This window comes from Mya arenaria, chromosome 13 (assembly GCF_026914265.1).
Source record: "Mya arenaria isolate MELC-2E11 chromosome 13, ASM2691426v1".
In the NCBI taxonomy this organism is placed as follows: domain Eukaryota; kingdom Metazoa; phylum Mollusca; class Bivalvia; order Myida; family Myidae; genus Mya; species Mya arenaria.
In genome coordinates this window covers 34,170,963-34,315,141 of record NC_069134.1, presented here as the reverse complement: position 1 = coordinate 34,315,141, position 144,179 = coordinate 34,170,963, and the positions used below count along the sequence as shown (strand labels likewise).

The 144,179-nt window shown below is 34.7% G+C and overlaps 6 protein-coding genes, 2 long non-coding RNA genes and 2 other non-coding genes across 13 annotated transcripts in view; 6 read left to right on the top strand and 4 right to left on the bottom strand.

Moving 5' to 3' along the window:
* Positions 1-18,415, bottom strand: part of LOC128213794 (syntaxin-7-like) — a 19,657-nt gene extending 1,242 nt beyond the window's left edge. Inside the window, exons 1-13 of one of the 2 annotated variants that reach the window (XM_052919850.1) lie at positions 18,279-18,415; positions 15,994-16,073; positions 15,232-15,291; positions 14,526-14,595; positions 13,693-13,789; positions 11,712-11,852; positions 11,048-11,080; positions 9,923-9,969; positions 8,782-8,872; positions 8,444-8,516; positions 7,923-8,005; positions 4,042-4,150; positions 1-2,780 (exon numbers count right to left, since the gene is read on the bottom strand). The exon at positions 1-2,780 is cut by the window's left edge and continues 1,242 nt beyond it. In XM_052919850.1, the coding sequence (XP_052775810.1) occupies positions 4,049-4,150; positions 7,923-8,005; positions 8,444-8,516; positions 8,782-8,872; positions 9,923-9,969; positions 11,048-11,080; positions 11,712-11,852; positions 13,693-13,789; positions 14,526-14,595; positions 15,232-15,291; positions 15,994-16,057 (861 nt within the window). In that variant the 5' untranslated portion in view covers positions 16,058-16,073; positions 18,279-18,415 and the 3' untranslated portion in view covers positions 1-2,780; positions 4,042-4,048. The remainder of the gene's footprint in view (positions 2,781-4,041; positions 4,151-7,922; positions 8,006-8,443; positions 8,517-8,781; positions 8,873-9,922; positions 9,970-11,047; positions 11,081-11,711; positions 11,853-13,692; positions 13,790-14,525; positions 14,596-15,231; positions 15,292-15,993; positions 16,074-18,278) is intronic. The other variant, XM_052919851.1, reaches the window with a different exon arrangement.
* Positions 18,416-20,872: 2,457 nt separating this feature from the next.
* LOC128215577 (dermatopontin-like) lies at positions 20,873-28,995 on the top strand. The gene is made up of 5 exons (XM_052922265.1): positions 20,873-20,893; positions 21,890-22,136; positions 26,385-26,516; positions 27,462-27,585; positions 28,748-28,995. The coding sequence occupies exons 1-5, from the start codon at positions 20,891-20,893 to the stop codon at positions 28,812-28,814; spliced, it is 573 nt and encodes a 190-aa protein (XP_052778225.1). The 5' UTR covers positions 20,873-20,890; the 3' UTR covers positions 28,815-28,995.
* An 8,144-nt stretch (positions 28,996-37,139) lies between these two features.
* LOC128214559 (uncharacterized) lies at positions 37,140-38,131 on the top strand. The gene is made up of 2 exons (XR_008257940.1): positions 37,140-37,260; positions 37,885-38,131. It is a non-coding gene; the product is annotated as an uncharacterized LOC128214559 (long non-coding RNA).
* LOC128214557 (uncharacterized) lies at positions 37,350-39,253 on the bottom strand. Its single transcript, XR_008257939.1, has 3 exons — positions 38,974-39,253; positions 38,225-38,631; positions 37,350-37,981 (listed from the first exon to the last, which is right to left on the bottom strand). It is a non-coding gene; the product is annotated as an uncharacterized LOC128214557 (long non-coding RNA).
* Positions 39,254-42,292: 3,039 nt separating this feature from the next.
* Positions 42,293-58,912, bottom strand: LOC128214876 (teneurin-1-like). Of its 2 annotated transcripts, XM_052921579.1 has the most exons (13): positions 58,841-58,912; positions 53,894-53,956; positions 51,903-52,013; positions 51,603-51,719; positions 47,185-47,301; positions 46,586-46,702; positions 45,949-46,065; positions 45,656-45,772; positions 45,058-45,174; positions 44,799-44,915; positions 44,480-44,596; positions 43,718-44,293; positions 42,293-43,325 (listed from the first exon to the last, which is right to left on the bottom strand). In XM_052921579.1, the coding sequence occupies exons 1-13, from the start codon at positions 58,869-58,871 to the stop codon at positions 42,757-42,759; spliced, it is 2,286 nt and encodes a 761-aa protein (XP_052777539.1). In that variant the 5' UTR covers positions 58,872-58,912; the 3' UTR covers positions 42,293-42,756. The 2 variants fall into 2 exon arrangements, with proteins under 2 accessions (XP_052777539.1, XP_052777540.1); XM_052921580.1 differs by lacking the exon at positions 51,903-52,013 and having other exon boundaries at positions 58,841-58,909.
* On the top strand, positions 57,030-57,101 carry Trnap-ugg (transfer RNA proline (anticodon UGG)). The gene has a single exon. It is a non-coding gene; the product is annotated as a tRNA-Pro (tRNA).
* Positions 58,913-60,042: 1,130 nt separating the features above from the next.
* Positions 60,043-60,114, top strand: Trnap-ugg (transfer RNA proline (anticodon UGG)). The gene has a single exon. It is a non-coding gene; the product is annotated as a tRNA-Pro (tRNA).
* Positions 60,115-76,081: 15,967 nt separating this feature from the next.
* Positions 76,082-109,877, top strand: LOC128213721 (uncharacterized protein CXorf38-like). Of its 2 annotated transcripts, XM_052919745.1 has the most exons (6): positions 76,082-76,115; positions 87,202-87,693; positions 89,064-89,228; positions 89,964-90,414; positions 105,868-105,933; positions 108,536-108,639. In XM_052919745.1, the coding sequence occupies exons 2-5, from the start codon at positions 87,229-87,231 to the stop codon at positions 105,897-105,899; spliced, it is 1,113 nt and encodes a 370-aa protein (XP_052775705.1). In that variant the 5' UTR covers positions 76,082-76,115; positions 87,202-87,228; the 3' UTR covers positions 105,900-105,933; positions 108,536-108,639. The 2 variants fall into 2 exon arrangements, with proteins under 2 accessions (XP_052775705.1, XP_052775704.1); XM_052919744.1 differs by lacking the exon at positions 105,868-105,933 and having other exon boundaries at positions 108,536-109,877.
* Positions 109,878-109,906: 29 nt separating this feature from the next.
* Positions 109,907-129,066, top strand: LOC128215212 (uncharacterized). The gene is made up of 4 exons (XM_052921919.1): positions 109,907-110,034; positions 110,287-110,608; positions 122,498-123,162; positions 123,480-129,066. The coding sequence occupies exons 1-3, from the start codon at positions 109,907-109,909 to the stop codon at positions 123,158-123,160; spliced, it is 1,113 nt and encodes a 370-aa protein (XP_052777879.1). The 3' UTR covers positions 123,161-123,162; positions 123,480-129,066.
* Positions 129,067-138,206: 9,140 nt separating this feature from the next.
* LOC128213720 (fibropellin-1-like) overlaps positions 138,207-144,179 on the bottom strand; it is a 24,557-nt gene continuing 18,584 nt past the window's right edge. Inside the window, exons 14-19 of the mRNA XM_052919743.1 lie at positions 143,546-143,662; positions 143,074-143,190; positions 142,775-142,891; positions 141,696-141,848; positions 141,229-141,274; positions 138,207-138,956 (exon numbers count right to left, since the gene is read on the bottom strand). Of these exons, the coding sequence (XP_052775703.1) occupies positions 138,644-138,956; positions 141,229-141,274; positions 141,696-141,848; positions 142,775-142,891; positions 143,074-143,190; positions 143,546-143,662 (863 nt within the window). The 3' untranslated portion in view covers positions 138,207-138,643. The remainder of the gene's footprint in view (positions 138,957-141,228; positions 141,275-141,695; positions 141,849-142,774; positions 142,892-143,073; positions 143,191-143,545; positions 143,663-144,179) is intronic.

The following is a 144,179-nucleotide window of genomic DNA, read 5'->3' as shown; positions in this document are numbered from 1 at the left end:
ACAAATGCATCTTTCGCAGTTTTTGCCCATTTTTTTAATTTAAAATTTACCGGGGTTGTCTACCACGTAAATCCAAGTAAGTTTAAAAATAAAATCGGTATATTTATCTGTACTCATAAACATATATGATTTAAACTGGGAAACCATAATAAGTATTCTTAAACAGGGAAACACAGATGAGACAGCAATATGATGTATTATCAGCCTCCTTCTAGCTCGCATTGACAATTCTAAGCTTGTTTTGAGGAAACACTGTATTTGCTGATTTTTGGACCATCTGGTGTCTAGTCCCTTTAACATGTGAACCAAGTCTCAATTTTTTTATAATACCAAAATTTTGAGTATTTGCTGAACTCTGTCGAAAACACATGACCAACAACAGAAGGGCTTTGACAATATATCATCTTATTTCAGGCAAGCTAAAAATGATATACAATACAAATGTCTACAATTGAAAAGCATCTTTTATGTACAAAAGAGAAAAGCTCATGTCAGATGATAATTAGTTGTCAGTATGGAAAGCTTGTGAATCACACTTGTCAAAGTGATAAGCAAAATATAAGTTGGTTTAACTTATTTATAGCCTTTTTAAAGTATCAGATACACCATCACATGGACTTTGTGACCAATATTTTTTGGCGTCATTTGACAGGGTTTTATAAGTGGGAAAAAATATGTAAAAAATTGACTGATACTACAATTACAAACTAGCATTTTTGGCTTTCAAAATTGAAAATAATCCTTGCACAATTTCAGTTAAATTTAAGAATGAAAAAATTTCCGAACCCTCATCAAACTAAAGCAAATTTATATGGGGCAACCAGACTTTTTTATCTACCGGTATTTACTAATGCCACAATAAACTGCCAAGAGTTTATTATGTACATCAGATATCTTTAACTTCAAATTAATAAATAAAATTAATCAATATTCATTACCTATACTTTGAAACTTTAAATGCAACTGACTCATCTTTCATACAGTATGCAAGGGACATTAGACATCAGAAAAAAGGTAAGAACAGAGAGTTTACAAGGTTTCTTCACAACCACAAGTCAATGAACAATAACATGGCCAATTAAACATCTATGGGTATAATGTTGGGGTATGTAATCTATGACAGAGTAGGTCCAATGAAAATAAAACAACAAATGAGATTGAAGCTCTCTTTTGCCAACAGAAAGATCATGTACATCTTCGATGCATAAAAATAATATTAGTCCATAGGTTTGGTTTATACTGATTCATTTAAGCTTGATTGTACAGACAGATGAAAGCTAATATGAACAACTGTTTCAGTCTGTTTCTGGGATAGAAACCAGTATTGTGTCTTTTTCGAGAGGGTAAATAATGGTTCCCTGGGTAAGGATCGAACTAACGACCTCTTGGGTGAGAGGTGGACACCTATACCACTACACCACTCTCACCACCATGTCAATTGTTTAAGAACCTTGAAATTTCTCAAAATTTCTTAAGTCAATTAGGATTAAACTAAGCTCACTTTGATTTTTTATCTATAATTCGCCTAAGATTTACTTCTTTAAGAGTTTGTGTACTTAAAATAAAAATTCTCTCTAAGAAAACAGTAATAAACCACTTTGCATATATCAAAATTTAATTTAAGGTTAGCCTGTTTGGTTTAAGAAGTTTTGAGCTATTGTGTGTCTATTGATTTTTGCACAGTATAAACTTTATTCATTTCAAGCTCTGGTGTGAAGGGTGGACACCTAGGCCACTAGACCACTCTCATCACGAAGTAGGCTGTTTAAGAATTGGGTATCAGCTTTTGGTGCCGTGTGACATTAGCACAGTCAAAACTACATGCATTTCAAGCGCTTTAAAGGGACACAACCTTCCATTAATTATTTTGACAATTCTGAAACATTAATGAAATAATATATACAAGTCTGTCTGACAATACAGAAAAAAAGTTTAACTACCAAGAAAAGTTCTCTTCTGCTCTTCAGAAAATGATTTAACAAATTCCATAGACAGAATAAACAGTTATAAAATGCAATACCAGAACAAGATCAATATTGTGGAATGCTTACACCATATACAAAATATGCAAAAAAGAGTTTCATCAAAATCTATCCAGAACATGTTTTAACCAAAAATCATTGACTTTTTCATACTTACTGTTTTAGTTTAGGCCAAATAAAACCAATGTCTAGTTTCTCAGGCACTTTCCCATTAAATTTTGAACTCGAGAATAATTTTTACAGTACTTTTATGAAAATATAATTATAAGACTATGGTATTCTTAATAATTGAATGTAATGTCTGAAACTGGTATAATATTATGTCGATTAATATATATAAAGATTTTATTTAGTTTAAATTGGATGTTCAGAAATGATTTTTGTTGAAAAAATGATAAAAAATGGAAAATTTTAAGTAAAATACAATAACATGCTTACTAGTTTTTAAAAATGTTTCTGAGAAACTCGAGCTGATTTTTTTCTTGACCAAATAAAAGAAAATACAATGTAACAAAACTTAAGCAGAGACACAGTTTTTTTGTCACAAGTAAATTACCAGTAGTATAGTTACGTGGTTTAGTGTATATTTAACTTTTGGACATAAGTATATAGAATTCAATGTTGTGGGTGGGGTAATCTTATCCCCGGGGGCACGACGACCTTGCGCCCGTGGGCAGGGCCCGGCTGGTTGCCATGGTGTGGTAGTCACTTGGTCGCCAGGTAGATGATCAGGATGATGATGAGAAGTATGACTGACAGGAACACGAACAGGATGCAGCGCTTCTTCCGGGTGCGGGACTGAAATATGGGGAGAAAACCATACATGATAGTGGAAAGGAACACCTATGTTGATACAGGAAAAATGAAATGAGAATATACAGGGGGACCTGTGTATTTACTAACTTCTTGGGTTTGAGTTGGAGACTTCGACACTAAATCATAAAATTTGTAAATTTGATTATAAGTCATCAATATAACTCTTATTGACAAAAAGATAAATTATATAAGTCAATCTTGTCATATATACCCGAAAGCATATACAGCATATTTCAACATCAACACTTTATTTGTCATTTATTTACTAGAAAATCAGCATTAAAAATTTGCAGTTTTGAGTCTTGAGACCTCAAACTTTTGTAAAAATGACCTAAGATGTGTTTAAAGCTGCCCCTCACAGATTGAACGTTTTGACAACTTTTTTGTCTTGGAACAAAACAATTTATGCGAAAATGCATGGAAACCAGTCATATAAGTCTGCTGACAAAAAATTAGATCGCAGATTTTTATACTTAAGTTAAAAAATTGATGTTTTATGCATTTTTCTTAAATCGTCAGTTACGCTTTTAGCCATAAAACATTGAATTTTCGAATGGAAATATGAAAATGTGCAATCTGATCTTTTGTCAGCAGTATTTTATCACTGGTATTACAGATATTAAGCAAAAATTTGCTCATTCCAAGACAAAAAAAAAGTTGTCAAAAAGGTAAGTCTGTAAGAGTGCAGCTTTAAGCTTGGATTATCTTAGATTTCAGATTAGTGACCACCGTGGAAAAACTTATACTTAACATTGTCCACATTTTACAGGTATGGTCAAGTATTTTCTCACATACAAATGTGATCACCCATATTACCATTACCCTGTGCTGTAAGACAAGTTTTCTTCTAAATGTCCAATATTTAAAGTTATTGGCCTTGCTATAGGTGTGCGTATCATTTCTGTCAACATGTCTACCAACTTTCATTTAAACATATCTTTGTTATGTTTTGATATGTCATGTATGTTTGTTATTAAATCTGAAAAAAAACCTCATTGAGCTTATGTTTCTTGTTAGCATATACGGCCCGACATTAATAAAGATTATTTATCTTGAATGGAATTAAGTTATGGCCAAGATTCAAGTTTTTGAAGGTCGACCTTATCAACATCGTCACCAAGGCTAAGACAATACTTGAACTATTGTATTAAGAAATAATTTATTTAAAGTTTCATAGCTTCAAAATTTTATGCACCCTTAAGATTTAAATGAAGTAATACCACATTTTAACATAAATAATTACCTGAGCACTAGTTTTTGTTTCCAACAGTTACGCCAATTATAATTCCTACAACTGCTAAAACCACTAACAACACAATAATCAAACAACATTTCTTTCTTCGTGCCTTCGACTGAAAATAATGAAAACAAAGAATAAATACACCACAACATAGGAAAATATTGTGTCACATGATTACATGCACACATTTAAATGACGCTAAGTATCAAAAGAAATATAAGAAAAATAAGGCAAATATGAGTGACAAAAGATAAAAATGAACTGAACTAATGATTAACAAAACGATGTGAAAATCAACAAGAAATGCTGCAATGCGCCGAAACCTTGTTTTCAATAACTGACAGAAGAATTTCAGCCTTTTAAAATTTGTGAGATTTAGTTTCAACCATTTTTCTATTTTAAGTAACAGTGACCTTGACCCCAGGGGCCCAAAACACAATCCCTTGAAAGATCTTCATAAACTCTTCCTAAATACCAAGTTAAGTCAAGATATGTCAACCCTAACTAAGGTTTTTTTCAGTTTGCAACTGTTTTTCTATTTTTAGTAACAGTGACCTGAACCCCAGGGGACCTAAACCCCATCCAATGAAAGGTCTCCATAAACTCTTTCTAAATAACAAGTTAAGATATATCAACCCTAACTAAAGTTATTCAGTTTCAACCGTTTTTCTATTTTTAGAAACAGTGACCTTGACCCCAGGGGCCCAAAACACAATCATCCGACCGCCCGAACAATGATGCATGTCATTCTAATAACCATGTTTCAATATGTGAAAGCCTGGTAAATAATGCAAGCATTATGTATACTGATACCAAGGCTGGTCAAATTATTGTTTGTCAGATAATCTAGGCGAATAACTCAGTAAATATTTCAGTCATGGTTTTGAGGTATTAAACATATTGGATATGTCATCATCAACTCGAAGAACCAAGTTTCATGATAATAACGTTTATAATACAATGGAATCTACAGGTACAAGCCCAGTATTAAAATTCAAATATTAACCCTGCTAGATTGCACAACGTAAGGACCTAAATGACACTGAGCTAGAGACACAAACTTATTAAGACCACAACCAGACCAGACCCATATCAAAATACAGTAAAACTGCGGTCGTTCGAACAGGCGGTCGTTCGAGAACCGGCGGTCCCTCGAGGTCGGAGCTTGGTCCTGAACATTTATCCTTCTATTTTCATATAAAGTATACTGATGCTGCATCAAAACCTAATTAGGTCGAGGAGTCGAGGACAAAAGTCGGTTCCAAATACACATATCATGCACAAAACCTTATGGCTCCCTCGAGGTCATAATTTCACACTTAATCCTGAACGCGCGTTCCAAAATAAACAAACAATTGCTAGGTGTTAAAATGTTTGCAGTTGAAAGTAAATTTGATAAGGTGTGACATACCATGTATCACTGTTTACACATGGTCGATGATAGTTGATAAAGACGTTTGCGAAGATAATTATGAGTTTGAACAGTTTCGCGAGACAGACAAGATGTGCCAATCATCAATCCTTGACTTTTGCAATTCTTAAACCTTACTAATGCCATAATATGTACATGTACTGTCATATTTAAATGATGCTTGTTTAGAAAATGCGTTTTTCGTAAAAATAAACGTAACTTTTATTAATCTATAATTATTTTTTTTCTGTTACACTTCGTATACGACAGCCTTTGAACATATGATCGATTTCCACAAAGCAACACATAATCGGTGTCGTAGTAAACAGTCGGTTTGACGACTTCAAACTTAAACAAGAAACGCCGCAATGCGACGAAACCATGTTTTTAATGATTTTCAGTTTCAACTGTTTTTCTATTTTAAGTAACAGTGACCTTGACCTTGAATCTAGGGACCCCAAACGCAATCTCATTTAAGTATCCATAAACTCTTCCTATAGACCAAGTTTGGTCAAGAAATGTCAACCCTAACTAAAGATATTCAGTTTGAACCATTTTTCTATTTTTAGTAACAGTGACCTTGACCCTGGGGACCTCAAATGCAATCCCATGAAAGCTATCCATAAACTCTTCCTGTAGACCAAGTTTGGTCAAGATATGTCAACCCTAACTAAAGTTATTCAGTTTGAACCATTTTTCTATTTTTAGTAACAGTGACCTTGACCCTAGAAACCCCAAATGCAAACCCATGAAAGGTATCTATAAACTCTTCCTGTACACCAAGATTAGTCAAATATGTCATCCCGAACTAAAGTTATTTAGTTTCAACCGTTTTTCTATTTTAAGTAACAGTGACCTTGACCTTAAACTTAGGGACCCCAATCACAATCCCATGCAAGGTACCCATAAACTCTTCCTGTAGACCAAGTTTGGTCAAGATATGTCAACCCTAACAAAAGTTTGAACCATTTTTCTATTTTTAGTAACAGTGACCTTGACCCTAGAAACCCCAATCGCGATCCCATGAAAGGTATCCATAAACTCTTTCTATAGACCAAGTTTGGTCAAGATATGTCAACCCTTACTAAAGTTATTCAGTTTCAACCATTTTTCTATTTTTAGTAACAGTTACCTTGACCTTCAACCTAGGGACCCCAAACGCAATCCCATGAAAGGTCTCCATAAACTCTTCCTATTGACCAAGTTTGGTCAAGATATGTCAACCCTTACTAAAGTTATTCAGTTTCATAGGTGAGTTTGAGGCCGCCCGCCCGCCCACCCGCCCGAACAACGACATTCGCCATTCTAATAACCAGGTTTCACTATGTGAAAACCTGGTTAAAAACACACTGAATGATATTTCATAACAGACTGGAAAATTGAAACTCGGGTCGTTCGAAACATCGGTTCCCTCGAGGTTTTAGCTCGGACCCCGGCGTCCTCGAGCGATCGCAGTTTTACTGTAGCTTCATCAATAAATGGGATTACCACATTGAAACTTTCATTGAAGTTCACTGGAACACGAGTTTATGGGGGATAAAGCTAGTTTTCATGCGCACAACTTTACACTTGTCAGGCTTTCAGCCAACAATAAGTTGTTTCAATAATGGCAAAGTCAAAAACAAAGCTAGTGAGGCTACAAGTTGTTACAATAATTATATCAAGTTGTTTTCTTCAAATCTCAGGCAAGCTTTAAATGGTAAAATAGGTAGTGATGATGAAAAAAAGATTAAACGAAAAATGTTTACGTAAAACATATAATACTTTGAAATGCAGCACAACAGATTTGGCACACAAAATCCTATAAAATAGTTCCACTAATAAAACATATATTAACAAAAGTGGTAGATGTATTTAGATATTCATCTACAAGAGTAATACACCAAACTGGGTGGGAGTGGTTTAGTGATATAGGAGTCCGCCTTTCCCCAAAGACGTCATAATTTGAACCATAACACAGCCCATTCTCTAGGTCTTCAAAAAGGACCACAGTTCTGATTTCTACCTAAAAATCACCCTAGAAAACAGAGATAGTTATACATCTCAGTTATACGCTGTCCTCAAGAAAGAGTTTGATTTTTAATAAACTTATATACCATGGGATCATCTTATCAACGAGTGTTTGACAAAATATTATAAGTACAAGAAATTCTGTTTTAATAATGCTTAGCAAGCATCAGAAATTGAATTAAGATCTGAGTTTGTAACTTCAAATATACTTAGCCTGACGTTTTCATTCAGACCAAGAAGAAATATCTCGAAGGTCAACTGTAAGAGAAGTTTCGTTGATAAGCCGTCCTTTATGTAATCACATCTTTTATGATTACCTGATAGCCTTGATCCTTGCCCAGAATCATGGTAGGGCTCAAACCCTTAACCTCTTGAATGAGAGGCAGATGCCTTAGCCACTAGACCTCTCTCACCTTCAAAGGCTCCAAATGTGATCTAACTATTACACTATGCTGACAAATACCTGATAGTCCCGAGCCTTGCCCAGCTGTTTTGTGCCCTCTTCTACATGGATGGTGGCATGTTCTACATTGGCCTCTATGCTGTCTGAATACAGCAAAGCCAAAATTAAATACATGTATAATTACTTCACGATAACCAGTATACAATGAATATATATATATATATATATATTGCATTAATGAAAGTATTTCTATAAATTGTTTTACTAGAAATATGTTGTGGTTATTCATTTCAAACTCGCTCTTGTATTCTGGAGCCGCTCTATTCAAAGTCTTAGGGGAAGAACATGTCCATACATTCATTTGCTTGCGATATGACACTAGACCGCCTGACCCTCATGATTCAGCCTCTGTTGAATTGTAGAGTCATGTAATATTGCCAGAATATGTAACTAACTAGATTTAACTAAATTAATATAAGCTTAACTAGTCCATGACAACCTTGTTCAATAATAAGGGGCCACTACCCTTATTTTTTGACAGACGAATCAGATTTTTTTCCGCCAAATACACAAAATCTTACCAAGAGCCTCTCCTTGTTCATGTACCAGCATGCCCAAGTCTTTAAAAATCTGATTCACATCCATAATATCACTCTGAAAAACAGAAACATAATGGTAAAGTAAAGTTTGTATATACAGTGGTCAATCTTTAACCAAGATGTGTACAAAAAAGCCGGACAACTGGGTTACTCCGGGTACTCAGATTTCCCCACACAAAAGAAGTCCACACTCTACCGTAAAATCATGCCAATGAGTTAGATTAATATAATGTTGTAATAACTTGTTACTCAATCGTTCTTCCAAAAAAAACCCAGAACATGTAAATATCATAAATGCACCAAACCAATAGCTACTTTACCTCAAGTTGTTTGATAGCACCCTCACGTTCTCGAATGGCCCCTATGTCAACATCATTCTCCATCTGCAGTACCTGGGCCGTCTTCGAGTAACTGTAATATCAAGCAGGGCTGTTTTTATCATCAATCTTAATTGGAAAGCAATCAAATCGATCATCCTCAGCATCTATAAGTTACAGGGCAGACACAAGTAAGTGTACTGTGACCTTAAAATGTCCTGTTTGACCTTGACCTATAAGGTAAGGACCCGGGTCAAGGTCACTGCACATCATCTCAATGAGGACAACATTTGTACCAAGTTATATATTGTAATCCATCAATGCAAAAGTAAGTTATAGCCTGGACAACAGCATGTATACTCTGACCTTTAAATGTCTCATGTGACCTTGACCTTTGAGGTATGGACCCCTGTCAAGGTCATTGCACACTGTCTCAATGAGGACAACATTTGTACAAAGTTATAAGGTAATCTTTTTTAGTCTTGTACAAAAACTAATAATCGTTAACAATGTTAATGTTATGTGTAAGTTTGAAATAATTTAGTTTTGTTGTTGCTTCCCACCATATAGATAACGATAACAACTTAACACTTCCAAATGTATATATGCACCCAAAGAGGAGAATTTGCAGAAATAAACCGAATGCAAATAAAAAGAGGAAAGACAAAAACCAACTTGCCGGTTGAATCAATGATGACCAAATACAATCGATAGTTGCCAATTTCAGGCACAACCAATCAATTTTCGATTATAATCAATCATTAGAACATCACTAATTACGATTTAGAGTAATTGGGGCCATCTTATGAATAGCGCAAAATCAAGAATTTCAGATGGCAACAAAACATGAAATTTCCAGAATGAACTTTAAAAAAATACTAGATATTGCATTCAACATGTCAAAATGGTACAAAAATTTACACAGCAGTTACTGATAATTTCTCAAATGAATTAAGTGCAATTTGAAAAAAAAAATATGGTTCAAAATTGATGAATTCAAAATTTTGATGCCTAGTACAATATCAGATATGTTTATTTAGTAATAACAATATAGTCTACAACCCTTTATATATGAACATATAACTCAACAAGCCCGGACTTGCTTCCATTTCCCATAGCATACATGTTCATGATGTGTACATACCCGGGCTCGGTAAACTGGTTTTCAGTAGTATCTTCTCCAAACCCAGACTGAAAATATACAAAATAACCATATTAGGATTTGATATGCAGTTTAGGGATGGAATATAAAATGTAACCTTGGAGATGCCCAAAAGTTCACAATACAATTGCTTGGATATTTTATCAAATACTGTTATTCCATTGTTTGTAAATCATCTAAATAACAAATGGTGTAATAAGTTTAAATCGCTAACAAGAATAGAAACAGTAGAAAGTCATTCAAAAACACTTCTTAAAAGCATCACTGATGGGAAGGCATAGAATTATACCAGCATTTCCAGCAAAAAAACTATTTTCTGTTCAAATAAAAAAAACAACGAACATAAGCAACAAGGTTTTATTATTATTATTATTGTACAGATTTACCGTTTTGACAACTTTATTTTATTTTTTTGTATTGGAATGAGCAAATTTGCACGTAAATATCTGCAATCCAGAGTTGACAGAAGATCAGGTCGCAGATTTTCGTATTTTCGTTTGAAAATTAATGTTTGATGGCTAAAAGCGTTACTAACGATTTTAATAGGTAAAATGCATAAAACATCATTTTTAAACTTAAACTCGAAAGTCTGCGATCTGATATTTTGTCAGCTGTCTTATATCACTGGTTTCCATGCATTTTCGCATAAATTGGCTCGTTCCAAAACAAAAAATAAAGAAATTGTCTAGAAGTTCAATCTAGATTGCAGCTTTAAAGACTACAAGGAGATGCCTTTTCATATAAAATCACTTAAGTAGGAAATACCATCTTTATTTCAAAGAAACAATTCCTCGAATAAACAGAATTGAAATGAGCATGCATAAACCATGATCCTCTAAAAGGAGAACAGAATAGCGTCATGATACAAGAAAGGTTAAATTTATTATTACATGAATTGAAATCAAGAAAGGATGGACATTCTTTTGGGATTCATGAAAAATCAACACAATCGAAAAATCCTGCATGGCCATATAAAGCAAAGAAATATGTATATATTATTTTCATTTTTTCATAACCTTTTACTTAGTGCATACATGCAACTTTCAGTTTTCAAATCAAACAGACATATTTAGCCATGAGTCATACAGCTTGCTAGAATGAACTTACCCCGAAGTCAATCAATGGCCCTTTCTTGCTCACCTAATTTTCAGTAAAAATAATTGTTTAACTTATTTGCTTTAAGTGTGTTTATCTGATAAATATTGGGGTTTTAGCTTTAATAAGAGTAATTAAAGGGTGCCTGCTGTCCTCATGGAGACCAGCATGCCAATTATTTTGTCCATATTTATTTTCTTTACAATGTGCCTTTTCCATTAGCACCCTGCTCCTCTTCTTCTGACAGCAACCTGTACACCATACATGTTTAATTGACTACTTCAGTTCAAGTAAATCAAGGTGGTCTATTAAAAATAAGCAGGGCAGTATTCATAAAACATCTTATGTCATTATCCTCACTTAAATTACTCTCTTAGCATATGGTATAGTAACTTTATAATATCTGAAGTACATGTACTTCATATTCAATGATTTTGTCAAATATGCATACTTTTTATATTAAAAACACTTCTACTTTTCTTTTAGCTTGACTATGAAAATTCTAGGAAGTTGACTTAAGTTAATCACACTTCTTAACTTGAGTCACATGAACGATTTAAAGCCACATGCTTACACTATACAAAGGGTAAAAAAAACATACACTCAATAATACTAACAGACACAAGCCACAAGCTATTTGAATCTTAAACTTTGATACTCCTCCTAGACTACTTACATAGCTATTACTGCTGGCGGCCCTAGCACGAGAAATGCTGGCCCGTTCTTTCTCCGCAGCTGTTCTTTGTACAGTCTGGAAATTCTTGAGGACATCGCTAAACTGTTCGGTAAGACGCTCCTTTTGTAGCTTAATTTGACGCTGAAATTAAATAATATATAATAAATATTACATTTAATATCCTTGTGATAGGCAAGAGGTTTCAGAATAAAATAAAAACAAAAAAAACTAGAAATTGCTTTTTTGAAAAAGCCTTTATCTCCCCTATTGTGTGGTCGTAGCTGAGAAAAAATAAATGATGGACATGTAATTTGTAATTTTGGTTTGGAGACAAACCAACAGTGAAGTTTGGTTTATTCACCTGTATTAAATAGTGAAGAGAAAAAAGTGTTGTTGATTAATCTTGGAAAATGTAAACGAAGTTTGTATTGTATGAAGTTCCTGGGCGCAAGCGTTATTCAATTATTGATCGGAAACCATTTTTTAGCAGAAGGTCATCTAGACCTTGACCTTTGACCTACTGATCACAAAATCATTAGGGATCATCTACATGACCAACTTGCATACCAAGTATTAAGTTCCTGGGTGTAAGTGTTCTTTAGTTACTGAGCAGTAACCGTTTCTTCACCTCAAGGTCACAGCGACCTTGACCTTTGACCAACTGATCTCAAAATCAATAGGGGTCATCTACTAGTCATGACAACTAGCATACCAAGTATGAAGTTCCTTGGTGCAAGCGTTCTTTATTTACTGAGCGGAAACAAAGTGTGACGTACAGACTGACGGACTGACTGACTAACAGACTGATCACATAATAAATAGGGGTCATCTACTAGTCATGACCAACTTGCATACCAATTTGAAGTTCCTGGGTGCATGAAATCTTTAGTTACTGAGCATTAACTGTTTCTTCACCTCAAGGTCACGGGGCCCTTGACCTTTGACCTAGTGATCTCAAAATCAATAGGGTTCATCTACTAGTCATGACCCAGCTAGCATACCAAATATGAAGTTCCTTGGTGCAAGCGTTCTTTAGTTATTGAGCGGAAACCGTTTCTTCACCTCAAGGTCACGGCGACCTTGACCTTTGACCTAGTGATCTCAAAATCATTAGGTGTCATCTATTAGTCATGACCAACCAGCATACCAAGTATTAAGTTCCAGGGTACAAGCGTTCTTTAGTTATTGAGCAGAAACCATTTTTAAGCTTAAGGTCAACATATCGTTTTTTACCTGAAGGTTACCCTGACCTTTGACCTTTTGATCTCAAAATCAATAGGGGTCATCTACTAGTCATGACCAACTAGCATACCAAGTATAAAGTTCCTGGACCCAAAGGATCTTTAGTTATTGAGCAGAAACCATTTCTTCACCTCAAGGTCACGGCAACCTTGACCTTTGACCTAGTGATCTCAAAAATCAATAGGGGTCATCTACTAAGCATGACTAACTAGCATACCAAGTATGAAGTACCTGGGTGCAAGCGTTCTTTAGTTATTGAGCGGAAACTGTTTCTTCACCTCAAAGTCACGGCGACCTTGACCTTTGACCTAGTGATCTCAAAATCAATAGGGGTCATCTACTAGTCATGACCAACTAGCATTACAAGTATGAAGTTCATTGGTGCAAGCGTTCCTTAGTTATTGAGCGGAAACAAAGTGTGATGTACAGACTGACTGACTGACAGATAGGGCAAAAACAATGTCTCCAAACATCATTACTTTTTAACCTCCATCTTTTTTCACATTTACTGATTTGTGTTTTTTGTTAACTCATTGTATCACAAAATGCATGAACATTTTATAACCCTAACCCTGGCAACACAAAACGGCCTGTCTAAAAAAACTATATCTTCTATACTGTGGGGGAAGGTGTACTAGTGTATGCATGTCCGTGTTGAACAGTACAGTACCTAAATTGTACCGTTGGACGTGTAATGTCACATATTAAACCTATGGCTGTAAAAGCACCACACAAGTACCTGTTGTTGGCTATACTGTGGGGGAAGGTGCGCCAGTGTCTGCATGTCCTTGTTGGTGTCCTTTGCAAGCTGGTTTGTCGAGTGGGTGATCTCATGCCTTCAATATTAAGGACATTATGAGTTTACAACTTACAGAAGAGAGAGATGCAGAGCTAGCCAGGACAATTTTTATTTTTATTTTACAGCTGGTCATTAAAACAGACAAATATAAACATGATTTATTGGCAATAACTGCCATACATTATCTAAATTTATTTCAAAACAATATATCATGATATTCATGCCTATACACTGATGAAATATCTTGATATATCAGGAAATTTCCACATGTAAGTCAATAATGCCCATCGGTAATACACATGAATATCGAAGATTATTATTTGATGCTGAGCTTATATCTCAGCCTAAAATTTCAAAAAATTGTATATTTGACGCAGGGTAAATTAGTGTGCAATGGGAAAGGTCTGAGGGATCTTCCTAGTCATGGTTCATACAGCAAGTCAGGTTTAAAAGTCAAGGAGTTTTCAAGGACTAATAATTGATTTTCAAGGGCTATCTTTACTCGTTACTAGTAGTTAAGTTTTAAGTGGCAGCAAAATCAGAAGCTAGTGGGAAAGCACATATTGCAGAGGAGTTTACCCACCTCCCTGATCAATTTGAAACCCAAGATTCATGTAGTTTCAAATGAACCTAGTTATAAATATAGTGATTTAGTTTTTGAATTACATGTCTGAATTCGTAGATAGTTATTGTTCACTAATCAATCAGTTTAAATTCTCGGAAAGTTATCGGTCAATTTCCCAACCAATTGCAAACATAAACATCATACATACACTCTGTCCCTGACCTCCTCCGAGTCTTGAGGAGTACCAATCTGCCTCACCAGCCTCTCCAACTGGGACACTGAAACATTGAGAATAGTTTGGGTCAGTTTGTTCACTGATCAAATTCCACATGTATTATCTTTTGCGACCAAGTGTTCTCACTTATATCTAAATAATGTGAGTCCAAAAGAAAATTTCCAAAAAGTATTTGCCTCCCTATCTTTGTTTTAAAATGATATTTTTGAAAAAAGGGTAAGTCCAATTTAAGCAGGTGTCCAGGGACTGCCAAATGTACAGTAATTGAGAACCATGCAACTGCTTTTCAAATCATTATTATTACAACAGTTGTTCCTTTTTCCCTCAGCATGTGATTGTTTGTTCAAGTATTAACTGTTATAGAAATGTCACAGAATTTCTTTGCCTTACACAATGTTTGGCCTTAAATAATATATTATTTATTACCTAATCATTAATTATATATCAGCACATATGATCTCACAAAACATGTACAGGAACCATATTTGAAACTATCCTAGAGGCGTAAAATGGCATCAATAATTCAGTCTGCAGCCTCGATCTTACATGTGACCTTATTTACTATTAACTTACATCAACTAATGTCAGAATAATTCAGCACACACATGTATACATTTTCCATTAGATAAAATTATTTTATCAGAATTCACAATATTTAATCAAGATTCAAACTTCCTACCATTCTGTGATATTTTCTGTACATTGCCGCCTATCCTCTGCATCAATGTGTTGGGATCATCTGTCGATATAAAAACAAAGAGGTTAAATCCGTTTATGACATTTTAATTATTTAATTATTATTGAGTGCCAATAATTAAGCCAATTTTTAAATAAGTCACTGAGTATTGCTAGAATTACAATTGTCTCCAACTGGTTTTGATACCATAGTAACACTAAGTTTAAATGATATGCATAATTTCCTTATTTGCCCCTATCCAGGTGGAAGGAAAGTTCCATAAACCTACCTTGCATATACTTCTTGAGTTATTGCAGAATCAATTATTTTACGGAATGGCAGAAAGACATTCTCAATAAAAAAAATGTTGTCGCAACCACAGGCCTTGGCTAAATAAACAATAAAGTGATATGCTTTATCTCCTTATGGCATTATAACCAGATACTAAGTTTCATGAATGTAGCTTATACAATTTTTATTTACTTTTTGCCAGCATCAAGTGACGTCAAAGTAGCATTTTCACTATTAACTTTGCCCTACCCTACTATCTTTTGTGCAAAAATCCAAACATCAAGCTTCATTAACCTACTTTGAATATTTTTTCGCACACGAATGACGACATGCCAACAACACCAAGGTGTATGAAAAGAAGTTGATTTTTTTTTTAAAAACAAACAAGCTAGTTTTGTTGTGTTCCAATTCTGAATATTGCAATTTATTATTGAGTATTCCAACAAATCGGCAATGTTTTTTTGCATAACTTACTACTTGCACTGCTTCCCTGATATGAAGTACTTTGATCAAAGCCTCCTCTCTCATAGCTTGCCATTTTGACAAATTATTTTCTGAAATAAAATAGATATATTATATGGGTTTAATACATAACTAATGACTGCTGTTTTTTGCATGGGCTTTAAAGGCCAGGTCTTGATAGTATCAGGGATGGGCCATATTGCCTGCTTTTCTTTCTTGTTGTTTTCCGACAAGACCTACAATACGTTCAGTATGTAAATTACTGCAATGGTTTGAAATCAACAATTACCGGTATCCTTTTCAAATGTAAACATTCACAATATTTGTTGAACAGTTCCTATTTTACTATCTTAAGTTATTGTCATTTCGTAATTTTTTATAGCTATTTCTATATCAAAGTCAAGGGCAGCATTTCAGCTAGCCCCTGTGTCTTTACATTTAAAAGGGATACAAGTCCACAATTAAATGGTAAAGGAGTAGTTGAGTAACCTACATAACTATTCATACAAAATCCCAATTTTGTAAAACCCTATTACATAGCAGTTTTTCAGCTATATTCTAAATCTATGGTTGGAAATAAAAGACTGGCGGGACCAGACCAACGAAAATCTCTGTATTGATCCGGAAAAGAAAGTCGGGTATAAAAGACTGGCCAATCTGGAAGGTGTATACAAAAACATGAAAATAAGTTTTGTATTGTGAAGTGCATTTATAATTTCAATAAAATTTGTAAACAATACATTTTAATGTTGTGCATCAATTAAATGTCGTCCATTTCATGTTAACTAATTACAAATGATCAAACATCAGTTTCAGATAATGATAACAAATATTTGATAATGTATAAAAGGGGCAAATTCAAACGATTATTACTTTTTTTAACAGAGTGGTTCCCTGAAATACAGCAAAGTAATTTGCGTCAAAAGTGTAATTGCTTATTGTTTTTACTTGTACATTTATTCTGGCAGAAGGTTTGTTATTGGTCCTAGTCCAAATAATTGTACGTTTACAGATTTTTTTTATGATTTTTGATATGGCAAATCCTTCAGGTACAAATTGTTTAGTATCAAAAGTGGGTAGTTATTCCGATCGGGATTCCGGTTTAAAGCATTTAGCATCTAAAAAATATCATAAAAACAAGAAATATTACCAGATTACGTTATTTTATATCAGTTCCATTCATAATAATGTCATATCCTACGAATAATTATGAGTTTGACGTGTTTTTTTTCATTTCTTGCTCTCAAAACATATCGATATATACATGAAGGGCACCTGCAAGGCTTCAGGGCACAGTTTTAAAACAATCAGAACATTTCGGCCATGGCCGAGTTGTTACGTTTGTATTTACGAGGTCCATCTCGAAGCATGTCGGAGGTGGCCGAGTTTAATTACGATTGGGTCGAGTTGTTCCGCTTGGCATAATTGTTGTCTGTGTCAGTCAACTTTCGTTTTATTGGAAAGGTAATTAATGTGTTTTAATGCATTAAATGCTTGTTTTGTGCAAAATAACTTCTCACTGACATGTTAAAATATGAATATAAACCTTAAAAACCATAAATAACTTAGCTTAATACAATTTCAATATTTTCAAAACAACCCCGTTTTCCGCACAAACCCGTTTAGACGTTAGGGATTGGAAGAATCCCGTATAACATGTCTATTATTTTAAACTATTATTGGTCCCTGATTAATTTGAGCGATTTTTGATGTACCTTTTTCTGTATGGGTTTCTTTTTAATGTGTATATTGTTCACATGGTGTCTATCCAAACATTATCAAGTATTAAATGCAACTTGTGTATTATATATTTAATACTAATATGTAATAAGCTGTTATATTTGTTAATTGTTGTCATTATTATGATTTGGTACAGAAATGGTCCGGTCCAGGCCAGTCTAATATACCCAATCGAAATTCTGAAGACTTCCGAACAATTTCTGGAAGTTTCCATAAGTCCGGAAATGGTCCTGTCGGGAAAGTCTTTTATATCCAACCAAATCTAATACCAAGAAATATATTTCTACTAAATTGAATTGGAAAATCTCTTAAGAAACTAATATCTTATGTCTCTTTCACCACAAACCTCTGCGTAAAATCACGATCTGTATAAAAATAGTTTTTATTATATGAAGTATAGCAGGGTTTCAAGGATGCCAATCAGTTACAAATAACAGAGCCATTGGAATTACGCCCAATTTTCAAGGAAGTGAATCAACAGTTTTTCAGTTGTCCTAAACGTTGAAAGACATCATTGATGTTTTGATAAAGAAGCACACAAAAATAAAAGCGAATACCTTCCTTTTAATAATGAAACAGTTACAATATGTTCAGTATAGGCGTAGAATTTGTTTATTTTTCACATTATTTTGTAACAATTTTCATTATATCAGCCATGTTATGACGTCATTCAAGGGAGATAATGCGTGGCAAAGTACGGGAGCAGCCAATACTCTTTCCTTTTCTTCCATCACACTGGTCACCGAGCATGGATTACATACCCTTACATTTTCATTAAATCTCTCTTGTTGTGCAGAACACGCTGGGCACAAGATAAACCGATAACACTGATTTTGAAACTTTTTGTTTATTTGAGTTCATCAAGGCCTGCCCTCACCAATTGGCAACATTGTGGCTTTTAGTTTTAGTTTAGCTTACATGTATACCAATTTATTTAAGCTCGATTGTGAAAAAACAAAAAGCTTATTTTATACACCCTCTTACTGGGTCAAATTCACCAGAACTGAGCGTACATGTAAGAGGCCACAAAAACATGCGACGACAGGAGATCGAACACGAGACAGTCTTGGTCACGAGGCGGACAGTCTGAATCCCGACCTGTTGACCCCGTCGTGACCCAATCACGACTTAAATTGTGTTAAAATGATATAGAGATAGAAGTGACTGTAATTCCTAGTCAAATCAAAATATGAGGATGCTATACCCTAGCTTTTTACGAAGAGACCCTATAGTCTTTATTGTACTCGGTGTAATGCACCGATACACGGGACACAACTTTCTGGGGCAATCCAGTACTGAGTACACCATTTTCCAGTACTTTCCTTTTAATACCAAGAGTAAGGCAAGGTAGCTACTGGTACCATGTCGTATATTAATAACGTTTTCCGCTTGACGCGGCCAGGCTGTGAACCCGAGACCTTCCGAATTCCGCTTGACGCTAGGGTATTGCTCAAACCAATACTACACTATATTAGATCATTTTAAGATGCAACTGACCTATCGATTGGCGTCGGCGCCATTGTAAGGTTACTGCACAGACATGATATAACCCTGGATATATCTAACCCCGTTTATGCGTCCTTACTGTAAGACGAGTATTTTAAGTGATGATCGAGGCGGGTAATCGAACCGCTGATCTTTGGGTTGACAGTCAAATGTCTTACCAATAGACCACGGATCCGCAAAACACTCTGTTAGAGTCCTATTTATGCAAAGGAACTACCTGAATTAAATAATCGCTATATCCGGTTAAAAGAAAAGATTTACCAATAAGAAATGAGCGGGTTAGTTTCAACTCCGCCTCAGAAACTCCATCTGATTTTAAAAGGCAGATTTCTCATGCAGCGACCTGGTTCCCGAGGTCACGGGATGTATGCAGCTTTCTATGCTAACGTACCGTTGAATAGTCCTGAATTGGATGTAGAATGCTCGATAGAAAACAGCTAAAGGGCAACGCACCCAAAATCTTACCTCACACCCTGTTTCGATTTCATTACATAGAGCTATATGTGATAAGTAATTATTGTAATATTAAGGTATCAGATACACATTCTCATTTTACTGTTTGAGTTTTTAAAGGTTTGTTTGCGCAAGTTAGACTGCATCAAAAGAGATATTATGCTGCCGAAGAGAGAAAGTTACCCCAACCGACTATGCGTCAAAGAATAATATTTTTGAAGCTATAATGCTGTGGAAAGAGCGATTCATGGAATCTGGATGGTTCTGCAGCGTTGAGATTTTGTAAATAAGGACAAACATTCCTATTCCAATATACCCCACACCGCTGGTCTTCGTCGTTGCTCCATCGGCTGCAGACAACAGTTTTGTCTTCAACCCAGAGAGTCCCGTACCCTCTTCGTTACGCGCACACGCCAACGGACTGAAGGAGATCAGCTGCGAACAATTTTGGTATGGTATCAGTGCTGTTGAATTGAATCACTTATAAAGACAGTCTAAAGAGGTTAAATATGTCTCTCGTGGTTTTAAAAGTTGTTTCGACTTCCATGCCAAGCAACAGCATTTAAAATATCTGTAATTATTGTTTTCGAGACCCTAAGGTCAATTTAACTATTTAAGATAACTCGTCAACAGTAAGCGTTAAAGGAAAATGTAACAATGCTAGCCTCTTTCATCATATTTTAGAACCATTTCATAGCAACTGCATGGACCTTTAAATGATGTTACGTTAAGTCGCTTAGTATGAAGATAATTTTATATAGAAATCAGAAATGGCCATACTTTTCTAAAATAGAAGTTTTGGTAACACCAACACAATCTCATACGAAATGACCTCCTTCAACAGACAGAGAATATCTACATGTATGCCATTAGTCCTGTCAGATAAGTTACCGCTAACGGTCGCTCAAGTCGCTTGTTTTGTATCCCTGTTGCTTCGCAGCGCATATACCGAAAGAGGGGAAACATATCGCAAACTCTAGCCGCAAATTCATCTAGCCTTATCTGAACTCGGAGCTGACACGAAAAAGGCTGGATACCAGTAGCTATCTGATCATTTGTGGTATTGTAAGCCAATTTATTATAGCAATTAATGTAGTTCATATTTAAATGTGCTTTCATTATCTAAGTATGTCAAATTCCAAATCCGAACTTTGACGCTAGCTCTTCATATCTATATCAGTTTTCTAAAAGATCGGTGACAGTAGACATTATGGTAAGAAGATTATTTTAATATACTTATGTTCAATAACTTTAAAGATGCACTCTTACTACCAAATAAGATGTATCACAATTAAAACAATTGTTTTAATTTACCGAAAAGGATGAATGAATATCGAACAAAATGGTTCTTATGAATGATACCGTAATTTATTTGAAAGAAAGGTGCAATAAGACGGTTTTTCTACCGAATGAAACAATAGTTGATCATTGTAAAACTTTAAGAACCATCCAGTCATTTAATATTTGTGCGTTTTCAGCTATTTAATACACGGTTTCAATCTTGTTATCAGTTATTTATATTTTCCATAGGCATTATTTAGTAAGTAATTAAATGAATATCACTAAAAATTGATGTGTGTATACATGTGTATGTAAAGGTTGTACATATTAAGGTCTCTTTAACCTCTAAACAAATAAAATATTTTAAAAATGCAAATATACAACCAGGTTGAACCTTATCAACGAATGTATCGAACGATCGATTCTTCGAATTCCTTTTAACTTGGTTGGAATTAAATATTTAAAAAAAAAAAAGTTTGTCTATACTTATTCAGATTTGCCGAAATTCGGCAGCTGCTTAGTTTTTTCTATATGATGAAACTATGTTTATAGGATTATTTAAAGTGGTTATACTATTCTAGTTCGTATGGAGGCAACTTGTAAAGCTGATTAACCAGTGCTAAGTATGCGTTTGCTTTTGGTTGAGTTCAGTTGGGTTGGGTCCGTCAAAATATACTCAAACCGTTTGAAACATAGTTTTGTGACGGTGACGCGATAGCGCCAATCGGAGCACCTTGGCCAGTATCCACTATCTCGCTATGTCATTAAGCTTGCCGGAGATGGCCGAGTTGTTACGATTGGCGATAGCTGGTTAAAAACAATAGAGTACAATATCTGATGGACAACAACATGCACATGGTGTTTCAAATGTTTTTGTTTAAAGTATTACTACGCTAGACAATAAATACCATTGTATTATACTTTTCAGGACAGAAGACATACCATTGCGTATTTAATTGTCTCTTTACTGTTAATCGGTAAGGCGAGCGCCGTTAATTACGTAAACAACTTAGACGCTGAGTTTTTCTTCGAGTGTCCCAATCCAGATGAGTTTGTGAGTCATATGGAAAGTGTCCACGACAACGGTGCAGAAGACAGGAGGTTTGCGTTCTCCTGTAAAAAGGTGACGTCTAATGGAGAGTTGCATGCTGGCGTACACTGCTTGCAAAAATCAGGTAGAACAAATCATTGGCATTAATACATGAGTTTCTCACATTATCGATACATTACAATTAAAAAATGACAGCATTCATTGAATAACAAATTACAGCTAACCATCAATAAAAACTATATCCTTTAGTGCTCATCTCCTACGCAATGATCTCCCTCGACGAACTATCAGTGTGTGTATACCGCGTGATAAATTACGTTATATATGCTACGTCAGAAGGCAAAATTTTGCTTAAAATGAAGACTTAAGATAAAGATAAATTCTCTTTTACTACACCATTTTAAATGAAACAATGGGCATTCTATGCCGCTTAAAGAGCCCCGCCTTCGTTTTATTATCGGAGTTTGATAATATGATTAGTTTCATCAATCACTTCGACAAACCTGTTTAACTCTTGAGTGACTACAGCAGAGATCGTACCTTTATGTTTATCTACCACCAATGTGTCGTCCGGTATGCACAGTTGTTTATTTACTTCTCACCAAGATGCCCCGGGTTTGATTCGGGTTGTTCCCACTTTCCCAACCGCTAATGTTCACACTTACAAACTATCCCCAATGACCTCTTCGCACCTCAAACTTACCGGTATTTTTTAAACTGTTCAACAAAAAAATGAACTACACACAAAAACACAAAAAAACTTGTACTTGCAGTATACTTGCATAATATTATTTCACTGTTATTTATTACGGATATCTTGTTTCACTCTGTTTGAAATGCATACTTATTGTAGATTATAACTTTTAAGTTGTCATTTGTTTGCAATGCATATCTATAAAAAAACAAAATAATATCATTAATTATGTATAGACAAAATACAAATTTCAAATTAATAATTAGAACTGATTGGAAATTATTCTGGAAACAATACTGATGAGTTCTTTTTAATGTTATTTAAACATTTCTGGTAAAAAATCTTCCAACATTCTACGAAGCCAAATCTAGTCTATACAAACAGCGGTCGAAGACTAGACAAGTGTTGCTAAAGACTAGAGCGGATGTCACCTTGGAAGGGAAGTGGACAGGGACACTAGCCGGGCAGCAATTCCTCGTCGCAAACGACTGTGATGTTGAGCGAATGCTGATATTCGCCACCGTTGAGAACCTGAACCTGTCTTCAGCCGAGACATGGTATTTGTGCCAGTGGGTCGGTTTAAGGAATATGTAACAGAGCAGTAGATAAAGGGAGACCGTCGAGCCTGGAACCACTACGACAAACAATGAAGGTCCACCCACTACAAATTATGTTGAGGTTTGGCAACATAACATTAATAACCAAGTGCGCCACTGCCACCCTAATGAACACACTCTGATAGATATTGTCCAGAAAAAGCAGGCTGTTAAAAAGGCCAAGCTGTTCCAGCACGCCAATGGTGGAAAGCAGCGGCCGAGGAAGCGGGTTAATCGTGAGCTTGAGCAAAGGCACATCAGGGTTAAGCACCAGGTGCAAACTGGCCATATGGATGTAATAAGTTAACAGCATATGTTGATGCTGCTGCCCATTTAGAAAAACTGAAGTAAATGTGTGTGAATAGGTAGCATAAAAGTGTTGTATTATGTGTTAATGAATGATTTCATTTATATCAATCTATATTAACATTAACACAATATTCCTTAACGATGGTCGTTGTTTATCAAGTTTACATTATTTCTGTATAAAATGCAATAGCATTTCCCATCGAAATCGCGTGCGTTTGTTCGAAACTTCTTTCCTGTCATTGGGCGCAATAATACTAATTGGCGGGGTATATTTACTACGGAACTATTTTTTTCAATGAAATCGTAGTAAAATTATTGGCGACATGCAAAACTGTAATCTGCAGTAAACAGTTAAAACAAAACGAGCAACGATAATTTGATTGATTTTAATGTATATTTTGATTTCATGATGAATGGAACAGTTGAAAGAAGAAAGAGCTCAGTTCAACACTAAGTCTCCTCGCGTCCTCTTGCTTTCCTTCCGCGAAAGTTCCCATTGCTTAACACGTTACCACACCCACCGCCAATGTCGTTTCATCCGATATTAACTTCCAAAGAAATGACAATGCACTTGCTGATTTGTCCAACAACGTATTCCAACATGGTTCATAACTTCATACACCAACTGATCCTTCAATATAACGCACAACAAGTAAATTGACTGGAATTTCTCTCCAATTTGAAAACTCGTGACTTACAAACGCTAGTATCGCGTATTATCGCGATATTGAATGAGAACTTAAGTGTCGATATTTTTTGTTGTTTTCTTGATATTGTTAATTTTTCATAACTCCCGTTGCATTTTCCTTGCTATAATACAGTTAAAATACGTTGTTAAAATATACTTTTCCTTGAAAATATAGAAATTAAACCCATGCATACAGAACTATTTTTTCTGCGCATTCATTGTTTTATAGATTTAGGTTACTGAAGCTGTTCGAATTTACCCACCGTTGAGAACAACAGAGAAAGAAAAAAGAGAAAATGCTCTTGAACAGTCTATTTATTTTAGCAGAAATATACATTTAAATAAATGTAAATATAAGTATTGAAATTCGACATATTGCATTTCATTGGGTTATGGTTAATCCTTAAATACATTTATTATATATTATACATATTTGAATATGTGATTATGTGATTGAAAATATAGTTATATCGATAGTGTGCTGTGTAATTATATATTCATAATTTAATATCAATTCTTTTGTTTTTCCATATATTCATTATACTCTTGCATTTTTAGTGATATGAACTTTTATCAATTGCAAATAAAATCAGCTCTATATTTGTGTTATTTAAGGCAATTTAAGAACAGAGCAGAACAGACAGTTTATTCGACTTATACAAGAGTACATCGTCTTAATACATAGATCTATATATAAAAACATGTCACGTATCTAAACTTACAAACATAATAATATAAAATAGAATATAAGCAAAAATATTATGTAAATTAAATACAAAATAATTATTACGTTAACTTTGGATGTGAGGGAAAGTTTCATAACTACTATATTAAGTTAAATTATTTATAAGTGAGTTGCGTATAACAAATGCTTAATTCTTTAATATAATTACATACATTTATAACTTCCTTTTTATCACATGATACCAATAATTAATGGAATTTGAATACAGATGGATTAACATAATAACATCATTTTTTTTATAAGTTACACGTAACTGACGATAACATGGACAAATACATATGATGTGATATTCATCCTCTATGTCCCTACTATTACAACATAAACAATATCGTTCGTTACGAGGTATATTATTACGTGCATTTACGTCCTTTTTGTATTTTAACGGGTGTGCAGAAACTCTCAATCTAACAAAGTATAAACGTGAATTCTTTGGAACTAAATCTAAATAATATTATGTTTCATAATCAAAGGAAGTTTTAAAAATTCTATACATATCCATCACAGAACGGTTACATATAATACCATACCATTCTTGTTAAGATGTATCTATAATTCTACATTTAAATTCGTTTATAAATACATGAACCTGCACAATATTTGGGTTCTTAAATTAAGAACAACTTTCTCAAAACTAAACAGGCAACTTTTTCGGCTCAGTATAGCAATTTTCGCCAATTATCACCTATTAACTTAATTGTTACCACATACAATACCGCTCTTCAACCCAATCTCAATTTCTATAGGAAAAAATAGCGGTTGGGAAAGTGGAAACATCCTTGATTCCTTGTCCGAGCGCATATTCGTTTGAGTGTTGGTCATCAGCTACGTTCTCTGGTTTCCAGGCCCCAATTTCTCGAAACTTTTTAAGCTTAACAGGCTTAAGTCGCTTATTTCAATTAGCCAAAATACATATTGAAAATGGATTTTGATAAATGAAAAATGGTTTATTCGGATAATCATACAGATTATTCCTACAAAATTTCTAAAAATTCTTGAAAAAGTTAATATAACACATTTTATAGAACAACAAAAATAGTGAGATTAGCTTAATCCTGTTATAAGGGACTTAAGACGTTTCGAGAAATTGGGGCCAGAAGACCAAACTCCCGTCAAACATAGGGTCATCGAAAGATACATTGTCGATGCGATATAGTTCCGTATTTTATCTAAGTAGTAAACTCTGAGTGTTTCTATTTGACTATATGAAATCAATTAATCATTAAAAACATGTTTAAAATGACGATGGATAAGTAATGTGGAGGTGGATACGTGCACTAGGTTTATGGGGGAGGTGAAAATTGCGCTACATTTCGCCCAAATATGATTGTTTACCTCTTCAGGGTATCAGAACACGTACGACCATCTGCTAGCTTTCCAGTGCAGCGACAACTCCTTTATCAACGGCATGGGAAGCAGACACGATAACGGTGCCGAGGACCGTATATGGCAGTTCAAATGCTGTGACATACCGGGTAAGTTTCAGAAGAATTTATTGATATGTACTGTACGGTTCTTTATAGGAAATGACCACACATTTTAGCGTCTGTAAAAGATTATGAATAGTTAATTATTGTTTCGTTTTGAGTAGTGTTAATCTGTGAAGGGCACAGCTAATAATGAAGTAAGATCAGGTTTAGATTGATAACAAATCGTCTCTGACAAGCATACGCTTGTTTAATTATTAAACATATTTATTTTATAACGATTGTGAAACAAATTATTATAACATTATATCAATCACCCTCGTTGGCACGATGTTCCGTGAGAGTGTGGTCTTGTGTTATTGGGGAAGCCGGAGAACCCGGAGAAAACCCACTTGGGCTTGGTGACCACAAACAATACGCTTGTTGTTACGAAGTATAATTAAGATATTGTTGGAAAAACAAAAATAAAACTGTATGTTATGACGTGAACAGCAAGTGAACGTCTTTCAAACTAACGTTAACTTGATGCAATACAAAATGACTCACCGAATCCTGTCAAATTCTTAAAGTGACACTCTTTATCAAAATCAATACATACCCATTTATAACAAACATAAATTTTGAGTGATAAATCTTTAACTACTTACTAAATAATGCATTTATTGAAAATATTAATTACTGATAACAAGATTGTAACCGTGATTTTAATACCTGAAAACCCCAAAATATTAAATGATTGATGAATGCTAAAAGATTTACATTGCTGAACTATCGTCTCATAAGGTAGAAATACCATGTTTGCTGCACATTTCTTTCAAATTAAACTGGATATTATTCATAAGAACCATTGTTTTCAACATTAAATCATCCTTTCTGGTATATTTAAACAATTATATTAATTGTTGTAATTCTTATTTTGGGGTAATAGTGCATCCTTAATTGATGAATTGAATACGATATTCCCGTTCATTTTGACTATTCATTCCGTTCAAGGCATCCACATGGATGACTGCAAATACACGGATTGGACAAACGAATTGGACCAACCCCAAACGTTCAACGCCGAAAATGGTTATGTAACGCGAGGTGTCGTTTCTGAACACGACAATGGCGCAGAGTAAGTTAAAGAATAATCTATAATGCTTTTTATCTATGCTTGGACTAGAATATAGAGGATATTTGTTTATTTCGGTGTAAGATGTATTTTTTCGCGAGTTAATAAGAAAATATATTACAGCAATGGCGAAACCACGAGTGAAATTATTGTTTTTCTATCATCACTATCTGACATTAAAATAGTTTCTGTTCCTTTTCTGATTTTTTTTTTGGATATGTATGGGATTATTTTTATAAACGTATATACCCATTGGCTACCACCTTAACTATCGGCGGCCCCTCACGCACAGTAAAGATTGTCGATGACGGAAACTCGCAAACCTCCACGTCCGCTTGTGGAAGATTCTTTTTAAAAACTATATAATCTTTTCGTGTTGATTCGTTTGTAAAAGTTTCGTTTCCCAGCTGTTGAAGACCAAGCTTCGTTGTTAACTTTTGATGATGGTGGGGCATTTAAGATTTTAATTGTTATGCACCAGTCAATTGTAACCACGACCCCCAGGTCCGGGGAATAGCGGGGACTTTGACTTTCGGCCCAGCCAAGCCCGAGTAAAATCCCGCCCTGCGGGGACGAACTGTAAGTAAAATCACCACCAAATGCCACCGAACCCAGGGACCCTCGGATAGGACCATACCCCGCTATTTTTGGCGCGAAGACAAAAACACCGCATTCACCCGGCACTGCGGGGCCAATAAAGTAAATAAAAGTAAAATCACGGCCCATTTTCCCCGATATCCCCGGCATACCCCCGGATCTCGGGGGTGGGGGGGGGGTGGGTGGGTGGTTACAATTGACTGGTGCATTAGTTTTGTGAATGTTAAGGGAATTTGGCATTATAAAGCCTAACAGTTTGGAAATACACTAAATATATGTTATACTTATTTATGTTGGAAAATGGTTTTATTTTCGGTACAACTGCTGCTTAATCAAACTGTAATACTGTATATGTATTTCGCTCTTCCGATCGCTTTCATCTTTCCGGTATTTTACCTACATGTGGTGTCGTAATCGTTATCAAATATTGAATGGGATCGGCTTCACTCACTCACTGGATTCTGTACAGGAAAGGCAGCATGCAATAATTTAATAAAGTCTCCAAAACGTCAACAATTTCTAATCGCCATTGCTGTACAGTGCTTAACGATATGTATGACTTTTTCAGGGACCGACGCTACAAGTTCGAGATATGCTTACCAATGGCCGGTGAGACAGCACCTGTCGTGGGATGATACGAATATTTAAGGTTTACAGCGGTGAATGATTTCTTCCGGTGGCTAATCAAAAGTCGACCTTTCTTTTGATTGTACATAAGATCAAAATGAACACTATCTTAATTTGGTATGACTTCCTAACTTTGTATCAATCTAAATGACTAATGGAAACATTAAAATAAAGAATGGAGAGAAATTGCTTGGTTTGCTTGTTCCTTTATATACCGACTATATGGAGTATATGGACGAAAGCAACTCGAAGCGAAACAACCCAAAGTATCAACTGACTAATCCAATATTATCAATTTAATATATCAATATATAAATATTGTATTATTGTACCCCCCTCCCAAGGTCTGGAGGTATACCGGCGATAGCGGGGGAAATGGGCAGTGTTTTTACTTTCCATGTGGCCCCGCAGTGCCGAGTGAATGCGCTGGTTTTGTTTTCGCGCCGAAAATTGCGGGTAATTGGCCTAACGTAGGATATCCCTGGGGTTCGGGGGCATTTGGCGGGGATTCTACCAGCAGTTTGTCCCCACAGGGCGGGGATTTTACCTGGGATCGGCTGGACCGTAATTCAAAGTCCCTGCTGTTCCCCGGACCTGTGGGGGCGTAGTTACAATCGACTGTTGCATAGTTTTCATTACTGATTACATTCATCATAGCTAAAATATTATGAAAAACCTATGAGTCAATCTACGTTACATATTTAGCGATTTGAAATTTGAAGCATTAAACATTTGATGCTCTGCTCAAGGGTCTTAACATTGTGATGAGATTGGGTGCCGAGGTTGTCAAATAATATTATAGATCAAACGGTACATCACAGAAATACGAAGGTTGAAGCATAACGATTAGTTTAAAAATCGAAAGGGTCCTCGGCGCTGTTATTTCTCAGTGTGCGTATACCACGTGATAAATTGCGTCATAAATGCTACGTCGGATGGAAATAGTTTGCTTCGAGTGAAGACTTTAAACCACTATTTATTCACCATTTTAAATGAAACATAGCGCAGTCTACGCCGCTTACGGAGCCCCGCCTTCGGTATTTTACCAGAGTTTGATTTAGAGTTTATTATTCTTAAAACACTTCGACAAACCTTTTCACAATACGGCCGTCTGATGGAGCACTGTCAAAACATTATTTTGGAAATAGGTTCGTCGAGTTGGGGCTCTTTGAGCGGCATAGACTGCCCTTTGTTTCATTTAAAATGGTGAAGAAAAAGAAAAGTTATCTTTGTTTCAAATCATCATTCGAAGGAAAATGTTGCCTTCCGATGTAACATTTATGACGTAATTTGTCATGTGGTATATACACACTGATAAATCAATCGGTCCGTTGGCAGAAATGCGAACCTTGACGCATATTTACGAGTTTAAAAATCTAAAGAGTCCTTGGCGCTGTCTTTGTTTTCTGCTCTGTTGCCTTTAAAGGGGCTGTCTCACGTATGATAAAATAGCGAAAAAAAGAGAAAATTGTCGAAAACTGACATAAACTTGGCATCGATGTGTACAATGCATTGAAACTTACTAACTGAAGTACCACATAGTTTACAATTTATCTAAATTTAGCAGTTATTTTGTATTTTTCCATTAAAAAAGATTACTGGGTATGTCTACCAGGTAGAATTCATTCCTTATGCGTGATTTGCTAGTCGGTGTTATCACGTGATATTACCGAGGTAGGTGTAAAACTTAATTATGTCACCCGATAAGTATAAGCCTTTGTAGCTCAGTGAGTAAGACACTGGACTTCAGTTTTGACGAAGCGGGTTCGAACCCGGTCTCCGACACAATTTTCTTTTTACATTTTGGTACTATTTTTACAATTATGATATCAAAGCGTAACACATTCTATTAGATAATTGTCCTGAGATTCGTTACTGAAAAAAGCTTTTTTGGTGCCAATCTGTGATACAGTCCCTTTAATAGACATAACAACACCAGAAGTGTATTGATCAATATCATTCTTCTTAGGTCAGGGTGTCTACAACTGAACATTCTTGGTGTCCGTATTCACTTACGTCCTGCGTATGAGTTTAAGACTTATAAATTCTTAAATATCATTGTTAATTGTTTTTCGTACAATATGAGTAAATACTTGTTGAATATTGTTTTTGTTAAACATATTGCTAATGTTTCCATTCATGGCTGCTCTTTTATAAAGATGTACAATCAAATGAAGAATTGCATTCCAAAGACGGTATGAATACGGACACCGATAATATATGGTTTATAGTCCAGTGACCCTGTGGCTGAAAATGCAAATAAAGGAAAAACAATGCACAGAATTTTTTTTGCATATTTGTGTTGTTTGATATCTGCTGTGTGTGGAAAAAAGTATAGAAAAATCTAACGGTGCAAAATGTGATTTTTGGGGTAAAATGTTAAAAATTGTAAACAAAAGTATGAATTTCTGGAATTTGTCTGTATCAAATTTGGATTTAGCATTAAAATCCCCCAAATAACTCTATTTTATAGATACTATACAACATCATAGCATACCTAATAATAAGGCACATCAGATATTGTTAAATGTGATTTTTTGGGTAAAACGTTGAAAAATGTTAACAAAAGTATGAATTTCTGGGATTTGTCTATATCAAAATAACATCTAGCAATAGAAATATCAGATTAACTATATGTATAAGATAGTAAACAGCACTATAACACATCTTATGTGTAGACTCATCATATATTGTTATTTGTGATTTTTAGGGTTAAATGTTAAAAAAAGTAAACAAAAGTATGAATTTCTGGGATTTGTCTCTATCAAAATTAGATCTAACAAAAGAAAATTCAGAAAAAAACTATATTTATTAGATAGTATATAGCACCATAACATATCTTATGTATAGACACATCATCTGTTGTGAAATAAGAATTTTGGGGTAAAATGTTAAAAAAATGTTAACAAAAGTATTAATTTCTGGAATTTGTCTACATTGAAATTAAATTTAGCAACAACAATTACCGGGTACCGGAATAACCGTATTTAATAGATAGTATACAGCACCATAACATACCTTATGTGCAGACTTATTATTTATAGTGAACTATGATATTTGGGGTAAAATGTTAAACATGTAAACAAAAGTATGAATTTCTGAAATTTGTCCGTATCAAACTTTTATTTAACAATAAACCTACTGGAATAAACGAACCATAACATACCTTATACATTGACACATCATCTATAATTGTGAAATATGAGTTTTGGGTAAAAATGTTTAAAAAAAAAATAGGTGGGAATTTCTGGAGTTTGCCAAGAACTGGAAGAAATTAAACTGAAACTTATATTAAACTGCTCTACAACAAACTTAAGTTGCTGATTACCATAATATAAAAAAGGTGATTATTTGGTTAAAGTGTTATAACTATAAATGAACGTTAGAATTTCTGGAATTTGATGGAATGTAGCATCGCCATATCAGAATAACTGTATCGTATAATCTTATACATTGATATCAATTTATATTAATATTGCTAACTGTGAAATTGTACATTTAGGGAAACAGGTTAAAAATATAAACAGAACCTGAAATTTCTGGAATTTACTAATAGTCAAATATGATATAAAAATGACATAAACACGTTTATTATTATTATTATTATTATTATTATTATTATTATTATTATTATTATTATTATTATTATAATTATTATTATTATTATTATAAAAAGGAAGTGAATTCAGCGTCATACAATGTTGAATAAAACGGCGCATCGTTTCCCAGCAAAACCAATGACGTTGATATAAATACAGACAAAAACTCGGAGTAATAAACTTTTATATGATATTTAATCATGAGAACTTACTTATTGAGCATATGCTAATGTGGAGTGAGCAGATGTAATGTGAAGTCTGAAAGTGTAAGAGGTTTGACAAGGGGTCGGGTATGAATAAGATTTAAAATGCTGTTTGGATTCTGTCGCGACCTACATGCTCTGACATAAACGAAGATGGAAGCTTGTTGCACGGCACTTGCAAGAAAGATAATGTTAAGCAGATACGAAGAGTGTAACCAGTAGTACTGCATCATATGAGAGTAATATTATTAATATGAAAGATTTCACGTTTAGAGAGAAAAATACCCTTGTGCTTATGAATGACAATGCAGGGGTCAGTGATGATGAAGTACTATGTGTTAAGTATTACAGTTTACGGGTATTAAGTTCAGGGCTGGAAAGGACACAATGTTTTAAACCCGGTAGAAAGGGGTTGGGAAGTAGTGAGTAACAAACTATATCCAGTCACAACTGAAACAGCACCAGCTCATGCTCATATTATGAAAGTTGTACAGTGCGCTTGTCAAACTGTGTGCCATACAGTAACATGCAGGTTGGATTTGATTGTTTAAGGCCTGCTCCGCATGCAAATGCTGTGGGATTTCTTTTGTAATCAGCGTTTAAAGTTGTGCTATCTAATGCTACATTAAGGCACTGACATTGCTAATCTAATCAACTAAAAACATAATAAAGTTTAATGTATGTAAAAATAACCAATTATACATATGTTACAAAATATCTACAAGTTTACTTTAAGTTTAGAACATGAAATAAAAAAGTTGCATATTTGGGGCTTGTATTCATTGATTATGGTCAAATTCCAGAAATCCAACATTTTCGCTTATGCTTTCAGAACTTTTTATCTCAATATCACATGTCTTGTTTGATCTGATAGCATAAAGCTTTCCAATGTTATTTTCCATGAAACGTAGCTCATGTCAGTTCTGCTAAATAGTCAGTTTTGTGAAATAATTGTTCAGTCGTTGATCCAGGTTTAGGCAAATACCAGAAATTCGCAAATATATTTATTTGTTTTTCATTTATTTTTTGGTTAATATTTAATATACATAATATTCAGCCATACACTATACACTAAAGTAAATTATTTTTTAATATATGGCAATTGAACATGTAAGTGATTGATTCCAAATATTCCATGTTTTGTAATTCTTTACCCTAAAAATCGCACTGTTTACATCACGATGTTTCCATACTTCAGGTATGTTATACTAAAATATAATAACTATTAAATACAGTAATTATGCTAATTTTGTTGCAAATTTGACCAAGTAATTGACAAAATCCATAAATTCTCATTTTTAACTAAATGTACTTAAGATTTGCTATACTAAAACCTATTAAATAAGTAGTTCTGGCAGTATTCGTGCAAAATTTGGCTAAATCATTGGCAAATTCCAGAAATTCTCACTTTTATTTGATTTTTCAAACATTTTACCCCGTAAATCTCATTTCTCACTCTACAATGTTTCTATACTTAACGTTTGTTGTACTGTACTATAATATATATTTAAGTTATAGTAATTATGGAAAATTGTATGGCAACAATTGACACAATTCTTGGCAACTCAAAAACTCTCATTTTTATTTAGTTTTTCAAACATTTTACACAAAAACTCACATTTCACACAATATCCCCGGTATGTAGTTTCCAAGCATATGGTATGTAATACTGTAGTATAATTTCTATTAATTACAATAATTCTGGTAATTTTATTGCAAAATTTAACAAAGTAATCGGCAAATTCCAGAAATTCTTATTTTCATTTATTTTTTCAAACATTTTAACCCAAAAATCACATTTCACAAATTTACGTAGGTTCTATACTTTAGGTATATTATAATATAATATGCTATCTATTATATACACTAATTCTGGTGATTTTATTGCCAAATTTGACAAAGTTATTAAAGCAAATTCCAGAAATTCTCAGTTTTATTTAATTTTTCAAACAATTTACCCAAAAAACATATTTCACAAATAAGGTGCTTTTTTATATTTTCGGTATATTAAACTGTTATCCATTACATATAGTTATTCTGGTTATTTCAGTCCAAAATTGGATTCAGTTATTTACAGAAATTCCCATTTTCATTTAATTTTCCAAACGTTCCACCCCAAAAATAACTTTTCACAAAATTACGTAGTTTCTAAACTTTAAGTATGTTTTACAGTAGTATAATATCTATTCAATACAGCAATTCTGGTAATTTTGTTGCATAAATTGACAATATTATTGGCAAATTCCAAAAATCCTTATTTTGGTTTATTTTTTCAAACCTTTTACCCCAAAAATCATCTTTCTCAAAATAAGATATTCCTTAACTTTCGGTATATTAAAATGTTTTATAATATCTATTACATACAGTAACTTTGGTTATTTTATTGCAAAATTGGACACAGTTATTGGCAGATTCACACTTTTATTTATTTTTTCCAACATTTTACCCCCAAAATCACATTTTGCACCATGTGATTGTTCTATACTTTTAGTATGTTAAATGTGATGCCTGATATTACACAAATCCACCAAAAGAAATTCTGTGCATTTTTCCCCCATTTTTTTTTATTTTCCCTGGACTTGAATATGTAATTGCGTTGTTTGAGCGTATTTCGGCAAAAACACGACTTGACTACATTTAATTAATATATGACATTTAACACACATAAATTGCGTAAGTAAACCTTAATTATATAAAATTTACAACAGGGAATTATGATAACAAATGTCTTTAAAATTTGTTTTGAACTTCTGAAAAATTTCTTAAAATTTTTTCTTTGAAAGCAGACGTATATTTATGAAATTATTGTAATAAACAAGTTTTTCTCAGATTTCTTCATCTCCTTGAATAAGTCTATTTTCATTAGTTTCTGATTTATTTTTGATTTTCATTAAGTTTCGTTAATGCTATTTGGAAGCAAGTCTCGTTTTTGTATACTGTTGTTATTCAATTAAAAAATTTTTTTTATAGCCATCAATATATGGAATATATATTTTATTATTTACTTCCATAAGAGCAAACATCGCTACATTTGGTAAAATATCCTATATATTTGGACATTATTTATTTAGAATAAAACCTTCATTTTCAGCCAATGGAATTGCAGATAGGCAAATACTAGGCTTAATCATTAAGATTTTCAACATTTGCGGGCGTTGAAAGGTCCGCCTACTCGCCACTCATCCGATACACACTCCCTGCGTCAGCTTTTGCGTTAAATGTGTCAGCCAATAAGGTTCTAATCTTAGTCACGTAGATGACCTGGAGTAAATTCTACGCCCATTTGCTCATTTTAAAGCATTAAGGTTTAAGCTCAAGTCATCTGCATGTTATGCATGATAATCCCCTGCCCCAATTTCTCGAAACTTCTTAAGCTTAACAGGCTTAAGTCGCTTATTTCAATTAGCCAAAATGCATACTGAAAATGGATTTTGATAAATGATAAATGTTTTATTCTGATAATCATATCGATTATTCCTACATATTTTTTAAAAGTTCTTGAAGAAGTAAATATAACACATTTGATAAAACAACAATAATAGTGAGATTAGCTTAATCCTGTTATAAGGGACTTAAGAAGTTTCGAGAAATTAGGACATGGACTATTACTTAGTCTAAGCTGTCTACATGTTCTTAAAATTACGCACAATACAAGTCGGTGTTTTTATTGGTGTGAAGTATAGCAGTTATTTAGCGAACTTTGCGCAATAGAGCTAAACCTAGTCAAATTGACCTTACGACAGGATTTGATTGACAGGTCCTATCAGCCAATCAGAATGTAGGGCTGATAAGCCGTGTTGCTATCCGCCATTTTGTCCGTCAAACTGACCAGAGTCCGTCATATACATGCGCTGGCAATTCCTCGCCTTTTTAAGTATTATGGTAAAAAGGTGTTGTCATGGCACTTGTAATTCGGATACAAGGTAGCCAGGCCGACTAAAGATGGCTTCCAATTCGTTCCGTATTCGAAACCAGCGAGTTATTTAGAAAAATGCAAGTGCTGTATCAGACTCTGTGGAAGACCTCATCAACAGCTGAACTTGGAAATTTTGAAAGATCGTTCAAAGGCGAAACATCTATACGTCTGTACAAAAGTATTTTTTTGAACAAAACTACTTATTTCAATCCACTCAAAATTTATTTAATACTGAAATTGTCCGTGCATGACCTAAATAAGTGTTACTATTTTTAAACTATAAACATCGTACATTTATGCTTTGGCTTGTGTTGTCAAATCGGCATTAATGGCCATTTAATATCAGGTTCAACATGGACACGATTGATTTCATTCAAGATAGAGGTATTTTTGTTGATACCGTTATGTAGTTTTTATAAACTGCTTTGCTTTCAAAGTAAATCAGGAAATATCGTACAACTAAATTTTTGTCCGAACCATCGCATGCTTCCGAATCTCATCTACTCGTATGGTTCCTATGTAAACAATGGCTTTTGTAGCTGTCATTCCGACACATTTCATAGATTTCTTATTTTCATATCAGCACTTTGTCGACGGGAAATCCAATCAAGGAAACCCTGACCCTCAAGCAGCTACTGTATTTGACCAGCTCACACCAGCTAGGCCTCCTCCAAAACTCAGATAAATATTTGAGCCACCAAAACAAAACGAGAACAGATCGGTCTGAATCGTTAAGGTATTATTTTCTGTATAAAACAATTTATTTCACTGTACATTTAAATCAATAACTAGGTTCATTAAAACTTGATTCTGCCAAACATGTGCTGTAAAGACTTAGACTTATTATAAATAAAGAACAAGTCAAACATGTACATATTTTCATTGTTATTCTTATATTTTGGGCCATTTACGTAAATCTACAATATTTAATGATAGTTCATCCAATGTTCAGAGTGCGGATCACATGCACACTCGATTAACAGTATTCATAATGTTACACTCGCACAGAATTCTAGTTTGACACTTTTTGTCTCAGAATCGGCTTATCTTGGCAATCTTTAAATTAAGACCTAATATATAAATCACAAAGCAAACTTCTCCGAGCCAAGATAAATGCAATCGAATCCTGTGTAAGTTGTCAAAGTGATCAATCTGTGAAAGTGCAGCTTTAACAGTGAAAAATAACTTCTGCTAATGCTATATATTTTAAAATATATTTGCCATTGCAATAAAGAGATATTCACCTACAATATCATACATAAACACCAAAGAAATATCAAAGTTTAAGTAATGTTTGCAAAACAACAATGTATTTAATAAATCTGATATTAAATATGCAACAACTGGTGTTATTCTTCAGAACTGAAGCTAACATCATAGAGGTACATCCTTCCAAGAATCCATCAAAACAACATGCTGAACAACTTCAAGAACTCTCTTCAAAAGACCACACTTTCCTGAAATAAATAAAAGATGCCAATATTAAAATAAATCAGTTACATGTATTGTTAAATATTTTAATACTAGCTGTAAATGCTACTGCCTTTGATGTTTGCTTTCTACATGTATATCATAATGAAATATTGACAAGATAATAGCTAATGTTTTGTGGTTGTTGTTTTTCTCTGGACAAATAGTCCATTACTTTTGTACAGCAAAGTAAAACTAAATGTTATAAAAAGCTTTAAAATAGGTCGTACCGATTATTTGTAAAACTTGTCATCACTGGTTTTCTCTCGCGGTTGACATTGCCTGGACTGGCAAATATCATGTGTGTGTGGGGAGGGGGGGGGGGGTTCCGGTCTTATGCTAGGTCCCCTGTGGCGGTAGGCTTGTTGAAGACAATAATAAGGGGACTTCCTTATTTCCATCAATCAGAATACTTTAATGGTGTCAACGGTAAATAGCAGGAGACCCTCCACCAGCCTTAACCGGTAAATGGGGGGAGGGTAGTGTGTGTGGGTTAGAACCAACTGCCCGGTCAGCTTAGTTGGTTAGAGTGCCGGGCTAGTGTTCTGGTGGTTGTGAGTTCGAGCCCCACACCGGGGGCACTTTTCCTCCCAGGTCTACTTTTACAGCCAGAGTGTGTGAACATGTTCCACAATTTCTGTAAGAACAAAAATCAAAGCATGTGAATGTTTGAGCAATGCAAAAGTTACAGATTGGTATCACCCACGATTGTCACTTGTCAACTATTACATTATTATTCATAAGGGAGAGTGTTCAATCGATTAGAACTGAAACTTTTTATGCATAACCCCAATAAACCATTTCTGCTCATACTATAGAATACAAGGTTATACTGTATAGATGACATGTAACTGTTATTTAATGTCACTTCCGGGTTCCCCATTCGGGCCATTTATGATTTACTCATATTGTGCGATGATTTAATCTTTGTTTCAACAATACTGTAAGAAGGACCGGTGTAATTAAAAGTTAAACTTACCCTTGTTTGCATTTACAGTATGCGTCACACACACGCTTATCCTTTGTATCGATGTCAATGTTGACAACATGGCGGCTATCCGATTTTCTCTGACTTGGATAGATTTCACCCCGTAAATGTTAGGTATCGTCATTTTCTAAAGATATATCGAGCCTTCCGATGTAGCAGCCAGTTACAAATTCTTTGACTTCTATTTTTTTCGCATTGTAATGTCACATTTATGATAATTTGTCAGGAATATCGGAAAGCGAAACGACGCGATACGCCATTACTTCCTCGTTTGTTTGACGGACATAGACAGAGTTCGCTCCCTTGATATCAGGGGGCGTGGCTTAGAAGCCGCTGTCGTAAGGTCAATTAGTATTCAGTTTGTAAATAGAATTTCACATTCCTGGTCGCTCTTGATTATCTTTTTTTTTTTAAAAAGACGTTCATGTATATCCACTAAAAACATGTATACTATATTTTGTGTGAAATGAAATACGACCAAACGGAACAGATTATGGTTTATTTTTTTCATAAAACTGGCATATATACATTCCTTACCATAACTTTACAGTGCATGCATATCTTACACAGGTCCACATGCGAAAAAGTTTAACACTCTTTGTGCTTAAAGATGCACTCTTACTCCCAAATAAGATTAATCATAATTAATACAAATATTTTTTCGTACTAAAAATGAATAAATGTCGAAAACAATGGTTCTTAAGCACCAGTCAATTGTAACCACGGGGGTGTACCGGGGATGGGTCGTGTTTTTACCTTTCCCGCAGTGCCGGATGAGTGCGGTGGTTTTGTCTTCGCGCAAAATATAGCGGGGAATGGGCCTTACCTTGGGTGCGAGGTATTTGGCGGGGATTTTACCACAAGTTTGTCCCCGCAGGGCGGGGATTTTACCCGGGGTTGGCTGGACCGAAAGTCAAAGTCCCCGCTATTCCCCGGACCTGGGGGGGGGGGGGGCATGGCTACAATTGACTGGTGCATTATGAAGGATACCGGGTTCAGTTTGAAAGAAAGGTTCAGAAAACACAGTCTTTCTACCTTATGAGACGATAGTAGATCACAGTAAATCTTTTAACACTCACCAATCATATAATATTTTTCTTTTTCAGTAATTAAATACACGGTTACAATCTTGTTATCAGTATTAAAATAATATTTTCCATAAATGTATTATTTAGTAGTTAAAGGTTTATCACTCTAAATATATGTTTGTAATACATGAATAAGAGTGTCACTTAAATACTTTCCTGTGATGGTCTGTATGGTACAATAACAGGACAGTTTATATGTGCCAATCTAAACGAATCACGTAGAACGATTTACATTGAGACACCTGATCTATAAGGGCAGGTAATGTAATTGAAATATATGTAAATGTTTTAATATATCTATACGTGATATGTGCTCCATTTTTATAAAATTTCAAAACTCCGGCCTTGTGGATAGTCTTTGTGTCTCTACAACTCCTTTTTATGACAACGAAATACAAAACAAATACGTACACATATGTGAATAACAGCTAATATGTACATAGTTAAAATATATTTTGGTCTGTTTCAAGTCTTTAAAATGTCATTCTTTTAAAACGAATATATATATAAAAAAACACTTTATAATAAAACGCAAGATAATTCTTATTCCAAATGTTTTACTTAAGGAATATTTTTTTCTGATATTTGTATACAAGAAATACACAACAATGAAAAGTTCTCTGCAACCATCATGTAAATAAGTGGTGCATAATGCGAATCATTTATAGTAGTGTTGGGAATCGGACAGAAAAAATACTATCGATAATCAGTTTATGAAACCGAGCAATGATCGATTATTAATCGATTTATTAACTATTTAAATATCTTTGGTCATCATATTCAAGGCATGTTACAGATACAGTATATGCGCCAGTTTTAAGCACATATGTTTCCTAGCACTATTGTTTGTACATTTCTTTGCATAAAATGCGTTATTTATTCAGAACGCAACTATCCTTTAGTGTTTGCAATTGACTATTACAGAACATGAAACCACAGGCTCTAATTTTTCTCTTACAATTAGTATTCTATAAATAAACACAAAGAAAGATATCAATTTCCCTTTAATAATCTGTCAGTAGCAAGTACAACAAGCAGTTGAATTTTCTATATGCTTTACAAAAACATTTTCTTTCAGAAAACAGAGAAAACTAAATTCTTACCTGGTAGGAGGTCAACGGAAACAGTTCTTTACCAGTTAAATAAAAAAAAATGTAATAGAGTACTGTAGTGACTTACTGACTTGATCAGAATATGATAGACAACTTAACATAGTAACACCTTAACATTTTAACATAAACTAGCATTAACCAGAAAAAGAAAAAAAGTCGGTAGCGGTTACGTCCCTTGTTTCTATAATCGATTGTTTAAATTTCACTATCGATTGTCGCCGGCATAGGCCTTTCCGATCAATTGTCGATTATAATCGATCATCGGCACAACACTTATTTATAGTCACATTAGTAGTACCAATGTTAATTACAAAACAGTGTAGACTTTGGGTCGTTAAGCTGTCACATTTGCCTCGTATTCTTGGTATTTAAATTGGAACATTTCTCCGTGTAAGGAAGTCCGGTGGAGTTCGGGTGGAGTCCGGGTTGAGTCCCGGTTGAGCTGGAGATTGATTTTGGGGAACAGACGACGTTTGTCTGCTTTCTTGTATCTCACATTTTGTAAATAGATATGTTGAAATTGTAAACTTAAATAAAAGTATGGACTCGGATTCGGTGTCTTTATGTTTGAAGTTTACTTAATTAAGAGTTAAGTCGGACACTTCTGAGAGAGTTCTTTGTGGCTGTTGCTACATAAGTGATGTATCATTATCTACAATGTCAAAATTAAAGAAAGAATACAATACGAAATTAAAAGTAATAACGATTTAACCGTCTCGGTATAATACATCTATACACTATTTCTAAATATGTGTATATATCGAAACTTACATAAGTTGCCAAAGCATTAACTTTTCGTACATCGTTTCATAAAGATTTGTATTTATTAGGAACTCATGTAAGGCTTTTTTATATTACATGACACATTCGTTGCAAAAAGCATGTTCTTTTACATTTTTATGGTAACATAAGTAGGGTGAAATGACGTCAATGTAAAGTTTATTTATTTACCCATCACTAATTCATACGCAAATCATATCGCAAAATACGGTAGTCCGTATTCCGCACGGCCGTACTCCACTCTTCTGACGTCACGTCAAAAAGGTTCCGCGATGTTTAAATACCTTTATAAGAACAAAAAAGTGCGTTTTCAAAATGACGTTTATTATGAAATCATGTGTATTTTATGTGATATGACAAGTAATGTATATTAGAAAAGGGTTATTAGAACTGCGCATTGATTCGGCTTGTCGTAAATACAAGGATTTTTGCAGATTCTATTTTCACTCGGCTAGGGCATAGATTAGATGACCCAAGGAAAATTGTAACGTAGTCCTATTGAAATGTCGTAAAGACAAGGATTTTTGCAGAATTTGTTTTCACTCGGCTAGCGCATAGATGTGATGACCCAAGGAAAATTGTAACATAGTCCTATTGAAATGTTGTACCTTCATGTTCAATTGTTGAAACAACCCGCTTTTTCGAACAACTGTAAATAGTTTAGCACACGCTCTTTCATTTTCTACTGCTCTCCGGTTATGATTTAAATACATGGGATCTTTACAGTTGCGTATATACAAGTGCAAATGAATATAATTCTCAACGCATATATGTCAAATGCATGTAACACTAAGTTATACAATACACTCGTCATATTCCAGAACTGACTGTAAAGAGAACAACACTGTTTCGTCGGTGAACAAATCATTTCCAAGGATATAGGTTAACGAGGAATGGGAAGAAAGTTTTAGCAATCTGTCATAATGAGTATTCAAACCTGAACCAATAGACGCCATTAGAATATTTTTGCCATCGACAATGTTTTTAATTTCGTCACTGTCGACATGCAAGTTGACAGCCTGTGTGAAGAAAATGATGACATTTCTTTTATTGCTAGAAGAGAAACCTTCCATTGCCTTATGTACTAAATAGGATCCGTTCAGATGTTTGTTTCCAGAAGTCTGACCAACTGCGGTGCTGAGAACTTGTATAAGCTCTTCCTTAGTTTTGTTCTCTTGAAATCGGACTAGAGATTCGTATTCCCCACCGAAAGTTGCAATCGATATATCGCTGTTATTTTCTGACATGTGTGCGTTGTTTATGACGAGTTCTCCGGCTTTTAAAAGTGTATCAAAATCTTCAAAACTTGTGTCTGACTCTATGTCGAACATCAGAGTAATATCAGAAACCCTCCTTGTACAACCTGTAAGAACGATATTTGTTTAGTAGATGCATATAATACTGATTAATCAAACGTAATAAACACATACTACTTAAACTTTGATAAGTGCGTATAATTTGTTTTACAAAATATTTTTTATTCCGATAAGGCACATCGTATTTTAAATTGATCTGTCTTTGTTGATTCATGACTTCGTGTGTCCCTTAAAACAGGTAGCTATACATCTGTCTTAACGTTTACAAGAAAATCAATCTAAATTTTCATCAGAGCAACCGTTAGCTTGACTGCAAAAAATGAATATAAAGCCAACAAAAATATATTCTCTTATAAATTCAATTTAACTACTTAACGACCAGATACAGAAATCAACTGCAAATGAATGACTGATATCGGAGCGTATTCAAATGTGTTACCTTCGCATCCGAACATAGTCTGCTTGAGAACAGTTTGGACAGAATCTTGCATTCCAATGGGATACACGTGTCGATAGGTAGAAGATATATCTAGAAGGCCTTGGGGCTTAACAAATCTTCCAGCAGCTATTGAATAAATGTCCGCATTAGTTCTTATATGTAAGGCATGTGCATTTTTCCTACTTTGTAACGGATTTGCAAATAGCCCGTCAGTCAAAACAAACACGTATCTTCCAACTTCCTTTCTAGCACCATTTCCTTCGACAAATATTTTTGAAGCTACAAAGTTAAGTGCTTTATCTACCATGGTAGGTCCTTCGAATGTTATGGATCCCATTGCGTCTTCAACTGCTTGGAGCAATGACGAGTTGTCTGTGTGCGAATTCAAGTAAAACAAGACATGCGGCTCAAACGCAAAAGTAAGCAATGCAAATTGGAAATGATCAGGGCCTATTGGAAACTTTGAGATGAAATTCTCTATATATGTTTTCAACGTATTCACATGAGCGGTACCTGCACTCCCAGAAATATCAACGAGGAATACAATGTCGGCATCCTTGTACGGTGTACATACATCTGCAAATACAGGTGCATTCTATGAATGTATGAATATATCAAATGCATTATATAGACACTGCTTATACGACTTCAAAAATCAAGCAAAACAGAACTGAAATAGTGCCGAGGTCCAACAATACTTTATTGCATAGTTACAATTATTAAAAGCATATTGCATGTGGTAACTAAGGAAATAAGATTTACCTATATCTTGACAATTGTCTCCAGCCCAACCATATGAACAATCACACGTGTAATTTTTGCCACCTTCTTTCAAATTGCATTTGCTGTCGTGGAGGCACCTTATCGGACTTTCGCAGTCTAGAAAACGCGCATGCATTAACATCAGCTATAGATTTATCGAGGGTGTATACAATACAAATCAAAGAATTTGTGTGTCTTTATTCAATTTTAAAACGTCTTTAAATCGTATTAGACTATATCTTCTTTGGCAAGAAAATATGAAGTATTACTAAAAATAGTGATCATAAGATTTTCAGCTAAAATCATACAAAAACCTTACCAATAAGCTGACAATTTCTTCCTTCCCATCCTTCGTTGCATGCACACAAATAATCGTATCCATTGGAAACTTCAGAACACGTACCACCGTGATAGCAATAATTACCTGTTGCACAATCTATTCCAAATAGGAAAAAAAATACATACACATTTTTTGAAAAAATGGCTTTATCAAATGAATCATGTTCGATACTTCAACGCCGCAATTATTGTTGAGTGGGAAATCATAAACAAATAAGAACAGTTATAAATATACCGACCTCTATGTTTGCAGTTAAGTCCTTTCCATCCGCTGGTACACGTGCAAAGATAATTGTATCCATTGGAGACTTCCGAACAAGTACCCCCGTTGTTACAGTAACTTCCCGTAGCACAGTCTGTTTAAATGCGTTAATATTAAAATAGTTGTTTGCTTACTTCAGCACTGTATGAGGGACACAAATACAGATAACCATGTCAAACGTATGTATATGCTCGTGCAAAATATATACGAATGTGTGAGGGTCTGACCAGTCAGTCAATCACGTGAAAAAACTAGATTGTGTGAAATACAGCCAGTGTCAATTACAAAGTATATTGTGCGGGAAACTACACATGTACGTACACGTGGTTGTTCGCAAACAATGGAGAAATCGTGAGTATTTTTGGTTATTTTAATCATTTCATATACCTCTTGCAAATGACGATGGCACAATTGCCAACCAGTGTTCAATAAAAATCAAAGTATAAAAGATACATGTAATAAGATACTTTGCAAATAAGTAAAAGAACACGGTTGAGCTTAGAACTCTTGTAAAACACCTCAAAAATGTGTTGCAGTGATTTCTGTTGAGAACGATTTAATAAAATTAGAGTAACCTCGTAGATGACAGGTTCTCCCCTTCCATCCGTTAGTGCATGCGCAATGGTAATCGTACCCGTTGAAAAGTTCAGAACAGGTGCCCCCGTTATTACAATAACTTCCTGTTGCACAATCTTTACGAAACAAATGATATATTTAACGATGTTTATCGAAAAGATATTTGCGCTTTACCATTACGCTTTATTCATATACTTCTATCGAGTCTTATTTCAAATAACGAATGTCAGATTAGTCTCATTACAACATTAGTGTAATAAAAAAGAATGATACAATGATTGCTTGAAATTACCCCTGAGATGACAGTTTCTTCCCTTCCACCCGCTTGTGCATGCACACTGATAATCGTACCCATTGGAGACATCAGAACACGTTCCTCCGTTAGCACAATAATTCCCCGTTGCACAATCTGTTAAAACGATGGAAATTAGGAATACAGAAATTAATGTTCTAACATATGTGTATACTATAAATTAATATATAAATATAAAAATAATATTTTTCAACTCCTCTCTGCCTCCGCTATTAACAGGTATTTTATATAAATACTTGACAGAACTCAAGTCATAATTACTGTAGTCGCAATAACCTTCAAATTGCCATACATGATTGTCTTGCTTAAAATTTGCTTATATACTACATTTACGTTTGTTTTTATGTACAAATTTTTACCTTTTTTGTTTATTCTAATATCTATGTTTGCATACTTATTTTATTATGCGGATTCGATTTTTTGGCGCCAGTTAAGTAATCAAAATGCAATCTAAGCGGCGCTCCAAATGACTATACCTGCAGCTAATCCAACGCCTGGCGCGACGACATTTTATATATTATGGCATTTTCATCTTTTGTTCAACATATCAACATAGGCATTCTATAATACCGAAAGAAAAAAACACTATCAGATAATCCTGGTATTTATTACTGACCTATAAGATGACAGTTTCTTCCTTTCCATCCGCTGGTACATGTACATTGGTAATCGTATCCACTAGCCACTTCAGAACATGAAGCCCCGTTGTTACAATAGCTACCCGTTACACAGTCTGCGAAAAAAAGATGTCTATATATCGTTTGTTTAACTAGTGTCCAGCAAGTAGTCACTTGGATAACTGCTTGGATTGCAGGTGCCGCCGTTTATACAATATCAGGTGTTTGCGCAATCTGTTAGGCATAACACACATACTGTATGAAAAGAATTAGACAATAGACATGTTAGAATATGATAAAGATTGGATCATAACATGGTTGGTCCACAAACCAAACACTGTAGTAAGTGCAGATGTAATTCTGTGTTCAGTCACCTGTTGTTTTGAAGTGGTCACATCTAAGCAGTGAAAGGAACACACGAAGCTAAGTCAGACAAGATATTCAAACGATGATATATTCACACATTTAAATATACTCGTACTTATTATAAAAAATTGAGAGGTGAGGACTTCCCTCATCATTTTGAATATATAAGTCGCCATTAAAACAATAATATTATTTTCCTTTCAAGGTTTTAAAAGTTTTTTTTTCAATCAACCTCTTTTTTGACAGTTATTGTCTTTCCAGCCGTCCGTACAGTTACATATGTAGCTGGATCCGCCGTTACTCAAACTGCAGGTCCCGCCGTTGACACAGTAGCCGCTGTACGAACAATCTGTAACAAGTTTAAATGTGGTCAAGTAGGAACTGATTCATGTGCATTTAAACGTTTATTGTATAAAGTTATAAAAGGAAGTGAAGTAAACAGACATAGGAATCTGATAACCTGTTTCTATAAAGATTTGAAAAGGATGTTGCCTATCGACTTAAATAGTTGTTTAACTCTCTTGTTTTTCTTACATATCAGCTACTTTCCTCATTTAATTTCAAAAGACATTCATTTCTCCCACCTCAGAGAAGTAGATATAAAATCTTGGCCATGCTGGAAATTCTTATCTTGCTCACGGGCAAAGATAAAACAAGTGACTGGAACTCTTTTTTTTATTGAAATCACACAAATACCTCCCTTGTTGAAGACCGTCGTCTGTAGCATCATGAAAACTTTGTCTTGTGGCTATGTTTAAAATCCCTAAATGATTATTTATCGCTTCAAATGGCACCATAAAACAGTTTTAACGCTCCATTTAAGAAATAATGCTACACTCTTTTCAGAACTAGAAACTCGATAAACCTCGTTTACGACCCTACACTCGGGTTGGGATGAACCTATCTTACACTCCCGGCCCTGGAATATCTTATAGTCTGCATCCATACACGCGGTAGATGGTTCTCTAAATGAACAGCGACAAGCCTAATTAGGTGTTATTGTGTTGTTTTCAGTTACAAGCATCATGTTACATACGTTTTCAAAATAAACAAGTAAAAGATATAGAGGATATTTGTTAATTTCAGTGTAAGATTGTATTTTATTTCACGAGTGTCATAGAAAAACATATTTTCACGAGTGGCGAAGCCACGAGTGAAAATGTAGTTTTTTTATGATCACGAGTGAAATTAAATACGATCTTACACTGAAATACACAAATTTTCTGTTTCTTTTATGCTTATTTTCGGAGTTTTATTTGTTTTTTATTTATTTCTGAATTACCCCCTTTTTTGAAAAGGGTGGGCTTTACGCCGCTACCCGTGGGGCACCCCTCATGCATAATTATAGCTGTCAACTTTTCTACTTTCGGTCTGCTGAGAAATAGTTCGTTGCTATTCATTCTTATAGCTTAATATTCGCTCGTTTTTTTATTGCAAAGCTTTATGAACAGTAAACAATGAAGTATTTTTAGTGCACACATGTTCCAAAAAATAATGAAAACACTTTTTATTTTAAGATGGGCATGAATACATAACCAAATTACTACGCCGCTATTTAAAGAATGAAAATTTGGAAGGTCAAATGTGTTAGCAAAACAAATGTGGATACTCATTGGATTTTAACCATTCTTCTTAGTTTTTAAGACTGCATGTACGCGTGCTTTTATAGTAAGTTAATATTCAGTCATCTTACTGTCAGAGACCAGTCTGTTTCGCTTTAAAAGGTTTGTTTTCCAGATAAAGAGTAAGTGCCACGCTAGTTTGTTGACACATTTTTAAGGTGTGGGTGGGGTAACAAATATCGGATCTATCTGTAAATTGTTGTGTGAATTCTCCAGAAAGCTCATTTTACGTACTACAACGGTTAACAGTTCAAATACATTTGAACGATGATTAAAATTTTTATTTATGTTCGAACAGTTGTTTTTGTCTGTAATTTGTTTGGTATGAAAGCAAATGTTCGAACATTCAGCTTCAAAGATCAGTAAAATGTTTGATACACGGGATAACCGGTAATAAACGGTAAGTTGTTAATTTCCAATTAGATATTTATTTAAATTTATAAAACATTTCTTTATTTTTTTTAACATTTTTTGACATAATTTACTGAAGTCCAGTGTTCTGTTTTGATCAAGGCAAGTACATGAAACAACAAAGGAATTTAAAAGTAGTTCTGAAAGTTGATATTTTCACTCCTTATTTTGCATTGAAAATATCAAATTGATATTTTCACTGTTGCTATTTCACTGTTAAAACCCCATATTTCATCGTTAAGCATGAAAGAAAACCTAAATATTATCTTTGACCATAAACACGCATCATAAGCGCCGGTATTTTGTTTGCTGTCATAGCTAGCTTTGACGTCATGTTTCCTGTTTATGTTTAAAATCAATAAGTCATATGTACTGTAAAACCTAATTTTGCTTACCCCGGTTAAATTTGATTTAGTAGTAACTAAAGTATGAATTATAATTGTAACATGAGGAAATATCATCAAGAATTAGCCGTGGTTTTAAAGCTGCACTCTCACAGATTGAGCGTTTTTTGGTTTTGGAACGAGCCAATGTTTGCGAAAATGCATAGAAACCAGTTATATAGGACTGCTGACAAAAATTATAATGCAGGTTTTTATATTTAAGTTCAAAAAATGATGTTTTATGCATTTAACGGTTTAAGCCATAAAACATTAATTTTCGAACGGAAATATGAAAATCTGCGATCTGATCTTTTGCCAGCAATCTTTTATCATTGGTTTGCAGATATTTCCTCAAAAATTGTCTTTTTCAAAGATAAAAAAATGTAAAAACGGTATATCTGTGAGAGTGCAGCTTTAAAAAAACATGTCTAACTATTACCTCTTATTAATCAACTATTAAGTATTTGACGAGATACAGAGACAATTGCTGTACCAATACCAGACAATTGAAGACAATATACATGCCAGAACTCGCTCAATATCGACCAAACTCGGCCAATATGAACAAAACTCGCCTAATATGAGTTTCCTCCGTTTTGATTGGCTACAAAACTCGCCTAATATAGGATTGGAGAAATGTGGGATTTTCATTGGCTGTCGAAACAAGCCTAATATGAGAAATATGCTGGACATAATTTTTAAAGGTAGCCATTTTGTTTTCCGTTTTCCAACTGTTTTGAAAAAAATGTGCTTCGTATAACTCTATTTGGAATACTTGAACCTACTGAATAATTAAACCACTTTGTACGGTTTGATATTACAGTTGTATTTAACCCGTTGGTGGATTTTACGACTTTTATTATTTTGTACAGCAACAAAATGGACGACGAGGGTGAAACATTTGACGTTTTAGCAAACGATTTACGAAATTAAGACGAAAAGACATGCTTCCTTACAATGTACAGTGCTTTATTCATAAATATGTGCAATGTCACTTTAAGGATGCATGTCAAAATCAGCAAAGTCATGACACCATGAATGTATAATGGATTAATACGGCTTCAATGTGAACTAAAGGTAAGTTATAAGAATTTTTTTAACCAAAATGGTAATACTTAATTAATAAAATACTAATTAATTAAGTGAATTCATATTCATATTCATACTCGGTCAGCTGTATTTGCCTTCGCCTTTTCGGGCTCAGGCAAATACAGCTAACCTCGGACAAATAACTAGGCCAATATGAAATCACCTAATTAATAACATTATATTATATGGCAGTTGATGTTCGTCCAGCCCGGAGCGCAAATTTATACTATTGTAAAATATAGGCTACAAGGAAAATTATATGGATAATAAAATCATATTTGTATTTGTTAAATGAAGCATGTTGAGATTTGTTCGTTATCTCATATTTGGAGGGTAAATCTTAGAAACATTTATTGTTTCGCGCATTGTTACTAATACAGGTTTCCTCGACCATTTAAAAAACAAAACGGGGTTTTGCCTGGGCGGCTAGTAACCCAGAGATACATATTCGATCTTATAACTAAACAATGCATGGCGTAAGTTTATTTAGTCATGTGTTTTATTCAGATATGATCGTGACATGCTCCGTTTGGGTTGATAATTATTTATAATTGATGATCGAAATATTTGACACTCGGATTTGTGTATGTATGTTTTTTCAAGCGATTGTTGTAATGCTGGTTGTATTGCCACACCCATGTAACTGTTACTGCACAAAATAAACGAGTCTCATAAGAAGAGTGTGTTTGCTTAAGTTTTTGTTAAGGGTGTGTTGAGACACTATTTTACTCGCTGGAGTATTTGACAACAAGCATAAGATGCTTTTGTTTTTTATGTCGTCTTATATATAGCAATGGTCTTGGAAGTTTGTTTTTGCTTAAAAAATGTGTATGTAGAGCTAATCCTGGTCCCAGGATTGCGTTATAAACACACTTAGAAGACGACCTCTAGCTGTTGCTATAAAAATATCCCTGCTTTATGTAGTATATTTGAATGCTATTTAAAAGCAACGTTAAATCTCCACGGAGCCTGAACAACTTTAATCAGATAATGAAAGTAGGCCGTGAGGTTCCAATAGTCGTCAGTAGTCGTTCGACGTGATTGGTGTCGACATAAGTCGTACGACGACGAACTGGTGTTCACAAGAGGACTTTGTGCTCAGATATACTAAAACCGAATATATATTGAATAGTTAGAATTCCTACCAGCATACTGGCAGTTTTGTCCAGTCCATCCCGGGGCGCATGTGCACGTGTAGCTCGTATATCCAGAACTGGGGTTGCACGTCCCACCATTTTTACAGTAGCCGGAGTAGGTACAGTCTGGGGTGAGACAAATGTATTTTTTCCAAGGGTTGTTTAACAATTTCGTCAATCAAATCGAAATAAAAAGCATTAATGAATTGATAAATACCCTTTGCGTTTAAAACAATACTTATGAAAAGTTATGTGTACATGCTCAAATAATACAAAACATATTATCTCTTCTTCCGAGACATCTTTCACCTATAGCTTCACAGTATGTTCCTTTCCATCCCGAATCACATCGACAATGATACTGAGTTGCCGATGTGTAAATGCAATTTGAATCTCCTCCTGGGCATTTGTGATAGCAGTCTGAAACATTTGTAGATGATTTAATCGTTGGTGTTGAAACAGAATTAATACCCTTCGGAACTCCTCGGCCATTTTCTATCGACAATAACCTCTGATGTATGCAGGTATATCAATAGACGTAGTTCGTAAAATCTTAAATAACAACATTACTTATTAGTAGTGTTTTAACGTGTACTTTGTATAACAAAGATTAAACTGATTGCCAGAGAATTGCATAATGGCTTAAATAAGTTAGATTCCCAAGAGTGAAGCATTATGTTTAATTGCTAAATTAAAAATACTACGCGATCTACTTGCAGCGTAGTTAAATGTAAATATTTCTGACATTGTAAACCGCCCATTTACCTCCGAGGTTGTTTCGGATGGAAAATGGCCGAGGAGTTCCGAATGCAAAATCTTGGATAGAGTTTACAATTTCTACGCCACCTAAATGCTTATTTATTTACGTATTGTGTTGTAATATTTCTTCAGGAATTTGGTCTTTTAGAGTTTGTCATGGGTAAGAATGGGTTATATTTAAGTTTTGGGTTAGATAAGACATATGAATTAATCGATATGAATCCATTTAATACCAAGAGCTAAATGCATCATATGCCCTCTATTTCGGTGATTAGACCATGTGCGACATACTTGAACTTGGCAAAGGTCGCGTATACAATATGACAAAGGTCGATATAGGCTTGTACCGCAATATGACGGGAAAGTACTGCAATAAAACTGAACTATTCTTTTAACCGGGCTTTTAGAATATTTCTGTCAATTGTTGTTTTAACGGTGAACTAAAGGGCAGCAAATTAAAAGAAGACACCTCTTTATCACCAGTGCCATACTTAAAAAAATAGTCGGAACATTTGATTATCCTTTTTAAACGTCACAAATATTATAAGAAGGAGGTATCAACACTATAAAATAAATCATAAAAAATAAAATGATTTCATTATTCTTCAGCATGCTTCTCCTTCATTACTGAATATGGTCCAACATTTTTAGAATACAACAAATGATCGGATACCCACATGCAACTATACGATTTGAAAGTAATTGTTACCAATAACGTTATACAAGCTTCTTGTCGATATGAATATATGTACATGTTAACAGCAATAAACGTGTTCTCTGTTTCTTGTACATATTTTTCACGTCCGTATAAAGTATTGTAAAACTATGCCTCTCATTTTATATTTATATTTTATGTATATTTGAACATTATGTGTTATCTTTTTAAATATAAACTCATGCTGTCTTATTACCATTTGCATACACTTAAACAAGAATCTTGGAAGTTTATAAATTGAATGGTTTCAGACGATAAATAACACAGTATCGTAGCAAATCAGTTCAATTAAATTTGTCTGATAAACTATAAGGAAGGTTTTTGTATCAATCTATCAGTAGTGTTTATAGCTCTGGTTTTAAATATATAAAATGCATGGATAAAATGAGATACTGATAGGCTTAGGGCTTAACCCGCTGTGATCGCTCTTCTAAATTAAATACGAAGACTTTTTTGAAAGCTCATGCACAAGGCTAAGTACACCGTTAACATAAGGTGGCTGAATTTTGCCATTTCTAAAAAATGCCATTCTGAAGGCGAAAAGCTGCAATATCGAAAAACAGTTCACATGTTCGCCTACGCATTGTTTGCTTTACATTTTTGCATTTTCATGAATTCGCCTTTTTTGCACACCAACTCTCATAGAGTTTATAGAGGCAAGCTCAGTCAGTTGTACAGTGAGGTAAGTTATGGATCGAATCTTATCCCGGTTCACCCCGAGGTCAGATCAGTTTAGAACACGTCTAAATGGTGATAATTGGCTTCAGATTAAACAATGCACTATATCGTTACCCCTGCCTTGAATATACTTTGGTATGCTACTAACTTGAGGGTGCAGCTCCTCGCTTCACCAGGTGATGCGGCTCATCTGCATTACAATCTAGAAGAACTGAAATAACGGATACATTATTGCTGTGCTGAGATTGAGCTGATTAAACTAGCACGCTGACAAAATAAAGGATCAATACAAGGTCCGTCGAACTATCGACCAATTACATTGTTTAGTTGTGTAGGACAAAATTTAACTTCTAATTTAGATTATAGACCTCAAAAATTAAGTGACGAGTATGATCAAATAAACCAATACCAGACTGGCTTTAAGAAATGTTATCCTACTGTCGATAACATGTTTGTGCTAAATTGTATAATTGAACTGTTGCAAAAGCATAAGATTTTTTTTATTTTGCTCGTTTATAGACTTTAAAAGTGCATTTGATACAATAAATAGACCCTTGAAATATCAAAACAAGCACATAGGGTTATGTACTGCCTTCTGAGAAAATGCAAGCATTTAGCTTTTCTGATTGATATGGAAATAAATATATTCAATAAAATGATTAAAAGTATACTTTTATATGGTTGCGAATGTTGGGGATACGGAAATAATGAAATTTTGGAAAGAGTTCACCTTGCATTTTTGAAACACATTGTATGTGTTGAATCAAACACTGCTTCTTGTAAAGTTTACGATAAAACAGGCGTAAAACCGTTTCAAATAGACATATAGTCCCCAACTATTTCATACTGGGCGAAACTTTTTTCCCGTAAGTTAGCATCAACTATGTACATTTTTATGTTCTGAAATTATATATCAGATGTAAACTTAAGTAGAAATACATTTTTTTTATTTCATTTGTCAAATATATTTTTTATATAATGTGGCCCTAACAGTATATGGGATTCACAAATTTTCCCATTAATAAATCGATTACCTCTAACGTAAATCAGAAAATCATTGATTTTTTATTTTAATAAATGGTATAGCACTATTGATACTTCTATCAAATGTAGAATTTTCGAGGAAATATCCGTTGTGCCAATCTAACAGTAGTATTGGAGACGAGTACCACTCTATACTTGAATGTAATGCTCTGAACGATAGCAGAAAGCGATTTATCGACATGAACTACTATGCAAATCCCAATGTAATCAAATTAAAACCTTTAGCGGTTTAGTTAGTAACCAATTAAGCAAATATAGAAAGTTATGCAAGTTTGTAAAAGAAATATTCAATACGTCTTAGGGCTCTCGATACATATATACTTACACGCGAACAACAATTAGAGTTACTTTAATATAACACTTATTGATATCACACATGTTTGTTTAAAGCATTGTTAAACGTATGTCTCTCCCCTTATACTTTGCCTTGTATATGTGTATATTGTATGATTTATTTTATTCTCTTTTTAAATAGCCTCGTTTCTTATTATGTATTTTTTTTGTCTCTTATACTCATGCTGTCATGTTATTTATGTTTTTATGATTGACTGATAGTAGTATGTTTATTTAATTGCAGGGCGCTTATTCGAATGTTGCAATATTGAATATTTAATTATTATTTAAATCTGCATATCGATTTTTTAAGATAATTATATTTGTATATTAAATATGCTTATTTGGATACTACAGTAAATGCAATAAATAGTATCAAATCCATTCAGTTTGGATACCATAGTTTGCAAGAAAAACGGAATGAAAATAGATATTAGATATTTATTAATATCAATATTATTATCATTATTATTATTATTATTATTATTATTATTATTTATTATTATTATTATTATTATTATTATTATTATTATTATTATTATTATTATTATTATTATCATTATTATTATTATTATTATTATTATTATTAATACTATTAATATTATAATTATTAGAAAAACAAATCAAACGGAAAAGTATGTGCGCCATAAAAGAATTACACTGAAAATACATGAACAAATCAAACCAATATTTAAAATCACTGGAGCAATTGAATTTTCGATGTTTGGATAACAAATACATGTACTTTTAAAGTAAAAACGTACCTGATAAAAGAAGGACAGACCAAATAGCCATTTTAGCACTAAATTGTATCAGATATAAAATGAATATCGAAATAAATGACTAGATTTTCAATGTAAATTCCCTTTCTACTTTCTTGCCAAATATACGACTATGAGCACAAACTGGTATCTATATACAGATATAAGGATCAATAACAACTGATAATCGTTCTGGTTACATCGTAAACTTCCCTAATAAACTAAAGCGACACAGGTGTTCCTTAAGCGTCTCGTAAGCACACAATCAATGCCAGTTTTAAATCGCTTAAAGAAATGACGCACTGAATGTATTGTCCTTTCATATCTTATGAAATTGATGCATACTTATTTTCACTTTCATACACGTTCCAAAATCATATTTACATGATTTATCACCCTTCGCGAGGCCCTAATGAATTTCTTTTATTGTTAAAGTTATTTCAAAATCGAACTATTGATTTCAATATTGCATTTTCAGATTAAAGAAAGCAAGAGAAATTAACTCCTCCTAGGGCCTCAAATAGAATTGTAACTGTTTGCAAAAGTGCAGTTCATGCACGATCAGCATCCTTATTTCCTGTACCGTCGTTTGTCTTTAGCCACCTTATATCCTAATAATACAAGGAAAACTACAGGGACACGCCCAGAAGTCGAAACTTAAAAAAATGAGCCCTGTGTAAGAGACACAAGGCAAGGCCTCAAACCACAATTTGCTAGAGAAACAAAAATATAACCCACGCACTCATCCAAAAGACTTTACTGTTTATTAAGGGAGTAAGGCCTTGGAACGGTCAGTGAAATCCGTGTTCACTGGAACCCGAGTCTACGTGGGCTAATAATAGTGTCATAACCTAACACTTGGCCATTTATCAATTATAACTTAATAAAGATAATACAATTCTCATCACTCATTGCACTGCACCGGTTCATCAAATTAATAAAACCATTTAGTCTGATCATGATCTTTGAAATTCACAAACTGCACCAACATCAAACATTTCCATTATTTCCTTTTACAGGATTTGTATCTTTGTTGTTCCATATGCTTATCAATGAATGGTGATCGTGAAGAATTTGTTTCAATTTCACAATGACCTTTAGCGAAACGGACGTGATAAGATAAGAAAATTACATATAAGTATGTGCGGCTCGTTGGTCTAGGGGTATGATTCTCGCTTTGGGTGCGAGAGGTCCCGGGTTCAAATCCCGGACGAGCCCATAACATTTTACTTGTTAAGTTATTTATATGGCCCTGTATTATCGCTACAAACGTGTCAACGGGTAACGTCCGTCTACACCACTGTAATTCCTGAGCGGCTGCTAAACAATTTATACATGTACACCTACATGTACGAGTAGTTACGGGTACACGATAAAAATGATTGTTTTTGAAGTCCTTCACGGTGGGAGCTTTGAAAGTAACAAGATGTCGGCATGCTAAACCCAGTTCCATTTAAGTTCATAATCTTTGAGACAGAAAACGAAAAGCATTCATTTTATAGTTTTGTGTGTCCAGCTATTAAATACACAGTTAAAATCTTGTTATCAGTCATTAATATTTTCTATATATGTATGATTTAGTAAGTAGTCAAAGGTTTATCACTCAAAAATTATATTTGTTATACATGTGTATGTAATATGTATTGATTTTCAGTACGAGTGCCACTTTAAATCGTATTCGATTATTCCTACTGACGCGAAAGGAAGAAGTATACACTTTCTGCAAAGTAAGTGTCTGTGTTACGTTTTGCATCAAGGTTGGGAAATGTTTGTACAAGCAGAGAAAGCCATTTGAGAAATAAATGGTGTAAGCTTGAATATTCATGTGGTTGTGATATAGTACGTGATGACTGTGTTGCCCTTTGCTTCAATATTTGGAACTAGAGAAGTAGAGAACTTTTAAACATAGGGAAATGTTGGGACAATTACAGGAAGGCATTTGAAAAATATACTAAGTAAGCTTGAATATTTATTATGGCTTTTGTATCGTATAGATTGACATAAGAAAAGTTATGCTGTGGTTGCGCGAATTTAACAAGCACGCTGAGTGAAAAGAAGGCACCACACAGACATTGGCTTAATATACTAGGTACGCTTGAATATTTATCATGGCTTTTGGATCGTATAGATTGCCATAAGATGTATTATGATGTGGTTGTGCTTATTTAACAAACACGCTGAGAGAAAAACAGGTGCCACATAGAAATTGGCTTATAAATGATACAATGAACGACATGGACACGCGAGATAGATAAGACAGTACATTGGTTCGTCCTTGAATTTACATTTGTATAATGAGTACAAAATTTCGTTTGACATAAACTGACGATTAAGCTAAAATAAAATCCGGCGTATAGTGTGAGCGCCGCGTTTTAATTACTTGCCAGGCAGGATTGTGTAGGTAAAACTTATTTTGATAATAGTGGTATGCTCATTTAAATTGCAGGGCACTGGTTTGAATAATGCAATATTGAATATTTAACTAATATTAAAATCTGCATATTGACTTTAATAGATTATTTGTTCTGTGTATCTTATCTGTATTTGGATATTTATACAAGAGCTACATGAGTGTAAAATGTGAAACAGTTACATGCAATTAAATAAATCCAGTTTGGCAAAGCCTTGCAAGAAAACTGCATGAATATATTAGACTTAATGTAATCAGATACGACTAAGAATCTTACTACCGATGTTAATTTCATAATAAAAAGCCAGTAAATTGGTATGATTATAAAGAACTTAATATAATCAATGTGATTGTTTTAGTTACTGCAATTATATTATAATGTTTCACTCTTCAAAAATATATATATATAATATTTTTTTATATTTTTTTAAAATGATGATTATTATTATCATATATAACATACATATCATTTACCAATATTTAAATCATTGGAGCAGTTAAACTTTCGATGTTTGAATAATAATAAATGTGTACTTTTAGAACGTACCTGATAACAGAAAGACCAACCATATAGCCATTTTAGCACTAAATTGTATCAGATGTAAAATGAAGATCGAAATGCTTTTCAATGTTATTCCGCTTTCTACTTTCTTGCTAAATATACGACTATGAGTACACACAGGTATCGATAATCAAATATTAGGATCAATATACAACTGATAATCGTTCGGGTTACATCGTAAACTTCCCTAATAAGCTAAAGAGACACAGGTGTTCCTAAAGCGTCATCGTAAGCACACGATCAATGCATTTTTTAATCTCTTAAAGAAATGACGCACTAAATTTATTGTCCATTCATATCTTATGAAATTGATGCATACTTATTTTCACTTTCATACGCTTAAGTTCCAAAATCATATTTACATGATTTATCACCTTTCGCAAGACCCTAATGAATTTCTTTTATTGTTAAAATTATTTCAAAATCGATCTATTGATTTCAATATTGCATTGACAGATAAAATAAAGCAAGACAAAATAACTCATAGGGCCTCAAAAAGAATTATAACTGTTTGGAAAATTGCAGTTCATGCACGATCATCATCCTTATTTCCTGTAACGACGTTTGTCTTTAACCACCCTATATTCTAATAATACCAGGAAAACTACAGGGACAAGCCCAGTAGTCGAAACTTAAAAAATGAGCCCTGTGTTAGAGACACAAGGCAAGGCCTCAATCGACAATTTGCTAGAGAAACACACATATAAACACCACATACACACATACAAACAACACACACAGACCACACACTCATCCAAATAGCTTTACCGTTTAATGATGGGATTACCGTCTTGGAACGGTCTGTGAAATCCGTGTTCACTGGAACCCGAGTCTACTTGGAGCTCAAACTAGTCGCTATAGCCGTAACCTAACACTTGTCCATTTATAAAGTATTACTAAATAACAAAAATGTTTAGCTTATCACTCACATATTGCATGTGTTTATCAAATTGACAAAACGAATCATTATTTTAAATTTAATACCTAAGAAAATCTGATCATGAACGTTGCATTTGACATACTGCACTAACATTTGAAGTTTCCATTATGTTCTTTTACAGGATTTTTATTTTTTGTTATTCCGTATGCTTATCATTGGATCATGAACAATTTGTAAAAATGACGCATATCGTTTTAAACGAAACGGACGTCTTCGTAAGATAAGAAGATTACATCTAAGTATGTGCGGCTCGTTGGTCTAGGGGTATGATTCTCGCTTTGGGTGCGAGAGGTCCCGGGTTCAAATCCCGGACGAGCCCGTAATATTTTACCTTTTATTTGTTTTACGTAAGTTCCTTCATCACCGCTGCAAAAGTATCAAAGGGTGACGTCAATTGTATTCAGTGTAATACCACATCGGTTGCGAAACACTTTGTACATTATATCTGCGTGAACGTGTAGCACGGCGTATAAGATAAAATTAAGTTTGTTTTTTTGTGAAGTGGTTCTCGACAAGAGCCGGGAAAGAACCAATGTGTCGGAATGCCAACCGCAGACATCTTTTTGCAACATATTCTTTGGGATAGGAAATGAAAACCTATTGCAATCAAACACATGTTTCTTCAGGAAAAACGGAGCTTAAACGACCGGTAAATTACGGTGGCATAGAAGTGACAATACACATATGTTCTTGATTTTTAAACGACTTGCGTATCTCGTTGACACTACTTCGTACTTCTTTAAAACTACTCAGTACCTCGTTTTAACGGTTTACTTATCTCATAGTTTAAACGAGACACTTAGTCGTTTGAAGAAGATGAGGCAGTCGTTTTAACGAGTTAGTACATCGTTTAAACATGATTCGTGAGTCGTGTAAACGAGATAAACACACACACGCACACGCACATGCACGCACGCACCCACGCACGCACACACGCACGCACGCACACGCACACGCACACGCACACACACACACACACACACACACATATACACACGTGTAGCAAAGCCCATTGCTTGTCGTTAATAGTTGTTCAGTTATGTCCATGTTCCATAGGCGTCCGTTTACTATGGCCTTGGCCTTTTGTCTGCATAAACTATTATTCTGAGCTTCATCAACTCGCAATCATATTGTAGTAATAAGCGTGTGCGCGCGTATGTCCGTTAATATCATGGTGTATCAGCCTTTTTTCATAAATTGTATCAAACAACTCTACAAATAAGATACAATGACAGTGTGATTATGTCAGCAAAAAAGATCAGATCATGAACATCAAGTCTTGTTTGTCAAATGCCCAACGAGGGGTGACATAGCATTGATTCGTTTCTCAGTTGTCAACTCTGCTTAGTGTAAATTGTATTGAATAAGTCAAGCTAACCCGTGGATGCCCCAAAACCGGGATTTCTTTGCAATGGATGTTTACCAAAACAATACTCGCCGGTTGCTATAATGATTTGACGATGGTTATATTCTTTGAATATCAGCGTACATTTCATATACCGCCGTCGCTTATTTAAAGCTGAAATAATACAGACCACTACACTACAAGGGATTACGGCTTGACAGGCTTACACGCTGCATAATGTATCCAAATAGTTTGTTGGACTTGGGTGAGATACGACTTTCATTTTGATTGCTCATTTTGCACGAACATGGCTGCAACTTGATATGATGCAAATCTCATACTACGATAAAAAATACATTGCAATGTTCCATAATTTGCGTATGAGTATAAACATGCAATTTAGCACGATTTTGCCTTCTTCATCAGACTAAAACATCTTCATAAGTTAACTTCATCAGATTAAAACATCTTCATAAGTAATCTAGTGTTGGATATAAGTTTCCTCTTTGCATCAAAAGGTGTACATGCATGTAACAAATCATACGTTGTACAAATATATCCACAGACGTTATTTGTATGTGCCTGCCGTTTTGTCGTTTCCAACTTAACAACTACAAACTTTAAATTAAATAAGTGTATAGCTTTTAATAACACGTCGATGCAGCATGGTTTGTGTGCAAAACCGTTCACCTCATCCATATCTAACATGCCGCTCAAGACATTCAAAAACTCAAAACACGTGTTGTGGGGCTCCTCCTTTGTAACGTTAAATGTATCTTATTAAAACATATGTTGAAAACATCTGTAACGTGCCACCCACAGACGCTGTAAGCTCCTAAGTGCCAGCCCTATACCGCGATACACTTTCCATATTACAACCGCATTGGTATGCCTAAAATGAACTCGAACTTATTTGGTGTAAGCACTTATGACTCAATTAAATTAGTAAATAGTGTCTTCTGATGGTAATGGTCGCGGCTTTGTGAATATTTCATAAAAGGAAATAAAAACAATTGTTGGTTGCACAAAAAGGGAAATTCACCGAAAGATGAACATTTAACGTCTTTAATATCAACAAATTGTAGATATTTGGATTATTATATACGTTTAACATCGTAAATTTTGTCATTTATTATGAATTTATGCTCTTTTCAATTACGCTCTTCTGAGATATTTACGTATCAACAAAAACAAACGCATATTTTAGTACTGAATTGTACTTGCTTGGTTCAATAATAAACAGAAAAAATAGAATAAGTAGAAGATGTTACTTGAATGCTTAATTTTTACTTGAATATTGTCACGTAAATATGTTAAACTTGAACTGAATAGTTGTCAATACGATCCGACATATCTTTCATGACGTTAGCTTCAACTGCCTCTAGGCAACGGCATTCTATGATGTCAATCAAAGTTAATTCGCGCATGTGCATAGGGAAAAATGAACTGTGGAAACAGACGTTTGTACCAAATCATGAAGACCGACAAAATACTCTCTACGTAATATTTTTTTATTAACCTCCAAAACTTCTCAAAATTATATAGAGCTTCAATAGATAGGGTAAATACTGGATTGCCATTGGCCCTCAAATATGTGTAAAAACAAAACCATGATATTCCTCCAAAACAGTTCGGATGTTGCCAGAGACAATACCCATATGTATATCTTTCCGCATACGTATTGGTGTGATAATTCTTGTGTTGTGCTTCCTTTCAACTCAAACCAAACAAAACATCATTCAAACGTTGGCATTCCACACTGCTGCTCTGACGTTTCGAGTGCCTGACAATAAAACACTTATCACTTATTGACAAAAGTTTGAATATATAAGTAATCGAAACATAGTGTTAACATTGTTTGTATCAGAACTTGTTTATCTTTGTTTGCTCCATAAATCGGGTTATTCTTAAAATGTGCATAATAGTAATATATATAAAGAGACAACTCTTTTAGGTAAGTTTCCGTTTTAAATACATTTCAGGACTTTTGCAAAATATAATTAAAAGTTTAACCTACTGACACATTTGTGTATGTGTTGTGTCAGAAAGATCACGAAAGCTATGTGGGCACTACGACGATAATTTTGTTGAAAGAAGGTAGTCCAGATTAGAATATTTAACAGGAAACCATGTGTTTGATTAATTGCTTCGCTTATAATTTAGAACTAACAATACGCTACTTCAAAATAAGATTTAAAAGCAGACCTTTAGGCTTTATAAAATCATAAACATTCGCAAAAAACAGAGACCTGTGAGTGTTAGTTAATAAACAATTAATATTGGGACGGAAACTGACCATAATATCAAACAACCTCGAGGGGTGGAGGGACACGACTACCGCCACCCCAAATTGCCCAAGTGGACGTTTTATGACAATATTGTAAAGAATATGCATAGCATTGCATACACCAAAATACAAAGTTTTAATAAAAAACAAACCATTTGTTCTCGAAATAGGACCACAAACAGCATTATATATAAAACTTATATTTTTAGTATCGGGGAAGACCCCTTTAAGCTTAAATCTTGGATCCGTCCCTGGAAACACATTTTAAAGATTTATGGATACGTATATTTTGATTCAATTGTTCATTTATGTCTTGGTGTTTCTCGTTAAACGGACCACGATGAATATTGTGAAGTCGGATTGTCTCATTATAGCAGGTAGGACGGTGAATCTGTGATATATTGTTTCAACAGGGATAGAACAATTATTTTGTGGAATTCGCAAATCGTAACTAGTTAAGAAGTTAAAGTTGTACAGCTTAAAAAAGGTAACGGGTAGCAGGAACTTTCAAGCCAGTCTTTAGTCTGATGATATTTATTTTACCGAGAAAATTTCACGAATATAAACAAGTAGATAGCTAGATAATTATCGCAAAAACTAAGTGGTAAACACGAAACAATTCGCTAACGTTAACAGGTTATCTTACGGCAGTTATATGCCATCGTAGCTTATGATAGCATTGATATTTCAGTTCTTTCGCTCTATACGTCGATATGCTCAACACAAACGTCGCTTAATCGCCTGAAAAGAGGAGCAAAATATTCAAGTACATATTGTTTCTTAACAAGTTTGTTTTAGATATATATTTCAACAAAAAATAAATATTTACTATAACTAATCGTGCTTATCATCTTGATATAATTATCCTTTACACTTTAAATGGTTATAAATGATTGACAAGGAGAACGTATAAAGCTTTAATTTGAATTGACTGTTTTTAACTATTGGTTTACTGTCAAGTATGCACATTATGCTTAACTATGCCGTACCGCTGTAGCTGTAGATCTGTGATTATTTCTGTTGACTGTCTACTCCTACAGACTGTCATCATCGCTGCTTAAACGCGCACCAAAATGACGATGAGTATTGCAAAGATGATGGAGACGATGTCACATATTGTACAATGTGTGAGCCAGGGTGGACGGGAAACCACTGTAAAGAAATAGGTTCATTTTTTACAGGTTTTTCGACATTTATTATATTTACATTATTTTGTGTATTTACAACCCTTTTTATGGCCGATCTAAATAACACTAATATCAAGTAAACAAAGTCATTACATTGTACGTGAACTTGACCTTCAGTTGCGTGTAAAAAGAAGATATTTAAAATAGTTTTTAACTCGTTTGTAAATCATGCAGGTAACCTAACACCATTGTTTTTCCTTTTTGAAGAAATGTTTTTTTTTAAATGATTCATACAAAACAGAAGATATACTATAACCAGGTTTTCCCTTTTCCTTATTTCACTCTCAACAATCAGGTCGCGTACTCTGACTTGGCGTTGTTTAGAGCCAGCCATACATTACCGTACTATGTCTCAATAACGAATTTTCGTATAGCTCAGATGCGGACGCAATCGTTTAGCTCTGCTACGCTGTGAAGACCTTTGCTGTGTAGCAACTAATTCGTGAGTCGCATTTGTCGCGTTGAACTCGAATACTTGTCGCTTTGTGCTGTTTAAAGTCAAACTTGAGTCGTCGTTTCTCGCATATTGTCGGAAAAAGCCTTCAATATTTCAAAAACATTGTTCTTCTCGTGAGAATCTCAAACTTCAGCAGTGATTGTTCGTCGTTAAATTGCCGTACAGTGTGTCGATTTTTATCATGTATCTCGCCTGTGCTCGTTCTATATCACCGTTTATCGCGACTTATCTGGAAAAAATGTTAACGATATAATATGACTTACAATGACATTGCTGGTAGGGTAGACAAAAATGTAACGAAGTCGATATATTGTAAATGCCAAATATTTACACACCCAGGTAGGGACAACACGAATCCAGATTACATACTTATTTTAAACGTAAATAGTCATATTTTCAACTGTCTTATTCCATTCCATTTACATCTATGGATGGAGACTCCAATGACGTTATGATACAATGATAAATATCGTACCTATGAAATAGATTGTTCAATTGTTAAATCGTACGGTTAGTTTTTTGTTGGAAGCCGCAACTACTATGAATGGGACCATTGTAACATGTTCACGAATAAGAATAACGCATACAATTGCATTTATTGGCGTTTGCACCACATATTTGTGGGTCAAAGACTTTCGAGGATTTACCCTATTTATTGTAAGTCTATATCATACAGAGCAGATCTGACGGTGAATACAAACATTTATTTCCGTAGAGAGTATTTTGTCGATCATGATTTGGTTATATCGCCTCTTTTTCATAGATCGCTCTGCCCTTTGCGAATGCACGAGGTAACTATGCTTGACAGTTTAGGGAGCCGTTTACAGGAGGCAGTTGAAGCTTACGTCATGAGCCCGAATTTGAAAACAGATGTGTATTGAGCTATCAAATTGTATTGGCACCTATTTAAGTATTAATGTGACAATATTCAAATACAAATCGCATTTACGTTTCTTTCGTTAAAATGTTCTTTACTGTATGCATCAATCAAATCAATTCAGTACCAAAGTGTACAATCTTGTATTGATTATTATGAATAAAACTTAACGAGGTCATCCAAGTTATGTTCTGTACGATGCAAAGATACCTAGTTAATCCTAATAATCTAAATATCAACAAATTGTTAATTTTTAAACGAAAAGTATTTTAAACGTTCATGCTTCTGTAGATCGCCAAAATGAACGCTAACATATACGTGGAAGATATTTTCAACTTCAATATCCAGTTAATCCCCAAAAAGATGGTAACCCCAGCAGTTACTGATAACGATATTTTGAAGGGCAATTCAATTTGCGTGTATTGTATTGAGACGTCGTGTGCGTATTGTTGAGGGTCTGTTATGCACCAAAACACTTGAGAAGGTAAAAGTAAACTGTTGGGTTGTTAGGATATTAGGATTTTCCCTGTTGTGAATATTGCATTATTAAGGAGAGGCTCCTCAAATTGCGCTACAAATTCAGATGAAGACTGTGCATTCCACTGCTCCTATCACGGCTTTTGCTCTCCGAGCGACGATCTCGAAAGGTTTACATGCATCTGCTCGGATGGGTGGAATGGTCAAATATGTGAGACTGTAGGTAAGAACTTGCCTCGAATTGTTGGTGAACAAAAAATGTATTCACCAAATACAGCCCGTTTCTAACCGTTTTGAAGTAATGAAACATAGCGCGTATTTTTGAAAATCTTACATAAAAGGTAATCTTATATTCACTTCATATTCACATAACAAGACTAATTTGCCTTACTGAAACTAAACGCCATTGTTTATTTGTTTAAAATTGAAAACATTTGCTTGAACGGTATTGTTCCAATTGAAACAGATTGTGCGACAGGAAATTTCTGTTTTAACGGGGGAACGTGTTCTGAAGTTGCTAATGGATACAATTACTCTTGTGCATGCAACGAAGGATGGGAAGGCAGACATTGTCAGCAAATAAGCAAGTTTCATTTATTTATTTTGCACTAGATTGTCTTTCTGGTCGCTGGGAGCATGGAAATAATATCTTAAAATAAAGCAAAAACAAACCGAGATTTGTCACGAAGTTCAAAACATAAGCATCTATTCTAGACTGCAGTAGTCCGATCCGATGCCTCCACGATAGCAAATGCAATTTAATAGAGGATGGCAGAAATTGCACGTGTGATTGTTCGTATGGATGGGTTGGAGATAACTGTCAAGAAATTGGTAATCGTGTTTGATTAGTACCTAAAACGCAATGTTAAATATGTTTTGAGGTTTATAGCATTACATAAATATTGATACTTTTTCATTCATTTGAATGTTTTAAAGTATATTTTTAGATAACATTATTTAAATAATCGTTAAATGCATTTTAAGTATTCAGAGTAAAATGTTTATATTGAATGTATAATATACGTTTACACCTGTAACAATTATTGTAGATGTATGCACTCCGTACGACGATGCCGACAATGTATTTCTTGTTGATATTTCTCGGAGTGCGGCTACTGGGCATGTGGATTTGCTGAACAATTATATACAGGATTTCGTATCACACTTTCCAATAGGAGCGGATCATTTCCAATTTGCATTGGTAACTTTTGCGTTTGAGCCGCAGATCTTGTTTTATTTGAATTCACACATGGATAACACCACATTGCTCCAAGCAATCGAAGATTCCATGGGAACTGTAACATGTGAGGGACCTACCATGGTAAATAAAGCTCTCGACTTTGTAGCTTCAGAAGTATTTGTGGAAGTAAATGGAGCTAGGAACGGAGTTGGAAGATACGTGATTGTTCTGACTGACGGGCTATTTTCGAATCCTCTAAAAAGTAGGGAAAGTGCACATATATTACATTCCCAAACTAATGCATACATTTATGCAATAGCTGCTGGAAGTGTCGTCAAGCCCCAGGGACTTCTGGACATATCTTCTTCATACAGAAATGTTTATCCAATAGGCATGCATGATTCTATCCAAAATGTTCTCAAGCAAACCATGTTCGGATGCGAAGGTAGGATTTTTTATCTAAGGAATAACATAAATATTTTACAAAGGCTTTTATTTCATATACTCCGTGTTTGCTTTTAAATTTTTTGATACTTACTTTCTTTAACCTTGAATTGATAGAACAAACAAGTATAATTATCAATATTTTCAACAGGTTGTAGTAGGAAAGGTTCGGATATAACCATGCTGTTCGACGTTTCATCGGAAACACATTTTGAAGATTTTGATGCTCTCTTAAGGGCTGGGGAATTCATCATAAAGAACACAGAATTGTCAAAAAACAACAGCGACATTTCGATGGCTACTTACGGAGAAGATTACGTTTCGTTGGTTCGATTTCGGGAAAATAACCTTGAGGAAAAGCTTATGCAAGTTCTCAACACTGCAGTTCGTCAGACTGCTGGAACCAGACGGTTTAACATGTCTTCATTAGTTAAAGAGTCAATGAAGGAGTTGCCTGACAGCAATGGTAGAAGGAATGTCATTATTTTCTTAACAAACGCCCTCAACTTGAACGTAGACAGTGATACGATTGAATAAATCATGAAAGGCAACAACGTTTTAATTGTCGCAGTTGGAGCGGGTTTAAATTCCAATTATAGCGCATTACTTGAAATGTCTTCACATCCGTCTTTCGTGTTTGTTCTTGGAAAGGAAATGTTCACTGACGAAACTATATTGTTCTCTTTACAGTCAGTTCTAGAGTATGACGAGTGTATTGTGTAATACATTTTCGTCGAGCAAAATCTGCTTTGGAATTGACACAATATTTCAATTCTATTTTTTAAACTGTAGAAGAATGTAACAGAAACGATTTAAATTCTTTATATTATATCCGGGTCTGTTCAGTTTGAAATGACATAATGCCATAGACATGTTATATTTGTAAGTTTATTTATCCCGATTACAAACATATATAACCAAAATCAGTTTATAATGATTCATTGTGAAAAAATAGCACCCAAATGGTAGCTTGACAAAAGGACTATGGACAGCGAACATCAGACCCCGATTAGCTGCTATAACGGGTTGGACATCGTTTGAAAAATCGGCACCTAGTGATCAAATGTCGTTTTTATAAACTGCCTTGAGACGTTTGCCGTCAATTGTTGGTGTTTGCTGGAGATATTGGTAAACAAAAAAACTAGCTCTAATAGCTTATCTTTCACGAGAAAACATGATCTATGCAATAACGACATAAGTGCTTATTTTTTATATTAAAATTAATTTATTTCATTGTCTCAAGGACCTATTCAATTACTCAATTATTATATTGCACTATAAATGGCAATAACAATGATTGACATAATTCTTTGTATTCGCCTTTACTTTGTATTCATCAAGTTCGTTCACCATAATAACTTGAAAAAAGAAGGTTAAAGAGTTAAACTAAGACTACTGTTTGTAAAAACCGTTATAGTCAGGGGTTTTACACAGCACAATTGCAGTGCGAATTTGCACAGAAGAGAAAGTCATTATGCATCGCCTCAGTGACCGTCTCCTACAGTTTTTTTTATGAATTTCGTTTGCAACCGCACATTTCTGCGAGCGTTGTTTTAAGCTGCTATCTACGGGCGATACAACATGACGCTCAGAATATAAAACACAAATTCTTAGATTACATCATTTTCAGCAGTTACATTGCTTAGAAATCTGTACATGGACAGAAAAATAAACCGAAATTTCAAGTCTATTGAAACTCAGTATGTTATGCATTGTTCTTTTAAATGGTTTCACATACATAAGCTGCATACTCCAAATAATGTTTTCCTGGCAAAGTTTCTCCACAAGTTCACGCGTGCACAAAACCGTGTTTTCATACAGATCAATGATAAACATAGCATCGACATGTATATATGTGGTCATTCTATATGTGTTTTATGTATGGCGTTATGTCTAAGAGTAATACTTCCAGAGAACATTCTTAGGTTAGTGTTGTCAAGATATGTGAAAACAAACTTAAAAACAATGCTTGATACACTGAGTTTGAATTTATTTTCGTAAAAATGCCCTTTCTGTAAAAGTATCGAACATATAGGGGACATCGACTGTTAAAATACAGTGCCAATTGAATTATTGGTATCAACAAATTGTGTAATGTACCTAGGCTTGGTGCTCAAAGAATTTTCACAACGAAGTATAATGAAAATGATATAGTGCTTGAACGTACTTAACGATAAACTTATACATACTGTTACATTACATTTCATATTGACAGACTCGTGTCTCAAATCTTTAGTACCTGGAAGAAATAAGTGTGAACTCATTGTTTTCTTATCTAAAACGCGCATTGTTTGTTATCTGACATGTTTGTTTTTCCCTACAGTACTACAGAAAGATTGTTGTTGTTTCGAAAATTCTTGCTTTTTTTCAGATGAAGATAATGTTAGTGTGGAAAATTCATTTCAAATTAGTTTTATGTTGAAATATTATAAGGCAGAAAACGTTAATTGACACGAGCGTGTCTGAGTTATCGAGTATATTTTTCTGACTATGTCGTTGTATGTTCATTTCGCTTCCTCTGCATGAAAGCAAGTGAGTGGAACGTATTTCATTGAAGATAAAGTGCAAAAGAATGTCAATAATTAAGAGACATCAGGAATATTGGAAAACACTGGTACTGTAATGGATAGCCATATAAAGCGCATAAACTTTAAGAGAAAAGTGCTTTTGTGAGTAACACATATTTTGATAATAGCGATCCATGGACTAAACACGAAATCGGATTGCGACAGATTGTAATAGACATACGGACGCGTCTTTATCTTATATATGTAACTTTCGCCAGGTATTGCGCAATTCCAACGCTGAATTAAAACGATATGGGCCACCATTAAATGCTTTAAATACACAGGCGCTTAGATGACATTTGGTATTGTGAAATATTCATCACGTCGTTGAAATCAGACAGACAGTCTGAGTGTGTGTTTTTTTATTTTATTTGTGGTGTTTATACATTTATGACTCTGTGAGACGATTGTCTTTCAAGGTTAGATCGCCCTCGTACTGCATTATCTGTGACAAATAGTTGTCAATAATTCCGACCACTTTGCCATCACAGATTTGTTTTGATTTTACGGTAACGTTGAACTTGCAGCTCTTAGCCAACTGAGGTTGATCTTTTGTTTGATACGATTATGTGTAATACATTAATTATTTTATCGTCATCAAATACATACTTATTTTTTGGGGGGGATTTTGACGTATTCATGGTTGGTGTAATGTTTTTTTTACTTTAGCATTTCATTTTCCTAAATTTATTCAAGTTTCAGTTGCTTTTGATTAATGTTAGCATTGTGCATGAACGCCATTGTGTTCGAAAAAAGTATGTACATGTATATATCTGTGAACCCTTTGAAAGCTTCTCTTGAATAGCTAGCTGCAACTTTCATTTGTACAAATGCACATTTACCATTTATATATAAATAATATTTATGTGCTACCAACCGAACGCACCTCTAAGATTCTTTGTTTGTTCTTTATTGATCATGCCACTCCTAATTTGCAAAACGTTCAGTTGTACGTGTTGTGCTGTTACATTATTTAATATTGTTCAATAAATACTGTTCTGTGTAAATTGTCATGTAGATAGTTTATCTTTTGCATATAGCTTATAGGTTATAGCAATATAATATGCTTGCATTGGTCCATGCACATCTCATTGCCATTGCAAAACGCTCTTTGCTCAGGCTCATGCCATTATTAAGTAAAACGTCTTATTCATATCTGATATACAACACGTATGTGTTAAACATTGCTATTTCTACTATCCTCAGAAGTTGCGTACTGACAAATGCTTGATTGGTCTCATTGACGACGTCTCTTTCGATATAATGGCACTTATTAGTCTTATTCATCTTAGGACGCTCTTTGGTAGTGTAATAGTATTGACCATTGTTGCTTGATAGCATAATCCCATACTCTGCATTGGCATATACAACACGCAATGGTATAGTAAAATGTCATTCTTTTATTGAGCTCTCGTTGTAATTTATAAAAGCTCATACTTAGCGTTATGGAATTGGTCCATAAAACTATCATTGGTATTTTATATCGCTCCTTTTTAGTGCCGTAGCATATTTTTATTAAAATTAAAATTGAATCTTAAACGTTACTTGTTAGCATTATTTCTTTAATCAATCAAACCTTAACATATCTCACAACGCTCCATGGCAGGGATTTGTCTAGTTTCATCTATTGCATTAAACTATTATTTGCGATTATGCTGACAAACATTCAGATTGTATTGATTACCCACTGCATCATGATGATATCTTTCTATTTTTAACCGTTTTATTACTCTGGATAATAATAAAATTTAATATATTTGTTTAAACTTGCACAGAAAACGAATTTTTGAAATTCGCAGTTTTGCTTTGCTGTTTCTGGATTGTTTTTGAAAATTGTTACAGAATGCAAGTAACCGAATATTTATAATACATCATAATTTAGTTTGTTCATACATATTATAAACTGTTTTTACATTTAACAGCAGCTAACTAATTATAAACCCTACAATATCACTGCTTTTTAACACTAACCAGATAATGTGTCTCGTTTATACCCATGTGAATCATATTTGCCATTGTATTCTCTAGAATTCAGGCAAATATAAAATGTAAATGCATTAAACACATCTACGTTGCAAACATATAAAACATCGCGCTTGATGTCCATGTATTTATACGCAATATATGTACATCAATCCTTAATTTTATATTATAAGGCGAGCTACATTTTTCTTTTCGAGAGTTAAAGACACAACTTATCGAGTCTGCAAGCCAGATTGATCAAACCATTGAAAATGCACACGAAAACCCGAAAAGCACTTAAGTACGCAGGTTTACGGAGTTTTGGTCCGGAATAGTTAAGGTAAAAGAGACACAGTTTTAGTGTCAGTCGTAAAGACCGCTTGACATTGGGCTAGCTTTGGCGGCTTTTAATGGCTATACGGTTATTATGTTGACTTCGGATCGATATGTACGAAGTTCCCCTAGTTAATGTTTGGTGTTCCCTATCCATTTTATACTGTTGAATACCATAATCAGTGTTTCCCTTCACATGCAATCAATTGAATAATTATGTTGTCTAAAACGTATTCTGTTCACTCATAGCTTGTTCGATTATAACTATTTGTATATGTGTATATTGCTATGACTTGCGTTTTATTTGTTCTGTTAAAATCCATAACCTTTCTACGGGAAATAAATACCAACATATTTTCGGTTCGATGTAGTTCGAGTTTTGTCCCATTTAACAAACACGCTACTTGTGTACATAAAGCAAATATCATAAAGGTGAATTCGTTACAAGGGACTATGACGAAATAGCTAAGATCAACTTACTTATTCATTGAGTTTAAATGAAATGACTATGTGCATTGTAAACGCCATTAAAACCCTATCCTTCTGTGTTACATCATTTTGTAAGAATTCTTCAAACTATGGATTTGAGTATCAAAAAAATTATTATTATTCGCATTCACACGCTTGAAATAACCCCTTGCTTAAAATATAAGCTAAATTTTGTGAGATTGTAGGTGGTAAACAATATAACCGATTTGCAACTTCAATGTTGACAGGTCATATAGCTGATTAGAGATATTATCATTGTATGCTTGAGAAAGGAGGGGGCTTTGCAGTAAACGTTATGTTTGCGAGTTTTTACTTTAACTTTCAATATACAGTCGAACTCCGATGGCTCGAACTGACGTAAATACCTCGAGCCTCGGAAAATTGGAGCAAAGCAGGAATGATTAAGTGTCGTTTTCAGAAATCGGTCCTTAACATTCAGTTCGAGCCACCAGGAATTCGAGCCAACGGGGTTCGACTGTACTGTCATTTAAAATAATCAAATACAAAGATGCTTAAGAGCAACTGACATCATTGCATTAGCAGATATATTTCATGATACATGTGCCAGATATTGTTAATAGTACATAATCATAATATTTACGTGTTCGGATTGAAACAAAAGTAAATCATTGTAAACAAAGTAAACAGAAATATTACTCATGTTCAGAATAAAAACCCGCCAGTATTATCCAGTAAGGTAAGACAGGGCGGTTCTATTATAATACTTTTCAAGGTGTGTGTTTCCATGCAGTAATAGTAGAAGTGTAACGCCTGTCTCATTTACGTAGCGTGTCGCCCTTTGCATGGCTACAAAAGGTCGAGATTCTTGCCCTCACACTATTGTTACCATGTTACCACTCACGTGTACCTTTGAGTACGCATTTGTGAAACATAACTTGTGAGGACAGGAACATTGATATAGCAGCTAATTTTAAAGATAAAACAACTTGATTTACTACGTAGATAAAATGTTCAAGATAAAGCAACTTGATTTGCTACGTAGATATAATCTTAAAGATCAAACATCTCTTTTCACTACGCAGTTTTTAGATAGGCTCACAGTATTTATTAATACACAACTTATAAACTTTTGTGGCGATTTTTAGATGTTGGTCTTTAGACACGGACAAATTATTAAACATTCCGACATACAGGTATATTGTCGATACTATTTCTGCCTAACCATGAGTTAAGACATAAACGGTCGTCTTAACAATTCAGAAACGCATTGAGCCAACCCCTTCAAACATTGTAGTATTTGCAAAAGCTGTAAACAACTACAATTATCTTCCTTTTTCATTTATTGGGGATTTCCCGTTTCAGGTATACGGAAAGTCATTGACAATTTGGTGGAGTTGGCTTCCACTCAAATTGCCTACATTCATACTCAAGCTGTAAACCCCTTTCTTAAACTTTTGAAAACAAACAACCAATGACAATAACATAACTGCACTGCAAATAAGTAAACCAACTGCTTAAAAGCACGCAAGCAAAAACCTTGTACCTTGATACATGTATATAGATAAAATGTAATGTGCCAACTTTAAATTGCCAAAATGTATACTTATATATTCTTATACATTTGATATAACATTTAACAATGGTTGAAAGAATAAGAACATAATGTCATACATTCGATACATAAGATCTCCATGCACATGTTTATGTTATAATGTTATATTAATGCATATTACAATTTATCTGAAAATCCATCAACATGTCATTTAAGATGACTTCATGTTTCACCTCTCTAAACTCTTAAGTTTTCAACACAAAGAAATAAACAAAATATTACGAATTGACACTAATTTACGTAACTATGACGAAATGAAAATATACATGGTAACGCGCAACAAAGAATTCAGGAACTATGCACTCTAAAGAAATAACTTGCTCTTATTAGACCACAAAACGTAAAAGACATGTATTTTATACTTGCCAATGGCAGTAGATAGACTTACATATACAAATACATAATCGATATATGGTTCAATAGAAATAGCTTAGAAGAAACATGCTTTATCATATCTTTTGATAAAGAGCTTTATCATGTCAAACAAGTACCCGAAAGATAACCTCTTTCTTTCAATGAAAAGGTATTCAAACAGTAACCTACCGAATATAACCCTAGATTAGTGATTGCCCTATATTGTCAGCCACCCAAAGTCGCTAGATTTTTAAAAGGTTTAATTTCTTATTTGTGAATAATCGTTACTTATTACTAAAGACAACTCTGAATAAAAGTACCAAGGCATGCATTGGTAAAATTGGCTCAAATTTGTTGCTGATGGAGTACTAGTGTTTAATAAATTACCATTTATACCCAAACCAAACGTATCATTCTGTCGTAGTAGTATTTATACATGTACTAACATCTTTTTTGAAAGGCAATATTAACACTTGTAGCGAGTATGTTCTGTATGAAAGTATCAGGCAATCAAACTTGTTCGTCTGTACAAACTGACTGCGGCTTATTTAAGAAATTTGGCATAGGTTGATAGATATGAAATTATCTTGTTCAAACATAAAGAGATTGGCTTGCTTGAAACTCGATAAATACGTTATTGAGGACATTACAAATGTTAAACACAGACCTATTTAAACTAAGTGAAACATGCAAACATGGATAATATTAAAATTCGAAGATGAAAATCGTTAATTAATTGCAGTAAACTTCCCTAAAAGGTAATGGGATAGTTGGAAAGTCAAGAACATGTAAGTGTTAACATATTACTTTTTTGAAGTAAAATTGAAATTTCGAAAGTATTTGAAAAGACTGAATCTATAATTATGAATTGTCTATACAAATGTGGGTCAATGACTGATTTGTTATCGTCACAAACCCAAACAATAGTTAAGCATAATGAACATGAACCTCAACGTTCCAAAGGTAGCATAGCCCACCACTGGATATATCTCATATGTCCATGGTCAAACTTAATTTGATTTAGCCTACAATAGCGTGTGAAGTTAAATCATACAGTGAGCATCCATTGTCTGTTGTCACTTTGATCACGGTAGCAGCCGCCAGTTACTGCTGGTGTGAATGAAAGCACCAAGGATAAACATTTGCACAACATTGTAGTGGTCGTCTGTATTAAAATACCAGGTGATAAATCGTACATACCATGGTAGTGGTCGTCTGTTTGGAAGTACTATGTGACATATTGAAAATGCAATGGAAGTGGTCGTCTGTATGAAAAAGAACACACAACCGTTACATTTTACATATCATGGTAGAGGTCGTCCTTATGAAATTTAAAATGGTAATATTTCTCCCAACATGGTAGTGGTTGTCGGAGTAAATATGTACTATTCAAACACTGGATTGACTCTGGATTTATGTTTCTAAAAGTACAAAGGGTAACATTTTTCATACCATGGTAGAGGTTTTCTGTATAAAAGTATTAAGGGTACTAACATTTTACATATCATGGCAGAGGTTGTCTGTATAAAAGTACAAAGGGTAATATTTTGCATACCATTGTAGAGGTTGTCTGTATAAAAGTCCAAAGGGTAACATTTTACAGACCATGGTAGACGTTGTCTGTTTAAAAGTACCAAGGGTAACATTTTATATACCATGGTAGAGGTTGTATGTATATAGACAACAGGTACGGCCTTTTACATACCATAGTTGTTGTTGCCTGTCACATAGCATGGAGGTACACGTCTGTATGAAAGTACCAGGTGAACATTTTACATCCCATGGTAGTAGTGGTAGTGTTCGTTTGTATGAAAGAGCCAAGTATGACATTTTACATACCATGGAAGTGGTCGTCCGTATTCAAATACCGGGGTAAATTATTTCATTCCAAGTGTACATTAAAAAACGCTCGTATGTAGCTTTAGATATGCTGGTTGGAGGTAGAAACTAAGATATTAAATATTACCCTTTTCATTTAAATTGTTTCAATGCATGAATTGCACTGCTGTCAATGTGTCAGCTCTTTATGCCCAGAATACTCTTTAATAGGCAGATCAGATGTGCTTTTAGTATTTTGTATTTGATATGTATAACTGTTTGATATTATATCAGATGATGCACTACCTGATTTCTTTTTGTACCTGAAACGACTTATTTTGAGCTAGTGTATCGAGGTACAACGTCCCTAAAATTGTCTAAAATATAATGTCAATAATAAAATATCGATTGCTCTCGCCAAATATTCTAAATTTAGTCATTGCGTTCAAGGATATCAATTTTTAAATCCACGTACCACGTTCACATTCTAATAGCTTCCGTTTCGTCATAACGGCGCACTTCGTTAAATTCTGGAACCGCCCCGCCATTTACTTATTTAGAAAATCCATCAAAACTACTAATATTCATCAATTGATTTCTTCGGAGTTTTAATCCTCGTTGCAAATATTGTCTAATTAATATTGATGTATCCATTCAACCATTTAGAAATTTTTTTATTGTAATTACCTACATGTAAAACGCAATTTCAAAAGTAACAAGTTGGTGTATATGCGTGGACTATGTCTCAGCGTCCCTCGCTGTCCTTAGTGTCAAGTCATGTCTCAGTGATCTTATTGTGTGTACCAAGTTTCGTTGTACCGAGTGCAGGTATATTGTCTCCTTGTACTGAGTTGTTGAACCAAGTCTCGTTGTCCCGAGTGCGGGTTTCCTGTATCTTTGTACTGTGTGGTTGTAACAAGTCTTGTTGTCATAAGTGTGGGTTTCCTGTATGTTTGTACGGTGTGGTTGTACCAAGTCTCGTTGTCACAAGTGTGGGTTTCCTGTATCGTTGTACTGTTTGGTTGTAACAAGTCTCGTTGTCATAAGTGTGGGTTTCCTGTCTCCTTGTACTGTGTGGCTGAACCAAGTCTCGTTGTCACCAGTGCGGGTTTCCTGTATCCTTGTACTGAGTTGTTGTACAAAGTCTCATTGTCCCGAGTGCGGGTTTCCTGTATCTTTGAACTAAATTGTTGTACAAATCTCGTTGTCACAAGTCCGGGTTTCCTGTATCTTTGTACTGTGTGGTTGTACCAAGTCTCGTTGTCACAAGTGTAGGTATCCTGTATCTCTGTACTGAGTGTGTGTACAAATCTCGTTGTCACAAGTGTGGGCTTCCTGTATCTTTGTACTGTGTGGTTGTACCAAGTCTCGTTGTCACAAGTGTGGGTTTCCTTTCTCTTTGTAATGTGTGGTTTTACCAAGTCTCGTTGTTACAGGTGTAGGTATCCTGTATCTTTGTACTGAGTGGGTGTACCAAATCTCGTTGTCACAAGTGTGGGTTTCTTATCTCTTTGTACTGTGTGGTTGTACCAAGTCTCGTTATCACAAGTGTGGGTTTCCTGTCTCCTTCTACTGAGTTGTTGTACCAAGTCTCGTTATCACAAGTGCGGGTATCCTGTCTCCTTGTACTGAGTTGTTGTACCAAGTCTCGTTGTCCCAAGTGTGGGTTTCCTGTATCTTTGTACTGTGTGGTTGTACCAAATCCCGTTGTCATAAGTGTGGGTTTCCTGTCTCCTTGTACTGTGTGGTTGTACAAAGTCTCGTTGTCACAAGTGTGGGTTTCCTGTTTCCTTGTACCGTGTGGTTGTACCAAGTCTCGTTGTTCCGAGTGGTGCGGGTATCCTGTCTCTTTACAATGAGTGGCTGAACCAAGTCTTGTTGTGACAAGTGCGGTTATCTTTGTCCGTATAGTGTGTACCAACTGTCGTTGTTCATAGTGCGGGTATACTGCCTTTTTGTACTGAGTGAATGTATTAAGTATCGCTGTAAAAAGTGTGGGTATCCTGTCTCCTTGTACTGATTGTGTGTATTAAGTGTCGTTGTCCCTAGTGCGGTTATCCTGTCTCCTTGTCAGTATTGTGAGTAAAACGTTTCTTTGTCCCAAGTGCGAATACCCAGTCTCCTTTTACTGGGTAGATGCACCATCATCATCATTTCTGTCGAATTGACCGTATTGTGTGTACCAAGTCACATTGTCCCTAGTGCGGATATAATGTCTCCTTGTTTTTAGTGGGTGTGCTTTTCTATAGTGCGGATAGCCTGTCTCTTTGTTCGTATTTTATGTACTAAGTCACGTTTTCTCAAGAGCGGGAATCCTGTCTCGTTGTAATGAGTGGCTGCACTAAGTATCATTGTCCCAAGTGCGGTTATCCGGTCTCCTTATCCGTATTGTGTACCAAGTCTCGTTGTCTCAAGTGCGAGTATCCTTTTACCTTGTACTGAGTGGGTGAACCAATTCTCGTTGTCCAAATTGCGGGTGTCCTGTATCCCTTTTCTGAGTGTGTACCAAGTCACGTTGTCTAAAGTACGGGTATCCTGTTTCCTTGTCCTGAGAGTAGGTGTGCCAAGTCTCGTTGTCCCAAGTACGGTTACCCTGTTTCCTTATACTGAGTGGGTGTGCAAAGTTTCGTTGTTCCAAGTGCTGGTACTGAATATCCCTGTACTTGCGGGTGTATTGATCGTGGTTGTCCCTAGTGCGGGCCTACTGTATCCTTGTCCGTATTGAGGGTATCAAGTCTCGTTGTCCCAAATGTGGGTATCCTGTGCCTTGTCCGTATTGTGTGTATCATGTCTCGTTGTTCTTAGTGCGGGCATACTGTATCCTTGTCCGTATTGAGTGTATCAAGTTCGTTGTCCCAAGTGTCGGTAACCTGTCACCTTGTCTCTATTGTGTAAATCAAGTCTCTTTGTCCAAGTGTGGGTATCCTGTCTCCATGTCCGTGTTGTGTGTATCAAGTCTGGTTGTTCCGAGTGGGGGCATCTTGTCTCCTTGTCCGTATTGTGTGTAACAAGTCGCATTGTTCCGAGTGCATGCATCCTATATCCTTGTCCGTATTGTGCGTTTCAATCCTCGTTGTCATGAGCGTGGGTATCCTGTCCCTTTGTCCAAAGTGGGTGTATTAAGTCTCAATGTCCCTATTGCGGATATCCTTTCTCCTTGTACTGAGTGGGTGTATTGAGTCTCGTTGTTCCAAGTGCGGGTATTCTATCTCCTTGTACTGAGTGGGTGTATTGAGTCTCGTTGTTCCAAGTGCGGGTATTCTATCTCCTTGTACTGAGTGGGTGTATTAAGTCTCGTTGTTCCAAGTGCGGGTATTCTATCTCCTTGTACTGAGTGGGTGTATTAAGTCTCGTTGTTCCAAGTGCGGGTATTCTATATCCTTGTACTGAGTGGGTGTATTAAGTCTCGTTGTTCCAAGTGCGGGTATTCTATCTCCTTGTACTGAGTGGGTGTATTAAGTCTCGTTGTTCCAAGTGCGGGTATTCTGTCTCCTTGTACTGAGTGGGTGTATTGAGTCTCGTTGTTCCAAGTGCGGGTATTCTATCTCCTTGTACTGAGTGGGTGTATTAAGTCTCGTTGGCCAAAGTGCGGATATCCTTTCTCCTTGTACTGAGTGGGTGTATTGAGTCTCGTTGTTCCAAGTGCGGGTATTCTATCTCCTTGTACTACGTGGGTGTATCAAGTCTCGTTGTCCCAAGTGCGGGTATCCAGTCTCATTATACTGAGTGGGTGTATTAAGTCTCGTTGTTCCAAGTGCGGGTATTCTATCTCCTTGTACTACGTGGGTGTATCAAGTCTCGTTGTCCCAAGTGCGGGTATCCAGTCTCATTATACTGAGTGGGTGTAAAGTATCGTTGGCCAAAGTGCGGGTATCCTGTCTTCTTGTACTGAGTGAGTGTATTTAGTCTCGATGTCCCTAGTGCGGGTATCCTGTCTCCTTGTACTACGTGGGTGTTTCAAGTCTCGTTGTCCCAAGTGCAGGTTATTCTGTCTCCTTGTACTGAGGTGTATTAAGTCTCGTTGTCCCAAGTGCGGGTTATTCTGTCTCCTTGTACTGAGTGGGTGTATTAAGTCTCGTTGTCCCAAGTGCGGGTGATTCTGTCTCCTTGTACTGAGTGGGTGTATTAAGTCTCGTTGTCCCAAGTGCGGGTTATTCTGTCTCCTTGTATTGAGTGGGTGTATTAAGTCTCGTTGTCCCAAGTGCGGGTTATTCTGTCTCCTTGTACTGAGTGGGTGTATTAAGTCTCGTTGTCCCAAGTGCGGGTTATTCTGTCTCCTTGTACTGAGTGGGTGTATTAAGTCTCGTTGTCCCAAGTGCGGGTGATTCTGTCTCCTTGTACTGAGTGGGTGTATTGAATCTCGTTTTCCAAAGTGCGGGTGATTCTGTCTCCTTGTACTGAGTGGGTGTATTAAGTCTCGTTGTCCCAAGTGCGGGTTATTTTGTCTCCTTGTACTGAGTTGGTGTATTAAGTATCGTTGTCCCAAGTGCTGGTATCCTGTCTCTTTGTACTGAGTGGGTGTATTAAGTCTTGTTTTTCCAAAGTGCGGGTATCCTGTCTCTTTGTACTGAGTGGCTGTATTAAGTTTTGTTGTCCCTAGTGTGGGTATCCTGTCTCCTTGTACTGAGTGGGTGTATTACGTTTTGTTGTCTTTATTGCGGGTATCCTTTTCATTGTACTGAGTGGTTGTATTAAGTTGCGTTGTCCCAAGTGCTGGTATCCTGTCTTTTTGTACTTGGTGGGTGTACTAAACATTAACGAGTTTGCAAATACTATGATATAGAAAATCTAATATATTGACTTATAAATACTGTGGAAAAACCTCCCGGTACTAAACGTATCAACATCCGTACATGTCGATTTGGTCCGATGTTCGTCACGATTCGTTAAGGCAAGTTACCCGATGTTACTCAAGTTGTATTACATGGATTATACATTAAACTATAAAAGCTTTTCCTTAGTTGTTATCAGCGAAATTCCCAGACCTTGTGGTTTAATTAAATTGAAATCTAAGTAGTTGAAATGTCCTGATAGTGTTAAAACTTAGACAGATCCTAGTTGGCCGTGCTCCTGAAGTTAATAGCTTTACAAATACTTTTCAATAAGTCGAAATGCTCTAATAAAACATGATATATTGTGTAAAATCAATATAATCCCCTAAGTTTTGTTAAAGAAATCTAAACCACGAGCATATACTGTATGACATCTTGGATACTTAATTCAACATTTTGACGATTCTTGCAGAAGTTTCTACATCTGTTTTATAGGTCGATATAACGTAAAGCGCTTAATCTAAAAAGGTTGGCCTTACAAATATATTTATCCGGTCAAAAAAAAAGGTGCCGTGTAAGTTTTAGTTTATTAGAAAAGTTGACCACGTGATGTTTATTTATAGTCAGTTGGTCATGTAACAAACCGCGAACATGGACTTATTTCCTAATCTGAAATGTCAGAGGAAAGGCACAAACATGCTTAAAAAATCTAATCAATAGTCCAACAACAAACGACCTGAACAATCACTCGCCAAGAAATTACCTTCAAACTACATGATAATGACACTGGCAAAGAAAAACGGCCAGAAAATCTACAAGTGAACTTACCCCATCCGCAAATGCTGAAAATGTGCTTCATTCAACGATAATTAATTGCATTTCTGTGGTGAGTGACAAAATTTAAGTTACAACAGAAATGAATTTTTTCTTTGCCGGTGTAGTACTGAACATCCCAAAGTTTATTCTTTATCAACATGAATTAAATCCATTGAACACGTGGCGATTGTTTGTAAGCGATCATGATCTCGAACTGTGTAGTTTGCGACTTGCGGAATAATTGTGACCTGATGAGATTATGATTGATAACTGATCCACGTTTTAAAGCTTTTATATTTTGAATTGATATTGACATATTCAAATGAAATTACTTAGACTATAAACGTATTGTATAAAATTTAACAGTTTTGAGAACTTTTTGGGGTCACATTTTAACACGGGTACCTTGTTTGCCGATGTCAACAAGGAAAACACAGTTTATAATTTTAAGGAACTTGATCGTGTCTTATTAAACAGATTAACAGAATAAATATAATACAGGGTTCGTGCCGTGGATGGAGAATGTTTATTTGGCTTGGCTGCGGAATTTATCGGGTGATCCTGTTCCTCCGCCTTACCAAATAAACTTCCTCCAACCAAGGCACTATCCTTATATTTTCTTTTTATTTTAAATAGAATCACACCATTTCTTTACACACATATCCAATATATTTCACCTATAGTATGTCAATTGAGACAGTGAAGGACAGTGTAGGTTAAATAAAGCAGGCACCTTTGCCCACTTCACTGTCCGATGCCAATTCATTGAGATAGTGCCAGGCATTGTATGTCACAAGACAGAGCCTGTTGACCACTGTCCTGTCAATAGACAACTGGTTGAGACAATGGCAAGCTGTCAACTCGTTGGGATAGTGGAGGGCTTTAAACTGGTTTATCTCATAGGACAAACGTCACAGGACAGGGCCTGCTCATCACTTTCGTGTCGAAGGTTAGCTGGTTAAGACAGCGGTGGGCTGTGAAGGACCAAGGACAGTGTCCGCTGACCAATACACTGTCCACGGCCAACTTGTTGAGAGAGTCGCGGACAGTTTAAGTCAGAAAGATCTGTCCGAGGTTATCAGGTTGAGAAAGTGGCGAGATGTGTACGTCACACGACAGACAACGCTGTGACCAGCCTTGTCAAATGCTATCTGGTTCAGGCAGTGCATCTCATAGGACATACTCCACAGTACAGGGTCTGCTAATCATTTCCGTGTCGAAGGTCAGCTGTTTGAGACAGCGGTGGGCTGTGAAGGTCACAAAACGGGTCTTGCTGACCACTTCCCTGTCCAAGACCAACTGGTTGAGACAGTGGATTAAAGCTTAAGTAACAAGATATGCCCTTTTGACTACTGCCCTGTCCGAGGTTATCTGGTTGAGATAGTTGCGGCAGTGTACGTGAAAAGACCGGTACTGCTTACCGCTGACGTGTGCGAAGTTATGTGGTTGAGACAGATGTAGGTGGTGTATTCCAAATACAGGCCCTGTTGACCACTGCCCTGTCCGAAGTCATCTTCTTGATTCGATTGCGAATAGTGCATATCGCAGTACAAGCTCCACTGACCATTGCCCTGGCAGACGCCTGAAATTTGCAATGTGATTTTCCTCACATGGTACAGGTTATGCCCATACAAGCTTGAATTATTCATAGTGCCATTTTCGTTTACCGTTTTAAGATAAGTTGTCAAAGAACACGCTTACGGATGAGTCAACGCATACGTACACAGACATTGACCACCCAAATGCAGAACGCTGGGATCATTTACAATGGAAAATCGCCGCGTTTTCGTTACAGTTGTAGATAAAATAAAATTGAGTCACATGTACGTTTATATTTGAGGCAATGGCAATACAATCAAATCTTAATACAATACCTATTGAACACTGATGACAACTGTTCGAGGGTATGTCCAATAGATCTTCTTCATTTAACCCATTGAACTGGTGTGCTCTGTGCAGTTTTAGGTCACTTACTAAGAAAAACGTTTATTTCTCAGTAACAATATAAATACCAATACTTTAGATCAAGAAAAATTTAAAAGCTTATTCACAAGAATAAAATAGTACTAGCTCGTCTGTTTTTCAAACAGGATATTGAGTTATTGGCATAGCCTTGATGTTGTGGTTTATCGCGTTATTCTTGCCGTCTCTGTGGAAACACCTTAATCTTGATCATAACTAAAAAAAACGGTTAAAATATTGAAATGAAATCTAGTACGCATGATGTGTGGGTCTCAAGCAAAACCCGAAATAATTAACGAGTTATTACTCTTGTCACTTCAGGCGTTAATTGCATTTGTCATGTCTTGGACTTGAATCGCGACGCCTTTCATATTCGGATTCTAGACATCCAATTTTGGTAAAGTGATAGCTGGGGCAGCGATTGAGCGAGCTTGGCATCCCAGCATAATATTTCGTAGCCCGGGGCACTGGGCAATCACTGAATGACTCTTTAACTATATTTATTGTGTTTAATCATTTCTTTAATAAGAAGTACATGTTGGTGTCAATCTCTGAGAGTCACTTAAATGAGTTGTAATAATTAGACTTACCATTTATTCTAAGCTCACAGGAGCTATAAGGACAGTTAGTTGTCGTCTGGTGTACATCAACAGTGTACTTGTGAGCGTGTAGAAGTTCTATAATGGTAGTTTGATATTAATCTTCCGTCTGGAGTACATCACAATGTGCTTGTGAGCGCGTTGATGTTCTAAAAGGGTAGTTGCATGATGGTCGTCCGTCTGGTATCGTCCGTCTGGTGGCTCAGCAATGAGCTTAACGCATTTAAGCAACCACATTTATAATGCAATCATTCTCAAACTTGGTTTTAAATGATCTTATTCATTTATTTTGCAATATGATATCTACCAAGCTAAAAAATCCAGAACGGATTTAAAGGCCTTGATTTATCAAAATAACAATATCAGTGTACTCTTGCACCTCCAGTTTTCACCTATTCTTTATGAAAAAAGATACGCTTGCTCGTCCCTTTGTATGTGCGTAAGGGGACTCTTATCACTACAAACGTTTTGATGAATGCGAGGTCTGTCTTTGAATTGTGTGACTTTGCGTGTCTCTCGTTTACTTTAAACAGTTTGTATGGTAATGCATTGCACTAGTGAAAAGAATAAGCTTTATTGCTTGTATACCACTTATAAACAGGTTTAAAAAACATTGAAATGCATGATCGTGGTTACATATTTCAGACAGAATGAGAAAGGCTTCGTTACGTACATACACTGTTAAATACATAATATACAAGTAGTAGAACGGTATGAAACTTATTTGCGAGAAAGAAAACGACAGAGGTAGAGAAGTGGACCAAGGAGACAAGCGTGACCACAGAGACTTGAAATTATGATGCAGATTCCAACAGCTGCCCTTGGCTTACTTACAATAGTTGCCTGTAACCTCAGTTGGGTAAAAACAGTCTTGACCATGAAAATACAAAACATACAACTTTTTATGAGCTGCTTATCGCGTCTTGGGACATGATACAACTATGCATCATGATTTATCGACAATACTTTAACACATTGCCAAAGCTGAGAATCCACTAGGGTTATATTAAACGTGATAAGCAGCCGTTAAAAAGGGTGTTTTTATGTTTGAAGAAGGTAAAGTTCATCTTTGCAACTAAATAGGACAAGATGACGTATCTGTATTCTCTTAAATTTGTTAATATAAAAGTATGTTCGTTAAGTTTTGCACAACTGGAATTGTCCCTGTAGTTTACATTGCATTATGTACAATATCTAAGACACGTTCGGATATTTTCCATTATAAGTAATTAAATAGATCTCTGGGTCAACTCATAGAAACCAATAGATTGTATATATTCGTGTTTTTTGACCAACATAAAATTTCCTTAGAATTATTTCTTGCAGAATGTTTTGGTCACGTGGGAATATGGATCATGTCAGATAACATAAAGGTCGTTTATTAAGCTTAATAGTGAAAATCTATATATTTTTTTTCATCACATCCCGTTGATACTTGCGCATGATGATCAGGGGCGGATCCAGAAATTGACTTAGGGTTACAACATTTTGAAATTCGTCACTCCTTCAGGACCAAAATATGAAATGTTTTTTTGTAGTTTGGAGGGAGGTTTTTTTTTTGGGGGGGGGGGAATACCCCAAGTAGTTTTTAACAATATTTAGTACAAAATAGTCATTTTAAAAGTATTTTATTACGTTTCCTCCGACATTAACATACAAAGTAAACTTGGACGATTTTTCCTCTCCCGTGAATCATGCACTCAGTGATGATAGTCCTTGTGCCTCGAGGTCAGATGGAAAATGAAAAAAATTGAAGCAACAAAAGCAACTACATTATAGAAAAATATGTAATTTGACTATTGACTCAGGGCTTTTTGAGTTCATATTGATACATTTGTAGATATGTTTTGTCTTTGCCCAGAACATATTGATACTCCAAAACTTGTATTGTCATTTCTTTCTTGAAGAACTGATGTAACCCAGATGAGTCCAGTATGTCAAAAACCACAGACATCAACCAGCCAGAATCACGCAACTGGCTTAAACAGTGGCGGGCCGTATTCATCACAAGACAGGCCCTTCTGCTCATTGTCAGTGAGGTTGCCGATCAGTTGCATGGGGACCTTGTGAACAGATTACCGGTTCCAGCATGCATCACATGCTCGTCTAAAGATGTACTGAAGAAAAATTCAAGTTGCCGATATCATAACGATTTTCGAGATGAGTTGGTCAAAGAGCATGCTTATGGACAAGCAAGAGGCATAGGTGCACTAACGTTGAAAAACACAAAAGCAGAAAATTGGGCTCATTCAGCTTGGGAGCTCGTCAAGGTGTTCATGCCACCAGGTGGATACGAGAACAAAACCGCAATTGAAGAAACAGATTTCAATGGCATTGCTGGCTTCATCATTAATTGCAAGCGTTTCCAGGGGAAAATCACAGGCAGTATCTGTGAAAAGGTAAGATCTTTGAATTAACAAAAACATGGCATTTGCATACACAAGACTTCAATCTTGGCAGACTGATTGAGGATTCTTCATAGATTAACATGTTTTTCCCTTTAGATCATGTACATGTATTTTACTTTGCCTTTATAAATTCGATTTTGCCTTAATTTATCCTTATATCAATTTCAATTAAGGAATAATTTGCGGGAGTGATGTCATCATTGGGATAAGAACGCAGTTGGGCTGGTTTAAGTGTGTTAAGTCCGAATGACATCAATTCCGCCATTTATTACTTATATTTACACCAATTTTTCATTATTTTATCAAAATTTGTTAATAAAATACTTTATTCATTAAAGAAAAACCTTACAGTAATTCTCACCCATTATGTTAATAGTCCAACTCTACTGTAACCAGAAACAGTTTATCAAATTACGTCACAATAACGCGGGAAAAGAACAATCATTAGCAATCTTTTAAATGTTTAATTAAAACACTTATGACAACATTACATTTAACTAATTACAAATTAACGATATCTAAAATGTTGATTTAAGTTTTACGGGGCCTTCTGACACAAAACAAAGAATAACAAGATAAACAGTTTGCAATTTTCATGTATATATTTTTATGCGATGATTCGCCATTCGAACATATCCGAAGATGTTGCATTCATCGGATGACACTCGTAATTGCCGAGGAATGGAAGTTGAGGTGTAAATATTGAGTAATGATGAATTTTGATATTAGCATTGGTGTGGTCGTCGTTTTCAACGGCGTCATCAGCGTTATCGTTATTCTGCATTAAATGTTACGCTTTGCCATACAAAGTCCAGGATATTCACGATAAATTGTATACAAGTTACACTATTTTCACATGAAGCAATGCCCATTACTCCAAAAACTTTGATAATTGTCAAATAATGCTACTTAAAAGCTTGCAAAAGGCATGTACACGTTTTGCACATGTTGTAAAAACTATTCGAAAAATAATAAAAAACTTTGTTTAAATACTACTTGTGGCAATTTTGCACGCGAAGCACGGCCAATCTGTGTTCAATTGTTTTATAGTAGCAAGCATTGATAGTTTAAGGCAACAGCAGACCAGAGGCGGAACACGCTCCAAGGCTCTAATGTAATTGTTTGAATAATTTGGGTAATCTCCTACCATATTTGAAACAATGCTGATCATTTGTTCCAGCGTCGTTATTGGCCAGACTACAACAGTATTACTTTTCTTCATGACGTGCTCTCAAAAAGTACCTAAACTCAGTCGGGACCTGTCAAATATGTTTTCCAACATTCTGAATAACCGTAATTGAGAAGCGTGTGACTTAACTCGCTTAACAATCCGAAATACATAGTATACGTCGTCATTACAGGCTCGAGAAGTGGTCAACCACATTCGGCACATGCCAGACTCTTCTTCCAGCGCCCTGACCGACCAGGCAACAACCGAATGTATAGATAACCTGTACGCTCTACTGAATGAGACAGGGCTGAAGACTCGGCCAGAGGCGATACAGGCTAGGAAACAATTGGACGAGGTATACCTTACATAGTATGGTTACATTTTAAAACATTAAATGTCTCATGCTATTTAGCGCTTCGTAGCACTTTTTAACGTTTTGAATTGGCTGAATTGGAAATATGACACACATGCACTGGACAGAACCAATTCATATGATTAGAATGTGCTTTTAATACTGATTTATCAGAGATTTTTTAAACATTTCCAAATCAATTTCATACATTTCACTGTTTTCCCGCTCTAACGTGACTGAAACACGATTTCAACGACGTCCTGTTCGAAATGACGTTACGGTCGCATACAATTTGGCGGTCTTTTCTGAACAACTTCAATTAACTGTCAGTTTGTTTAATTTTTAAGCATATTATGAAAAGAAAAAAATATTTATTTCAGTATAGGATGGCAATAAATTCCACCTCGTGGTAATGAAAAGTAAATATTCAGCTCGTGGTTACGCCGCTCGCGATATGGAGCTTTTGTTGCTCACTCGGTCAAATATATTGCGATCTTACCCTGAAACGAACTATTATCCTCTATAAATATGACAATAAGACCTTTACATCGGCCAATATATTAAGAGATAATCAATATGTTGTCATGAAGATTGTTCTACGAATGCATGCATTCATCGTTATGATAATACTTTAATTAGTTAATAAGAAACCGAGCCTTTTCAATCCCGAATTATCAATTGCTGTTTGACAAAAGGCTCACTTGATCCAAAATATAAGGTTAAATTAATTTATTTAAGCTGAAGACAGCTGACCTATCCAAAGATGAAGATACACGCAAGTATATCTGCAAGGAGATGCATGATGGATTCGGACAGAGACTTGCCGACATTGAAATGAAACTTCAAGCAAAAGAAATTGATATAAAAAGCGCTAAGGCAGATCTTCACTCTTACAGCCAAGGCGTATTAGAAGCATTTAAACTTGTTTCTGACGATACCATGCACGATTTATCAAAGACCAAGGACAAAATTCTTCTGTTGATTAAAGACGAGAGAAGACGGATCATGGACCACATAGCTATTAAGGAAAGAAAGGCAACAAAACATATTGAACAATCTACAAGAGATGGGCAAAGAACACTTGACAAAACTGTGACAGAAGGTAAAAGAACGCTTGAAGATCACACAGAGATACTTACTAGGCGTTTGCGTAAAGAAGGGGTCGAAACTCTACCAAAAAAGAAACTTGGTGAGTTTAAATATTTTACAATTCCTGAAGTGTCTAAGCTTACACAAGGATAAGCTATTGTCATATTTTCTAATTACTTACAAACAATTGATACTTGTTATATGTATCTAAACGGTATGTACAATTCAGATATATGCTTCACAAAACCTGTTGTTAAATCTATATTGTTTTATTAAATAAGCAATTGAATCTATATATTTCTAACACACCGGATAGGCACTTCCGGTGAAATTAGCCATACTTTCTATGCATCCCCTTTGTCCGATTATTCACGCGCTACAACGCACCAGCTATTATTTCATTCACTGTATGGTTTATAAAACAACATGATACCATAGAGATGATAAAGATATTGATGTCTAAAACAAAGGAGGAATTGTATTAAAACAAAATATAAGCATTTCGTATTTATCTTATTATCTTGAAAATATTACAATTTCTTTCATGCTTTTCGATGAAATATGGATTTTTAGCAGTAAAATAACAGTGAAAATATCCGTTTGATTTTCCACTGAAAACTTAGGAGTGAAAACATTAACTTTCAGAACTACTTTTAAAATCCATTATTATGCAGTTACTTGCCCTTGATCAAAATTAAACATGTCAGTTTTGAACCAGGAAATGTTGACCAAAATAATGATTTGATAGTACGAAAGGTTGCACAAGTTGAAATAAAGATATATAAAGAAATGCACAACTAACCGCTTTTTAGAAAATATGGTGATCCAGTTTGCAAACGTTTTCTTAAACTTGGAAGCTGAACATTAGCTTTCATACGAGAAAGTTTGCAGACGAAAAAAGTTATCGAGCATAAATTAGATGTTATATCACCGTTTGAATATTTTTTCAACTGTTTGTCGTTATACGGTATACGAACTTCCCGGAAAATTCCTATACCATTTACAGATTAACTGATGATTTTTTACCCCACCCATGTTTGTCAACAACCTAGGGTGATCTGCACTCTTTACCTTAAAAAGATATATCTTCAAGCGAATCAGACTGGGGTCTCTGACAGTGAGGGATGACTGAATACCAACGTATCATGATAAAAACTTTAAAACAAAAAAAACGAATGATTATCCGCAATTATTTTGCCTACACGTTCGACCTTTCAGATTTGCATTCAATATATGGCGGCATATTAATTTGGTCATGTATTCATTCCCTGTTTAATTCAATAGTGCTTTATTCATTTTTTGGAACATATATGCATTAAGAAAATGTCGTTGATTAATGTTCATAAAAATGTTTCCAATAAAAAACGAAAGAAAAATAAACTATAAAAAGAAATATAAGAGAACTTTTTATCCGCGAACTGGAAACAGGAAAATGACAGCCACGTCATCAGCTATAATTTTGTCTGAGAGGCGTCCCACATCGCTTAGAAACACGCTTTCCGAAAAAGGAGGTATTAAAAATAAATCGAAATACTACAAAATAAGCATTAAAGAATAATACGATCATATTTTATTTCAATTGTTATTATCGAAAAGCTTTTCCTATGACACTCGTGAAGTAAAGTACGATCCTACACTGAACTTAACAAATTCTCTCTATTTCACTTCACATTTTCTGTGAAATTTTAAATCGTGAATTTTTTAGGAAAACAATTTTGAAGATCGTCCGAGACCCCACCTGGTTATATTGCAAGCTTTGAGGCCATGAGGATCTTCTTACCTTTTCGAATCCCTGATTCATGGCATCAATGAAAACACATGTTTAAGTGTTACAGGTTTTCTATATTTGTTTCTGTATTTGAATAACCTTAGGGTATGTCAAAACTGAGTCTATCGGAGATCGGGGTGGGGGTAATGTTTGTTCATTTCTATATAAGGTAATAAATTGAGGATGTCAACAAAAGCGAAAAACATACCAAAGTTTAATGAATTTAGAAAGGTCAAAAGGTAAAAATGACCATTTTTAAACGCACGAAACAGCTTAAAATGGGGGGTTTGGTACCAAGGCATAGTATAACATGCGGTATATTTATTTTTGGAAAAGCCGAATTGGTTAATCAAACTGTGTTTATTTGAAATCGTTACAAAAATCAACTAACTGAACATTTTAGTTCCTACTGATCAACATAGTAAATAAGTCATAATACACAATCATAGAAAGGAAGTGACGTCAATGTCATACTTATTATGTTTTTACAGCAAGACTTTGATTACATTATATACACCTTTTTATTATTTCAGAATAAGAATAAATTATGAAAGTATGATTTCTTATTTAAGAGGGGGGGGGGAACTTTTATTAGGGAAAGTATCCGGTTCAAACTAGAAAAAAATATGTTAAGAAACCAATATCTTTTAGTTTTTAAAAGGAAATATTTATAATACCAATTTGCTTACAATAATGATGTTTATTAAAACAAAAGTTATACTATATATGAAATAAGCAAGAGTTACTGCACCATCTACCGACGTCATGCCATGTGCTTCCACAGACCAAGTAATTGGATTGTCGAATTTCGAAGGGTGCGGGCGACGAACCTGTAATGTACTTTGATGTCATGACACCGTTCAATAAATAGTTTGCGGTATAAGTTATGATCGATGTAATTTATCCTCACTGTTGATAGAACATTTACCATTAATTAGTTATGTTACTGTTCCGATATAGAATATGATGAGTAGACGAAAACATGCAGAACACCCTTAATCACAACAAACATTAGTTATACACAACACCATAGAACGCTTGGTGTAGTAACTGTTTTTTACAACAAAGTCCATCTTATCGTGATATAAGTAACGTGCTTATATTGAAATATCGAAGATGTACAATATTCAATTTATTGGCTGTTTTATTTTTTTTATTTTATAGATTTACCCTCATATCAGAATGGTAACCAGTAGGGAGAGCTTGTACTATTTACGTAACGTGCGCTTAAAAAGAACAAAGATATATGGAAGCTTTACTTATTACACAATACATCATAAAACATTAACTTCAAGGAATATTCGTGTTTGTTGCGTCTATCACTTATAGATCGGATAGAGGTTGCACTAACTATTGATTATATTAGGCCGTGAAGTTTTTCAACCAGCAACGAAACCATGTGTTGTCTGCAATGTTTATGGTTATGATATTCTTGACACGTTTGTATCTCCTGATATCTTTAACATTTAAATAGATCATGTATAAATAAGGTTCAATGCCATTTAAAATGTTCCTGTACATTGTAATTAATTTTGATACAGATGGAAAATGGTTAAATTGTATGTGCCCAAGACATCTTGCCAAGAAACACTATTTTATAAAAAATAACCCTTTAAACAATGGATGCAATTGACACACATTGGCGACCACTGGTTATCGTCCTCAAGTTATTTTCATTGCAACGTATCATTGTTACACGAGAAGTAATTTAAAATGGTCTGATTTCTTTTATTCCAAAACAAGGCAGAAACTTACAAGTCATATCTTATTGAAGAGCAATTAAGAAGGCAAAGACGAACTTGCTCTACCTCTCTCGAATTATTTTAACAAAATGTTTGCAAAATCTACTTTCCCTTTTACTTTGAAGTTGGCGAACGTCTGCTCCATTTTGAAGAAAATTTTATCCATCCAGTCCCTGATAGTGTAGACCACTTTCACTTGATGTATAAGCAAACTCATGCAGTGCTGCATCCACAAACACCTCTACAACTACGTCATCTCGAATAGAATACTTACCTTCTTCCAATCTGGTTTCATTTAAGGCGAATCTAGCTTCAATCAGTTAGCTTCTTTTAGTAATCCTCACTTTCAACTCTGGTGTTCCTCAAGGATCTATCATTTGACCTTTACTCTTCCTTATCTTCATTAATGACATTGTCAATGACAATAAGGCAAACATCCGCCTAATCGCAGATAAGATCAGTCTTTATATTATTGTCGAAGTTCCCATAACTTCTGCAGCCGGGCTTAACCATGATATGTCTTCGTCGAAGTAATGGCTAGGAACTTTTAATCTAAGACAGAATCTGTTCTTTTTTTCGTAAACGTCAAAAACAAAATCAGCCCCAACTTTATCTCGACTTAGTTCCAATATCTAAAATCAGCAATCATTAACATCTTGGGGTAACCTTCTCTTCAGGTGACAAATGGCAATCTCACATATCTTCAAACAACAAGGCATGGCAGAGAATTGGTATTCTTAGGAAATTAAAGTTTGTAATTTCTCTTGCAGCCTTATATAAAATGTATGTATTTATTATGTTTTCAATTACATTCAAGTTAAATGTAGAAATAGTTTGAACAGTTCTTGTAAATATATATCACTAGGCTTATTTATAATGATAATGTTCACCATACTGTACACATCATGCACTGACTTTCTGTGCATTTCGTAGCTGTACACACTAAAATAAATTAGTATAAGCAATTACATTGCTTGTTTTCCGATCCATTTCAACTATCTATTGTTGTACTGTTTATTTTCTAAATATGAACTGAATAAAATATGTTTGAACTAAGAGTAATAAACACACGTTTGCCTAATCTAGATTATAACGCGGCAACATGATATATTTACAATAAAGGAATAAAACATATTTTTGAATAAAATCATGAGTCCTTTCCAAACCGGTTGTGTTTATGGAAAATATAAGACTTATTTAGGAATGCATTGATTATTTCAACAACACAAGGAAGTCTGATTTTGAAAAGGTTCCGATACTTTAAACGATTTCTTCATACTTTAATAACTAAAACATTTAAATTTTAGGGATAGATGGATAAACTTAGTCTAGTTCATCTAAAGAAATATTAATACCGTGATAATAATTAATTGCCTACTTCCAGAGGAACATGACATTAAGCGAAGCGTCAGGCAAGGATGTCCAATATCATTTTTTCTTATTTATATTGGACTTAAGTCCAACTATGTACAGACACAAATAATCTTATTAATCGAATTTTTATGCAAAATACGGAAAATAAAATAAACAATACAAAATACATTAATTATTGCTTCAAAAAGTTTTTCGAAACTTTGATACAATCAAACTTGTATAAAGTGGCCACCATTGTTAAGAGGTAAAATTGGCTGCTTAAGACAGGTTGCCACTTAATGCAGGTGCTAACTTTAAACGGGTTGTTGCAGACTTGTTATCTTTAGTTATTCTAATGCAAAGATACATAATATGAAATGGAATACTATTTTCACATTTAAGTAAATACTCGTTCCTTGTTGTTAATGGCATGTACATACCTTTGCTTATTTGCTAATGGTCTCGTTGGCGTTGTATTATAAGCAAAATATCAATACATTACCTATTTAAAAATATATAGCCCACTACATATGGCAAATAGTTCAATAAAAACCTCTTAGGTTGAGCTGTTCATTGACGAAATAAATATTCATCATAAGTAGACCTACAATAATATCTATTCATTTGAATCTAGAGGCAACTCCTACTAACAACTAATCAATTTCCTTTTACATTTCAATGCAAAACGGCAAACTTCAAATAAAGAAAAAATGAAAGATTAAGCTTTTCACATATATATGACAATCATAATTTCCTTCAAATTAGTTCAACACCTATTGTTTTCAACAATACAAAAGGTTTGTCACGTTTCTCGTAAGAAAACTTATCTTATTTTGAAATGAGGGAGGTACCTGTTTTCAAAGAATCCATGTTTCATCAAGACGGGGGTAATCAAAGTTCTTAAGTCAAGCAGAAAAGATTTTATCTCTGAAATATTTATGAATGTTTCGACCTCTGATTGAATGTAATTCAAAGTTTAAAGCTGCACTCTCACACATTGAATGTTTTGACAACTATTTTACTTTTTTTGTCTTCGAAAGAGCAAATCTTCGCGTAAATATCTGCAAACCAATGATAAAAGATTGCTGACCAAAAGATCAGATCGTAGATGTTCATACTTTCATTCGAAATTTAATGTTTTATGGTTTAAACCGTTACTAACGGTTTAAGAAAAATGCATAAAAATGCATAAATTATTTTATTTTTTTAATATTTTACTTAAATATAAAAATCTGCGATCTAATATTTTGCCAGCAGTCTTATATAACTCGTTTCCATGCATTTTTGCAAAAATTGGCTCGTTCCAAGACAACAAAATAATAAAAGTTGTCAAAACGGTAAATCTGTAAGAGTGCAGCTTTAAAAACTATCAATTATATACATTACTCAAACTTAAACAAAATAACATAAAAAGTGAATCCTGTACCACATCCGACTACTTGGTATTTAGATTTTACGTACTTTAAAGTAAATAAAAGAAGTTAATAAAAGTGTTGTGAAAAGAGTATACCGTGACCAGACTGTTCAACATATATTTGATTACAGATTAAGGTAGTGGCCGGTGAATTTCGTTTTGAGTGCATCCTGGACTACATCCGACTGCTTGGCATTTAATTATAACGTACTTCAAAGTAAATAAAAAATGTAAAAAAGTGTTGTGAAAGGAATATACCGTGACCAGACTGTTCAACATATATTTGATTACAGATTAAAGTAGTGCCGGTGAATTTCGTTTTGAGAAAACACACAAAAAGGTTTCAAGAACATACAATTTATTTAGATTTGTTAAACGCACTTACCTGTTTTCATATCATATGGTCAAAGTGTATATACAATGGTATAACATAACCAAATGTTGTAAGCAATGTATTTAATACATATCCTTAAATGTATACAAAAACTCATATAATTAGTAAACACCATGATACATGAGTAATTTTAAGTTCTATTAATTGGATGTTAAACTAAACATTTATCTGTCAATGTTAACAAGGTATTTCTAAATACCAGAGATTCTTTAAAGCTGCACCCTCACAGATTTACCGTGTTAACTACTAATTTATTTTTTGTCTTAGAATGAGCCAATTTTTGCATAAATATCTAAAAGTCAAAACGTCCAATCAGTGACAGTGCAGCTTTAACAAAAATTGTTAAGGTTTAATTATTGAATTGTTGTACACAGCACTATGCATGAAGTAACATCGTTTTGATAGTCTTTCTAAGATCAGAATGACATGGATATATACAAATTCAACGGCAATTATTTCAGTATCTACAGTATAACAAACCAAACAAGATCTGTTTACGAGGCGATCAGTTTCGGACATATCTACCAGTCAATGACTACATACTTAAAGAACCTTAAGCTCTTAGGACACACTAAATTGATATCTAGGTCATCGGATATTTTTCAGAAAAAAAAACCCGAAGCGAGCGAGGGAATTTATTTTATCGTGTTCCCGCTTAATTTGAGAGGGCGCCAAACGATCTGGTAAAATATATTTGGAACCTTTACATGGTCACTTGCATTACTCGATGTAACAAATTGACATTTGAAAAATCAAATCAATTTTACCAAAGCATCTGATCATCTGATCATCAAATATATGCCCATTTCCTATCATTATCCAAATTATACTCATTTCTTAAAAGAAAGTTTATGAAACACTACCTGATATGCTTAAATGCTTTTCCTTCCAAAATCTCGAGATTTAGTTCAAACAAAGAGCACACTTCAGAAAGTCATCTAAAATTTCAGTATTTTAGTCTAAAGTCTTGGCATGTATGAACTTGAATATATGATCTGCACACTATTATAAATTACTGCCTTCTGTTATTAAAATCTCCATCACAGATTGACCGTTCTGACAACTTTTTTGTGTCTTGGATTGAGATAATATCTGCGAAAATGTCTGAAAATCAATGATATTAGACTGCTGTCAAAGATCAGATCAGAGTTTTTCATATTTACTTTCGAAAATTGATGTTTTATGGATCATGCATTATTAACGCTTTAAAATTTAAAATGTCAAACTGTCAATCTGTGAGAGTGCAGCCTCCATCAATTTATTTCCCCTTTTTTCAATAGAAAACAATGTACGGCTAATCCGTTATAGGTTGCAAAACACTAGCAATTGTGACAAAAAAACGGCGATTTGTCTTCATTAGAACGGAAATATACCCGCTCCGATAAATAAAGTTTGATGTATGATTCGGACGGAGGGCAAATTTGGAAAAACAATATGTTTAAGAAAATATCATGCGGTAAATTCGATAACCTAGAAATCAATTTTATGTGGCTTTAGCTCGAGCTCTTAGCTCTTCCTTTGTGCATTCGGAAAATTGTATATATAAAAGGTAAATAAAACATGCAATAATTACATTTATACTTGACAAACTTTGGTGTGACTGTTATGAATGTATCTTTATGCCATTGAACTTGCATTCTTGCTTATTTATGTTGTAATTGATATGGATTTTTATGTTAAATCATATAAGTGGGTTATCGGTTTTAACCAGTATCTTTTATTTGTAGGGCATTTAATATGTTAAATTTATTCAAACACTTATATGTATACCTTGTATTATATAAATTTTCGAAAAGTATAAAAGAAACCATTTAGGAAATACAGCGCAAAAAAAACAGATATTCTGCGTATTTTACATGTCACATGAACTTTGAGCGTCCCCTTTTTATAAAAATATGCAGAATGAATTATTTTTTCTTAGGATTGAAGTAACAAGAGCAATATGACTATTTAACGTGACCAAGTGTATTAAGAAAAAAGAACCATCTTTCAACATACAATATATCAATCTTATTACAATCATAAATAAAAAATACGCTAAATTACCTTAGCTTTTAGCAAGTGTATTTTCCAGATTGACAATATCCCAACAAGACACAGTCAAACTTTAAATGTTCAATTTCCATAGCAACAATGATCAAATCAAATTTGCCTAGATAATATGCTTATAAAAGTGTTACCAAGTTGAGTAAAGTTCGAATCCGAAATAATTAGGTTAGAAAGCATACAAAGCGAACTATGTCAAAAGGTCATGCTATGATGTATAATTCGACCAGGCTTACGCAATGATCGAGCGATATTGCTGATAGTAAAACGCAGTCGCGATATGATATCAATAAACATCATGCCATGTCATTGTGTTTATCATTATGTTTTCAAACTTGGTAAAATGACGCCTCGTACAGCATCGGCAGCTGCATGATCTTACAAGCTACGTATAAATACACTTAAAGTCAATGTTTAAAGTCAAAACTTGAAGTCAATGCTACATATGTACACGATTTAAGTCAATGCTACGTATAAACACACTTGAAGTCAATGCTATGTTAGAAATCATTTGTCTGCGGGCTGTTATATCTGTCAGCAATTGGTTTTGAGAGTATCGAATAAATATAAAATCTAGCTACCATTCTTCCTGTCTATGAGTGGTTTTCCCTGATCGCATATTGATTGAGCCAAAGTCAGTAACAGTTTAGTAGATTTTAGATAAAAAAGCAATGTGCTTGTTTTTTTGAGCTTTCACAAATGTAGCATTACATAAAAAATGTTTCATTGTTAGGGATGCTCGATGTATACGTAGTTTCCTTAAGACAATATGTTTCACAGATCACAATATTTACAAACATGATGTTAACAAAATGAGAATATATATGGCACTATCAATACATTTCAAGATTTAAAAGGTAATATTTTACATTGTATTATTATTCTGGAAACATGCACATGCAAAATGAAGCTAAACACATATTTGCAGGTAAAGTGACATGGCTAACAAAAATTAAATAAATTTTCAGTATCTTTTGATCTTAGGAAACCGAGTAATAGGGAAAAAAGAATCGGAGATAAACCCTATCTCCGCCTTAGGCCAAGGTAACTGGCGGATAAAGGACGAATTTGCGCCACACAATGAGACGCAAGATGTTATGATTGAGAACCATTTTGGACTATTATTCAGTATTTTATATTAAGCATTTCCAAAAGAAACAAATTTGCGGTATTTATAATTAGTGTTTTTTTTAAATATTACAATGACGTTAAAGATACAATTTGATTTATCCAACTTATGACCAAAATGATTATTGTACATGATCTCTAGCACACTTATTGGAACATGTACGTTAAAGTTTACATAGTGAGTATATCGCCGTAAAAAGTCACGTGCTTCAATACATTGCGAATGAAAATGTAAAAGTTAATGCATTCCAATGGATACCAATTTTGGGTATTAATTACCGTCACAGGTAGGTTTTATTACACTTTAATTTTCGCTATTTAGGAGTTCCGTGAATTTAAAAATAGTTCGGTTTTGTCTATATTTATATTTCCAAATTACGATTTGCCTTTTGTTACGAAATTTGGAACATTCGAGTTTATAATGGAATTTGTCTCCAATCCTGTTTGGATAGAAAGGACAATGTCTTTCGTTGTATGTAATACCTTGTTATGCCTTGGTGTCTAAAGGAAATTTAAAAAAAAATCAAGTTGAAGATTTATGGGTAGATCAAGCTTATATAATCTTTGTTAAATAGACTGAGTGCCTTTTTAACTTGTTGAATAAATGGTCTTTTGCTTTATTAAACTTTTTAGTCGGATAAACACAATACCGAAATACCTATAATTAATTATAATATTTTATCGTTAATTTCAAGTGAGAAGTTTCTCCATGTTCTCTTTTAAGTGCCAAATATCATGACTTTTGGATGTTTCATGTTTTACACTAATTTGTTGAAACATTTTGAAATTCATTTGCATAAATAGTAGAACTTAGATTTCCAAGTAGTGGATTGAGTTGTCTGCAAAAAAAATCAATTTATCTTTTGATCTTAGGAAACCGAGTAATAGGAAAAAAAGGATCGGAGATAAACCCTATCTCCGCCTTAGGCCAAGGTAACTGGCGGATAAAGGACGAATTTGCGCCACACAATGAGACGCAAGATGTTATGATTGAGAACCATTTTGGACTATTATTAGTATTTTACCGTCAATAATATACTAATTTGTTTAATAACTCAAACCTCCGGATAATAACAAAACAACGTTAAAAGACAACGTTAGAGAGTAAAATGTGAATATATAGTAAAAAGTTGAACGTTTTCTTTCTAAACCCAGCTTGATTCTCAAGTATTGCCTTATATTTGATTGAAAATTGTGCCAGTCTTTGATTACGTACAGATGTGAACAGACTTTAAATATGACCTATAGGATTTCGGTTGTTCTGTTTGCAATTCACGCAAGCGGGACGATTTGCTACACATATCAATTACTTCGGATTCAAAACGTTTGAGATAGTCATAGATCTTGAAGTTTCAAGTGATTTATAAATTACGCCTCAGAATGAATATTTGTCTAATTATGATACATCCCTCATAATATCCATCTACAAAATATAGTCGCATTAAGTTTCTTGAACAGAAGTACATTGAGATAAATGACTCTTTAGACTGATATTTAATAAACATTTGTACTTTCTTGCCTTAGATATGAAACTATAATTTGGTACTTCTATAACATCAACATCTGTCATCATAGTTTAAGTTAAACAAAATATATAATAATCTTTGATCAATTCGTCACATTTTGGGTAATTTAACTCCTGTCTTGTCCCACATGCATTTAGACAACCTTACTTATTACAAGAATAATCACTAAATGATTGGGTCACTTCGGTCTATTGCTCCCGGAGATGTTGACAGGTCTACCGGTATAGGTCCTCTCTGTTGGGCGCTTTGGGTACCCGGAAGTAGCCTGTTTCTGGTTTGTTGAGAGAACTGCTGCTATTGCCTTTGTTAGCCATTGCTGATATCTCATACCCCGAGGGGCGGTTTCAGTTCCTGCTTTAGTTGCGTTTTATGTGGCATTATCTCATGGGTTGGTGCGCTCTGTTTTACTTCCGATCACTGTCCTCATGTAAAGGATTGGAGCACTGGTTCCGGTTAATTTTGTTGTTCCAGTTTGTATGACAGCGCTCTCTTGGCACCAAGTTCTGTCGGCGGTGTTTCGGTCGATGATACTCCAGAAACCACCGATTGCTAAGTAATCGGCGAGTATGCTTTAGTGGCTTTGGCATATTTGGGAAAGTGACTGGTAGAATTCCATTCTCCTTAGTTCATAAGCTCCCATTATCCGTCTGTTCTCAGTTACCAATGCTAATGATAGGTTCTTACTGAGGCGCCTTAATATCAATGGACTTTAATTCAAGTACACGTAATAGCTCGTCCACAATATTTAGCGAGGCAAGTTTATACATGTTTGATTGTTCAGGCCTGTAGAGTCATATACGGGCTATATGTGACCATGTTCTCGAGCAACACGTTAATTTTTCGTATATGGACATTTGTTTAGTAAAATTACATCAGCAAGAGCCCCACTATTCTAAAGGTTCCTTGTCATATTTACATTTTCGCTGGGTATGGTGTGTTAAGGGCTACAATCTACGCCCCAGGTTGTTGAGCAGGTGACCTGCCCCACCCATTGACGAAGAGCCGAATTGGTTTCTGGAGCGTTTGGTGCATGAACGCATCGCTAAGGGACAGATACTTCCCTGTGTACACTAACCTGTTCATTCTACAAACTATGTTGGAGTTAATTACTATTGTAGGTTAAATTGAATAGAAATGAACATGCCACGTTACAATGTCGACCATCTTGTTCCATCGGAAGTTACTCACATAATTACTCCTATTGTGTTATTATTTATAGATAAAAACATTACGTGTGGAAGAAGCTTGGTTAACATACTTTAGCGATAGTAACACAATGCGTTAACAGTGATAAATGCTTGTAGGCAAGTCAACATACGGTATTTACACCTTTTAAGGTATTGTCTAGTATTTTGCTTTAAATGATGGGTATTTATAAGGCTTGTTTATATCTGTTATAAATGTTTTCCCACAATTCAACCGGGCAAAAAGGAATCATTACAATGCTTTATTAAACAAGTTTAACAATAAAAAAACTGTCACAGGAGCCGTTGAAGGTTGTTGTTTTTTTCTAAATCCATGAGACTGAGGGTGTTTCAGCATTTAAAGCATCTAGGATAACACTAATTAGCAAGGTGATTGTTTGTTAAAGACATCAAATGATCAGTATCTATTTTCCATTGGTATATTTTGAACCAGGTTTTTAACGAAATAAATTAACCTAGCAATCATCGATAGGAATGAAAGTTGTTGTGAAGGTAGCTTATGTAAAGAACTAGCTTGCGGTTGCTTTTTAGATGTCGGCATGCAGGTCAATGCCAAAGTCACTGTTACTTAACAAAGATAAATGTTATCCGCCCAAGGAATCAAGTTAGTATTGGTGAGTATAATAAGTTAGCCTAAATGTAAAGAGCTAGCTTGCGATTTTGAGAGGGGTAAGGTCAAGATCAAGGTCACTCTTACTCAAAAAGAAAAATAGTTTCCGCCCAATAACTTGTGTAAGAATTAATAAATAGTAAAAAGGTTGGTGTGTAGGTAGCTGATGTAAAGAGCTAGCTTAGAATAGCTTTCGAAGGGGGTGGGGACAAAGTCAAGGGCACTGTTACTAAAATAGAACAATGGTTCTCATCTGGGAACATAAGTAAGAATTGATGGATGGTGATGAAAGTTTGTGTGTAGGTAGCTTATTTGAAGAGCAAGCTTGGACTTGCTTGTAAGTGGGTCTATGTAAGGTCAAGGTCACTGTTATTCAAAATAATCAAAATGATTTCTCCCAAAAACCTTAAGTTAGAATTGATGGATAGTAATGAAGGTTAGTTTCTAGGTAGCTTATGTCAAGGGCTAGCTTGGGATTGAGTGGGGTCAAGGTCAAAATCACTGTTACTAAGCAAATGGTTTCCGCCCAATAAATTAAAAGTTACTAAAAGTTAAGGATAGTGATGATTTTTTGTGTGTAAGTAACTTATATAAAGAGCTGGCTTGGATTGCTTTTAAGAAGGGCCATTTTAAGGCCAATGCCACTGTTACTAAAATTGAAAAAAAAGGTTTGTGTCAAGTACCTTAAATAATAATTGATGGATAGTGATGAAAGTGGGTATGAAGGCTGGTATTGTGAAGAGCTAGCTTTAGATTGACTTTAAGGGGGGCTAGGTAAAAGTCACTATAACTGAAATATAAACTTTAAGTAGTTTTCGCCTAATAACTTTAGGCTGCTACTTTTACCTAACTCATACAAAAATAATTTGGCGTTAACTTCTGATAGCCTAGACGAAAAAACATTGCGGAGTTTCTAGTTATATTTATTTTGTATGAATACCGTTTAAAATAAAATCATAGTAAAAAGTGTGTGTTTAATACTGTGTATTAAATGTATATCTTATTAAAATGTGCATTTATGCGCTGCAAATCCATATTGAAATATATATGTATAATTAAAGCAGTGCTTTTGTATGTCAAACCAATGAAATATAAATGTTTCTCTATATTTAGAGACGTGTACCTCCAAACATGGGATACGAAATAAAGATGCATATTTATATTTAGAGGTGCACCTCTATTTGGGACGTCTAGTACAGTTACGTCATATTTAAAAAGCAATATTCAACATAAAAGGTTCTGTTTATTTTCATAGTATTGTTTACTTATTTGCATCAAATCAGTCCTACCAATACTTTTGATAAGTGAATATTTATGAAAGCTGTGTAGTGTTGATTTTGATGAAGTGATAAATAATGAAAAAATAAATATGTACTTACTAAACAAGAGTGGGTTTTATTGGCATGGGTTACAGCTCGTGTCTTAAACTCAAATTAACGCACACTAATTTGTTTCTGCTGCGACCAATTACTACGTTAAACTTCAGTGCCAAGCATTAAAGGTTAAACACAAAAGTATTGGCAATATAGTACCCATGTTAAGCCGTTGTAGAGTAATATATACACAAACTCGATAATATATACCGCATCATACTGTGAATATAAGACGCTAGCATAGATGGGATGCAGGCATATATGTACGTGAAAAAAAGGTAAATAAGTCTAAATACGAATGATAGGACACAGAAAAAAGTCCAAATAACCAGACCCTATTTTAGTTTGATTAAATTTATTGAATCGTACAATATAGAAACCCGAGTGATGCTAACCATACATGATTATACATAGTCGATATAACGTAATCCAACGCAATCGATGCACGTTACGTCCCTTTGAAGTTATATACTTATGTAAGTAAACACGTTTTTTAGGCAAATTCAGGCAGAAATGACCCCGAAAAAAATGTCAGAAGCCTTATATTAATTTGAGACAGGCATATTTTACATAGAATTCCAGGGCATAAAAGTGTATCCTATACACATTTTAATACAGAAACTAAAATAGATCCAAAAACGGTATATTTTGAAAAACAAAGTTTCAATTTTCTATGTTCACTTGTTTAACAAACAATCGTTCAGCTAATACATTCAATATTTTTTGTGTTAAGGTATTAGCCGCGTAATACACACTTTTATAAAAGCTTTAACCGAAAACATAGTTATAATCATGATACACTATGGGACTTTTATTATGAAATAAACACAAAAGTTTCTGGTAAAATAAAGTTCAGTTAATAAAAAAACTAACGTTCAATTTAACAAATTATTGACAATTTATGATAGTTTACCATCAGTTTTGAAAAAAAAAAACAATTCTTCACTCTTTAACATTTGAAGTTTGGTCTGTTCCCATGCGTTTGTACTTGCAGTGTGGGCACAGATGATAAAAACTCAATGCTGAGTCAATGCTGATTTGGTTTTGAATGCCCCTTCAGGTACTTTACCATTCAAGAATGTTTAGTGTTGTAAAGGGAAAAGCTTGTAATTTAAAGCCTTTCTAACTGATTAGTATAGATAAGAATACTTCCATACATTTACACAATAAAATATAAACAGTTTAATATTTCTCGACATTATATTGAAAAAACAAAAACAAGAGCTGCTGATACATACATGTATATATAAAGAAAATTATTAATTTTATCAATAAAATCCTCATCATCATCATCATCATCATCATCATCATCATCATCATCATCATCATCATTATCATCACAACCACCATCATCATCATCATCATCATCATCACCATCACCACCACCACCACCACCACCACTTGGTTATTGAATACAGTGGGTTTATAAAAGCAAAAACCAATTCAAATATGTTTTATATAAAAAAAACTCACATCATCTCTATCAGATGCGACTGCCTTGTGGATAGACATGGCTGTCAAATTTGTCTCAGGGGTCCAACAAAGTTTTTAATGCAGGCTGGAATTTTTCATAACCCAGTGTTGTTGACTTTGTAATATTCAGTCATTTTCCTGCCTGAAAGAAATTTAGACTTCTGATTATCAACCAGCAGAAACTACCACTGTAAAATACAAATGCACAAGTATTATACATTCTGCACTAATATCCGTTTTAGCCAAGAGTAAGGGTTGGTAGGCACAAATGTGTAGTTGTTGTGCGTAGTTGATACTGATTCATAAAAGTCTAGGTTTTAACGAAACCTACTCCAAGCAAAAGAATGCGCTAGTGTCCACGCAGTCGTGGATTCAAGCCCCAAACCACTTACAATTTTTTCTCACAAGTAAATTTGAAAATATGCATTTTGTAAACAAATAACGGGAATGTACATGTATTATGGTATGTAAGATATAGGTCACGTACCAAAACACATCATTTTTAAAACAGAATTTTAAGTCTAATATTTGTTTAAGATAAAACAATCAAATTTAAGATTTATTTACATACTCATATCATATACAAAAATAATGTACATAAGTACATATAAAAATATGTAACATGTACATAAGTACATGTGAAATATATAACATGTACTTAAGTACATGTAAAAATATGAACGCGCTGTCTTAACATTAGATAACAAAAATGATTTAAGAATTTCAAAGATAAAATAAAAAAAAAACATTTTTGAACACATCAACGTACGAAACTGCTCAAGGATATTTACATTCATAGCCCTTTGATACGAATATTTGAATATCCCAGCTCCATGCCGATTGTTGACAGTTCATTTTTTCGACAGAAAATCTTCTCTTACGTTTACAGTATAATTCACTTATAATCCATGTTTTACTGTAATGACTCAAGTTATTGTGTGTACCGTGACCAATTGTCAGCGTGCACTTTAAGTGTTTAATTATTTTAAACATATATTCATCAGAAAAAATTAAGAAATTCCATTATTGACCTATGAATAGCGGGGAAATACATTTTGTTTCTAAAAATAGCAATATCCGGTACAGGCCGAATACGCCCGATGTGCGTCGCGATCTATTACGGCGAGTGGCGATAAATGTCGATGTTACCCGATGTTTCCTGAGTTTTATTACATGGTAATACCTTAAGGCCTCTAGAAACATTAAGTTAAAGTTAAAACCCGAAAGGAGCTTATGTTTGGCCTCCGGGTAGGCGTTTTTATTTCGCGATAAAACTGATACTTACTACCAGGTCAAAATACTTAAAACACGCCATTTTGTTTTGCACTTTACATATCCCTCATTTGAAATTCCCCGGAAATAATTTACGTTGGACCCCCTGATAAAACTAATAATTCGACATCAAACATTGTTATCTCGATATTAAGATTTCATTATTTATTTTGCCACCCCCTTTCTGTGATTTAATTAATATATTGTGGTAATTTCATGTGATTAAATCACTTTCGAATACTATGATATTTGTATATATATAAAAAGTAATTATGTGATATAATCATCTAAATGTGTTATGTTAAGTTTCTGGATTACAAACAAAATGACTTTATAATTGGTCCCTACACTAACGTGAGTCTTTGGTAAAATACAAGCTCATTGAAGGCGACATGGAATTGGTACCCAACAATTGAACGTCCAGATACTTTACAGAAAATTTAGATTCCATTTATGATTCTTAATAAAGTTGACCTTGTACATGCAGTTTTGAGTCATGAAGGTCTCTCAACATTTTGTTTTGTATTCAATATAGCATATAAAGAATGTTTAAATGTTTCTAGCATAAATAATTTCTTACTTAAAATAGACTTATTTAACAACAAATTCCCAAGACATTATGAAGCCTATTTAGACCTAAGAGTATGAAATGTTTTTACACTTAACGGCACCAAACTCATTATAAACCAAACAAAATCGCTTTTTTTACCACTGACAATGTTAAATATATTCTTGTTTTACCCCTTGATTTCAGCCATTTGTATTTATCAAAATTATCATACAGAATTCAGGCACAAAACTAATGTATGTGCATTCGCTTTCAATTATGTGAGGTTTTTGGAAATCGTTGCACTTCATATCATACGCAATATGGATACATATTATTTCTTGTTTAAATGAGATTATCCTATTTCCAGAATTAAAGGCACAGCTAATCGAGCACTATAATAAAACTGAAAGTCGGATGCCCGTTCGGCTCAAAATTGACGAAACAATTGAAAAGATATATGAAAACCCAAAACTTACTGAAAAGAAAACAACAAATGGCAAGTCAACAGTGGACTGTGACAGTATCACTGAATTAGACCATTTGTTTTCGACTAGTGATGTACAAATCGCTGAAAAGATCATCGTCGAGGGTGAGCCTGGAACAGGCAAAACGTCTTTGTGTAAAAAAATCGTGCATGATTGGCTTAAAGTAAATGAGAATGTTGAGCAGGACCCAACCCCATCAAATTTAAGTAAGTTTGAATTTGTCTTCTTCATAATACTTCGCCATGTTAAAACTAAGAGTGAAGTTAAAGAAATGATAGTCGATCATATACTAAAGAAGATCGATTCAGCCTATAAAAATGCGCACACACTGGTAGGAGATATTTTGAAATCTGAGCACTGTCTTCTCCTGTTTGATGGTTTGGACGAATGGCGTGGAGAAATGCCTTATGTTGAAACAAGTTGGAGAAACTGCACAACATTATTCACAACACGACCGTACAAATTAGCTGAACTAAAGGTGATCCCAACGCAGGTCGGTAAACATGTAATTTTGGGTGGAGTTCAGAATCCGGAAAAACTTGTTTTGAGAGTCATTCAGAAGTTAGAGGATTTCATCAAAACAGACAAAGACCCAAATTCCTGCATCCAGGAATTAAAACACAAACAGCTCTGGCATTTTAGCGAAAATCCCGTCATTCTCGTTCACATTATTTGGCTTTGGATAAAAAAGAAGTTAGAAAAAGGCAAGGCTCTCTCCACACTTTACCAGGAAATTATTGATGAAAGATGGTATGCATGTGTGACAAAACAAAGCAGGTTATAGATCAACAAGAGTATTTGAAGTACTGAGCGAGATAGCATTTAACAAGCTGCTTTCTGAAAATAAAGACGAATCACTGGTGTTTAACATCAAGGGGATAGAGCTTGAGAAATTTAACAAGTATAAGGAGGCATCGCTTAATCCGGTATCATGTCTTCCAGCGATGAGCCTGATGAACGCCTTCCACAGTACCAATTTCTTCACAAAACATTCCAAGAATACCTTGCAGCTTATTTTATGTCGTCAAAACGCGGTACCGAATTGTCCACATCCTGCGAGCGTGTGAAAACAATATATTCGAATCACAGGATCGAAAGTGTATTTGTTGAAACAGGTATTCCTTTTCCTGTGCGGTTTAGATCCAGTAGCAGCCAAAGAGTTTTCAAAAACGCTTAATGAGCTGTTTACTGAGATACTTGAACGCGATTGTTGTCCTTTCCTTTCTGTACCAAGAGTCAAATTATTTCAAGAAATGATACTGAAGGGATACGAAGAGGCAGAGAGTAATAGCCACACCGAGGAAGAGTTCTGCTTGCAACATATTAACCTTAAGAGTTTTAACAGTCAACTTACACAGAGTCAAAGGACAAAGTTGAAAATGTACTGGGAGAAAAGAAAATCCAATCTCGTTACAGTAGATTGACAGTCTTGTTAATCAGCTGTACATAGACATACCAACTATTTTAGATTTACAGAATTGTAAAAATCTAAAATTTCTTTATTTACGAGAAGTTCGATTTGATGATATCAACCAATTGAATTTGAATGGATTATTACATTGCACAATATGTTTCAATGACTACACGCCAGCAATGAACCTGATGTCTTCACTGCGGTCACATGATTTACGAGGTTTGACAATGCTCAGATTGACAATGTTGGTTTTGAAAGTGAAGACATAAAAATATTTTCCAAACTGAAATGTGTCAAAGAGCTAGACCTCGTATGGAGCAAGTCGAGTCTACAAAATGGTTCACCTTTTGACTTTGAGCACCTTAGTCATCTCGAATACCTCATCAATCTCAAATTAAGAGAACTTCCTTTCTCTGACGTTGGTAATCTACAACTGCGCAATCTGCAACAGTTAGCTGTCGGATTCAGGACACCAGAACGCGCACCACAGTTGATGGCAGCATTACTACAAGAAGGTTGTGATTCACTCACAACAGTTCCGGTAAGTGATACTTTGAAACAATTATAAAAAGCTGCGAGTCAAAAAATCAAATAAGTTATAGAAACATATTTCACTTTCGGTAGCTCACAACAACGTACACTTTTGGTTGGTACTTCTGTATTCAAGTATGTGCATACTTTAACCTCATTGTAATAGTATATATGTTAACGAGTTTAGTAATTCATAATTAGGTTGCTAAGGTTGTTACTGAATTCACAACATTAAAGTTTCACCGGCTACAGCTATTATAAGCAACTTTCATTGGTTGTAAAGCGAATTGATAAGTAATTCAATTTATTACTTTCCTTTTTCTTAAAAACATCAGTGGCTCACTTGCTAACAGTCTCCTATATACCGTTATGTAAATGCAAGATGCCTTATGGTTTCGCTTTACTTTATCGAGTAAAGACGGAATATGTAAAACATACACCGAATTCATTTTTACAAGCAAGCACAATTTTGTCATGAACGATTGCAAAATTGGTAATTTCATTCATTTTCAGTTGAATTTAAAAAACACATTAAAAGAAATAACCAATACTTTAACTGTTATGTATTTTCTGTCGTTTATGTTTGAAAATAATAATCAATAAGCAATAAGCTTTCAGACTGAAAGCGCCGCAATGCATCAATATTTAACATTATCGCCAGTGGTTCAATAAAGAAACTTATTTATGCATCCGGTACCTTAAAACCAAAGGACAATTTGATCTGTTTTGTTTTTCAAATAAAACGTCAGCGCCCACTGAGCAAGGGGATTCAGTTTCCGACGTTAAATATGTAATTGACACCAAATTTTACAAAAACAGAAATTTTGTTTTTGTTAACTGAAAACGACTGCATCTTTATGATATATATAACATGGCCACACAGAGTAACATTTCTTCATTTTATCAATATAATTTTAAAACAAACTAACTTTACAAAGACCGCCTTGTAACAATGTTACTACTCGCCAATTTTCCGAAGGACGTTTTAAACGGTCACGAACATCACGCGTCTGTCGATAGGTGGGCTCATCATTTCCGGAGGCCCTCATTGTTAGTTGGTGAAAACAAAATAATGAAAGGAAATGCTGCCCTTTCAAACGATTTTTGTACGGAAAATCATTTTCACGCATGAGGGCGCTCTCAAAACAGACAAGAAAACAGCTGTTGTTTAGACAGGTTAATGTATTGTTTTACTTGTTTGTTCACTCGATTTTGCAAATTTCTGACGTTTTTCTGTCTAGAAACATGATTCTGAAATAAATGCATGCGATAAGGTTAATCGGAATTATTTATTTTAGGGACATGTGGAAGCTTGATTTGACGTTCAGTTGAGCAGTATTTCGGACGTCCACGGCCAATCCGAATATCTAACACTGTTGGAGGCAGATAGTGTTTGTAAGTGTCAAATAATTATTGAAAAACATGTTTATTTTTATAAATAGTTTTCTTTGGTTTACTGAAGCTAAAACAAAACAAAATAATCTTTTTTTAACAGATGTTAAAACGTATTTGAGTATTATTGTTTCTGAGGGTACTTGTTTGTTTCCAAATAAGTTTAGTTTAAGATTGAAAAATATTTTAAGACCCGTAATTTAATTTTTTAAGTGGCAAAGCACATAAACTACTATCAGTATGACATTCTTATATTTTATCTTTGAAATGATAATACAGAGTTAAAAGATTCAGCTACATTAAAAATGAAATTATATACAGTAGAACTTTACTCTTAAAACTTCTTTTGTTATATGATTATAAAGATATGTATTGAATATTTAATCTTAATAAATTAAAGAGTTTATTCTAATGAATAATATGATTGCTCTTATTTCCATTTTTTTTAGATATTATGTATCAGATATATAGATTTATTTTTGTATATTCAGAGGCTTTTTACCCACGGCAGGAAAATGGATTTTCATTTTAACTCAAATACTTGACATGCATCTCATTAACATGTGTACAGATATATTTAGTACTATGAAATGAGAAATAGTATTATGTCTGTAAAGTATGCATGTAATTATTTTACAATTTCTCTCTAGCATGTGCTGGCTATTTGCACTTCAGTTGATAAGTTCTGCTATAAGTTCCAATGCTATAATAACATTTGTATTTGTTAGCTTTATATACCAGGGATGCTGTTGTTGTACTGTTTGTGTATTTGTTAGACATCAATTGGATACGAGCGATCATGTTCGGTGAGTCAGAGACATTTTAGGTATTATTTTACGTGTATGTTTTAAAAAAGCAGCAAAAACTATATGCTGACAAGTGAATATAGACATGTAGCGGCCACGTAAATATATATTTTAATATCGTTTGTGTTTTGTAATCAGCACAAAAAGTGACAATGAGAACATCTTGAAAACTGTTATTCAAAGCTATATATTTAATTGTTTCTGAGCATAATGTAATGCTCCCTGACAAAGAGCACATTTAGGTTTCATGCGTGTCAGTCAGTCCATCTGCCCTTCCTATTTATATGGTTTCTGCATAACCCAACAGATGGATTATCGTTTCAAACAAGTTTATTGAAGCAATAATGAATACATGTACTAATCTCAAAAAGGCTTGCATTAATAAATATATTCAAGCCATTAAAACGACTAAATAATGCACTAAATTCTACATAGTATCATCATGGCTGTTATAGACACCTGTACTTACTCTTCTTCAGTTTATCTGATATGCTAAGAAATAAGTGGAGACATGTCATTACCTAGGTATTGATGTCATAGGCATTGTCATAGGCTTTGCATGTTACTCAAAAAGCATTCAAAATGTTCATATGAATTTTGGTACACACTTTTCTAGTGGCATTGTTTAGTCTCGCCCATACCTTTGGTTTTAATTACACGTTTGATAAAGTTCTGCCCCTTGAAATTTTGGAATGTCTTGCAAAAACGTTAACTTTGCATAATTTCATTACAGTTTAACAAAAAAAAGTATGTCTTATGATTTATTTTGTTTGCTGTTATTGATACAGATATACTAACAAATAGATGAACTCACCAGATATAAAGATGCAACTGCAGAGCTGAAGACAAGTTTTCCAACAATGATAGCCAGAAACACGACCCGACTGAAAGTAAACACTTTTCGCATTGAACAGAAAGAAAAAACTCTGAGATGGGATAAATAAACAACATAAAAAACAATTCATTTCTGGCTGACATATTTGGTTTTGAACAAACAAAGGACAAGCACAGAAGTTCCGATGTCATCGAGGAAAACAAGCAGTGAGAAGAGATCTTAGAGAAAGGCAAAAAAAACAGAGGTAAAAACAACAGAGTAACAAAGTTAGTCTACCCTATAAAATAACAGATTTGTGGACTATGGTCTAATGATAGTGAAAAAGATGAGAAGCAGATATATCATCAAGAAACTGCCTTAAGGGAAATGCTTCCAATCAAGTTAGTTTTTACGGAGATGTCAAGAGTACAAGCAATAAAGAAAAGGAAAAAACATATTCAATAGACACTCACTTCAAATGTCAAAAATATTATTTTACTCGAATTGTACAGAAAGAAGAAGCCTTATCATCAACTTATAACACAGGTAAGGTGATTGATGGAAACAGGAAAAGAATGTTGCAAGGAAAACTTTTAAACAATCAAACCAACTCGTTCACAGATTTAATATTTTGATGTGTATTTTAAAAGTTCAGTTTTCAAACAAATATCGAGTACATCAAGATGGGTTTTCTGATGTAGCTCTAAAAAATGTGCACAAATCACACATGTATAGGTGTTTGAAAAGTACCCATTTGGTAAATATCAGTTGCTAACTTTTAATTGGTTACTATGGAGAAATGATGTGGTTACTATGGAGAAATGAGGTGGTTGCTATTGAATAAATTTCATGTTTTTCCTTTAACATTGTTATGTTTCTTACGATTAAAATAGCATTTAATATTGTAACGTTAATGATCAGCAGATAAAAACATCAACAAAATGTTTCTGTAGTTATGCAACAAATTGCCATATGAACACATAACACTATGTCTTTGAATATATTTTGATCTGCATTATGTTCTGTCTGTGGATCTTTTTCTGAACATTGTTATGTTTAATATTTATGTTCAATATTGTATGGAAACCGGTTTTATAAAAACAAACCATTTAATAAATATAAACTAACGAAGAGTTCTACAAGTGCAACTGAGCAAGTAACTCATAACTGATTGTAGTTTAAACAATGTTTTGTGACATTCCGAAGCTGTTGCTATGGAAACTTGACCAAGACAGTGGACACCTTTAGATATATTATAGTCTAAACGACAAGTGCGTTAATACCTAGTAAACATGTTTATTTATGTGTATACTCGAGGAAGCATAAAATGTTATGGAATAACAGCTAAATTGGTGCCGTAAACCCTTCTTATTCCCATGAGATAATTGATTACATAATTATCACCGACAGCGAAGCTAAAAGTTGTCATATCTTTTCACATTTAGTTAACATTTAAAATAACTTCTCTAAAATTGACTTCTCTGTCTCTGTTCTAATACTATTACTTATGTCTAAGATAATTTATTTTTATTTTTTTAAATGCTTTTTTCTCGCAAGGCTGTATTTTCACATTTCATATTCTCGTAATTTAACCGATGTGTCTTTAAAGCAAAGAAACTAGTCAGATTGTGTCCAAGAGATCAAATATGTGGCGTATACATAATATAATGTAAAGTGACACAAAATAACACTGTCACACCGAGAGGACAGACATCCATGATGAGCATTATGATGGTATGCTTGTATTGGTCACTAAAATGCCTTATTGTGGTCTTATCGGTGACTACTGTTTTGGTTTGCTGCTCCGGCTTGATAAAATGAGACTATTTTGTTTTGTTTTTGTTTTCTTTTCAGTAATTCCAATTTCTTATGGCAGTCTGCGGGTTTTAGGAGCGAAATATGTAATTGAGATTGGACGCAATTTAATTTACGGACGGAATTTCAGGTTATAGTCGGATTTTCGGATTTTGACAAAATTTCAGCTGAGTGCGGAATTTCAGATGACGTGCAGAATATCAGATTTAGATGGAATTTCAGTTTACGGGCATAATTTTAGTTTACTAGAGGATTTTTATACAGAGGTGGTCAAAGGGAGTTTAATGAATGTTAATTGTATGTGGGCAATAATTTACAGGCGAAAAACTTGGACTTTAAAAGACAATGTGAATACTCGTACTTCAGCTTACTCAATTGAATCTGCATTTCAAACATAAATCAATCATTTTTGAATATATACGCATATGTGTTCATTTCAATGATTGCCATCAAGGAACGTCATGGCAGCATTTTCCGTCCCCATCCATTCACATACTCTGAAAAACGTGTTTTATTAAAGGAAAATTATAAACCTTCTTATCATAAGATTAGCGAAAGTAATAAAGACTTCATCTTTTTTCTAAAAGAAAAAAATCACAAAACTTTTTATACCACAAAAAAAACTACTATTATTGAAGGCCTAGTTACGAGAAGAGTGCTATATTTGTGAATTCTGTGTACGATAACCTAAGTTTTTGGTTGATTAATTTGCACAATGACTTGTCAAAGGTTAATCAAGAGGATGACACAGTCTTAACTACTGTTTTGTGTTTATATTTTAGGCAGTCATACCTGAAATGTTATAATGCCCTTTTTCGGGTATTATTGGGGCATGTTTAATTGAGTATCTTCCGTTCCATAATCCTCACTGTGAGGTAATAGCTTCATCTGTAAATAAGTTGAAACCTGGGGTTAAGAGTGTTTTGATTATATTGTATATTGTAAATACAGTTTTAATGGTGTCCTTTTATTGAACTTGTGTTTTTCAGGTTTATTTGATATTGTATAATTTACACTCCTGAATTGAAACATAATTTATTGATAACTCCGTAAGATATGATGGCAACAATTAGAGAAATAAAAACATAAGTTACATGCCATTTAAGAAGCATGCCATATTACAAGGCTGGCAGAATTGTATTTCAAATATTAAATGGTTATTGAAATCAGTTTAATTAAGAAACTGTTATTGCCATATTTGATAGTGTTGCGGCGAGGACTTATATCATGTATGGAACCTCAAGTATGAATCATCCGCTATCTGCTCTGTCTTTTGCCGAAAGAAATATGTCGTTATCTTTTTGTTTGGCAAATTAAATGAGCACTGTATCAATCCCTTTCCGGAACTTATTGAAGCGGGTTTTACCGTGATCATAATGAGAAGCAACTATTTCAGCAGCATTAAGATGTGCAAAACGTGTTGTATTCAGTGTAAAAATTTTCTTATTCTCCCCAGTAGTAGCATTGCCCATATCAGTTTAGTGTACAGCTTTTGTAAATTATCAAAGAAGGCCTTTTGTGTATGTTCTTTCTGTTCGTAATGTCTGGGATTTTTATTTGCATCCTTGAAATGCCAATTCATACTGAGCAACAAAGTGACTGACTTCAGCTCCAGCACCATTGCACCATCCACCGTCATAGTTCGGATGGGTCTTTAGTCACAACAATGGCACCACCATCACCTTTGATATAAGCACTAGCTTTCTCATAAGCTTGGTCAATAGCTTACGCTGAAAATTAACGATTATATCTGTGAACAACAGATATTCCGTTATGGAATTCTACAGCTAGCTGAGGATGTGCATGCTCAAGCACCATCATGTGTCTGAGATGTAATGGGAGCCATCACGCATAGTTCACATTGTTGTTTGCAAAAGAGAGTGGTATCTGCACGCACAACAATTAATGGTATAAAGTAAATTCTGCTTCACGGAATGATCAGACCAGGGACAAGATTATTAATTCCATTATCAACACTAAATTTCTAAATTGATATAGTGGACTTTCATTTTTGGGCCTTTTACAGCAGTCAACGATACATATGTTATTGGCCCATGAAGACTCACTCACATTGTACAGCCTTTCGGCTTCTTTAAGTAGCTTGAAAAGAGTGCTAGCTGTAACCTGGTGCATTTGCCGTGTCCTAGTGGCACTTGAAGCAGAAAGAAAGCATTTTGCTGTCCTGAGGAAGTAGTCCCTGCCTAAACAACGGCTTCTATCCATCTCATAATTTGATGGTTCCATTGGACTGAAATGCCACCAATTCAATATGCAGACCCACGACATAATGCCAAACTTGTCTTCACCTTTCTTTTCAGGCCAATGACACTGTTTTACTAATGCGAAGATTGTGATTTTCCATCTTTTTTGTACAGTGATACTTTCATTAAATGACTAAATGAAGACAACATTTTAAACCTTGTAAAGGCGAGCTATGTCAGATAGTTGTCTTTAAATTACTTTATAGTATCTCTTCTTAAGAGCTAGCACTGTTGTTACGGCTTGATTGCTTCGTTGACAAACTATGTTGGTATCTGATCGCTGAGTACTTTAAATTAATTCATCAGTTTATATGTTATTTTTTTTGCATTATTCTATATTGTTTTCAAGTTGATGCGTGCTCTATGAGGTTTATATATATCATTAAGTAATTTCTCATAGATGATGATGGAAAAACAGTGAGGGTATGGCCATACTAACAAGTTAAACATAAGACTCGAGTTCCAGTGAACTTTTGTTTCACTGACCGTTCCAGGAAGGTACTCCCATCATTTGACGGTAAAGCAATGTTGATGTAGTATGGTTTGTTTCTGGTGTTTGTATTTGTTTATATGGTGTAAGTTTGTTTTGGGTGTTTGTATTTGTGTATGTGATGTTTAAATGTTTGTGTTTATAGTTCATTGTCGTTTGGGCGTTTGCCTGTCACTATAAAATAGTTCATTTTTGAATGTTCGACTACTGGGCTTGTTCCTGTAGTTTTCATTGTATTAATGATTATCTTACTGGTCCTGCATTTATCAAGACTACGGGTATGGGGCTTGTTAGTTAGCATCTTGGACATTTAGCTTTACTAGAGATTATTTAGGTGACACTAAACGACGTGCTGAATTTTGCGGCAGTGATTTTACCATTGCGCCCTGGTTGTGCTTTGTCGTAAGCGATAGTAAGAGTTTCAAAAAAGGTTTATATAATTTTGTTTCTCTATAAAAGCAAATGTACTATTTCAACCCAAATGCATTATGATAGAACTATTAAGTCATTTTTTGTATTGGGAATAACTTCTTTCAGGAATAGGAATACTAATGCAAATTTTGATGATTGTATCACAAACCAAAATCATTAAGATAGAACTGTTTGGTCAACTTTTGTATTAAGAATAATTTCTTTCAATCGGGATTAGCGGCCATCTTGAAATTGGCCGCCATTTTGAAAACAAGATGGCTTACGGGTTTTCCCAAACAATTAACCTAATAGGAATACTTATGCAAATTATGGTAATTGTATCGCAAAGCCAAATCAATTAGATAGAACTGTAAGGTCAACTTTTGTATTAGAATAATTCTTTCAATCGGGATTGGCGGCCATCTAGAAAATGGCCGCCATTTAGAATAAAGAAGATGCTTAACGGGTTTTTCTAAACAAGTAACCTAATACAAATTCTTATGCAAGTTGTGATGATTGTATCACAAACCAAAATTATTAAGATAGAACTGTTTGGTCAACTTTTGAATTAAAACTATATTTTCTTATGAATAAAAAGATGGCTAACTGGTTTTTCCGAACAAGTAACCTTATAGGAATACCAAATTTTGATGCTTGTATCACAAACTGAACGACTTTTCTTAATATTGACTTAATCTGCCAGGCTAGCACGCACAGTTAAATATTGTAGCGTTAAATGCGGGGTTCATTATTTTCTAATTAATATCGTTACTAACACATTTTGTATGTAACTGAAATTTAAAAATAAAATGATATATTAAGATAACATCGACTCCTGTAACCACCTTTTAATTAAGTCTCTGTTGCTTGAATTTTGTATGTATTAATTAGTTAAAAACGCAATTTAGTTTTGCAAATATGGAATAGCAATAGTAAAATGTATGCTTACCACATCAGAGCTGCCGGGGGCTACAGGAATGCAGAATTGCAACAATTACCTTATAACAGTTAAATGTTTACCTAAGTTGTTTACACAAACCATATCACTGCTCTCATTTCTGGTTTCCCCGAATGTTGCGCACCGCCATGTTACCCTTGGACAAGGTGCTATTGATCCCTTTGCTCGTTTTTAAGGCAACTGCACCATAACAGTGTCAGACTATGGGCCAAATAGGCATTGGGGATCGAGTTCATGTCGCTATCCCGCATTGCCTGCTTTAAATCCTAGGATATTCACATTTGCCATCACCTAGGGCAAGGTCTCGGCTATATAGTGAAATAGGTCCCTATGATCCCCTTGCTCGTTTCGAGTCTAACATGTATAGTTGGGGTCAATATGGCCAATTTTGTCCATATACGCATAATGTTGGGCTTCGGACGGGACCAGAATAAACTCCTCATAATAATACTGGATTCCCAGGATGAAGCACAACGTCAGGTAACTCATGGATATAGTGTCATTGGTCCCCTTGCTTGTTTTTCAGGCATCCTCACCATAACCGTGTAAGACTATGGGCCAAATTGGCATTGGGAATCGAGTTCATGTCCCTATCCCGCAAAGCCTGCCAAAATCCTAAGGTATTCACATCTGCAATCACCTTGGACCTTAGACCAGGTCTCTGCTCCACAGTGACAAAGGTCCCTATGGTGCCCTTGCTTGGTTCTGCGAGAACGAGTCTTACATGTATGGTAGGGGTCAATAGGGCCAATATTGCCCATATACACATTATGTTGGACTTAGTACGATACCAGACTAAATCCTCGTTATAATACTGGTTTCCTCGGATGTAGCACAATGCAAGGTAACTCTTGGGTAAAGTGCATTGGTCCCCTTGCTTGTTTAACAGATATCTTCACCACAACATTGTCAGACCTTGGGCCAAATTGGCATTGGAAATCGAGCTTATGTCCCTATCCCGCATAGCCTTCCATATCCTTGGGTCTCGACGGATACGTGTTTACACACCGTACTCAACATGATACTGGTTACCAGAACAGAGTCATATTATCATTTCCCCTATGTATTGTTTTCGTTTTGGTTTGTATGTTAGGTTCAGGTATGTATATTTATTCCTGATCAGGTAAGGATGGTGGAGAACAAAGCCCTTTGTGTCGCAATTCTGCCTGTCATTGAACTGGAATTCGCCTTACGTACTGTAGTACTGTTTACTACTCGTGACTTCACACTCCTTTCCATTCCCACTCTCACGCGTTTGCTCTCACTCACGCTCTCGCACTCGCGCACTCTCGCACTCGCGCACTCTCGATCTATCCAACTATTTATTTCATATCTTGAAGTTATATCTGTATATATAGTTTACACTTTACGGGAATATCAACATTCTTTATATCTAAAAACAAAAACATCTACATCATTGTGAACAGATTTGTTTTCACAAAAGACGATTTAGTGAGAACAGATGAGAGACACAGTTAAACAAATTATTCTGGTAACGTCTCTATTCTGTAGAATGTATATTTATGTTATCGCTGTTCTTTATGATATGTGAAATCACTATATAGTATTTCATCGATCAGTTTCAATGCTCATGATTAATGAATTACTAGCTGAAATAAATATTGGTTAGGCCAAAATGAGAATGAACAAGAACACTGTATTTAATCGTTATTTCTCAAATTTGATGTTCTTTCAGATTCTCATTTGCTATATGAAGATAAAACATATTAAAATCTAAACATGAGAAACATACATAAGTTATAAGAATTGACATCATCATTTCGAATCATACCTAAGCGTGAAATAAACAGAAAAATAAAGTACACATTTGTACTATTAAATAAAAATATTATAACAAATGGTCGTTTGTTATTATTCTATTACCTGTCTAGTGCATGGTGTCTATACACAACGTTAATATATTGTATAAATGTTAGTTATATTACCCTCAAACTTTTAAATGTTTTATTGCCTTTGCTTCGAAGATGTTAATTGTTAGTGCTAAAACACATTTCTCATTTCAATTTTACTACTACGGGTACATTCTCATACAACAAAAACAAAATCACATGCGTCGCAAAAGTTTAGAGAAAAGAAAAAAAAGAATCTCAAACGCTAAAAATTAAAGTCCAATTTCAGACATGAAAATAAGGTATCACATCAACGCCTTGCATCCTACCACGGAAATAGTCCATCAAAGAAAAATAAAACATTTAATGTTCGCCGATTTTTAATTTGTTAACGCCTACATAATCAGGATGTATTCTTATATAACCTTACTACGTTTATTAACGCATTATATTGCATCGTAATGTGTGCATTTTTATTATTGCAAATGTTAAAACAATACTTCCACCAAATAAATATTGCTTTATATTTAAAAACGAAGGAAATCATCTCATAAATGGTATGACTTTAAATTCATCAATAAATAAGTAGACGTGCCGAATAAAAGCACGAGCGTTGTCTCGTATAGGTTGAGTGGACCGTGGCCTACACCTATCCTTGGAAAGAAATGTCAAATGTAATCATAACGGTAACCTTTATTTATTTATAGGACATACATACATTCCTTAATTTTTTGTAGATATTGATAATCGCACTTTGAAATTTCATTTTGAAATCGTCGAGCGAAAGATCCAAGGAATTTAGAAAATAAATGCCAACATTTATTATAACGTTAACTTTTTGTTAGATATAAGACATATATATATTCCATTAAAATTTTGTGGATATTGATAATTGTACTTTGAATTTGCGTTTTGAAATCGGGGAGCGAAAAAAAAAAAACGGTTCTCAGTGACATTATATAAAGAAGCAGATATAACCATTTCGCTTTCACATCTCAAAATGTAGCATATTTGCAATTTTCCGGCTGAATGTAGTTTTTGTATCAGATCTTAGTTTTCCCTGACTGTTATTTGATATATTTTGATGTATATTAATTTTCAGAATTGGCAACACTTTATCCTAAGGAACCTTTGGCTGGAGAACGTTCGTATGCCAGCAGAAGTGTACAGGCGTCTCGTTAGTGTTGTAGTACTGTCGGGACATTCTGTATTCTTTATGTTAGAGAGATGCACGATAGAGTTCGACATAACGCAAGTGCAGAAGGAGATGGGAAACCAGCCCGCACTCCAGGTGATTGCTCCACAGGCCGTCTCACCTGACTATACAACAAGCATTAGTTTACATAATATGACAATGCCAGCAGAAGAGTTCTTGTATCTCGTTAGTGTGGTGATACAGTCGGGACATTATGGAGACTTTACGTTAATAAACTGTACAATAGAGTGCGACATAGAGCAAGTGCAGGAGGAGATGGGAAACCAGCCAGCGCTCCAGGTGATTGCTCCACAGGCCGTCTCATCTGATTATACGCAAAAGATTGGAATACTGTGTATGAAAGTGTCAGCAGAAGTATTCAGGCGTCTCTTACTTATGGTGATACAGTCGCGACATATTGTGGAATGCCAGTTAAAGAGCTGTAAAATAAACCCGGACGAGGAGGTGAGTCAGCTGCAGGAGGAAATGGGGAACCAGCCCGCCATCCACGTGATTGAGTTCAGCAGGGATGAATTTGGCTGGAACATTACGTTAATAAACCACGTTTAAAGGTATAACGACATGATGGATTAATTTACTTCAATATGTCATTATTTGAATATAAAGTAACATGATTTTACATAATCAATATACATGTATCATTATTTGAATATAGATCACATGATTTTACATAATAAATCAATCATCACATGAATATTATGTTACATGATTTTGCATAAAACATTTATACAATTTGTTTAAAATTTGAAGATAATATTTGTCCTAAATGTATTTATTTTAACATTTCTGTTAATATAACAATTAACTAAGTGTAATTCATTATATCATTGCAATTTGAATAATAAGATGTGATTATTGTCTGTTTAAGGTCATCAGTTTGCGCCGAGAACGTGTTTTGATACGAATATGCATATCTATCTGGACAATAAAGCGATATTCAGATCATCTGAAAGTGGTTCAGTGAACAATATATGTTTGTGTGAGTGGTTAATTGGCATTAGAGAACAATAGATGTTTGTGTCAGCGGTTAACTGGCATCAGTGAACAATTGATGTTTGTGTCAGCGGTTAACTGGCATCAGTGAACAATAGATGTTTGTATCAGCGGTTAACTGGCATCAGTAAACAATAGAAGTTTGTGTCAGCGGTTAACTGGCATCAGTGAAAAATAAATGTTTGTGTCAGCGGTTAATTGGCATCCGTGAACAATTGATGTTTGTGTCAGCGGTTAACTGGCATCAGTGAACAATAAATGTTTGTGTCAGTAGTAAACTGACATCAGTGAACAATAGATGTTTGTGTCAGCGGTTAACTGACATCAGTGAACAATTGATGTTTGTGTCAGCGGTTAACTGACATCAGTGAACAATTGATGTTTGTGTCAGCGGTTAACTGGAATTAGTGAACAATAGATGTTTGTGTCAGCGGTTAACTGACATCAGTGAACAATTGATGTTTGTGTCAGCGGTTAACTGACATCAGTGAACAACAGATGTTTGTGTCAGCGGTTAACTGGAATTAGTGAACAATAGATGTTTGTGTCAGCGGTTAACTGACATCAGTGAACAATTGATGTTTGTGTCAGCGGTTAACTGACATCAGTGAACAACAGATGTTTGTGTCAGCGGTTAACTGGAATTAGTGAACAATTGATGTTTGTGTCAGCGAATACTGACATCAGTGAACAATTGATGTTTGTATCAGCGGTTAACTGGAATTAGTGAACAATAGATGTTCAAATTATCTAAACGTTATCATTTCGGAAAGAACACAGTTGTATTTAGCTTGTTATTGAACGTTTGTTAATAATTAACAAAATGGATATCCTAATGTTTGCAGTAGTTGTTCCTTTTCGCTTATATAATTTGTATTTGTCGTTTATTTACGGTGCATTATATAAATAACGAATATTTAACGAAACATTTAAAAAGCTTCGCTTAATTTCAGGGAAATGACACTGCTTGGCTCAATGATACATACACAAGTTGTTAATAGTGTGACCGTTGCGAATGGCCTTATGAATGTTTTTAAATATCGCGCATGTTGTAATTTCCGCATAGACCGGGATTATCGTTGATGTTACAAAGTTTATCGATGTTATGAATGACGCGTATGCTGTATGTAGGCATTGTCGTGGATTATCGTGGATGTTAAGTAGTTTATCTATTTTATGAATAACGCGTATGCTGTTTGTTGGCATTAACGGGGATACACGTGAATGATTAGTAGTTTATCTATATTATGAATGACGCGTATGTGGTTTGTTGGCATTGTCGTGGATACTCGTGGAAGTTTAGTTGTTTATCTATGTTATGAATGACGCGTATGTTGTTTGTTGGCATTGTCGTGGATACTCGTGGAAGTTTAGTTGTTTATCTATGTTATGAAGAACGCATATGTTGTTTTTTGGCATTGTCGTGGATACTCGTGGAAGTTTAGTTGTTTATCAATGTTATGAATGGCGCGTATGTTGTTTGTTGGCATTGTCGTGGATACTCGTGGAAGTTTAGTTGTTTATCAATGTTATGAATGGCGCGTATGTTGTTTGTTGGCATTGTCGTGGATACTCGTGGATCGTTAGTTGTTTATCTATGTTATGAATGGCGCGTATGCTGTATGCCGGCATGGTCGTGGAATATCGTGGAGGTTTAGTAGTTTATCTATGTTATGAATGGCGCGTATGCTGTATGTAGGTATTGTCGTGGATGTTTAGTAGTTTATCTATGTTATGAATGGCGCGTATGCTGTATGTAGGTATTGTCGTGGATGTTTAGTAGTTTATCTATGTTATGAATGGCGCATATGCTGTATGTAGGTATTGTCGTGGATGTTTAGTAGTTTATCTATGTTATGAATGGCGCGTATGCTGTATGTAGGTATTGTCGTGGATGTTTAGTAGTTTATCTATGTTATGAATGGCGCGTATGCTGTATGTAGGTATTGTCGTGGATGTTTAGTAGTTTATCTATGTTATGAATGGCGCGTATGCTGTATGTAGGTATTGTCGTGGATGTTTAGTAGTTTATCTATGTTATGAATGGCGCGTATGCTGTATGTAGGTATTGTCGTGGATGTTTAGTAGTTTATCTATATTATGAATGGCGCGTATGCTGTATGTAGGTATTGTCGTGGATGTTTAGTAGTTTATCTATGTTATGAATGGCGCGTATGCTGTATGTAGGCATTGTCGTGGATTATCGTGGATGTTTAGTAGTTTATCTATATTATGAATAACGCGTATGTTGTATGTAGGCATTGTCGTGGATTATCGTGGATGTTTAGTAGTTTATCTATATTATGAATAACGCGTATGCTGTTTGTTGGCATGGTCGTGGATGTTTAGTCGTGTATTTATCTTGTAAATGACGCGTATGTTGTTCGCTTTTTCATTTGGTCATGATCAATGGGATATTGCAACCATCTGCCTTTTGGATATTGCAACCATTTGATATATATTTCCCGAAAAACATTAATTTATCGTAGATGTGCGATTAGTACAATTGTTGTAAATGATCTACATTTCGCTAGTTTTCTTTTGTCATGTTGAAGTTATGATATTTATCTATGTTTCAAGTGGCGAACATGTCGCTTAAAAGTGTTTTAAAACTGAACGGATAACTTATTAACAGAGAGTATTTTTCATAAAAACAGAAGTAAATTAATATACTAAGTATTCAGTTTGTCGTCTGCCTGCTAATGCTGTGTTATTTAATAATGTCATTGGAATGGGATGATCTGTCATCATCTTATTTGTAAAACGTACTGTATACCGGGGATTTTGCATCTTGTGAATTACGCGAATGAAGAGTAACTTTATTTTTCAGTATGATGTAATCGATACAAGATTATTTCTGAATGCTATTTATAGTTCACTCAAATATGTATATGTACACGGTTATGGCTTATAGTTTGTGACGTAAAGATGCATGTTTAATTGTGTTCGGTATTTTATCTTTCGTTCCAGTACTATACATTGTATATAATATTTGATTATTTTGCAGATAACATGTATTCTATTAGGATATTTTTTATTGGTTTCAATTTGATTATTTAAGGTGTTTCATTTTGTTTCGTTTTAAATAAACATATTTATTGTTATTAAATTGGCTTACATATCTTTTATTTACCTTGATAATGCATGTATTTGCCTTGATAATGCAAGTAGTTTCCTGTATAGTCGAAATCGGTTATGTCGAAGTCGACGGGATCCCGGCAAATACAAGCATTCGACAAAACCGAAATTCGGACACATGTAGCACCGAACCAAAAAAATAGTCCAAAATCTGTTTTCGCTGATATTTACAGGAAATCGAGATACCAGAGTTCGACATAGCAAATTTCGACTGTATTTTCCTAATGCCCCTATTTTCCTTATGTTTGCATGTACTTTAATCATTGATGAGGAATGTCTTGGTCTTTGCGTTTTTTGTTATTCACTTCTATAAAATTATAATTAGGCTCATTTTTGAAAAAGGGTCTAATTTTGATAGTTATATAAATGTATTGCTTTTATTTTCAAACGCGCGACATTATGGTAAAATATATTTGTTAAAAATGAGGATTTACCATAATAACAAACTATTTCAAAACATCAAAATTGATAATGTTATGCATATATTAATGGATTTAACTTTCTAGAATAAAGACAAAAAGGATGCGTCCATATTTTTCAATAAATCAGTTACCACACTTATAATGATCATGTGCAAATATAACCGCTTTAAGGTAGCACACCCGTAATTTAAACCTCCAATAGGAACTCTTCAATTTTAATGCTTTAGCCTATGTTGTTAAACACAGGACTACAAATCTCAGGGTTTCAAGGTACAGGTTAGAATCCACCCAGAAACACACATTTTATTCATCTTTGTTTACATTTGCTTACATTTTTACAGAAGTTTATGTTGTTTTCTTTATTAAAAAGTAATTAAAAAACATTTCTACACATAAATATTTGCTTTTTTGAAGACTTCATTACTTTCCGACCCGGCTGAATTAGGTGGTTGGGAATTTCAAACTCTATTTTGTTTAAATTAGACTGTAAAACATTTAGATTTTTTGGCAAAATGTTCCTAAAAGGTTAGAGCGTATTACTAATAAAGAACAGGTCATGAATATTTCTAGAACGTGTTGATTTTGCTTAAAGCATATATGTTCCGATTGTTACGCGGTCAGAACAGTATGTTAAAATTGTCATACCATGTGGCTATTTTAGTACAGTTTGATTAGTTATCTTGATGTTGTGATCAATAATGTATCATTTCTGAAAGCAAATTTATTACTTGTTACACTGATATCAAGATGTTGAAAAAGAAATGTATTTTTTTGTTTCTCGGGTGATGTTTTTCTAAAACAAAATACATGGGGGGGGGTAATTCAAGTTTAGGATAAATTGTTATTTGACGGTAAAAATTATTTTAAATTTTGTTTTTGAATCCAAGAAATGATACACATTTAGAAATTATCAAGCTGATCATAGTTTGAAATGAGGGTCGTACTACCTTAAGGGGTTTTGTGTTGATTGAGGAAATGTAAATTGATTAACCAAAACACAATGTAAGTTGTTTACAAATCTTCGTTATAACCATTTGGTTACCCGTTTTTGGTAATTTACTACTCGCCAAACACCTTAAGGTATCTAGGTTTTTTAAATTGTGTTCTCTTCTCAAATACTATGGGGTCACCAGGATCAAATAATAAGAAAATACTTAAGTCAAATCTCAATCGTAACTGAATTTAAGACATAAAAGCATTGTATGATTCAAAATCTTGCTTTTTTAATACTTTTTGAACTCGTGTTTTTTCATAGAATGCATTGGTAAAAGGATTTTGTATTTTTTTAAAGAAATCTCTTAAGCAAAAGATATACTTGAAGGATTGGTAAAAACAATTAAGTTTTCTCAAATTCATTATTGGCTGTAGAATACTCTTCCCTTGAAATCTTGTCCAAAGGCGTAATCAACATATTCAATGAAAAAATGCACTTTTAAAAGGTGTAAAAACATAAATGATTTTTAAAAATGTTTGATAATGTATGACGCTATGTGATCAAATGAGTTGAGACTGTGATTGAGATTTGACTTAAGTATTTTCGTTATTTTTGGGCCTGACATTCACATCATTGTACAGAGGATATTTTTAGGTAAAGACAATAATTGAAATGATAAGTTGGTTCTTAATGACCTGCATTTTACATTACAACTTTAAATACTGTAAAACTTGGACATGTATTCGTTTTAGAACTATTTTATATAACGGATATATTTTGAAATTAACATTTAGAACTCAATACTTGATTTATATTATATACTAGAATACATATGTAAATTATATAAACAGGACATACGTTTCCGAAAGAAGAAAACGATTATAATTATAGTTTATGCGATATATTTTTTGTTGTTTTGAATGTATGTCAATGAGGTGAGGGCATGCAATATATTATTGAATACTTAATAATAATTTCGAATGTTTTATTAATGAAATAAAAGTATGATTGAGAGTTTGGTTTATAGTCTATATAATTAGCGTACAAAAAAGATGTACCCTGGTAGGAGATACACTGGTGTACCTACGTAAAGCACTGTCATAAAATATCCCCGTTCAACTTACCCCTCGAAAACTTGGTTACCTACGTGTGAAAACATATTTCTTAAGATGTTGAGCATTAATTGAACTGTTTTGGTTGACCAAATGTCATTTCGCAAATTTTCAAACAGTCAAACAAGTGATCTTTTTGTTGACCATAACTCCGGAGTAAAATATTTATTAGGGAGTAGTTTAAACCAAATTTTGAGTTTGGAGGGCTGTGACATCGTCAAAGTAATAAATTCGCTTCCATTTATATTTGATTAAGTGACCTATTTTTGAAACGACTAGACCCGAAATTTTACTCGACCTAGATATCAAATTGAAACATTCTGCTTGAGATTAAGGTACAATTTAAAGCACTTGACTTCTTGTCAGTAAACAACTATTTGCGAATTCTATTCCATATGGCATAGTCTTTAACCAGACGTAACCAACCATCAAACATCACTTCTGATTTATACGTCAAACAATTTTACCTAATGTGAAGAACACCATTGAGCCTGTAAAGTGATCATATATATTTTGTGGTTGAAACTTTTAGCTATTGATATTTGTATCGGACAAAATGACACGTAGTCCAATTTAACCTAGACTACATAAAGACAATATTTGAATATACAGTATTACCACGTATCTAAAAGGATGGTAGTCACAGTCAATATCGGCACGGTCTTTAATAAATTGTGTACTCAAAATAGTGAAATGAAGCAGCAACCGATGTATTTCCGCTTGTTACCAATAGAGCTGAATAGGCCAGCGACATATGCATCTCCCTTTGTGGCTGAGCGGGTCACCCACATTTGCATCTCCGCATGTTACCAATAGAGCAGAATTGGCTTGCGACATATGCATCACCCTTTGTGGCTAAGCAGGTTAGCCACATATGCATCTCCGCCTGTTACCAATAGAGCTGAATGGGCTTGCGACATATACATATCCCTTTGTGACTGAGCAGGTCACCCACAAATGCATCTCCAACTGTTACCAATAGAGCTGAATGTGTTTGCGACATATGCATCAGCTCCGCCTGTTACCAATAGAGCTGAATGGGCCTGCGACATATTCATCTCCCTTTGTGGCTGAGCGGGTCACCCACATATGCATTTCCGCCTCTTACCAATAGAGCTGAATGGGCTTGCGACATATGCATCTCCGTCTATTACCAATAGAGGTGAATAGGCTTGCGACATATACATCTCCCTTTGTGGCTGAGCGGGTCACCCACATATGCATTTCCGCATCTTACCAATAGAGCTGAATAGGTTTGTGACATATGCATCTCCGTCTATTACCAATAGAGGTGAATAGGCTTGCGACATATGCTTCTCCCTTTGTGACTGAACGGGTCTGGTCAACCACATATGCATTTCCGGCTGTTACCAATAGAGCTAATGGGCTTGCGACATACGCATATCCCTTTGTGGCTGAGCGGGTCACCCGCATATGCATCTCCGCCTGTTACCAATAGAGCTGAATGGGCTTGCGAATTATGCATCACCCTTTGTGGCTGAGGAGGTCACCCACATATGCATCTCTAACTGTTACCAATAGAGCTGAATGGGCCTGCGACATATGTATCACCATTTGTGGCTGAGCGGGTCACCCACATATGCATCTCCACCTGTTACCAATAGAGCTGAATGGGCTTGCGAATTATGCATCACCCTTTGTGGCTGAGGAGGTCACCCACATATGCATCTCCAACTGTTACCAATAGAGCTGAATGGGCCTGCGACATATGTATCACCATTTGTGGCTGAGCGGGTCACCGACATTAATTTTGAATCTTCGCCTCTTACAAATAGAGCTGAATAGGCCTTCGACATATACATCTCCCTTTGTGGCTAAGAGGGTCAACCACATATGCATCTCCGCATGTTTCCAATATAGCTGAATAGGCCTTCGACATATACATCTCCTTTGGGGCTGAGCGGGTCAACCGCATATGCATCTCCGCATGTTTCCAATAGAGCTGAATGGGCCTTCGACATATGCATCTCCCTTCGTGGCTGAGCGGGTCAGTCACATATGCATCTCCGCCTGTTACAAAAAGAGCTGAATGGGCCTGCGACATACACATCTCCCTTTGTGGCTGAGCGGGTAACCCACATATGCATCATCGCCTGTTACCAATAAAGCTGAATGGGCTTGCGACATATGCATCACCCTTTGTGGATGAGCGGGTCAGCAACACATGCATCACCATCTGTTACCAATAGAGCTGAATGGGCTTGCTACATATGCTTCTCCGCAGTTACCAATCGAGCTGATTTGGCTTGCGACATATGCATCTCCGCCTGTTACTAATATAGCTGAATAGGCCTGCGACACATGCATCTCCCTTTGTGGTTGAGCGTGTCAGCCACATTTTTATATCTGCATGTTACCAATAGAGCTAAATGGGCCTTCGACATATGCATCTCCGTGAGTGGCTGAGCGGGTCAGCCACATATGCATCACCATCTGTTACCAATCGAGTTTTATTGGAGAACCAAATCTGAACAATTATACAGGTATATAACTTATATAGCTGAATTGCTATAGCCACATATCCATATTCGTCTGTCATTAAAAAGGGCTGATTGACCAGTAATATATGCATCTTCATCTTTTAACAAGATGCACTTTTGTTTGTGATCAATAGAGTCGAATGGGTTCGTCGCAATTGCGTCGCCGTCTCTAATCCAGAGAGTTTAATGGTGCAGCAATATATGCATCTCCGTATTTAAAAAATATGAGCTAAATGCTAAATGAGTGGTTAATTGGTCACCGTCTGTGTTTCCTTGGGTGTATTTCAAAACTTTCGTGTTTTGGAGTGATAAACGCAAAGAAAAGTAAAATATCCATTTTATGTTCAAACAATATAGGTATGGAATATCATATTAAAATAATTGAAGCATGTTAGTTATTCTGTTATTCCCCCACCAGCTTGCCAATACATTACGTCAAAGTGGCTCTGCTTTGGTTGAAGTGTTGCAACTGTTAATCAAAAACCAAATAAGGTTATTTTTAGTTCAGTAATCACGTTAGGCTTAATGATTATCATTAGTAAATATGGCTAACTTGTCGACATATTTATCCAATCACATACTATAACATTTGAACCATCCCTTTTCATTTCAAACATCGGCATCCGAGATATATCTAGCTCAGTCCTAGTCCTTGTCCATATGCTTACATTTATCCATTTTAACTTGATTATTGAGATAGCTGTTCACTGATATATCCGTTTTATGGGTTGGATCCAGTACTTGTGTCATTTCTTCGAGGTAACATCCTAGTTGGGATCAAACACATAACTTCTTAGGTGAAATGCATACCCCTGCACCACTAGATACGACGTTGTCCCACCTACTAATATTAATCTGTCATTTAATAGTGTTGCTCTCGATGTAGTTGTTTTTTGCTGCTAGGTTTGGTAGTCTTTGTGTATTAACAAAGTACTTTGTCTTATTTATCAAGAGTTATTGTACTAATATGAGTATTTTCATCTTACAGGGCGACCCATTTTAACCGTTTTCTTTCTTACATCGAATGAAGGTTAACGGTGTATGCTGAATACGAAAACCACATACTTGTAAACGAAATGGATTTCTTAGGCTACCAAAGCACTTCTTTTTACTGCAGCAATATTGTTCTATAACTTTCACCAACTTAGATAATTTTAATAAGCATACCGTCATATTTTATCTTGCCTATACCGAGAGAACCTTCTTTTCTGGAAAGTATATTTGGATAATAATAATTTAGGTAAATAAGCGTTGAGGTGAGGATTAAAACAACTCTAGGGTAAAAGAACGAAATAACTATTAAAGCATAGCGTGGATAACCACAACATTCCATGTTTATAATCAGGTTTCAACTTTTATTTGCTTATGCTATATACATATACCATAAGCATTTAACAATATGTTATTCAACAATTGAGGTCTAGAAAGAGATACGGTTAAGCAATAACAAAATCTATTCAGTCAAGCTGTCGTATTAACGTGAGGTATTGACAAAACACTGAATACAGTTATTTGACATTGAGGTGCACACTTAAACAAAATCAATATCCTATACAGGGGGAATAATTGAGGGTGCCTCTTTGAAAGTATTCATAGAGTTGAGCCAGTTTCCCCCCTTAGAACAATATGAAAAATAGAGCTGCAAATTAACGTAAACATTAAGAGTCTATGCATTTTCATGGAATTGTACCCGACTGAAAGAAATTAAACAGAATATCAAAGCACAGTTGTCGTTTAATGAGTTGAACGTGGACTAGCTCTACGTGCGTCTATATTTAAAGTCCCTACTTAGCATGCCCTGCTTAGATCTTATCTGGAACGATCTGAGTATCCTCTGGCTATTTGTTTTTAACTGACTTATCATTGTCTGTGGGGTTTTTGAGTTGTTGCAAATTCAATGCACATCGTTCATTGTTACAAACTAAAGTAGAAAAAATAAAGCAAGAGCTTGAACAAATCTACATACGAGATTATTTACAAAATAATATCCTTAACTGTAATGTAACATGAAGTCTTTATATGTCTTTACGTGTTAATGGTATAAATACATGTCTGTCTTTCTGGAGATGTAAAGATAAAAAAGAAGGACAAATGGAATACAGAAGACAGATTTAAAGAATGTGTTCTCAAAGCGTACTCGTAAGCATACGATCAATGCAAAATTTGATCTATTAAATACATTACGCACGGAATTATTTGGCCACCCATATCGTAGAAAAATTAGATATACAAGTTCCAAGATCATATTTGTCACCCTTCGCGAAAGTCCAATGAATTTCTTTTACTGCTTAAATCACTTTTAAATCAAACTATTGATTTTATTTATATATTGACAAATACCAAAAATTAAGATAAAATAACTGGCAGGGACTTAAATAAAAAACAATGAATGGAAAAGTGCTGTCAATGCACGAGCATCGTCCTTATTTCCTGTAAGGAGGTTTGACTTCAACCATCCTATTTCCTAATAATACAATGAAAACTTTACGGACAAGCCCAGTGTTTATTATTCAGAGACATAAGGGCCCAAACGACAATTTGCTAGAAAAACAAACACAACATACACGAATACAGACACCACAAACATGAAGACAGACACCACAAACACGAAGACAGACACCACAAACATGAAGACAGACACCACAAACATGAACACAGACACCACATACATTAAGACAGATACCACAAACATGAAGACAGACACCACAAACATGAAGACCGACACCGCAAACATGAAGACAGACACCACAAACATGAAGACAGACACCACAAACATGAAGACAGACACCACAAACATGAAGACAGACACCACAAACACGAAGACAGATACCAAAGACACGAATACAGACACCACAAACATGAAGACCGACACCGCAAACATGAAGACAGACACCACAAACATGAAGACAGACACCACAAACATGAAGACAGACACCACAAACATGAAGACATACACCACAAACACGACGAGAGACAACACAAACATGAAGACAGACACCACAAACACGAAGTGAGACACCACAAACATGAAAACAGACACCACAAACACGAAGACAGATATCACAAACATGAAAACAGACACCACAAACACGAAGACAGACACCACAAACAGACTCATCAAAAACGGATAACCACCTTGAAATTGTCAGTGAAACACGAGTGTCCTGTAACACGATCCTACTGGAGAGATTTAGCTAGTTTGCATGACCATAACCTCTCATTTATCAATTGATCAATTATTACTGTATTAAAAATATAAGGCTCATCACTCATATTACTGCACATGTTCATCAAATTATTGTTATTCCTTATAGTTATCAATGAATAGTGATCATGAAGAATTTGTTTCAATGTCACATATCGCCTCCAGCGAAACGGACGTCTTGATCAGATAAGAAGATTACATACACGTTGGTGCGGCTTGTTGCTCTAGGGGTATGATTCTCGCTTTGGGTGCGAGAGGTCCCGGGCTCAAACCCCGGACGAGCCCGAAATATTTTACCTTTATTTGTTTTACGTAACTTCCTTCATCACCGCTTTAAAAGTATCAAAAGGTTACGTCCGTCTAGGTCAGTGTAATACCACATCGGGAGTTACAGGTACACGATGAAATTTTGTTTTGTTGGTGAAGTCTTTCTCGATAGGAGCCGGGAGAGTGTCAATGTGTCGGAATGCTGAACACAGATTCGTTTTACTTTGAATTCTTGGAGATGGGAAACGAAAACCTATCGCAATCAAACACATGTTTCTGTTATGGCTGGTAAATAACCGTGGCATAGAGATGTGTTTTGTTTTTGTTTAAACCACTTGGTAACTTGTTAAAACTACTTCGTGTCTTGTTTTAACGACTTACGTTTCGCGTTGTTTCAAAGATATATTTTATATAAATTATATTGAATAAAATATGTTTAAATCAAGTCGGATTTTGTGTCTAGATTATGGGCCTTGATAGTATACAAAATCAGTGTGTCAGTAGGCAATTGTTCGTTATCACGGTACAGCCTTCAGTTTTGATTGTATCTCGATGAAACTTGTACAGTATCTACATATCCATAAGAGCTTGGTTCCTTTTGAAAACCAGCCAGATCCGCCCATGCATGCCTAAATTATGGGCCTTGATATTAAAAAAAATTAGTGTATCAGTAAACAATTGCTCGGTAACACAATACAGTCATCAGTTTTGATTGTATCTTGATGAAGTTTGTACAGTATTTGGATATCCATTAATGCTCAGTTCCTTTCGAAAACCTGATCTGCCCAGGTTTCCTGGATTATGGGCCTTGAAATTATTAGTTGATGGGCCTCGATAGTATAAAAAATGCTATTTTGTAATAAATGCTTGCGAATATGATACAGTCTTCAGTTTTGAGTATTCAAATACCCATAAGGAGTTGGTTCTTTTCGAAAACAGTGATGTTGACCACACAAACCCAGCCAGTAGAGCATAGGCCCTTTTGGGCCTCTTGTTTGTTTTGGATTGGTACCATCCAATCTTTGCGAAAATGCATGGAAACCAGTTATATAAGACTACTGACAAAATGTTCAATCGCAGACTTTTCTATTTAAGTTAAATCATTGATGTTTTATGCACTTTTCTTAAACCGTTAGTAACATTAATTTTCGAAGTAAATATGAAATCTGCGATCTGATGTTTTGTCAGCAATCTTTTACCATTGGTTTGCAGATATTTACGCAAAAATTTGCTCATTCCAAGCGAAACAAAAGTTGTTAAAACGGTATATCTGTGAGAATCAGCTCTAAATGTTTTGGCAAACATGTTTTTGATTTGGCAGCACAATCAATCTTGTGATTCTGTTTCAGTGTTATTCAGAAACAAAAACTCCACTGTATAAACATTGGTCCAAAATTAAAGAAAGAAAAAGTTTTTTTAATAAAACTAAAAGACAAAGTATCTAACGCTTTCTCAAAATCTATCATCATTAACAGACCAGGTATATTATTATCCTCAGTGAATTTCATCAAGTCATATAGTAGCCTAGTTTTTTCACCAATATGTCTTCCTTTTATAAAACCAGTTTGGTCTTTTGCAACTAAAAAATCTAATACAGTCTTTAATCTGTTTGCAATGGAACCAGATGCAATTTTATAAACTGTATTTGACATAATTGGTCATCTGGATTTTAAACCGAATTTAAACCGGACTTCCAACTCTGAAATAAGACGTTTTTAATTCTCAGTTGACCTCCGAATTCTCGGTTGTTTAAACACACATTTTCTGAGCGAATGCTTAGCTTGTCCGTTGTTCACAAAAAGTTGAGCGACGTCGGCTGCGGTTTCTTGAAAACGTTTTAACCTGGATGACAACACTATAACCGTAAAATGTATTCGTGTGAGATTTGGTACGCATGTCCCCACAAACAATACACATATATGTAGTACGGCGCTTAAAAATTGATTCGGGATTTTTTTAGTAAAGCCACATGTTAGTTTAATTATAAGATACATTGACATTTAAGGCATGAGCAAAGACTCGTGAAATCAGACAGAGTTGCAAATGAGAATCAGGAGCTTCGGTTTGATTTACCAAGTAAACCTACCTGGGTGACCCGAATGACCCGAGCTATCTCATGTTACTCGAGAAAAATACATACATCCGAAATGGTTTGAGCAAACTAAGCAATTGATTACCAGATTCATTTGCACAAATATACAACCTAATAGTGCGCAGAAGTATGCGGTGTCTCTTTTGAACACTGGCACCAGAGAAATAATCTACACAATTATTTTCTTAAAGATATAAAAATGATCATTTCGTTTCATTTTCAAATGCTAATATTTAATATCGTTGTCAAATGCACATTTAAAAGCATGCACATTTTAAAAAGAGAACCTACACCTTAATAAGTTCATCTATGTTCTAATGTGATGCTCATGTTAATCATATATAGAGTGGTTATTTCATTTTGCCTATCATGAAATGTTCGTTTGTTCTGGGGGTCTAGCTAGCATAAAAAAATATGAAACTTGTTCTAATGATAACACGCAGGATTTGAGAATGTTATAAAAACACACACGAAATCTAGTTGCCAATGTGTGATTACAACTGTAAAATTCTAATCCATCAACTAATAATTCATTAAAATTTCGCTCCTTACTGTAGATCTAGCACTTGCAACGCAGCAAATATGTTTCTATTAATTTTAACTTGCCTAATTAACTTTTTTATAAAAAAAACACCTATAAACGAATTTTGCTATTGAAGGAAAGTTCAATGTTTTATCACAAACATCGCATATCAGTTTGGAAAATAACATTTCTCAGTAAATATTATCTAAAATTAGCAAACCATAATCAAGGTTTTTTAACATGTATTCGTGACATCGCAAAATAATATTCCTGAAATTTAACGAAATATTATTTTGGAAATATAAATTTGACATCAGTGAGGTAAACTTAAGGGCAATCTTTGGTTTATTAGTGTGTAAATGTTATAGTAACTTTATGCATCATGCATCAGGTATTTAATTTGGGATTTATTGGAGCTCAGCGGCATTACCTTACGAAACAAATATAAACATGTTTTAGATCATCATTCAAAATAATCGTCATAATCGAGTTAATGGAAATTAGTATACACTGAACTTACAAATAACATTATTATATCTTGACCGAAGGGGTGAGCAAAGACACAATAAGTTTACTCTGTATCATCCGGAATATAACCTGGTATTTTCTTTTCGATCACGTGCAGAAGACATCTTCTATAATTGTAACCATGTATGTAATAGAACTACAGACACAACCATGTTAAGAAATCTTACTTAGTATTAATAATGATATTACAAAAATCAACAAAATAAAAGTGATGCTATAGATAACATCTTAACAAATATATGGAAAACGTATCGCCCTTTAGTAAAGCGAAAAACGATAACAGTCTCATAATGATGATCCGTTTTTTAGCAAATATATCAGGGATTTAATAGCAAGTTGTTATACACAACAACTCCCTCATTCTCCTGTTCGCAATTCAAGTATTGATAGCCATCAAGATCATTGCTTGCATCAGACCTGCTTTTTCTCTTTCCCAATTTCAAATATGTACCGCAATTGTCCGTTTTTGAATTGTTTGTATCCATTTCACCGCCATTTATGTCTTCGATTTGATTATAAACGGCCTTGAGACTCATTCCAAAATTATCATATCTGTCAATAGTCGTATACTCTTCATCGTCATCCTTGCACTCGTCCCTTTTAGACATAGTTGACAAATTGGTTTGGTCGCTGAAAGAAAAACACGGTTTTGGCATTACAAAACTGTTCAATGGTACAAACCCGGTAGTCAAAACTTAAAAAACAAAAGCAAATTTAGAGGCACAAGATTTAGTCCCAAACGACACTGAACGAAAGAAATGAATGGATATTAATTTTGAACAGTCAATGAAATTCGAGTTCTCTGGAACACGAGTCAACTGCAGGGCGTTGCTAGGTTATGGCCATAAACCGTACACTTGTCCAAACAACTTCCAAGCAAACTGCTTTTACTAGTTGTTTCAAGGCTGTAACGCAAACACTTTTTTGCTTGGCTTTGATTTAGCATCGTATTGTATGTCTTAAAACTATACATTGGTTACTACTTGTAACGACATATATACAAATAACAATTGCAGTATCCAGGAATGATGAATAATTGTAGATGGATTAAAGGATTTATGGATGGATGGATGGATGGATGGATAGATAGATAGATCCTAACCCGAGCCATGGATGTTATGTGGTAACGAGGTTTACCTTAATCAATTAGGATGCTAAATATTGCCACTTGACATGGTTTCCATGATGCTACAGACGACGGTATTCAAGGGACGTAATTATGTGATGGAAATTAAAAGGAGTTCAATGCATTTATAGCAGGGTCAAATGTTTGGATTTACTTAATATCTGAGTGGGTAGGTTATCAGGTAGGTGGGTAATCAGGTAGGTGGGTATGTAGGTAGGTAGGGGAGTAGGTAGGTAGTTAGGCAGGCAGGCAGGCAAGCAGGCTATTGTACTTGCTTTAAATATATAAAAACTTTATATTGGAACATGTAGTCATGCATCTGTTCAAATGTACTTGCTTTAATTATATGAAAACTTAATATGGGAACATGTGGTGATGCTTCTGTTCAAGTGTGCTGCCTCCCTGCTTGCCTGCCTGCCTGCCTGCCTTTGGGTGGATGGATGGATATATTTCAGTATAAGATGCAAACATAAATGTAATTAAAACAACATGTTGTAAAAAAAAGCATGTTGTAAAAATAAAATTTGAAACACATATAAGTTCAGAGAACCATGCCACACACATCCATATAAAGGATATCACAACAAAGACAAACTATCCCTCATTTCTATTGTGGTCCTTGTTATGGCTGGTGTGATAAAAAGAGGCATGAACACAGACAAAATATCGGAATTATATCACAGACAAAAAGTATTGAAAGACTTTTATGTTCCGTCATAAGAATGAAACACTAAATATAATATGAAATAAAAACCATCAAAAAAAAGAAGAACAACAGAAAACTCGTTTAAAACTTCATAAAATGATTGGAAAAAATATTAAATGAAATACTTGAAATATATGGGCTAAACCATTTTATATTTGGAAAACCTGACAAAGGTAATTTGTTTAAAATTCTTATAAACTGGTAAACATTGAAGGGATTTACTGTGTTCAATAGCAATAGATGATTTTCCTGTTCCTCATTTAAAGGAGAAACCGTATCAACTTCTACATTATTTAAAGTTTATTTTTCCATATGTTGCTTAAACAATGGTACCGGAAAGATCAAGAGTAAATGCCAGATCTTTTTAATCCAACTTGTCTTACGTTTTTTCTTGCAACATAAAATAAACTAAAGTATGAATAACGATACACTTTCTTCCAAGCACACACGGCAGAAACTGTTTGTTTGTTCCATTCACGTTGGCAATTTCTTTTGACCATGCCTGTGGCTGATATAATCATACCGTTTGCGTAAGATAGGATTTTCTCCCACCTCGGATAAGTAGATACAAACATTGACCATGCTGGAAATTCTTATCTTGCCAAAGGGCAAAGATAAAATCTTGTTAAAGACTTTTGTCTGTAGAACCATGGAAAGCTTGTATTGTGGCAATGTTTAAAATCCTAATTAACTATGTTTCGCTTCAAATGGCACCATAATATTTTATTCACGCTCCAATAAATAAATAATGCTTCACACTCCTCAAAACTATACAAAGAACGATTTGTCTATTTACATAATATGAATTACTGCGCGCATATCCAGGACAACCACGAATTATCACATTTTTATACGCACATTATTTTCACTACGCACAAAAGAGATCAAGCGTAAACAAATAATTTTACTTTATTTTGTTTAACTGAGGTGGGAGAAAAAGCATCTACCATAGCCGCTCGTGTTAGATACGTTCGGGTTAGGATGAACTTATCTTACTCTCACGGCCTTGGAAGCTACTTATAATATCTGCTAATCAGTGTTTAGTAGTGTATTGTTTAGTATAAACCTACCTTTCTTTGTTTGCTCCATCGGGTCGATGTGAGAAACAGAGTCTACCTATCGGGACAAAGCAAAAGAAACTTTATAAGAATCACATTATTTTCAAAAACTATGGTATGGCGTTTGCAGGAATAACTTTTATTTAGTTATTTCGAGAAGAAATACACTGTAAAAATATTAAGAGCAATAACAATATACCAGAGTTTAACCATGGCAGCAGTAAAGAGGATTGTATTCTTCATGCGACTGCGTCGGTCATGAATGGAGAACAAAATAGTTTGATGAATTTTACAAGGCTTTGCAAAAGTGTAAGTGATACTAAGCTCTATATGGCAAATGTAGTTATGTGTCCATTTTTTTTATTTTAGTACAAATACATTTATAGGACAAGCGGTAAAACAAGATTGGATATCTTCTGGGTATCCATATAATCATATTAACTACATATCACCATCTCTGACCGATTATACTGCTATACCTGTCCTCTTGCAATATATCAGTCCACCACCAAGAACACACAAGCCAAGCCCAACACCGACGGCAATCGGCGTAACAACGGAATAAATAATCGAATCCTCATTGTTAGTAGGTGCTTGTGTAGAAACATTGTCTTTTGGTTCATCTCCATAATCTGAAAGTAATGTGACACATTTACAGCATAAGTGTTACATTGTACTGACCGTTCCAAGCCGGTACCTAACAATCATTGATAGACATACCCAGTGTCTATTTATAGTATATATGCACTGTGCTGTTCGTGCATGTTTCTTGTTTGTGATTTTTTGTTTCTGTGTTATATGTCTTTGGCGTTTACCCTGCGCCTTTAAACGGGGTTTATGTTTAATCTTTTGATTACTGAACTTTTTTATGTAGTTTTTGTCGTAAGTATTCAATACGCAACACCATCATGAGAGAAAAGATGTTTATGACTTTCAAGCATAAACGCGATTTGCCATAAGGAAATAAGCAACTAAAACAAACTATTCACTGATACAAACTATGCTTTATTACAATTGCCAATAAAGTCAAAAAAGCATTCTCAAACTAAGGTAGATAAAGTGACGCTGCGAATATTGTAAGGCTATGATGCCGACAGCGTTAAAAGCCGTCGCAACAAATGAAAAAGAGGAAAGACGCAGCAAAAATGGTTAGCTGTCACAAAGTATGTGACGCCAATTGTATTGTTAGCCGTCTATTCTCCGCATTATATTGTCTTTTTACATTTTGAATTAATTGGAACATGGTTTTGCCGGAAATAGGATTGCCATTTCCCAAAAAACAGGTGTTGTGTTTATTTACAAAAAAATATTTTGAAGACATTTGAAAAATATAAGATCGAGTAAGAATAATTACATAATTTACTGATTCAAACTCAGATTTGATCCAAGGGAAGTAACTAAAATTGATTTTAAAACTTGTTCTTTCAATCATTATTTAATGTGGCATGAACATTTTATTATAGAGACTGGAAGATGATGTTGCACTATGGCTAACCGTTAGAACTCGTTCTTCAGCACTCTATCAATCATCAGCATTGTTTTAAATAATTACACTCACCTCTTGTTTGACAGTTGACTCCTGTCCATCCTGCAGAGCAACAGCACGTGTAACTTGTGCCGTCTGAGCTAAGATAACACGTTCCTCCGTTTACACAGTAGCTTCCATAAGAACAGTCTAGGAGAAATTAAGTACTTATTATTGTATATGTTTGTATAGTATTAAAACAAAGGAGATACAGAAATTGTGTTTTCTTGCTTAGCATTAAGCTTTACAGAATTTAATGTTTTTAGTTAGATTGAATGCGTGCGAGTTGCATTACTGCAGTGCAACTATTAAAAGCTTTCGTTCACACAAACCTCTTGTCTGGCAATTATCGCCTGTCCATCCGTCTGCACAGCTGCAGGTATAGCTAGATCCCTTGATACTCACACTGCAGTTCCCATCATTGACACAGTAGCCGCTGTACGTACAGTCTTTGAGAAAAAGGTTTTAATTACAATATGGTATTGAAACTTAATATAAATATAAGGACACACTTTTGGTGTTGTATTGATATTATCTTTAATCATGTTTGCCTGTCTAACAAATGTTTAAACTGGTGTTTGGGAAAATATTAGGAATATGTAAAGGTTACAGGATACTCTGATGATAAGTGATGCAGAAATCACCACCTTATTAGTGTTTATTTTAAAAGTGAAAAATTGTAATTTCAAATCAGCGGAGTATTGTAAAATACGCTAATGTGTAACAACGGGTTCAAAATAATTAACAATTATCACTCATCATATTATATGTTCACGATTATTACCATAAATCCATGCAAAATACCTCTTGTTTCACAGTTCGGTCGGGTCCAACCGCCTGCACAGCTGCAAGTATAGCTGGATCCGCCGTTACTCGAACTGCAGCTGCCGCCATTGACACAGTAGCCGCTGTACGAACAGTCTGTTAATAGGTTATTCATTTCCTTTCATAGGTTATTAAGAAATAAAAGTTCTGGCAAAATTCAAACGAATTATTGTAGCACTGAACTCAGCAGTATTGTGTTGGTAAATTAAATTACGGTTTGGTATTTCCATGTTTTGGCACTCAATGACTTACCTGCATCGCACGTGGAACCTGTCCAACCACTGGAGCAGCCACAAAAATAACTGGACTGGTCATTGCTTGTATTACTTTGACCATTGGTAGGACATTGCCCTCGGTGTGAACAATCAAGTTTAGTTGGGTTGTCCGGTAAGCGCAGTCCTGAGTACATTTGCTTCTCACAAAGGCGACACGGGTTCGATTCCCGGCCCGGTGCATGTGAGTGTAGTAAGTGGTCACTTAGCCGGAAATGTAGGTTTTCTCCGGGTACTTCAGTCTCAAAAAGCTGATGTTACAAGCCAAATATAAAAAATAACCTCAATAGTTAACGACTCCATAAAACATGTATTAAAATTTGGTTTACACATTTTTTCGA

Bases quoted from the DNA above. Each gene is read 5' to 3' on its own strand.
- LOC128215577 (XM_052922265.1), top strand. The intron at 22,137-26,384 runs GTAGAACAAATC...TTACCTCTTCAG, and splicing joins ACACTGCTTGCAAAAATCAG to GGTATCAGAACACGTACGAC. The intron at 27,586-28,747 runs GTAAGTTAAAGA...TGACTTTTTCAG, and splicing joins GAACACGACAATGGCGCAGA to GGACCGACGCTACAAGTTCG.
- LOC128214876 (XM_052921579.1), bottom strand. From the start codon at position 58,871: ATGGCTATATGGTTGGTCTTTCTGTTATCAG. The intron at 44,597-44,798 runs GTAAGGTTTTTG...CGCGTTTTCTAG, and splicing joins AAGAAATTGTCAGCTTATTG to ACTGCGAAAGTCCGATAAGG. The intron at 43,326-43,717 runs GTAACACATTTG...TCGTTCTTACAG, and splicing joins GACTATGTTCGGATGCGAAG to GTTGTACAAGGAGGGTTTCT.
- LOC128213721 (XM_052919744.1), top strand. From the start codon at position 87,229: ATGTCAAAAACCACAGACATCAACCAGCCAGAATCACGCAACTGGCTT. The intron at 89,229-89,963 runs GTATACCTTACA...AATTTATTTAAG, and splicing joins CTAGGAAACAATTGGACGAG to CTGAAGACAGCTGACCTATC. The intron at 90,415-108,535 runs GTGAGTTTAAAT...TCCTATTTCCAG, and splicing joins TCTACCAAAAAAGAAACTTG to AATTAAAGGCACAGCTAATC.
- LOC128215212 (XM_052921919.1), top strand. From the start codon at position 109,907: ATGATACTGAAGGGATACGAAGAGGCAGAGAGTAATAGCCACACCGAG. The intron at 110,035-110,286 runs GTACTGGGAGAA...ATGATTTACGAG, and splicing joins CAAAGGACAAAGTTGAAAAT to GTTTGACAATGCTCAGATTG. The intron at 110,609-122,497 runs GTAAGTGATACT...ATTAATTTTCAG, and splicing joins ATTCACTCACAACAGTTCCG to AATTGGCAACACTTTATCCT.